Here is a 134868-nt window from a genome sequence, read left to right on the forward strand (position 1 = left end):
GGGGTGCAAAGAACTGAACTAAATAGTGTGTGATAATGACATACAGGTGTGTGAACATTAGAATTCACGTGATTGGGATCTGGAGAGTGAGCTGCGTTCAGGGGAACTAGGTGTTTGAGAGTGTGAGCTGGAAAGTGGGCTGGAAAGTGAGCTGCTCATGGAATCTAGGTGTTTGAGGAGTTGGAAGCAAACGTTACAATACACCACCGATCAAAATTTTGGGGTCACTTAGAAATGTCCTTGTTTTTTAAATAAAAGCAATTTTTTTTTACCATTAAAATAACATCAAATTGATCAGAAACACAGTGTAGACATTGTTAATGTTGTAAATGACTATTGTACCTGGAAATGGCAGAGTTTTTATGGAAAATCTACATAGGCGTACAGAGGCCCATTATCAGCAACCATCTCTCCTGTGTTCCAATGGCACGTTCTGTTAGCTAATCCACGTTTATCATTTTAAAAGGCTAATTGATCATTAGATAACCCTTTTGCAATTATGTTAGCACAGCTGAAAACTGTTGTGCTGATTAAAGAAGTAATAAAACTGGCCTTCTTTAGACTAGCTGAGTATCTGGAGCATAAGCATTTGTAGGTTCGATTACAGGCTCAAAATGGCCAGAAACAAAGACCTTTCTTCTGAAACTTGTCAGTCTATTCTTGTTCTGAGAAAGTAAGGCTATTCCATGCGAAATTGCCAAGAAACTGAAGATCTCGTACAACGCCGTGTACTACTCCCTTCACAGAACAGTGCAAACTGGCTCTAACCAGAATAGAAAGAGGAGTGGGAGGCCCTGGTGCACAACAGAGCAAGAGGACAAGTACACTAGAGTGTCTAATTTGAGAAACAGACGCCTCACAAGTCCTCAACTGGCAGCTTCATTAAATAGTATCCGCAAAACACCAGTCTCAATGTCAACAGTGAAGAGGTGACTCGGGATGCTGGCCTTCTAGGCAGAGTTGCAAAGAAAAAGCCATATCTCAGACTGGCCAATAAAAATAAAAGATTAAGATGGGCAAAAGAACACAGACACTGGACAGATTAACTCTCTTTCTCTCTCCCCTATAGCATGTTCCCCTTCCCAGTGGTGGCTGTGCCCTCTGTCTCTGCTGTGCTGGGTAGGACCAGTTTTCTCTCTCTCTTTGTTCCCCTCCCCAGCGGTGGCTGTGCCCCCTGTCTCTGCGATTGTCTCTGTGTCCTGATAGTGGACCTGAAGCTTGACAGGCGTCGTCTGAAGCCTTCTCCAGAGAAGAAGTAGAGCAGGGGGTCGAAGCAGGAGTTGGAGGCAGCCAGACAGAGTGTCACCACCACACTCTTCTGCATGTACACCAGCTCCGAACAGGAAGTGGCAGTCTGGGACAGGAAGCTGAGGTGGACAGAGCGCTGAATGTGGTACGGCATGAAGCACAGCAGGAACGCCAGCATCACAATGATGATCATTCGGATAGCCTTAGACCCCGCCCCTTCTGGCGCTGTGCAGTATGTTGCCGTGACAGCAGGGCCCGGATGATCCCAGCGTAGCACAGCAGGATGACCAGGAAGGGAAGGACGAAGCCCACAGCCAATGATAAATAGTTGAGCATGATGAGCTTGTTAAGCCCGCCCTGTTCTGCGCTCTGGAGGCTCGAAGCACTTGGTCTTATTGGTGGCTGGGTGGAGGTGTTGACCAGTCATGAGGAAGGGGGAGGAGACAGCGCAGATGAACACCCAGATACAGACACACACCAGACGGGCGCGGCGCTCTGAGACCAGGCGCAGGTTCTGCAAGGGGAACACAATGGCGAGGAAGCGTGTGACGGACATGGCAGTCATGAAGAACACGCTACAGTAGAGGTTCACGAGAGGGCATAGGACGAAAGCCTGCACAGGAAGTCTCCCAGGTTCCAATGACCCTGAGGGAGAGGGTCAACAACAACAATCATTTATTTTAATAGCATCCTTAAGACCGGGATTCATTCAAAGGTGCATTGTCGACAATGTGCCTTTTATTAAAGGCAGTTTCCCCGAAGTAAATTACCTGTAAAAGTCAAGTGAAATGCGCTTTCGACAACTCACCTTTGATTGAGTTCGGCAAAAAACGCTGTTCCAGAGCACAACCCCCCCGAAAACAAGAAGTAGAAATAGTCCTACCTTATTAACGTAGTAGAGGACCCGTAGCGGCAGCGTGGAGACACACAGCAGGTCGGACACGGCCAGATTCAACATGTAGATGTGGAACGCAGAACGCTGACGGAACGTTTTAACCAGAACCAGCAGGGCGAAACCATTACCAGCCAGGCCGAACACAGTGATGATAGAGTACACCGTAGAGTACACCTGGAGAGACAGAAACACCTGGTAACAAATAGATACACCTGGAGAGACAGAAACACCTGGTAACAAATAGACACACCTGGAGAGACAGAAACACCTGGTAACAAATAGATACACCTGGAGAGACAGAAACACCTGGTAACAAATAGATACACCTAGAGAGACAGAAGCACCTGGTAACAAATAGATACACCTGGAGAGACAGAAGCACCTGGTAACAAATAGACGCACCTGGAGAACCGAAAGACCTGGTAACAAATAGACACACCTGGAGAGACAGAAACACCTGGTAACAAATAGATACACCTGGAGAGACAGAAGCACCTGGTAACAAATAGATGCACCTGGAGAGACAGAAGCACCTGGTAACAAATAGATACACCTGGAAAGACAGAAGCACCTGGTTACAAATAGATACCCATGGTATTACACTGTAGAAGAAAACTGGTAACATAGATACACCTGGTATTACACCATAGTAGAAACCTGGTAACAAATAGACACACCTGGAGAGACAGAAGCACCTGGTTACAAATAGATACCCATGGTATTGCACTGTAGAAGAACCTGGTAACAAATAGATACACCTGGTATTACACCGTAGTAGATCCTGGTAACATAAATACACCTGGTATTACACTGTAGTAGAACACCTTCTCTTTCTGTGAGAGACTGACCAGGTGAAAGCTATATGATCCCTTATGGACGTCACCTGTTAAATCCACTTAAAATCAGTGTAAATGAAGGGGAGGAGACAGGTTAAAGAAGGATATTTAAGCATTGAGAATTGAAACATGGATTGTGTATATGTGACATTCAGAGAGTGAATTGGCAAGACAAAAGATTTAAGACCCTTTTGAACGGGGAATGGTAGTAGGTACCAGGCGCACCGGTTTTTTGTCAAGAACTGCAACTATGCTGGGCTTTTCACGCTCAACAGATTCCAGTGTGTTTCAAGAATGGTCCACCACCCAAAGGACATCCAGCCAACTTGACAACTGTTGGAAGCAACATTCATGTGGGAACGCTCGACTCCTTGTAGAGTCCATGCCTCACGAATTGAGGCAGTTCTGGGGGGAAGGAGTCTACTCAATATTAGGGAAGGTGTTCCTAATGTTTAGTATAATATATATATCTATCTATCTCAATTTGTCATGTCCTGACCAGTGAAAGGGGTTTTGTCATTGTAGTTTGGTCAGGGCATGGCAGGGGTGTTTGTTTTGTGTGTTTCGGTGTTTTTGGTTTAGGTTCTGTTTTCTATTTCTATGTTTAAATCTAGTTTTCTATTTCTATTTGGGGTTTTGACAATGACCTCCAATTAGAGGCAGCTGGTTGTCATTGTCTCTAATTGGAGTCCATATTTAGTTGTGTTTGTTTCACTTGTGTTTTGTGGGTGGTTATTTTCTGTATAGCCTGGGAGCCTTATGGAACTGTTTTGCATCATTTGTTTATTTTGATTATGTCACGCCCTGACCAGTAAAGAGGGGTGTTTGTTTAATGTGTTTCGGGGTTTGTTGGGATGTTATATGTTAGTCTATTTCTTGTCTTTGTCTAGTTTATCTATTTCCTATGCTTGGTTTATTGGTTTGACCTTCAATTGGAGGCAGCTGTTTCTCGTTGCCTCGGACTGAAGGTCCTATTTAGTAGGGGTGTTTTTTTCATGGGTTTTTTGTGGGTAGTTGTTCCATGTGTAGCTGTTGTCTCACAGGACTGTTTTTTTGTCGTTCTTTTTATTAAGTGCTTTTGTTTTCTTCTCAATAAACAAGAAGATGAGCATACACATTCCTGCTGCGCCTTGGTCCCATCTTTACGACAAACGTGACAGTTTAAGTGTTTTCTTGAAATAAATTAAGAAGATGAGCACTTTACCCGCTGCGCCTTGGTCCAATCCTTACGACGCCCATGACACAATTAGCTCGTACCCCCTGCACATCAACTTCGGTACTGGTACCCCGTGTATATAGCCAAGTCATCATTACTCATTCTGTACTTGTTATTACAGGTTTTACTTTTCTATAATTTCTCTATTTTTTTCTCTCTGCATTGTTGGTAAAGGACCCATAAGTAAGAATTTCACTGTTAGTCTACACCTGCTGTTTATGAAGCAAGTGACAAAATAAATCTGAGTTTAACCTGTTGGGGATAGGGGGGCAGTATTTGCACGGCCGGATAAAAACGTACCCGATTTAATCTGGTCACTACTCTTGCCCAGTAACTAGAATATGCATATAATTAGTAGATTTGGATAGAAAACACTCTAAAGCTTCTAAAACTGTTTGAATGGTGTCTGTGAGTATAACAGAACTCATATGGCAGTCAAAACCCTGAGAGAAATCCTAACAGGAAGTGGAAATCTGATGTGTGGAATCACTTCAAACCTTTGGCATTGAAACACACAGGGACTTATTAATCATTTAGCACTTCCTAAGGCTTCCACTAGATGTCAACAGTCTTTACAAAGTGGTTTGAGTCTGCTATGGTAGAAAAACTGACCCAAAGAGAGGCTTGGGAAGTTGCTCACAGGGGAGGGCCATTACTACTATGACGCGGGCGCCCATGGGAACCCTTTTTGTTCCGAAACGTTTAGTAAGACAATGCAATTGTCCGCCTTGAATATTATTGAAACTCTGGTTGAAAAAGGCCCTAAAGATGTATGTTATACAACGTTTGACATGTTTGAACGAACGTAAATATATATTTTTTGCACATTCGTGACGACAAGTCCCGCGCGCTTCAGTACATTATGAGTAGCCTTCGGAACGTGCTAACAAGAAGGAACTATTGGGACATAAATTATTAACTTTTTCGAACAAAACTACATTTGTTGTGGACCTGGGATTCCTGGAAGTGTCTTCTGATGAAGATAATCAAAGGTATGGGAATATTTACAATAGTATTTTTTGATTTTAGATGGTTCCAAGATGGCGCTAACATGTATCGCCTAGCCTATTTTCTGAGCATACCACGTCGTTTATTGCAAAGTGTGATTTCCCAGTAAAGTTATTTTTAACCTGTTAGGGCTAGGGGGCAGCATTGACACGGCTGGATAAAAAACATACCGATTTAATCTGGTTACCACTCCTACTCAGTAACTAGAATATGCATATACTTATTACATATGGATAGAAAACACCCTAAATTTTCTAAAACTGTTTGAATGGTGTCTGTGAGTATAACAGAACTCAAATGGCAGGTCAAAACCTGAGAGATTCCTTTACAGGAAGTGGCCTGTCTGACCATTTCTGGAACTTCTTTGCCATCTCTATCATTTACTAAGGATCTCTGCTCTAACGTGACACTTCCCACGTCGTCCATAGGCTCTCATAGCCCGGGAAAAAAGAGAATGTCGTCATTCCAGCCCCAGGCTGAAACACATTATCGCCTTTCTCAAGTGGCCCATCAAGAGACACTAGCTTATGCGCGTGACCCCGACCGCCCCCGCCTTTGGGATTTTTTCCTCTGTTTGCCGAAAAGGAGATTCCCTGTCGGAATTTTATCGCTTTCTACGAGAAAATGACGTAAAATTGATTTTAAACAGCGGTTGACATGCTTCGACGTACGGCAATTGAATACTTTGAATTTTATTGTCAGGAATTGCGTCAAGCGCGACACTTCTTTACTATTTCGGATAGTGTCTGGAACGCATACGAACAAAACGCCGCTATTCGGATATAACGATGGATTATTTTGGACCAAACCAACATTTGTTATTGAAGTAGACGTCCTGGTGTGCATTCTGACGAAGACAACAAAAGGTAATGACATTTTTATAATAGTAAATATGATTATGGTGAGTGCTAAACTTGCCGGGTGTCTAAATAAGCGAGCCCGTGATGCCTGGGTTATGTTACTTAGAATATTGCAAAATGTGCTTTCACCAAAAAGCTATTTAAAATCGGACATATCGAAAGTGCATAGAGGAGGTCTGTATCTATAATTCTTAAAATAATTGTTATGCTTTTTGTGAACGTTTATCGTGAGTAATTTAGTAAAATGTTAGCGAATTCCCGTAAGTTTGCGGGGTATGCTAGTTCTGAACGTCACATGCTAATGTAAAAAGCTGTTTTTTGATATAAATATGAACTTGATTGAACAAAACATGCATGTATTGTATAACATAATGTCCTAGGGTTGTCATCTGATGAAGATCATCAAAGGTGAGTGCTGCATTTAGCTGTCTTCTGGGTTTTGTGACATTGTATAGCTGGCTTGAAAAATGGGTGTCTGATTATTTCTGGCTTGGTACTCTGCTGACATAATCTAATGTTTTGCTTTCGTTGTAAAGCCTTTTGAAATCGGACAGTGTGGTTAGATTAACGAGAGTCTTATCTTTAAATGGCTGTAAAATAGTCATATGTTTGAGAAATTGAAGTAATAATTTTGAAGATTTTGAAAATCGCGCCACAGGATGGCAGTGGCTGTTACGTAGGTGGGACGAATTCGTCCCGCCGGTCCCATAGAGGTTAAATCTGGCAATGCGGTTGCATTCACGAGATGTTAATCTATAATTATTTGAATGACAATATTACATTTTAACAATGTTTTCGAATAGTAATTTTGTAAATTGTAGCTCTGATTCACGGAAGCATTTGAGGTAAAATATTTTCTGAACGTCACGCGCCCGATGTAAAATGTTTTTATATAAAATGAACTTATCGAACAAAAAATGCATGTATTGTGTAACATGATGTCCTAGAAGTGTCATCTGGATGAAGATTGTCAAAGGTTTGTGCTGCATTTAGCTGTGTTTTGGGTATTTGTGATGCATCTAGTTGCTTTGAAAATGGCGAGAGGTATTTTTTTCTGCTGGGTATTCTAACTTAATCTAATGTTTTGCTTTTGCTGCAAAGCCTTTTGAAATCAGACAACGTGGTTCGATTCAGAAGAGGTGTATCTATAAAATGATGTAAAATAGTCATATGTTTGAGAAATTTAAGTTTTAGCATTTATGAGGTATTTGGACATAAATATGGAGTATTTCCAACAAAAATAAAATTTATTGTGGAAGTGGGAGTCCTGGGGAGTGCATTCCGACGAAGATCAGCAAAGGTAAGGGAAGATTTATAATACTAATTCTGAGTTTAGTTGACTCCAGAACTTGGCGGGTAACTGTATAGCTTGCTTTGATGGTTGAGTTCTGTACTCAGAATATTGAAAAATGTGCTTTCAAAAGCTATTTTAAAATCTGACACAGCGGTTGCTTTAAGGAGTAGTCTCTCTATAATTCTTTCAACAACTGTTGTAAAGTTTATCAACGTTTATGATGGTATTTTTGCAAATTGATGTGTCAATCACCGGTAGTTTTGGTGGGAATACAGTTTCTGAACATCACGCGCCAATGTAAAATGGGGTTTATGGATATAAATATGAACTTAATCGAACAAAACATACATGTATTTTGTAACATTGAGTCCTGGGAGTGTCATCTGATGATGATCAAAGGTTAGTGATTCATTTTAGCTGTATTTCTGGTTTTGGTGACGTCTCTCCTTGCTTGGAAAATGGCTGTGTGGTTTTTCTTGTCGAGGGGTGATGTCCTAACATAATCCTAATGTTTTGCTTTCGCCGTAAAGTCTTTTTGAAATTGGACACTGTGGTTTGATTAACCTCTCTAGGGTAGGTGGCACCAAATCGTCCCACCTATGTAACAGCCAGTGTAATCCTGCCGCGGTTATTCAAAAACCTCAAAAATGCAAAAACTTCCATTTTTCAAACATATGACTATTTTACACCATTTTAAAGACAAGACTCTACGTTAATCTAACCACACTGTCCGATTTCAAAAGGCTTTCGACGAAAGCAAAACATTAGATTATGTCAGCAGAGTACCCAGCCAGAAATAATCAGACACCCATTTTTCAAGCTAGCATATAATGTCACATAAACCCAATCCACAGCTAAATGCAGCGACTAACCTTTGATGATCTTCATCAGATGACAACCCTAGGACATTGTTATACAATACATGCATGTTTTGTTCAATCAAGTTCATATTTATATCAAAAAACCAGCTTTTACATTAGCATGTGACTAGCATGTGACTAGCATTCCCACCGAACACTGCGGTGAATTTACTAAATTACTCACGATAAATGTTCACAAAAAACACAACAATTATTTTAAGAATTATAGATACAGAACTCCTCTATGCACTCAGATATGTCCGATTTAAAATAGCTTTTCGGTGAAAGCACATTTTGCAATATTCTCAGTAGATAGCCCGGCATCACAGGGCTAGCTATTTAGACACCCAGCAAATGTAGCACTCACCAAAGTCAGATTTACTATAAGAAAATGTTATTAACTTTGCTGTCTTCGTCAGAATGCACTCCCAGGACTCCTACTTCAATAACAAATGTTGGTTAGGTTCAAAATAATCCATAGTTATATTCCAAACAGCGTTTTTGTTCGTAGCGTTCAAGACACTATCCGAAAGGGTAAATAAAGGTCACGAGCATGGCGCAATTTCGCGACAAAAAAAATTCTAAATATTTCCATTACCGTACTTAAGCATGTCAACCGCTGTTTAAAATCCATTTTTATGCCATTTTTCTCGTAAAAAGCGATAATATTCCGACCGGGAATCTGCGTTTAGGTAAACAGAGGGAAAGAAAACAAAAGCATTCGGTCGACGCGGTACGCACCTGAGTCTCACAGTACTGTAACCAGCCACTACCCAAACGCCCTTTTTTTCAGCCAGAGCCTGCAAAGCCACAATTCAGCTTTTTTGCCGCACTTCTGAGAGCCCATGGGAGCCGTAGGAAGTGTCACGTAACAGCAGAGATCCTTTGTTTTGGATAGAGATGGCAAAGAAGGCCAAGAAATGGTCAGACAGGGTACTTCCTGGACAGAATCTTCTCAGGTTTTGACCTGCCATTTGAGTTCTGTTATACTCACAGACACCATTCAAACAGTTTTTGAAACTTGAGTGTTTTCTATCCAAAGCCAATAATTATATGCATATTCTAGTTACTGGGCAGGAGTAGTAACCAGATTAAATCGGGTACGTTTTTATCCAGCCGTGTCAATACTGCCCCCTTAGCCCTAACAGGTTAAACTCTTAGACTATTGATACCAACAGAATAATAACAAGTCTTTTGATATTAATTACTAGTCTGCAGCTGAATTCGGTATCATTGAACGCAAGACCGATGAAGCATCTGTCCTATAACAACATTAATGAATGTCACTTTGAAATATCCATTCTGGAGAGAAGAGAGAGGGAGAGAGCGAGAGAACGTGAGGACAAAACTCTCCAACAGAACAAACTTTTCAACAAAGATCCCGACGACACACTGAGCGAAATATATATATATTGATTGCAATTGTTCCCGAATGAGTGAGCGTTCATGTGCAAAGGTTTAGCATTTCAACTGTTATAATTATCAACTCTTATCAACCTTTTGTCTAACAAGCCGCCATGCCGGTTTAGCCCCACTAGGGAACATTCTCCTATCATTTCCTTGCTAACCATAGCTACTGTTTGTTATGCATTTCTGTGAATTACTTAGTTAGTAAATAAATGATTTTAAGACAATTGATGCATAGATGACTCATAGTGAAGACTGGTTTCTGGTGCAGATAACCAACAATTTTACGACGCTTTGGAATGAGACTGACGAGGTAAATGAATATATTATTAATCCGAAGACTAATAGATCAGATATTATCTGAAAGTTATATTAGGAAAATTAGAACTTTGAAATATGAATATTTTCCTTGGCGCCCCGACCTCCTAGTTAATTACAGTGACATGATTAATCAGTTTAATCGCGTAATAATAATTACAGAGAGTTATTTGATAAACATCTTCAGTTTAATGATGCCAAAGACACGACACTGGGCTAAAGCAAGGAAATCATGTTCTGATGCTGATTGGCTTGTTTTTAGGCAGCCAAGAAACAAGTGTTCTTCCCTTCTCAGGATGGCCAAGTCTGAATATTTTAAGGCTTACAACTGTTAACCTGAATGACCCTAGAAAGTTTTGGAAGGCTATTAAGTCTATGTCTGTTAACAGTAATGTTAATGAATTACAGTCATGTGTCATTGAAGGACTGTTGCTGTATTTGACTAAACTGAAATGTTGAATTGTTTCAATGAGTACTTTGTATCTCTATCTGGTAGGCTGTTTGATTCAGTATCCTCTGTACAACCCTGTGTGGATGAACCAGTGAGAGCTGGTCAAACTTTTTAGCTTTTTTGCCATTCTCAGTGCAGGAGGTACATAAAGCCCCTAAAACCTTAGATCAGAGAAAGCCTGCAGGTCCTGATCTTCTTGATCCCTGCTTTTAAAACGGCGTAGCCGATTTCATAGCTGAACCACGTAAACATCTGTTCAATCTCACCCTGGAATGTAATGAAATTCCCCAAAGATCTGAAATCAGCATTTGTCCTACCACTTTGAAAAGGGGGAGATCTAACTGTTTGAAATAATTATAGGCCAATGTGCGAAAGCTGTCATCCCTGGCGAAAATACTTGAAACCCTTTGTTAGTGAACAGCTAAAATAGTTTTTATATACTAAATGTATTTGATCAGTACCAATCGGGCTTCAGGAAGAGGCAAAGGCCAATTACAGCAGCCATGAAGGTTTTAAATTATATCACTGAAGCCCTTGGCAAAAAACAGCACTGTGTCTCACTTTTTATTGATCTCTAAGGCTTTTGTTACAGTTGATCATACTATAATGAGGCAGAGAGTGTCGAGCGTAGGGTCTTTGGAGCATACAGTTGCATGGTTTGTTAACTATCTGTCTGATGGTGCTACTCAATTTGATGGGCTCATGCTATTAAATTGTCTATCTGTAGGTTGTGCCCCAGGGCTCTGTAACTGTTCCCTCTTATTCACTATTAAAATAAATAATTTATACAGAAATTTGCAAAATGCGCACTTCACTTTTATGCTGATGATACTGTTATTTATTGTGTGTCTTGTCTCTCCACATAAGCTTTCCAGAACTTGCAAACTGCTTTTTATACTGTTCAAGCATACCTTGTGTCAATTGGATAAAACTAAATTAATGGTGTTTTCTAAAGCAAGAAATAGACCTCTGAACCTTTTCACCTAATTACCATCTGTCATGGCAAGGAGATTGGAGACTGTAACCTTTTGTAAATATCTTGGAAATTTGAATTAACAACTGCCCTCTTAAATTGCATATTCAAGAATTTACAAAAAAAGTTGGGATTATTTTCAGAATAATTTTCCTAAATTTCAAATTTTCCTTTTGAAGCCAGAAGGAGGCTAGTATCAGCTACATTTATGCCTATACTAAACTATGGATATCTTATATAGAATGTTTCCGCTGCAGTGTTGAGATCAGTTGACACCCTTTACCATGGAGCATTGAGATTTATTATAAACTGCAAAACCCTTACGCACCACTGCACTTTTATATACCAGGGTTGGCTAGCCTTCTCTAGTCAATCGCAGGCTCAGTCACTGGTACACGTTTATTTTCAAAGCCATTTTGGGTTTACTACCATCTTTATTTGGCCGTTTTTATTGTTCAGAAATAAGGTGGGTACTCTCTTCGTCTCTCTGGACTTTTATCCTGCTAACTGTTTCAAATGTCCAAACTGGAATTTGGTAAAAAGGGCTTTTATGTACCTCTGTGCCGTAGCAATGCCTTACAAAATGCTTTTAAACTTGAAGAACTCACCCGATTGGTGTTTTTTAAATCATTGATGAAGGATTTTGAGACTGATTCCCCTGACCAGTCAATGTTTTTAATTTGCTGTTTTATGATTGTTATACTCTTATGAATTCTGTTTTTTACTATCGATTACCTGTAGTTTTCATGTCCGTCTTTAGTTGAGTAATGAATTGGTTGCTCGGCTATCTTCCGACAGGCCAATCTCAATGAGCCCTTTCTTTTAAAATTAAGGTTAAATAAAAATAAGGTATTTCTGTTAGTTATTTTTGTATAATTTTGGGAAAATTTCAAAAACCTTTTGCCATTATGGGGTATTTTGTGTTGATTGAGGATTTTTTGTTTATTTTAGGGAATGATTTGTACCAAATACAATGTTCTTGGGTTTTAGAGATTGTTACATTCCACAGTTTCTGTGTTGTTGTGGGTTGTGTGTGTGTGTGTGTAACTTCAGCAAAGGGATTCCTGGATTCTTCAGCAGCTGATTGGTCGGCTTTCAATGATTGGAGCTCTGGGTGAACCCTCCCTCTCGTCAGGGGAAACAGCTGTCCTCAATTACCAACTCTTTCTACAGCTGGATAAAAAGCCAGTGTTCTTTGTCAGGAAGTGAGAGCTTTTTGATGTCCTGTGTTGGTTGTTAGTCTGTGGAAAGTTTGTTGAAAGTATTCTGTAGTAGCTACTCCTGAGGTATGTGTGCCAATAGGACTTAGTGTTTGTGATTATTGAAATTGTTCACTTTAAATTAGTAATTATTTTATTTATTCCCAGGGGGAAGGGGAATGCACCTTGGGAGTGTTTAGGAAAGAGGCATCCGGGCATACGTAACCTGCAGTGTTTACTCTGTCTATGCACACTAGGTAAGACCTGGGTGGACCACCCCCTGTATTTTGGTTAGCTTGCCAGGTGGTGCAAAAGATTAGGTGCGTAGGTAGGAGAGGGGACTCTAACTCTTGCTTTGGTTCCATCCAGCCCCTTTCACCACAATACTGTGTTAGGGAAAATAAATTCCCTGTAAATGGTATCTCTGCCTCCGTCGTCCTTCCCCGCACCTACGATCACACTTACCTTTTACACTCCGTTGGGAGGTGAGTTGTAGCAGGCTGTTGCGTTCCCTCTGCTAAGAGGCATACTTGTAGCAGATGTCCAGGACTAGTTTATTACTGGCCACCCATTCCAAAACAGACCTCAACTCTTTGGTAAGGGTTTCCCAGTGAGGGTCATCCATTTTCAGATAAGAGGTCTGATTTTTCTACATGTAATGAATATTGTAGCCTGTCATTTGGCAGACACTTATAAAGCCATGTACAGTCATCCCTGTTCCAAATACTGTACAGTTCCTTCTATAGACCCATGCCATCTTCACAACATGGACAATGATTACCTGGAACAGCTGCTTCTGTTAGATTGGCTAGTGGTATCTCTCATTGCACAGCTTTCCCACTAGAATATAAGCATATCAATGAGTGGGCATCTGGCCTTTGCATGAGGGGTTCGATAGGGAGACATGGCTACCTGGTTACGGAATTCATCGAGTAGATGGACAGTTGGTGATGTTGTACCTCAGAGTCACGTTGTCAAACTCCTCTAGATCCATATCTGTAAAGACAGACAGCAAGAGAAAGAGAGAGGAAGACACAGTATGAGAACACATTCCTAGAGAGTTCAAGTAGGCCTCCGCACATCTATGAAAGTTGAAGGGGTTTTCAACAACGACAGAATCCCGTACTAGGGGCATAACGAAATACTTCCAGTTATATTAAGTAGTTTTGTTTGCTTTGACCAAACGTGTTATTTAAAAGCTCTGCTGCATGGTGATTTTGAAGTAGATACACAAGACCAAAAGTATGTGGACACCTGCTTCATCAAAATATCTCATTAAAAATCATAGGCATTAATATGGATTTGGTCTTTGCTGCTAAACAGCCCCCACTGTCCCTGTGAAGGCTTTCTACTAGTTGTTGGAACATTGCTGCAGGCTCTGCTTCCATTCAGTGATGAGCATTAGTGAGGTTGGGCGCATGAAAGGCCTGGCTCGCAGTCGGCATTCCAATTCATCCAAAGGTGTTTGAGGTTGAGGTCAGGGGCTCTGTGCTGACCAGTCAAGTTCTTCCACACTGACCTCGACAAACTATTTCTGTATGGACCTCGCTTCGGTACACAGGGGCATTGTCATGCTGAAACAGGAAAGGGCCTAATCCAAACTGTTGCCACAAAGTTGGAAGCACAGAAATTGTTTACAATGTCATTGTATGCTTTAGTGTTAATATTTCCCTTCACTGGAACTTAGGGGCCCAAACCAAGAAAAAAACAACCCCAGAACATTATTCCTGCTCCACCAAACTTTACAGTTGGCACTATGCATTGGGGCAGGTAGCCGTTCTCCTGGCATCCGCAAAAACTCAGATTTGTCCTTCGGACTGCCAGATGGTGAAGCGTTATTCATCATACCAGAGAATGTGTTTCCACAGCTCCAGAGTCCAATGATGCAAGCTTTACACCACACCAGACGATGCTTGGTATTGTGTCCGTTCCGAGGGAGAAGAGAACATCTATTGGATCAGGACTGTTCTGTTCTGACAGTAACATCTATTGGATCAGGACTGTTCTGACAGTAACATCTATTGATCAGGACTGTTACCACCTGACAGTAACATCTATTGGATCAGGACTGTTCTTACAGTAAATATCTATTGGATCAGGACTGTTCTGTTCTGACAGTAACATCTATTGGATCAGGACTGTTCTGACAGTATCATCTATTGGATCAGGACTGTTCTGTTCTGAACAGTATCATCTATTGGATCAGGACTGTTCTGTTCTGACAGTATCATCTATTGGATCTGGACTGTTCTGTTCTGACAAGTAACATCTATTGGATCAGGACTGTTCTGTTCCGACAGTAACATCTATTGGATCAGGACTGTTCTGTTCTGAAGGTATCATCTATTGGATCAGGACTGTTCTTGACAGTATCATCTATTGGATCAGGACTGTTCTGACAGTATCATCTATTGGATCAGGACTGTTCTGTTCTAACAGTAACATCTATTGGATCAGGACTGTTCTGACAGTATCATCTATTGGATCAGGACTGTTCTGTTCTGACAGTATCATCTATTGGATCAGGACTGTTCTGACAGTATCATCTATTGGATCAGGACTGTTCGACAAAGTGTCACTATTGGATCAGGACTGTTCTGACAGTATCATCTATTGGATCAGGACTGTTCTGACAGTATCACTATTGGATCAGGACTGTTCTGACAGTATCAGGACTGTTCTGACAGTATCATCTATTGGATCAGGACTGTTCTGACAGTAACATCTATTGGATCAGGACTGTTCTGTTCTGACAGCAACATCTATTGGATCGGACTGTTCTGTTATGACATTAACCTGTTGGGTCTAGGGGGCAGCTATTTGCACGTCTGGATAAAAAATGTACCCGATTTAATCTGGTTACTAATCCTACCCAGTAACTAGGAATATGCATATACTTATTATATGGATAGAAAACACTCTAAAGTTTCTAAAACTGTTTGAATGGTGTCTGCTGAGTATAACAGAACTCATTTGGCAGGCAAAACCCTGAGACATTTTCTGACAGGAAGTGGATACCTGATGTGTTGTATTGATTTTAAACCTATCCCATTGAAAAACACAGGGTTTAGGAATATTTTGGCACTTCTATTGCTTAGCCACTAGATGCTCACCAGCCTTTACAAAGTGTTTTGAGTCTTCTGGAGGGAGATTCTGATCGAACAAGAGCCATGGAACGGTGATGTCCATTAGACACCTGGGCGCGCTACTTCATGTTGGGTACCCTCGTTCCAATACGTTATAAAAAGGCTATGCATATCGAATCCACCTGAATATTATTCATGTTCGGGTAACAAAAGGCCCTAATGATTTATGCTATACAACGTTTGACATGTTTGAACGAACGGAAATATATTTTTCCCCTCGTTCATGACGAAGTCCGGCTGGCTTGCTTACATCATGTGCTAACGAGACGGAGAGATTTTTGGACATAAATGATGAGCTTTTTTTTTGAACAAAACTACATTCGTTATGGACCTGTGATACCTGGAAGTGACATCTGATGAAGAGAATCAAAGGTAATGGATTATCCCCACACAGACGTCTAGTCTGTATCGCAACGCCGTATTTTTCCTGGGCACAGTGCTCAGATTATTGCAAAGTGTGATTTCCCAGTAAGGTTATTTTTAAATCTGGCAAGTTGATTGCGTTCAAAAGATGTAAATCTATAATTCTTTAAATGACAATATAATATTTTACCAATGTTTTCTAATTTTAATTATTTAATTTGGACGCTGACTTGACTGCCGAGTTATTGGAGGAAACGATTTCCTCAACATCAATGCCATAGTAAAACGCTGTTTTTGTATATAAATATGAACTTGATAGAACTAAAAATGCATGCATTGTCTAACATAATGTCCTCGAGTGTCATCTGATGGAGATTGTAAAGGTTAGTGTATCATTTTAGCTGGTTTTATGGTTTTGGTGACCCTGTCTTTGACTTGACAAAACATTACACACAACTCTTGTAAATGTTCTTGCTGTCCTAACATACTCTAAATTTATGCTTTCCGTAAAACCTTTTTGAAATCGTAAAACGTGGTTAGATTAAGGAGAGTGTTTATCTTTCAAATGGTGTAACATAGTTGTATTTTTGAAAAATTTGAATTTTGACATTTATTTGGATTCAAATTTGCCGCTCTTCGAAAATGCACCTGCTGTTGATGGAGGCACCACAGGTGGCATGCTAGCGCTATCCCACCCTAGCCCCAAGAGGTTAACAGTTGTTGGGGCACGGAAACAGCAAAAAAAAAGAAGCTCCTTATGGAAAAATCAAGACACTTCTTAATGACTGCTATAGAAATGGGGAACATAAGCAACTTATTCTTCCATACAGACGATCCCCCCTGTTAAAAGGGGGGAGGGGGGTTAGCAATGGGTGGTAACTCAGGATACTAGACAATGGAACTCTGAGTCAGCCAATGTCAACCTGCACAATTCTGGAAGGGTGGCCACAGCAGGAAAGGGAGTGATTGAAAAGCTTCTTCTACTTTCCTCAATGTACAAGTGGTTATCTCCACCCTGCTACCACGAAAATACCGCCACCCTGCTACCATACAGTGGGTAAAAGCAAGTATTTCCTGTGACTGTTCCTCAAAACAAAATGTCTACCTGGCCCACCACTCCACCCCGGACTTGAACAGCCCGCTACGACCAGGTCCACCTCACAAGGCAGCAGTGCCCACCTTCGCCAGGACCCTGAAGGATATCGCCCTCAACTTTGCAGCCCCAACACCTCACACAGGGAGCAACAGATCAACGGATACCCAGACTATGCGAGACACTCTCCCAGATCTGCAGGACCTCTCCCCGGACTTACACAAAGAGGATCAATGTCAAGAGGACCCAAATCCAGACAGCACCACCAGCCATCCAACCAATCAACACCCCGCACAAGTCAACCATGCCCACACCCCATTTAGACCGATGCCCACCCCAGCTCCCCACTCCCGCAAAGAGGGCAACAACACTGAATGTCACACATACGCCCAGGCCGTGAGCAGAAAAACAGGCCCAACCCCCACTCTTACACAAAGCCCAAGCCAATGGCATGTACCAGATGCTCAAAAGCTCTACTCATATGTTACTGGTCTGAGGCTAAACCACACGACTAACAACATTGGACAGTTTATTGAACACAAACCCTTCACTATCCATCCTGGAATACCTCCAAGGCCTGAGGTCATCTGCCTTTGGCCTAAACAGCAGGAACCTGGACTTCACCAAAGAAATCAGAAATACAGACATTGTCATCCTGCAAAAAACATGGTATAGAGGAGATGGACCCACTGATTGTCCTCTAGGTTACAGGAAGAGAGCTGGTTGTCCCATCCACCAAACTACCAAGTGTGAAACAGAGAAGGGACTCAGGGGTTATGCTAATTTGGTATAGAGCAGACCTAACTCACTATTAAATTAGTCAAAACAGGAACATTTTACATCAGGCTAGAAAATTAAAAGGAAATTATCTCAAAAGAGAAAAATGTCCTCCTGTGTGCTACCAATAATCCCCATACTTCAATGAAGACAGCGTCTCCATCCTGGAGGGGGAAATCAATCATTTCCAGGCCCAGGGACATGTACTAGTCTGTATGCGATTGAAATGCCAGAACTGGACAAGAACCGACAAGCCCTCAGCACACAGGGGGATAAACACCTACATGGAGGTGACAGCATTCACTCCCCATATGCCCCCGAGACTCTCCTACAACTCCTGCAGCTCTGTCGCACGCTGGGTATGTACATAGTCAATGGTAGGCTTCGAGGGACTCCTATGGTAGGTACACCTATAGCTCATCTCTTGGCAGTAGTACTGCAGACTACTTTATCACTGACCTCAACCCAGAGTCTCCAGAGCGTTCACAGTCAGCCCACTGACACCCCTATCAGAACACAGCAAAATCACAGTCTACTTGAACAGAGCAGTACTCAATCATGAGGCATCAAAGCCAAAGGAACTGAATACTATTAAGAAATCGATATAGATGGAAGGAAAGTAGGGTGGAAACCCTACCAAAAAAAACCATTAAAGCAACAACAAAATTAAATCCCTTTTAGACAACTTCATGGACAAATGTTTAACTGCAATAGTGAAGGTGTGTAACACTTTGTAGAAAACCTAAACAGTATAATTGACCTTTCAGCTTCCCTACAAAATAAAATGTCAAACAGAAAACCGAAGAAAATGAACAACAACGACAAATGGTTTGGTGAAGAAGGCAAAAACCTAAGAAAGAATTGAGAAACTTATCCAACCAAAATCATAGAAACCCAGAAAACCTGAGCCTACTCCTTCACTATGGTAAATCACAAAAACAATACAGAAATACACTAAACAAACAACAACACAAAGAGTTATCTATCCAAAACGGAGATGTATGGCGTTAAACCACACTTCACAAATCAAATTTTGGCCTTATAACAAAGAACAAACAGCAAAAACATATAGATGACCAAATACAAATCTTAGAATTAACTATAAAGGACTACCAGAACACACTCAATTATCCAATTACATTGAATGAACTACAGGGTCTCACACCCTAATCGGTTTCAACTGCTCTTGCACTTGTCTCCACCCCCCACCAGGTGTCTTACATTTTGTCCCCATTATCTGCTGTGTTATTTATACGTTTTCTGTTGACTGTTTCAGTTTGTCTTGTCCAGTGTGTTCCTGTGCTCTAGTTTTTGTTTTTCACAGTTCTGACCTTTCTGCCTGTCCTGGTCCCACCTGCGGTCCTGTACCTGCCTTGTTCTGATTTGAATTATGACTCTTGCCTGCCTTGACCCACCGATTGCCTTCCCCTTGTACTATAATAAACTCTGATACTATCCACCTCCTGAGTCCTGATAACAGGACAAAATACAAAGCAACCCAAAAAGAACTGTGGTGTTGATGGTATCCCTCTATGAAATATACAAACTACAAATTCCAATTGGCTATAATTTAACAAACTTTAGCTCTGGCATCTTCCCCAATGTTTGTAACCAAGGACTGATCACCCAACTCCACAAAAGTGGAGACAAATTGCTGACACCAATAACTACCGTGGGATATGCATCAACTGCAACTTTGGGAAAATCCTCTGCTTTATAATTAACAGGACATATACATTCCCTCATGAAAATAATGTACTGAGCAAATGTCAAATTGTCTTTTACCAAATTACCGTCACGACAGACCACATATTCACCATGCACACCCCAATTGACAAACAAACAAAACAAAAGGCAAAGGATTCTCATGCTTTGTTGTTTTCAAAAAAATATTTTGGCTCAATTTGCCATAAGGGGTCTGTAATACAAATTGATGGAAAGTGTTGTTGGGGGGGAAACATACAACATAAAATTAATGTACACACAAACAAGTGTGTGGTTATATTAGGCAAAAAACATTTCTTTCCACAGGTCTGTGGGGTGAGACAGGGATGCAGCTTAAACCCCACACTCTTCAACATATATATCAACGAATTGGCGAGCACACTAGAACAGTCTGCAGCACCCGACCACACCCTACCAGAATCTGAAGTCAAATGTCTACCGTTTTCAGATGATCTGGTGCTTATTTCCTCACACAAGTAGGACCTACAGCAGCACCTAGATTTGCTGCACAGATTGTCAGACCCTGACCTGACAGTAAATCTCATTAAGACAAAAATAATGGTGTTCCAAAAAGGTCCAGTTTCCAGGACCACAAACACAAATTCCATCTAGACACCATTGCCCTAGAGCACAAAAAATAACACATACCTCAGCCTAAAACATCAGCGCTAGAGGTAACTTCAGCAAAGCATTGAGTGATCGGAGAGACAAGGCAAGAAGGGCCTTCTGTGGCATTTAAAGGAACATAAAATTTGACATACCAATTAGGATCTGGCTGAAAATACTTGAATCAGTTATAGAACCCACTGCCCTTTATGTTTGTGAGGTCTGGGGTCCCTCACAAACCAAGAATTCACAAAATGTGACAACGCAGAATTCTGCAAAAATATTGTCAGTGCAAAACATAACACATCAAATAATGCATGCAAAGCAGAATTAGGCGATACCCACTATTTGTCAAAATCCAGAAAAGAGACGTTAAATTCAACAATCATCTAAAAGAAAGTGATTCCCAAACCTTCCATAACAAGCCATCACCTAAAGAGGCAAGCTGGTCTTGGGGCTCTGTTCACAAACACAGACACCACAGAGTCCCAGGACAGCAACACAATTAGATCCAACCAAATCACGAGAAAATAAAAAGATCATTACTTGACATATTGGATAGAATCAACAAATAAACTGAGCAAACTAGAATGCTATTTGGCCCTAAACAAAGAATACACATTGGCAGAATACCCGACCACTGTGACTTACCCGAACTAAGGAAAGCTTTGACTATGTATTGAGAAAGGCTGCCGTAGGCAGAATTGTCTCTCTAAGGGAAGACAGGCTATGTGCACACTGCCCACAAAAGGAAATGGAAATTGAGCTGCACTTCCTAACCTCCTGCCAAATGTATGACCACATTAGAGACACATATTTCCCTCAGATTACACAGACCCACAAAGAATTAGAAAACAAACCCAATTTTGATTAACTCCCTTGTCTACTGGGTGAAATACCACAGTGTGCCATCACAGCAGCAATAGTTTGTGACCTGTTGCCACAAGAAAATGGCAACCAGTGAAGAACAAACACCATTGTACATACAACCCACATTTATGTTAATTTATTTTGTCTTTTGTATTTGAACTATTTGCACATAATATGACATGTGTAATGTCTTTATTCCTGTGAGTGTAATGTTTACTGTTCATTTTGTATTGTTTATCATTTTAATTTGCTTTGGCAATGTTAACATATATTTCCCATACCAATAAAGCCCTTTGAATTGAATTGAGTGGAGGGATGTTGAGAGGTGGACAATCAGTCTGCTGCTCTCTCCCTCTGCTGAGACTGACCATCTGCTGCTCTCTCCCCCTGCTGAGACTGACCATCTGCTGCTCTCTCCCCCTGCTGAGACTGACCATCTGCTGCTCTCTCCCCTGCTGAGACTGACCATCTGCTGCTCTCTCCCCCTGCTGAGACTGACCATCTGCTGCTCTCTCCCCCTGCTGAGACTGACCATCTGCTGCTCTCTCCCCCTACTGAGACTGACCATCTGCTGCTCTCTCCCCCTACTGAGACTGACCATCTGCTGCTCTCTCCCTCTACTGGGACTGACCATCTGCTGCTCTCCCCTCTACTGAGACTGACCCTCTGCTGCTCTCTCCCTCTGCTGACCATCAGATGCACCATCAGCCCAGTAAAAATATGATTCAAAAGCGAATTATTTAAATGTTCTCTAACTCAGCTGTACCTCACAAGTAATACAACAACGCATCTATTACCAGTGTGATCATATAGATTACCTGAAATCTTGAATATATATTTTTTAATTCCTCGAGCAACAATGCATTGGCAAGGCAATTCTAGCAAAGCCAGTATGTGGTGATAATGTATTGGGCCTATAGCTTACTGCTCAAGCCTCATTGCTACAGATCTGTTTTTAATTGGTTAATGTTGCATAGGCTTACATATTTTAAGTCATGTTGAAAATAAATTTGAGCGATAGATCTCAGCGTGCATTTTGATCTCATTAAAGGTTGGTTACCACTGTTCTACAGTTTTCCCAGTTAACACTATCAACGTGTCCCTTTACTGTGGCAATTTTGATCTAGTCAACGCAATATTAGCCACTTTCAATGCAACATACCGAAACAAATTGGACTATGCAAGAGATTTTGTTGAAGGAAGATCTCATCTGAGAAGGATAATATTTCATTGACACGCACAACTCAGCCCGTTCTCCATGCAGCTACGTTAAACACGTGACAGACATCCTGCTAGTAGCTATGTTAACAATCTGACCCGACAGACATCCTGCTAGTAGCTATGTTAACAACCTGACCTGACAGATATCCTGCTAGTAACTATGTTAAACACCTGATAGACATCCTGTTAGAAGCTATGTTAAATACCTGACCTGACAGACATCCTGTTAGTAGCTATGTTAAACACCTGATAGACATCCTGCTAGTAGCTCTGTTAAACACCTGCTAGACATCCTGCTAGTAGCTATGTCAAACACCTGATAGACATCCTGCCAGTAGCTATGTTAAACACCTGACCTGACAGACATCCTGCTAGTAGCTATGTTAAACACCTGACAGACATCCTGCTAGTAGCTATGTTAAACACCTGACAGACATCCTGCTAGTAGCTATGTTAAACACCTGACCTGACAGACATCCTGCTAGTAGCTATGTTAAACACCTGATAGACATCCTGTTTGTGGCTATGTTAAACACCTGACCTGACAGACATCCTGCCAGTAGCTATGTTAAACACCTGACCTGACTGACATCCTGCTTGTAGCTATGTTAAACACCTGATAGACATCCTGCTAGTAGCTTTGTTAAACACCTGACCGACAGACATCCTGCTAGTAGCTATGTTAAACACCTGCTAGACATCCTGCTAGTAGCTTTGTTAAACACCTGACAGACATCCTGTTAGCAACTATATTAAACACCTGATAGACATCCTGCTAGTAGCCATGTTAACCACCTCGATAGACTTCCTGTTAGTAGCTATGTTAAACACGCTAGACATCCTGCTAGTAGATATGTTAAACACCTGCTAGACATCCTGCTAGTAGCTATGTCAAACACCTGACCTGACACACATCCTGTTAGTAGCTAGGTGTTTAACATGATAGACATCCTGCTAGTAGCTTCTGTTAAACACCTGACAGACATCCTGCTAGTAGCTATGTCAAACACCTGATAGACATCCTGCTGGAAGCTATGTCAAACACCTCGATAGACATCCTGCTAGTAGCTATGTTGAACTCCCTGACCTGACAGACATCCTGTTAGTAGCTATGTTAAACACCTGATCGACATCCTGTTAGTAGCAATGTTAACATAGCTACTAGCAGGATGTCTGTCAGGTGTTTGACATAGCTACTAACAGGATGTCTGTCGGTTTCTAACATAGCTACGAGCAGGATGTATGTCAGGTCAGGTGTTTAACATAGCTACTAGCAGGATGTCTATCAGGTAAGTTTAACATAGCTACTAGCAGGATGTCTCTCAGGACAGGTGTTTAACATAGCTACTAGCAGGATGTCTGTATGGTCAGGTCTTTAACATAGCTATAGCAGGATGTCTATCAGGTGTTTGACATAGCTACTAACAGGATGTCTGTCAGGTGTTTAACATAGCTACTAAAAGGATGTCTGTCAGGTGTTTAACATAGCTTCAGCAGGATGTCTGTCAGGTGAACATAGCTTCTAGCAGGATGTCTGTCAGGTGTTTAACATAGCTTTCAGCAGGATGTCTGTTAGGTGTTTAACATAGCTTCTAGCAGGATGTCTGTCAGGTGTTTAACATAGCTACTAGCAGGATGTCTGTGAGGTGTTTAACATAGCTACTAGCAGGATGTCTGTCAGGTGTTTAACAGAGCTACTAGCAGGATGTCCACTCATGTTAAACACCTAGCTACTAACAGGATGTGTGTCAGGTCAGGTGTTTGACATAGCTACTAGCAGGATGTCTAGCAGGTGTATAACATAGTTACTAACAGGATGTCTGTCAGGTGTTTAACAAAGCTACTAGCAGGATGTCTAGCAGGTGTTTGACATAGCTACTAGCAGGATGTCTGTCAGGTCAGGTGTTTTAACATAGCTACTAGCAGGATGTCTATCAGGTGTTTGACATAGACATCCTGCTAGTAGCTATGTCAAACACCCTGATAGACATCCTGCTAGTAGCTATCAGGTGTTTGACATTGCTACTAGCAGGATGTCTATCAGGTGTTTGACATAGCTACTAGCAGGATGTCTCAAGTGTTTAACATAGCTACTAGCAGGATGTCTAGTCAGATCGTGTTAACATAGGTACTAGCAGGATGTCTATCAGGTGTTTGACATAGCTACTAGCATGATGTCCATCAGGTGTTTAACATAGCTACTAGCAGGATGTCTCTCAGGACAGGTGTTTAACATAGCTACTAGCAGGATGTCTGTATGGTCAGGTCTTTAACATAGCTATAGCAGGATGTCCATCAGGTGTTTGACATAGCTACTAACAGGATGTCTGTCAGGTGTTTAACATAGCTACTAACAGGATGTCTGTCAGGTGTTTAACATTGCTTTTAGCAGGATGTCTGTCAGGTGTTTAACATAGCTTCTAGCAGGATGTCTGTCAGGTGTTTAACATAGCTACTAGCAGGATGTCTGTCAGGTGTTTAACATAGCTACTAGCAGGATGTCTGTCAGGTGTTTAACAGAGCTACTAGCAGGATGTCTATCATGTTAAACACCTAGCTACTCACAGGATGTGTCAGGTCAGGTGTTTGACATAGCTACTAGTAGGATGTCTAGCAGGTGTATAACATAGTTACTAACAGGATGTCTGTCAGGTGTTTAACAAAGCTACTAGCAGGATGTCTAGCAGGTCTTTGACATGCTACTAGCAGGATGTCTCAGGTGTTTAACATAGCTACTAACAGGATGTCTATCAGGTTTTTAACATAGCTACTAGCAGGATGTCTGTCAGCTCAGGTGTTTAACATAGACATCCTGCTATTAGCTATGTTAAAAACCTGACCTGACAGACATCCTTTTAGTAGATTTGTTAAACACCTGATAGTTACTAGCAGGATATCTATCATGTGTTTAAACACCTGACCTGACAGACATCCTGCTAGTAGCTATGTTAAACACCTGATAGACATCCTGTTAGTAGCTATTTTAAACACGTGACCTGACAGACATCCTGTTAGTAGCTTTGTTAAACAGCTGGCCTGACAGACATCCTGTTAGTAGCTATGTTAAACAGCTGACCTGACAGACATCCTGTTAGTAGCTATGTTAAACAGCTGACCTGACAGACATCCTGCTAGTAGCCATGTTAAACACCTGACAGACATCCTGTTAGTAGCTATGTTAAATACCTGACCCGACAGACATCCTGCTAGTAGCTATGTTAAACACCTGACCTGGACAGACATCCTGCTAGTAGCTATGTTAAACACCTGACAGACATCCTGTTAGTAGCTCTGTTAAACACCAAATAGACATCCTGCTAGTAGCTATGTTAAACAGCTGATAGACATCCTGCTAGTAGCTATGTTAAACACCTGACCTGACAGACATCTTGTTAGTAGCCATGTTAAACACCTGACAGACACCCTGCTAGTAGCCATGTTAAACAGCTGACCTGACAGACATCCTGTTAGTAGCTATGTTAAACAGCTGACCTGACAGACATCCTGTTAGTAGCTATGTTAAACAGCTGACCTGACAGACATCCTGTTAGTAGCTATGTTAAACACCTGATAGACATCCTGTTAGTAGCCATTTTAAACACCTGACCTGACAGACATCCTGTTAGTAGCTTTGTTAAACAGCTGACCTGACAGACATCCTGTTATTAGCTATGTTAAACAGCTGACCTGACAGACATCCTGTTAGTAGCTAATTTAAACAGCTGACCTGACAGACATCCTGTTAGTAGCTATGTTAAACACCTGACAGACATCCTGCTAGTAGCTACGTTAAACACCTGACCTGACAGGACATCCTGTTAGTAGCCATGTTAAACACCTGACAGACACCCTGCTAGTAGCTATGTTAAACACCTGACCTGACAGACATCCTGTTAGTAGCTATGTCAAACACCTGACAGACATCCTGCTGGTAGCTATGTCAAACACCTGACAAAGTTGGCAAAGTTGGCGGAAATACGAGACATTGTTCAAACAAACCTGTGGTCGAGGTATGGAAGGAGTAAACATCTTGTGGCAATCCTGGAAGCAGAAAAAGCCAATGATAAAGCGGCTTATGTACCAGTGGAAAGTGCCAATTTAGAGGGCTATGAAGTGCACCTCGCTCTCTTGGACAAGACGATAAAAGAGGCCATCTCAGCAATGTCATCATGGGGAGCCGATGGATCCCTATAGAATGAAAGGACGAATTAGATGGAAGAGTCAAGGACGTAAGAGCATTCTACTACAGGCTTGAGTTAAGGAGACCTGAATTTGCCACTGCACGGACGACCAATGAGCGAGGCACAGAAGTGAAACTACTACCCCAACCGGCAACATCCACACCAATAGTGAGAATCAAGCCACTCTCGCTACCTATTTTCAATGGAAGCAGGAGAGAATATCACAGATGGGTGAAAGACTGGGAAAGCCTGCAAAAGCAGGGAGAGCCATCCGGATCAACTGAAGTTAAGAAAATTCAACTCCTGGAGAGTGTGGATGACAAAATCTCAAAAGACCTCAGACTTTCAACCTACACCACTGCTGATGATATGTTCAGAGTCCTGGAGAACAGGTATGGCAACAAGTCAACCATCATAGTGGAAATCCTGGAAGAGCTGGAGAAGATGCCACATGTGAAAGGGAACCAACCAAGAAAGGTCATTGATCTCATACAGTCAGTGGAGAAGGCTCTAGCAGATCTCACAGAGTTATCAAACTCTGGAGCCATAAATAACCCACTGGTAATTAGATCCATTGAAAGCAAGTTGCCTGACTTCATTAAAAGAGACTGGGTTATGTTCATGGTTGAACCTAGAAACGATGTCACATCAGACAACCACTTTGTCATGCTCTTGAAGTTCCTGAAAAGTCAAGAAGGCATACTGGAGAGACTCGAACAGCTTAGAACTGAGGAGAAGGTGGAAAAATCAGATCATTTGGACAAGAAGTATGACAGAAAGATTGCCTCAACAAAACCACAAGGAAAGAAGAGCTTGATGAGGTATGTGGTGTATGTGGTGATAGTGGGCACAACAACAAGATCTTCTTCTGTAGAAAGTTCAAAAGACTTAAGCTACCTGAAAAGAAAACTGTATTAAGAAAGCTGGGAGCATGCAGAAAATTTCTCGGATGCCATGATGAAGATGGATACTGCAGAGACACTTTCCTATGCAGAAACAAAGACTGTAAAAGGGAAGGTGGTGCCCCAGACCACCATTTTTTCCTCTGCCCAAAAGGAGAAGTCAAAAGAGGGGAAGAGAGAGAGTGGAAGAGACTGCAAAGGTGAAAGCAAGCTAACAGAGGAACAAGAGAAGATCTTGTCTGAACTTTCCCAGGAAATGGCAGATCGATGCAGAAAGGCTTTCACCAACACCAACAAAACCGCAGTGACACTCGATGCTTCAGGCCAGTCTGAGCTACTGCAGAGAAATGGGCTCACTGAACTTCCTGTCATCATGATGTTGATGCAAGTCATGGCGAACGCAGAGCAGAAGATTGGGACTTTAATTGACCTTGCTTCAGACACAAACTACATTACCCATAAGGCTGCTGAAAGACTGAGGTTAAGACATGAGAAGATAACTTTAGTTGTTCATGGGGTTGGTGGTATGACCATGAAAGTGAACACACTAAGGTATCTCCTCAAAGTCAAGACACCTAAAGGGACAGAGAGAGCTCATGAAATGGTCTGCTATGGCTTGGATGAAATTGCCAGAGTGCATCAAGAAATTGAACCTGAGAAGTTGAAAAATTCTTCCCAGAAGTCAAACTTACAGGCCAGAAGAGGTCGAACTTTTCATTAGCCACCGAGAGGGAAGGCTCAAGCTCCCCAGAGGGTAAAAATCATGGGAGACCTCGTCTTGTGGGAGGGTCCATTGGGGAAAACAGTGGGTGGAGCACATCCCGACTTATTTGAAGAAGTGGAGGTTGCACTATATGAGTCCAAAACACACTTTGCTCGCTCCATGAGGACAGCAGCTGTCAAATATCAAGAAATCACAAGTCCAACAACTGACACAGCCCAGCTACAGCAGGAGGATGTGACTCTGACCAAATTTACAGCTGCCAGTAACCGTGAGTTCCTTGAGTGGTGGCACTGGGACAGCATCGGAGCTGCATGTGAGCCAAGATGTGGAGGATTCCGATGTGGAAACTGTCCACCGGGAGGAAAATAAATGACCCTGGCAGAGGAGCGGGAACTGGACATCATTAAACGAGGCCTCACCTACGAGAAGGGGGATGCTCACACACCGGTTCCACATTGGGATGCAAAGTATCCTGGTAGATCCAGCCTCTCTCCCGAATAACAAAAGTGCAGTCCAGGCTTGTTTCTTAACCTGTTAGGCTAGGGCAGCATTTGCACGTCTGGGATAAAAAAATGTACCCGATTTAATCTGGTCTACTAATCCTACCCAGTAACTAGAATATGCATATACTTATTATATATGGATAGAAAACACTCTAAAGTTTCTAAAACTGTTTGAATGGTGTCTGTGAGTATAACAGAACTCATTTGGCAGGCAAAACCCTGAGACATTTTCTGACAGGAAGTGGATACCTGATGTGTTGTATTGACTTTAAACCTATCCCATTGAAAAACACAGGGGCTGAGGAATATTTTGGCACTTCCTATTGCTTCCACTTCAGATGTCACCAGCCTTTACAAAGTGTTTTGAGTCTTCTGGAGGGAGATCTGACCGAACAAGAGCCATGGAACGATGATGGCCCATTAGACACCTGGGCGCACGAGTTCATGTTGGGTACCCTCGTTGCCAATACGTTATAAAAGAGTATGCATTCGTCCACCTTGAATATTATTCATGTTCTGGTTAAAAAAGGCCCTAATGATTTATGCTATACAACGTTTGACATGTTTGAACGAACGTAAATATATTTTTTCCCCTCGTTCATGACGAAGTCCGCCTGGCTTAGATCATGTGCTAACAAGACGGAGATTTTTGGACATAAATGATGAGCTTTTTTGAACAAAACTACATTCGTTATGGACCTGTGATACCTGGAAGTGACATCTGATGAAGAGAATCAAAGGTAATGGATTATTTACATAGTATTTTCTGATTTTAGATCTCCCAACATGACGTCTAGTCTGTATCGCAACGCTGTATTTTTCTGGGCGCAGTGCTCAGATTATTGCAAAGTGTGATTTCCCAGCAAGGTTATTTTTAAATCTGGCAAGTTGATCGCGTTCAAGAGATGTAAATCTATAATTCTTTAAATGACAATATAATATTTTACCAATGTTTTCTAATTTTAATTATTTAATTTGTGACGCTGACTTGACTGCCGGTTATTGGAGGGAAACGATTTCCTCAACATCAATGCCATAGTAAACGCTGTTTTTGGATATAAATATGAACTTGATAGAACTAAAAATGCATGCATTGTCTAACATAATGTCCTAGGAGTGTCATCTGATGGAGATTGTAAAAGATTAGTGCATCATTTTAGCTGGTTTTATGGTTTTGGTGACCCTGTCTTTGACTTGACAAAACATTACACACAACTCTTGTAAATGTACTGTCCTAACATACTCTAAATTTATGCTTTCGCGTAAAACCTTTTTGAAATCGTAAAACGTGGTTAGATTAAGGAGATGTTTATCTTTCAAATGGTGTAAAATAGTTGTATTTTGAAAAATTTGAATTTTGACATTTATTTGGATTCAAATTTGCCGCTCTTGAAATGCACCTGCTGTTGATGGAGTGCACCACGGGTGGCACGCTAGCGTCCCACCTAGCCCATAGAGGTTAAGGATGGAAAAACAACTAAGCAGAGATCCAGACTGGAAAGTCGACATATGCTACCCAAATCCATGAAATGGTCGAGCGATGCGCAGCCATAAAACTCACCAACAAAATCATGGATGAGTGGAATGGACCAGTGTGGTACGTAAGCCACCTGGTGGCACCAAACCCTCATTCGGTAACAACACCGGTTCGTATTGTATAGAATAGTAGCCAGAAATACAAAGGCGTGAGTATGAATGATCTTCTTCTGAAGGGACCAGACGTTCTCAAACCCTATAAGAGCTGTCTTGCTGAGGTTCAGAGAGGGGACGTATGCATCTCTAGGAGACATCAAAAAGATGTACAACTCTGTATGGCTGGAGGAGCGTGAGATGCATCTTCACAGGTTCCTCTGGAGGACAGCCCAGTTGAAGAGAAGTGAATATGCAATAAACAGAGTCAACATTGGGGACAGACCTGCTGGGTGCATTGCTCAGTTGGCTATGAGAGAAACAGCACGCCTGCCCAAATTTGCTTCACTTGGAGGATGAGCGCAGTCATTGAAGAGGACAGTTATGTGGATAACCTCTTAACCTCCCAAAATGACCTGGATAAACTTGACAAAATCACAGCAAATGTAGAAGAGATCTTGAAAGCTGGAGGGTTCTTCCTCAAACCATGGGTCCGGTCAGGGCAAAGTGGGAGGTAAGGAATGGAGGTGGAGGGTCTATCAAAGGCACAAAGTAAAACCTTAATTCTTCCAAATCAAATGAGGACGAAGACAACAAAGCCTTGGGTATCGCTACGGAATGGATGAAGACAAGCTCTACATGTTAACTTTTCAAAAAGGAAAAAGAAGATGAGAGTTGGGAAAAATCTTCTCAAGGAGGAGGTGAGAACTGAGACACCTAACCCACTGATTAGGAGGGGCCCTCTTAAGCCAAGTGGCTGGACTGTACGACCCAATTGGCTTAGTTACACCTGCCAAAACAGAAGGGAGCAATTCTTGTTCGAAAAGCATTCCAAGAGGGAAGGGGTGGGAAACTAACCCAAGAAACCTGGGACCAACCTCTCTCAGAAAGCCTCAGGGAAGAAGCCATCCAGCTTTTTGAAGAATATGTGCAGCTTGGAGAGGTGAAATTCCACAGGAGCCTCACACCAGCTGGCTGGGAAGGGAAACCGTGGGGCATCACATTCTCTGATGGAAGTGACAAAACCTATGGAGCTGTGATGTACTTAAGATGGGAGACAAGTCAAGGCACTAAAGTTCGATTTGTTGAATCAAAAGCCAAGCTGACACCCCTGGATCAGAAGGGAGACGCTGTAAAATCTGAGATCTGTGGTGCTGTCTTCGCAGCCAGGATCAGGAAGTATGTGGAAAAGCATGCTCGAATGAAGATCGAGAGATGGTTACATCTACCTGACAGTCAAACGGTCTTGGGAGCCATTCAAAGAGTCAGTTATGGGCACAAAACCTTCTTTGCAAACAGAGTGGGTGAAATCCAGAAGGCTGGACAAGTGCAAGGCTGGTGGTGGATCCGTGGGGATCTAAACATAGCTGACATCATAACAAGAGGGGGTGCTCCTGAAGATTTGAAGGAGAATTCACATGGCAAGAGGGACCAGAGTTCCCAAAGTGGCCAGTGGAGGAGTGGCCTATAAAATCAGCTGGAGAGGTTGCAGCTCGGTGCCAGGGAGAGTGTAAACAAGCTCCAGAGGGAAGTGGGCATTATCAGGTGCATTGACAAGAGCTGAAGCGAGAAGTAGTCAGCAGAAAGAAGACCCACAAGGCACTAGGAAAGTCCAAAGAGTGAAACTCAAGAGGGAATACCTGTGGTGAACCCAACTCTTCTTAGAAGGAAGCCCACTGGTTGGGTTAAAGATCTTGTGGAAGTAAGAAGATTCAGTAGCCTGTCCAAACTGGTGAGAGTCGTTGCCTGGGTTTGTCTAGCAGCCAAGCAGTGGCTGAAGAGGAAGGGCCGGGCCCCTAAACAGGCAAAGAGGGAGGTAAGATCACCCAAGCAAGCTGTGCCGACTGTCAAAGAACATGAAGATGCACTCAAAGACCTTTTGCAGCCCAAGAAGGTACAGATTTTTCAGACACAACTCTAAGCAGACTAACAGTGTACAAAGATGTGAAGTCTGGGCTGCTAGTTTGTGGAGGCAGAATTCAGACATTCAACGAAGATAAGACAGCAGTGCCAGTTTTACCCTTTGAAGCATGGGTGTCTACACTGCTGGCACAAGAATCCCACACAGCAAACCACGAGGGAGTGGCGGGAACCCTTCTCCGGATGAGGAAGAAAGCCTGGGTAATAAAAGGCCGTAGACTTGCCAAGAAAATGGTTGACAGCTGTGTGGTCTGCAGGAAAAACAAGGCAAAACATTGTCAACAAATCATGGCTGACCTGCCTCTAGAGCGAACAGGCCCAGCTGCACCTTTTGAATTCACCGCCATGGACCTGTTCGGCCCCTTATGAAGTGAAAGATGAGAACTAGACTCAAAGTATGGGGAATAGTCTTCTGCTGCATGGCTTCCCGAGCCATACACACTGAAGTGGTGAGTGACATGTCATCTGAAGGATTCCTGCTAGCCTATCAAAGGTTCACTTCACTGAGAGGACACCCCAGGAAACTCTGGTCAGACCCTGGCACAAACTTTGTGGGAGCCAAACCCGCACTTCAAAAATTCCTGTTACCAACAAAATAAGTCTGAACTTGAAGACAGCTGCCAAGCATGGTACAGAATGGTCATGGAAGATCCACCCTGCAGACTCTCCCCATAGGAATGGTGCCGCAGAGGCAGCTGTCAAAGTAGTGAAGCGGGCGTTGAGCAACCTTGGTGGAGATGGTGGTTTTACGTGGGGAGAATTCCAAACTTTTCTCTTCATGGCAGCCAACCTTGCTAATGAGAGACCCATCGATGCAAGAACTCAAAGCAGAGAAGACTGTGGAGTACATCACCCCGAATTCTCTGCTTTTAGGACGTACCAATCCAAAGGGAGACACTGGAGATTTCCAGTTTGATGGCTACCCTTACAAAAGACAAACATATTCAAGCAGAGGTAAGCCATTTCTGGAAGAAGTGGAGCCAATTGGCTGGACCTAATCTGTTCATAAGGAACAAATGGCACACCAAAAAGCGAAATGTTGCTGTTGGAGATGTGGTCTGGTTGGCTGACCAAAACGCGCTAAGAGGACAGTACAAGCTGGCTAGAGTGGTCGGTGTCAATACTGACAGCAAAGGCATCATTAGAGATGTGCTTGTGAAGACTTCTCCCAGCCATCCTGTTCACATCAAAGTCAAACAGCAAAAAGGGCCCACAAGAGCAAACGGTGAAAGAAACGAAGAGGCTTCAAACCAAAATCCCAGGCACAATTCTTCATAGAGATGTCAGATGCCTTGTCATTCTACTACCCATTGAAGAACAAACAGAGCTGTGAAGGGCTTGTGACCTCTCTGGATTTGAAAAAACCATGAGCTCAAGTGGGAGGTGTTGAGCTGAATATCAGGAGTGAGTCAAAGAACTACACTTCCCAGAGTGCACCAGCAGCAGCAAACCGGCTGCTTGTCACCTGATCAATCATTTTCACTGATTTGGAGCACCTGTGAAGGCATGGAGGGCGTCAGTCATTCAGAAGAACAAACTTCAGAGGGAAAACTCCAAGTACACTCACAGTTTCAGTCCAAAGACGCCTAATGGTAAAAGGCTTAAAATGGTTAATTCATCTTAGTTATTTAGAATGTTATTTAAAATGTTTAAACTAATTTAAGTTCATTAATGTTTAATTAAGATAGAACAAAAAGTTAAGGTCTAAACGTTTACAACCTAATTTACTGGCTAAATTACTGGACAGACCAATCAACTGAAGGCAAACCTTTGGATGGTGAACAAGAGGAGGACTTGACAATGTTAAACACCTGACCTGGACAGACATCCTGTTAGTAGCTATGTTAAACACCTGACCTGACAGACATCCTGCTAGTAGCCATGTTAAACACCTGACAGACATCCTGCATGTAGCTATGTTAAACACCTGACCTGACAGACATCCTGCTTGTAGCTATGTTAAACACCTGACAGACATCCTGTTAGTAGCTATGTTAAACACCTGACCTGACAGACATCCTGCTTGTAGCTATGTTAAACACCTGACCTGACAGACATCCTGTTAGTAGCTATGTTAAACACCTGACCTGACAGACATCCTGTTAGTAGCTCTGTTAAACACTTCTGACAGACATCCTGCTAGTAGCTATGTTAAACACCAAATAGACATCCTGTTAGTAGCTATGTTAACCACCTGATAGACATCCTGCTAGTAGCTATGTTAAACACCTGACCTGACAGACATCCTGCTAGTAGCTATGTTAAACACCTGACAGACATCCTGCTTGTAGCTATGTTAAACACCCGACAGACATCCTGTTAGTAGCTATGTTAAACACCTGACCTTACAGACATCCTGTTAGTAGCTACAGTGCCTTGCGAAAGTATTCGGCCCTCTTGAACTTTGACCTTTTGCCACATTTCAGGCTTCAAACATATAAAACTAATTGTTTGTGAAGAATCAACAACAAGTGGGACACAATTATGAAGTGGAACGAAATTTATTGGATATTTCAAACTTTTTTAACAAATAAAAAACTGAAAATTTGGCTGTGCACTTTCAGTGCAGCAAACTCTCCAGAAGTTCAGTGAGGATCTCTGAATGATCCAATGTTGACCTAAATGACTAATGATGATAAATAGAATCCACCTGTGTGTAATCAAGTCTCCGTATAAATGCACCTGCTCTGTGATAGTCTCAGAGGTCCGTTTAAAGCGCAGAGAGCATCATGAAGAAGAAGGAACACACCAGGCAGGTCCGAGATACTGTTGTGAGAAGTTTAAAGCCGGATTTGGATAAAAAAAAGATTTCCCAAGCTTTAAACATCCCAAGGAGCACTGTGCAAGCGATAATATTGAAATGGAAGGAGTATCAGACCACTGCAAATCTACGAAGACCCGGCCGTCCCTCTAAACTTTCAGCTCATACAAGGAGAAGACTGATCAGAGATGCAGCCAAGAGGCCCATGATCACTCTGGATGAACTGCAGAGATCTACAGCTGAGGTGGGAGACTCTGTCCATAGGACAACAATCAGTCGTATACTGCACAAATCTGGCCTTTATGGAAGAGTGGCAAGAAGAAAGCCATTTCTTAAAGATATCCATAAAAAGTGTTGTTTAAAGTTTGCCACTAGCCACCTGGGAGACACACCAAACATGTGGAAGAAGGTGCTCTGGTCAGATGAAACCAAAATCGAACTTTTTGGCAACAATGCAAAACGTTATGTTTGGCGTAAAAGCAACACAGCTCATCACCCTGAACACACCATCCCCACTGTCAAACATGGTGGTGGCAGCATCATGGTTTGGGCCTGCTTTTCTTCAGCAGGGGCAGGGAAGATGGTTAAAATTGATGGGAAGATGGATGGAGCCAAATACAGGACCATTCTGGAAGAAAACCTGATGGAGTCTGTAAAAGACCTGAGACTGGGACGGAGATTTGTCTTCCAACAAGACAATGATCCAAAACATAAAGCAAAATCTACAATGGAATGGTTCACAAATAAACATATCCAGGTGTTAGAATGGCCAAGTCAAAGTCCAGACCTGAATCCAATCGAGAATCTGTGGAAAGAACTGAAAACTGCTGTTCACAAACGCTCTCCATCCAACCTCACTGAGCTCGAGCTGTTTTGCAAGGAGGAATGGGCAAAAATGTCAGTCTCTCGATGTGCAAAACTGATAGACATACCTCAAGCGACTTACAGCTGTAATCGCAGCAAAAGGTGGCGCTACAAAGTATTAACTTAAGGGGGCTGAATAATTTTGCACGGCCATTTTTTCAGTTTTTTATTTGTTAAAAAAGTTTGAAATATCCAATAAATTTCTGTTCCACTTCATGATTGTGTCCCACTTGTTGTTGATTATTCACCAAAAATTACAGTTTTATATCTTTGTTTGAAGCCTGAAATGTGGCAGAAGGTCAAAGTTCAAGGGGGCCGAATACTTTCGCAAGGCACTGTATGTTAAACACCTGACCTGACAGACATCCTGTTAGTAGCTATGTTAAACATCCTGCTAGTAGTTATGTTAAACACCTGACCCGACAGTCATCCTGCTAGTAGCTATGTTAACACCGATAGCTACTAGCAGGATGTCTGGCAAGGTTCTTTAACATAGCTACTAGCAGGATGTCTGTCAGGTTTTTAACAGACATCCTGCTAGTAGCTATGTTAAAGACCTGACCTGACAGACATCCTGTTAGTAGCTATGTTAAACACCTGACCCGTGCGACATCCTGATAGTAGCTATGTTTAAAATTATTTCTATGTTTAAATATAATTATTAAATCATTCTACCCTGAAACCTAACTATTAGTGATATGGTCTATGTAGCCTGTAGAATGAGTAACTAAAATGTTAAGAATAAATCTAACTAGGTTGGACTGGGGAAGAGAGGAATTTTGGTGTGTGTGTTTAAGAACACACAGAGGATCATTAAACTGTGGTTGACCCAACCTAGCTTGACGTCTGAGGGTTTAAGATATGAAAGGGAGTACCCCTCAAGGTTTCCCTAATCTCAGAGGAATGAAACTGTCGGCCGGGTAATTATCTACAGTGTTAAGAGATCTGGGGCCTTAATGTTCGTGTGTAATGTGTGTGCTTAAATAAAGAGCCTGGTATATAATAGATGTTTTTGTATATGAACTGCAGAGCGCCCTCGTGAATAAAACATTCTTGACTATTGTAAGCTGGGAATTCTGTCTGTTTTATTTAAACCAGAACTTTACGAACTCTGAGTTGGAGACGGAGTATTTTAATTGAAGTTAACATTGAGAAAATAATCATCTTAACACTACGTTAAACACCTGACCTGAGAGACATCCTGCTAGTAGCTACATTAAACACCTGACAGACATCCTGCTAGTAGCTATGTTAAACACCTGACCGACAGACATCCTGTTAGTAGCTATGTTAAACACCTGACCTGACAGACATCCTGCTAGTAGCTATGTTAAACACCTGACACTTCACTTTTCATTTAATTTTTTTGATTTACCTCTGACATTACAGTTTTTCAGTAAACAGCTGGGAAATATAAGACATAGACAAACATCCTGCTCAGGTACAGGGAAGTGTGTGTGTGTGTGTGTGTGTGTGTGTGTGTGTGTGTGTGTGTTGACTGAAGTTTCTGCCAAAAAGTGAAGTTGTGCAAATATCAGCAGGACAGAGAAGTGAATGTGTTTCAGGCATCTTGTCTGCACCCTATTCTCTTTATAGTGCACTTGTGTTTTCCAGGGCCCATAGAGAATTGGGTGCCATTTGGGGACACACATTAAGATAGAAAACATAATGTTAGCTGTAGGCCAGAACACTGGTCCTCCTGGTGGTTTAACTACAATTGATTGTTTGGCCCTATTTCATTTGTGCCCTGGTTCCCCTAAGGGGAATAGCCTCGACCTCTTGAAAAAGACTATGTCTGAGGTCCACCGGTACCTTGTGGGCTTTTGTGAAGGCTTTTATAACACACATGACTTCCAGACTTGTCTGCTTGGCCCCTAACATCTTACTAGCAAAGCTAAATCTTTTCTAAACAAACAACAAAAAGAAAAGCATCCCCATCGCGGACACCGACGTCTTGCTCCCAGACAAATTAAACAACCTCTTTGCACGCTTTGAGGACAATACAGTGCCACCGACATAGCCCGCTACCAAAGACTGTGGGCTCTCCCTTCTCCATGGCCGAAGTGAGTAAAACATTTAAACGAGTTAACCCTCGCAAGGCTGCCGGGCCAGACGGTATCCCTAGTCGCGTCCTCAGAGCATGCGCAGACCAGCTGGCTGGTGTGTTTATAGACATTTTCAATCAATCCCTATCCCGGTCTGCTGTCCCCCTGCTTCAAGAGGGCCACCATTGTTCCTGTTCCCAGAAAGCAAAGGTAACTGAACTAAATGACTATCGCCCCATAGCACTCACTACTGTCATCATGAAGTGCTGTGAGAGACTAGTCAAGGATCATATCACCTCCACCCTACCTGATACCCTCGACCCACTCCAATTTGATTACCGCCCCACAGACGATGCAATCGCCATCACACTGCACACTGCCCTATCCCATCTGGACAAGAGGAATACCTATGTAAGAATGCTGTTCATTGACTACAGCTCTGTATTCAACACCATAGTACCCTCCAAACTCATCATTAAGCTTGAGTCCCTGGGTCTCAACCCCGCCCTGTGCAACTGGGTCCTGGACTTTGACAGACCGCTCCCAGGTGGTGAAGGTAGGAAACCACCCTGCTGATCCCTAACACTGGGGCCCCACAAGGGTGCATTCTCAGCCCTCTCCAGTAATACCTGTTCACCCATGACTATGTGGCCATGCACGCCTCCAACTCAATCATCAAGTTTGCAGACAACACTACAGTGGTAGGCTTGATTACCAACAACAACGAGACAGGAGGAGTGAGGGCCTCCAGAGAGTGGTGTCAGGAAAACAACCTCTCACCCAATGTCAACAAAACAACGGAGATGATCGTGGACGCCAGGAAACAGCAGACACCCATCCTCATCGACGGGACAGTAGTGGAGAAGGTGTAAAGTTAACCTGTTGGGTCTAGGGGGCAGCATTTGCACGTCTGGATAAAAAAAATGTACCCGATTTAATCTGGTTACTAATCCTACCCAGTAACTAGAATATGCATATACTTATTATATATGGATAGAAAACACTCTAAAGTTTCCAAAACTGTTTGAATGGTGTCTGTGAGTATAACAGAACTCATTTGGCAGGGACAAAACCCTGAGACATTTTCTGACAGGAAGTGGATACCTGATGTGTTGTATTGACTTTAAACCTATCCCATTGAAAAACACAGGGGTTTAGGAATATTTTGGCACTTCCTATTGCTTCCACTAGATGTCACCAGCCTTTACAAAGTGTTTTGAGTCTTCTGGAGGGAGATCTGACCGAACAAGAGCCATGGAACGGTGATGTCCCATTAGACACCTGGCGCGCTAGTTCATGTTGGGTACCCTCGCTCCAACACGTTATAAAAGAGTATGCATTCGTCCACCTTGAATATTATTCATGTTCTGCTTAAAAAGGCCCTAATGATTTATGCTATACAACGCTTGACATGTTTGAACGAACGGAAATATCTTTTTTTCCCCTCGCTCATGACGCAGAAGTCCGGCTGGCTTACATCATGTGCTAACGAGACGGAGATTTTTGGACATAAATGATGAGCTTTTTTGAACAAAACCACATTCGTTATGGACCTGTGATACCTGGAAGTGACATCTGATGAAGAGAATCAAAGGTAATGGATTATTTACATAGTATTTTCGATTTTAGATCTCCCCAACCTCTCTAGTCTGTATCGCAACGCTGTATTTTTCTGGGCGCAGTGCTCAGATTATTGCAAAGTGTGATTTCCAGTAAGGTTATTTTTAAATCTGGCAAGTTGATTGCGTTCAAGAGATGTAAATCTATAATTCTTTAAATGACAATATAATATTTTACCAATGTTTTCTAATTTTAATTATTTAATTTCTGACGCTGACTTGACTGCCGAGTTATTGGAGGGAAACGATTTCCTCAACATCAATGCCATAGTAAAACGCTGTTTTTGTATATAAATATGAACTTGATAGAACTAAAAATGCATGCATTGTCTAACATAATGTCCTAGGAGTGTCATCTGATGGAGATTGTAAAAGGTTAGTGCATCATTTTAGCTGGTTTTATGGTTTTGGTGACCCTGTCTTTGACTTGACAAAACATTACACACAACTCTTGTAAATGTACTGTCCTAACATACTCTAAATTTATGCTTTCGCCGGAAAACCTTTTTGAAATCGTAAAACGTGGTTAGATTAAGGAGATGTTTATCTTTCAAATGGTGTAACATAGTTGTATTTTTGAAAAATTTGAATTTTGACATTTATTTGGATTCAAATTTGTCGCTTCTTGAAATGCACCTGCTGTTGATGGAGTGCACCACGGGTGGCACGCTAGCGCCCCACCTAGCCCCAAGAGGTTAAGTTCCTTGCGCACACATCACGGACAAACTGAAATGGTCCACCCACACAGACAGCGCGGTGAAGAAGGCGCAACAGCACCTCTCAACCTCAGGAGGCTGAAGAAATTTGGCCTGTCACCTAAAACCCTCACAAACTTTTTACAGATGCACAATCGAGAGCATCCTGTCTGTCAAGTAAATATAAATAAATTATTCGGAAGAAAGGCGCAGGGAATGCGTAATAGGAGTTTTTATTTTACCAAATTGCAGCGTGCCGAGTAAAGGCACAGGGACAAAGACCAAATAAACACCTCTACAAAACAAAGGGTTGAGACCCAAACAGAAGAGCGAGGAGTACCTCTACCTCGAATAAATAACATAATCGCACAATGATTATCACACAGGACGAGACCTGTAATCATCTGCGCAATCCACAATGGCATGAAAGCCAAAACACACAGCAAAGGTACCACACGACCAACGGACATAGTAACAATACTCGACAGGACAATGGTAAAACCAAGACACACTTATACAATTACTCATCACTCGGAATAGGGGCCAGATGTGCATAATGAAAGTTCCAGAGGGATCCATGACACTGTCGGGCTGTATCACCGCCTGGTACGGCAACTGCACCGCCTCAACCGCAAGGCTTTCCAGAGGGTAGTGTGGTCTGCACAATGCATCACCGGGGCCAAACTACCTGCCCTCCAGGACACCAACAGCACCCGATGTCACAGGAAGGACAAAAAGATAATCAAGGACAAGCCACTGCCTGTTCACCCCGGCTATCATCCAGAAGGCGTGTTCAGTACAGGTGCATCAAAGCTGGGACAGAGAGACTGAAAAACAGCTTCTATCTCAAGGCCATCAGACTGTTAAACAGCCATCACTAACATAGAGAGGCTGCTGCCACATACAAACTCAAATCTCTGGCCTCTTAAATAAATGGACTTAATAAAGGTATCACTAGTCACTTTAAATAACGCCACTTTAATAACGCTTACATATCCTACATTACTCATCTCATATGTATATACTGTTCTATACCATCTACTGCATCTTGCCTATTCCTATTCCATCCCCTTACATTGTGTGTCTAAGGTAGTTGTTGTGAAATTGTTAGATTACTTGTTAGATATTACTGCACTGTCAGAACTAGAAGCACAAGGATTTCGCCACACTCACATTAACATCTGCTATCCATGTGTATGTGACCAATCACATGTGATTTGATTTGGTGTATAGACATAATATGATATTTGAAATGTCTTTGTTCTTTTGGAACTTCTGTGAGTGTAATGTATACTGTTAATTTTTATTGTTTATTTCACTTTTGTTAATTATCTATTTCACTTGCTTTGGCAATGTTAACATGTTTCCCATTCCAATAAAGCCCTTGAATTGAATTGAGAGAGAGAGGCAAGCTCAGTTGGTAGAGCATGGTGTGTGCAACACCAGGGTTGTGGGTTCGATTCCCACGGGGGGCCAGTACCAAAAAAAAATGCATGAAATTAAATGTATGCATTCAGTACTGTAAGACACTCTGGATAAGGGCGCCTGCTAAATGACTAAAATGTAAAAAATGAGAGAGAGAGAGAGGTCCAGCAGGATGAGAGAGAGAGAGAGAGGTCCAGCAGGATAAGAGAGAGAGAGAGAGAGGTCCAGCAGGATAAGAGAGAGAGAGAGGTCAGCAGGATGAGAGAGAGAGAGAGAGAGAGAGAGAGAGAGTCCAGCAGGATAAGAGAGGCTAAGAGAGAGAGAGAGACAGAGAGGTCCAGCAGGATAAGAGAGAGAGAGAGAGGGTCCAGCAGGATAAGAGAGAGCTGAGAGAGAGGTCCAGCAGGATAAGAGAGACTGAGAGAGAGAGAGGTCCAGCAGGATAAGAGAGGCTAAGAGAGAGAGAGAGAGAGAGAGAGGTCCAGCAGGATAAGAGAGGCTGAGAGAGTGAGAGAGAGAGGTCCAGCAGGATAAGAGAGGCTGAGAGAGAGAGAGAGGGGAGAGCGAGAGAGAGAGAGGTCCAGCAGGATAAGAGAGCTAAGAGAGAGAGGTTCCAGCTTGAGAGGTCATGAAGGATAAGAGAGAGAGAGGTCCAGCAGGATCAGAGAGGCTGAGAGAGTGAGAGAGAGTCCAGCAGGATAAGAGAGGCTGAGAGAGTGAGAGAGAGGTCCAGCTTGAGAGGTCATGAAGGATAAGAGAGAGAGAGAGGTCCAGCAGGATAAGAGAGAGAGAGAGAGAGAGAGAGAGAGAAGGGGTGGCAGTGATTTTCTAGTCCAGTGAGGTCACATGTACCTAGGTTTGAAGGGACACTTTTATTATTCTTTATTTAATTTCACCTTTAATTTAACCAGGTAGGCCAGCTGAGAACAAGTTCTCATTTACAACTGCGACCTGGCCAAGATAAAGCAAAGCAGAGCGACAAAAACAACAGAGTTACACATTGGATAAAAAAATTTACAATCAATAACACAATAGAAAAATCTATGTACAGCAAATGCAGGAAAGATTAAGGTTTTTGACACTTTCTCTTGGTTTGACAATGTAAACATGTTCACCATGCCAATAAAGTCCTTTGAATTTTCTGTATTTTATTTAACTAGGCAAGTCAGTTAAGAATAAATTATTATTTACAATGACAGCCTAGGAACAGTGGGTTAACTGCCTTGTTCAGGGGCAGAAGGACTGATTTTACCTTGTCAGCTCGGGTATTCGATCCAGCAACCTTTTGGTTAGCGGCAAAACACTCTAACCGCTTAGGCTACCTGCTGGTTAATGGCCAAAGGCTCTAATCACAAGGCTACCTGCCGCCCCAAAAAGATGAAATGAACACCTGTAGTGTTATAGTAAATCATTTTGTGGTGTTGTTCTGCACGCTAGTTATCAATTTGTCTCCCTCTGCCATATGGATGCATTGTATGATAAACCGAAGCAACTGGCGGCAAAAAGAGCTGAGCACAGAACTCTGAGATTTACTGCAGCAGGTAACTTTGATTGTAAACTGCATCAAACCAAATCCAGTGTGCTCACGCTTGTTGGCAAACTTATGTGGAGATATGAGATCAGAGCCGTGGCGATTTTAGCATGTATATCTTGGTGCGCCCTTGGGATGCATGCCAGCAAAGCCCCTACACCACACAACACTAAACAATACATGAATTGCACTATAACGGTGACAAACGGTGCCCACAAACTGTTAAAGTCCCAACAGCAGAGTCCCAACACCTTACCACTGCTACACCTGGCTTTCAGCGGAGCCTTGTCTGGCAGCCAAACACTTCATTCAGCCTCATTTACTGCCTTTTAAAAAAACATACCTGATATGGCTGACTTGCTTAAACAAATGTGGTTTCTGCTGGAAAATTGAGATGTAAAAACTATGGCATAAGGCTACGACAAGCGTAATAAGAGGCAATCCGAAATTTCGATTAAGACATTAATGAGCGAGCGACAACGGACGTAGTCAATATAACTATTTGTTTAGCACTTTTGAAATGTACAGCGACAGAATTCAGAACATGGGCCATTCTTACAGTGTTCTCTCCATACAACAAGTCAGAACCATAGAATAAATAAAGGGGGCATATAAACACAAAATGAAAGCTCTTACAATATTCAATGATTACATTTCTCTAAAACAGGTTATAGGCTACATGTGCACTACCAAGTTAGAACAGAATGCGAAATTAAGAGGTGAAAATAGACTAAATTATTAAGGTGAGGCACATTAAATGCTGTTTAATTTGACACGTCAAATAACACAATTCTATTATAGAATGTTGTGTGTCTGAATTTGCACGTGCCAAGTGCCACCACTGCTATCAGCAGCACTGTCAAAAGTGTAAAAATAAAGTTGGCAAACAAGCACACACCGGCCACGAACGATGTGTTTACAATACCGTGTTAGTGAAAATAGACCAAATTATTAGGGTGAGGCACATGGGCTACTAACAGCTTACTACACAACATACACTTAGTATTACTTTCTTAGCTACGGTACACATATCTCCCTGGCATATTACATCATAAAATACATTTTGGACTCACCTTGTGAAGGTGGTGCGGCGGTCCCTTGTGGCCAAATTTTGTCATGAAACTTTGTCATCATGCCGCCCGAATTGAGAGCTTCTGAGAAACTCCATAGTCCATAACAGTTCAGCATTATATACAGACAGTAAAAGGATGTTCAACATTGTTCAACATATAACATTAAAATTATACGTTGCTACACTGCTGTAAAACCACCAATCAGATATAATCAGGGTTCTTCTCTCTGCTGTAAAAACCACCAATCAGATAACATCTGAACACATCTCAGTTCTGCAACTCAGCAGTCTGTCTGTCTGTCTGCCTGCCTGCCTATCCCTATATTGTCTGTCTGTCTGCCTGCCTATCCCTATATCTGTCTGTCTGCCTGCCTGTCCTAGGTCAGACTCACACACCTTTCCTTTCTAATCTCACACACGCTGCCCAGCCAAACACCTGGGGTGGCAGGTAGCCTAGTGGTTATAGCGTTGGGCCAGTAACCGAAAGGTTGCTGGATTGAATCCCGAGCTGACAAGGTAAAACAATCTGTTGTTCTGCCCCTGAACAAGGCAGTTCCCCGGTAGGCTGTCAGTGTAAATAAGAATTTGTTCTTAACTGACTTGGCTAGTTAAATTAAAAAAAATACAAACCTATTGGTTTACTAACACTGTGTGGGCCAGTAACCAAAAGCATTGCTCCCTAGGTGTTGACATATTTATAGCCTTAGACATGTGATCTCTGCTCAGACACTTTACCTGCTGCTGCTGAGGAAGAAGTTGTGTTCAAGTTTAAACAGTGACTGAGGGATGGCATTATCAAACAGTAGACTAAGGGTTTCCTATTGAAGTCAGAAGACCTCTTTCAAAAGGGAGCCCTGCAGCTCAATCAATGGGTAACTATAAAGTAACTCATTTAATACCATTCAGTAATCAGAGGTTTGTTCATATATACAGAGAGTTTCTTACCGTAACCTACAGACTGTTGCCTGACAGATGATAGAACCTGCTTCTCTGCTTCAGCCTCAGAGTACTGCTGCTGAGGGACACACTGATACAATCAGACAACTTCTGCTGCACCTCCTACCTAGGTCTCTCTCTCTTCCACTTCCTCTCTCGGACTCTCTCTCTCACATACACCTTCTCTCTCTTACTCTCTCTCTTCCCTTTCTCCCTCTCTTATTCTCTCTCGCTCTCTTACTCTCTTAATATTTATCTTACCCTCTCCCTCTTTCTCTTACTCTCTCTATCTTACTCTCCCTTACTCTCGCTCTCTGACTCTCCCTCTCTTACACATACCTTTTCTCTCTCTCTCCCTCCCTCTCTATGAGTTTGTAGCTTCAACCCCTGCATCACACACACACACACTAACTGATTAATGGACTGCTGAATGTATATGTCTTTCTCTTGCTTTGTTTGCTCTTTTCCATATTATGTCTATCTCTGATAAGATACCCAGGAAAGGGTTGAAAATAGCCCATATTAATATATGTAGCCTTAGAAATAATGTTCATGAAATCAATAACTTGCTAACATCAGATAACATTCATATATTAGTCATTTCTGAGACTCACTTAGATAATTAATTTGATGATACAGCAGTAGTAATGCAAGGAAATAAAATGGAAGCAGCAGCCAACAGTATCATGACACATGGTGAGACCCAGATGCAGACATGGGAGGCAGATGTTTGGAGTATTACAATATGTATTAATCCAATGGGGGTAAGGCAAGAGAATGGTCGTGGACAGGCGAAAGGTCAAAACCAGTTCAGAATCAAAAAGGTACCGAAGGGCAGGCAGAATCAAGGTCAGGGCAGGCAGGATGACCAGGCAGACGGGAAAGTAGTCCAGAGTCAGGCAGGGGTCAAAACCAGGAAGACTATCAAAAAGAGAATAGCAAAAGGAGTACGGGAAAAACACGCTGGTTGACTTGACTAACATACAAGACGAACTGGCACAGAGAGACAGGAAACATAGGGATAAATACACTGGAACAGAGATGGAAACTGCTCGGCATCCAACCGTAAGGTACTACAGAGGCTAGTGCGTATGTCCCAGTGGATCACTGCTTCCTGATGTTGGGTTCTAGTTTGAAATACTTGTATGAGGAATATATATGTTGGGGCCAATGGAGGTTGGAAAAGAACCAGGAGCCTAAAAGTTACTAAGTAAGGGAAAAGGAAATCACATGGTTGAGGTCACAGATAAGGATAGCTGTGGATTAGTGAGGAATGGGGGCTGAGGTCAGGTCAGGTCACTGATAAGGGTGGATAGCTGTGGATTAGTGAGGAATGGGGGCCGAGGTCAGGTCACTGATAAGGGTGGATAGCTGTGGATTAGTGAGGAATGGGGGCCGAGGTCAGGTCAGGTCACTGATAAGGGTGGATAGCTGTGGATTAGTGAGGAATGGGGGCCGAGGTCAGGTAACTGATAAGGGTGGATAGCTGTGGATTAGTGAGGAATGGGGACCGAGGTCAGGTCACTGATAAGGGTGGATAGCTGTGGATTAGTGAGGAATGGCGGCCAAGGTCAGGTCAGGTCACTGATAAGGGTGGATAGCTGTGGATTAGTGAGGAATGGGGGGCCGAGGTCAGGTCACTGATAAGGGTGGATAGCTGTGGATTAGTGAGGAATGGGGGCCGAGGTCAGGTCAGGTCACAGATAAGGGTGGATAGCTGTGGATTAGTGAGGAATGGGGGCCGAGGTCAGATCACATGAAGGGAGAAAGAACACACACACACATCACATTTTTGTCACACACACACATCACTTAAGTTTCTGCCTAGCAACGGAGATGTATTGGCTGTCTAGATTTGCAAGGAGTTGACTCCGCCCAGTGGAGGGTATAAATATAATTGATGTGGTTAGAGCGTTGGGCCAGTAACAGCTGTTTGACCCAGTGGGTGAATAAACTTGGTTTGAGATTTGACCAGTAGTCCGTTGAGTTCTAAATAAGCAGAGTAAGAACTGACACTGCCATCCAGGACCTCTATACCAGGCGGTGTCAGCAGGAAGGCCCAACAAATAATCAAATACTCCAGCCACCTAAGTCATAGACTATTCTCTCTGCTACTACACGGCAAGCGGTACCAGAGCTCCAAGTCTAGGTCCAAAAAGGCTCCTTAACAGCTTCTACCGCAAAGCCATAAGAACTGCTGAACAATTAAAATCGCCACCCGGACTATTTACATTGACCCCATCCCCCTTTCTTTTTACACTGCCGCTACTCACTTTACCGCTACCTACATGTACAAATTAACTCGACTAACCTGTAATCCGCACATTGACTAACCTGCACCCCCTGTATACAGTAGAGCTTAGTTATTGTTATTTTATTGTCTTACTTTTTAAGTACATTTTTTACTTTAGCTTATTTAGTAAATATTTTCTTAACTCTATTTCTTGAACTGCATTGTTGGTTAAGGGGTTGTAATTAATCATTTCTAGGTAAGAACACCTGTTGTGTTTGACAAATACAATTTGATTTGATTTGCAGTTAATGCACTTTGCCTTTGTCGGACAGTGTTGTTGTTGACATGGTGTTGTGCTCCTACTTACCTTCTGGCCGTGTCCGGGTACAACACAACCTTCTGGCCTGGCCTGGTACAACACAACCTTCTGGCCTGGTCCGGGTACAACACAACCTTCTGGCTTGGCCTGATACAACACAACCTTCTGGCCTTGTACAACACAACATTCTGGCCTTGAACAACACAACATTCTGGCCTTGAACAACACAACATTCTGGCCTGGTCCGGGTAAAACACAAACATTCTGGCCTGGTCCGGGTACAACACAACCTTCTGGCCTGGTCCTGGAGAAACACAACCTTCTGGCCTGGTTTAGGTACAACACAAACTTCTGGCCTGGGACAACACAACTTTCTGGCCTGGTCTGGGTACAACACAACCTTTTGGCCTGGTCCGGTACAACACAACCTTCTGGCCTGGCCTGGTACAACACCACTTTCTGGCCTGGTCTGTGTACAACACAACCTTCTGACTTGGTACAATATAACCTTCTGCCCTGGTCTGGGTACAACACAACCTTCTGGCCTGGTCTGGGTACAACAACCTTCTGGCCTGGTCTGGGTACACAAACCTCTGGCCTTGAACAACACAACATTCTGGCCTGGTCTGTATAGAACACAACCTTCTGGCCTGGTCTGGGATAAACACAACATTCTGGCCTGGTCTGGGTACAACACATCCTTCTGGCCTGGTCTGGGTACAACACATCCTTCTGGCCTGGTCTGGGTACAACACATCCTTCTGGCCTGGTCTGGGTACAACACATCCTTCTGGCCTGGTCTGGGTACAACACATCCTTCTGGCCTGGTCTGGGTACAACACATCCTTCTGGCCTGGTCTGGGTACAACACAACATTCTGACCTGGTACAACACAACCTTCTGACCTTGTAAAACACAACCTTCTGGCCTTGTAAAACACAACATTCTGGCCTTGTAAAACACAACATTCTGGCCTTGTAAAACACAACATTCTGGCCTTGTAAAACACAACATTCTGGCCTTGTAAAACACAACATTCTGGCCTTGTCTGTGTTCAACACAACCTTCTGGCCTGGGTACAACACAACCTTCTGGCCTGGCCTGGTACAACACAACCTTCTGGCCTGCTTCAATACAACCTTCTGGCCTTCTACAACACAAACTTCTGGTACAACACAACCTTCTGGCCTGGTCCGGGTATAACATAATCTTCTGACCTGGTACAACACAACCTTCTGACCTGGTACAGGGGAACCTTCTGACCTGGTCTGGTACAGCACAACCTTCTGGCCTGGTCTGGTACAGCGCAACCTTCTGGCCTGGTCCTGTACAGCTCAACCTTCTGGCCTGGTCCGGGTACAGGGCAACCTTCTGTCCTGGCCTGGGTACAGCACAACCTTCTGGCCTGGTCCAGGTAGAGCACAACCTTTTGGCCTGGGCTTGGTACAACACAACCTGGCCTGGTTCTGGCCTGGTCCGGGTATAACATAATCTTCTGACCTGGTACAACACAACCTTCTGACCTGGTACAACACAACCTTCTGGCCTGGTCTGGTACTGCACAATCTTCTGGCCTGGTCTGGTACAGCGCAACCTTCTGGCCGTGTCCGGGTACAGCGCAACCTTCTGGCCGTGTCCGGGTACAGCGCAACCTTCTGGCCAGGTCCGGGTACAGCATAACCTTCTGGCCTGGTCTGTTACAACACAACCTTCTGTCCTGGTCTTTTACAACACAACCTTCTGGCCTGGTATGTTACAACACAACCATCTGGCCTGGTCCGGGTACAACACAACCTTCTGGCCTGGTCCGGGTACAACACAACTTTCTGGCCTGGGCTGGAATTCAAGTGGTTAGAAGGACATTTCATCTTTGTCTCTTTCTCTTAATGAGTTGCTGTGTGTTGGCTACAGTAGTTAGAGGATTTTAGCTAATGGAGTAGCAGATACAGAGGAAATGAGAAACCAGATTAAAGTTTCCTGTAGAGGAAAAGTGTAATTCAGTTACAACTCAGTTTTACAGAGAGACTATTATACCGTTATACCCCCAGGGAGGGGGAGGTGGGGAGAGAGAGCCTTAACACTCAGGCTGACTGGCACCCAGGACAAACATCAACATTACAGTAATGAGCATTATTATACTAACATCATTAGTGTATAAGTGGTTTACTCCATCGGAAGTCTGTGTGTAGTTATAGGTATGGGAGATTCTCAATTGTACAAAAGTCTGTCCTCTTCTCGACTCCTCCATCCTCTCTCCTCCCTTACCTGGAAACGTGGTCGAGTGGTCGAGGAGAGTTTTATTTAGTTAGTAGGCGAACAGAGTATTCTTGCCTCCTCCTGGCAAGGAAGCACAAGAATATGAGTCCTTCGCCGTGGAGTTTTTGAAAACCCATTATGAATCAGCTGCTGTTTACTCGGAAGAGAAAAGCATATACCTATTGAAATCATCCACTACTTGTCCTTTATCTGAACATATTAAACCATCCACTACTTATCCTTTATCTAAACATATTAAAACATACACTACTTATCCTTTATTTGAACATATTTAACCATGCACTACTTATCCTTTATCTGAATATATTAAACCATACACTACGTATCCTTTATCTGAACATATTTAACTAGCTACATTTCTTTTGACTACTTAACACATTTATTTTGGGATTCCATCCCTGTAGATGTAATTTACATGATGATGAGCGAGTGAGGAAGGAAAGTCTAATTAACTGCCATCCCTGAATGACCTCTCCTAGGCTGGGATTCAGTACCGTCATTTATTTATCATCTCTGAATATGACCTCTCCTAGGCTGGGATTCAGTACCGTCATTTATTTATCATCTCTGAATATGACCTCTCCTAGGTTGGGATTCAGTACCGTCATTTATTTATCATCTCTGAATATGACCTCTCCTAGGCTGGGATTCAGTACCATTTGCGTTAGTTAAATTTGTTGCAGCGTGCTTGACATTAAAAGGCTATTTCGAATTGAGCCGACATCCACAATGGTTATCGTGAAAGCCATCTCCACGAAAGTCAGGGAAAATGCCTTTAAAATGCGTATTGTCATTGTCCAGTGCGCTGTGCTATGAATTGAATCCTAGCCCAGCCTCTCCATGTTCAGACTAGCTGGTCACTACAGAGCGTTGTTTATTGGAAGTCATTATGATTCTACTGAAAATCTTTGTTGTCATTCCAGTAGCTCTCTGTAAGGATAGAGCTGAGAGCTCTCTGGTCTCTAGTCTCTCCTATACATCACTCCCTGTTAGGATAGAGATGTACCTCTCTGGTCTCTCCTACCCATCACTCCCTGTTAGGATAGAGATGTACCTCTCTGGTCTCTCTTACCCATCACTCCCCTGTTAGGATAGAGATTTACCTCTCTGATCTCTCCTCCCCATCACTCATTGTTAGGATAGAGCTGAGAGCTCTCTGGTCTCTCCTCCCCATCACTCCCCTGTTAGGATAGAGATGTACCTCTCTGGTCTCTCCTTCCCATCACTAACTGTTAGGATAGAGCTGAGAGCTCTCTGGTCTCTCCTACCCATCACTCCCTGTGTGGAAAGAGATGTATATTGTAATCTTAATACACTCCTTACATTTTGTATGAAATTGCACTTATTCAGCTTTCTTGCTTGTAAATAGACTTTGCTATTGTGATGTTGTTTTTTAATATTTGATTTCGTCTGTAAGTATTGTGATGTTGTTTAATATTTGATTTCGTCTGTAAGTATTGTGATGTTTTTTAATATTTGATTTCTTCTGTAAGCATTGTGATGTTGTTTTTTAATATTTGATTTCAATTGTAAGTATTGTGATTGCTGGAAAATGAATTTCCACATTGCGGACATGAATCTTAATCATGTTAATGCAAGACACATAGTCACATCATATACAGTGGGGGAAAAAAGCATTTGATCCCCTGCTTATTTTGTACGTTTGCCCACTGACAAAGAAAGGATCAGTCTATAATTGTAATGGTAGGTTTATTTGAACAATGAGAGACAGAATAACAACTAAATTATCCAGAAAAACGCATGTCAAACATGTTATAAATTGATTTGCATTTTAATGAGGGAAATAAGTATTTGACCCCCTCTCAATCATAAAGATTTCTGGCTCCCAGGTGTCTTTTATACAGGTAACGAGCTGAGATTAGGAGCACACTCTTAAAGGGAGTGCTCCTAACCGCAGCTTGTTACCTGTATTAAAAGACACATGTCCACAGTAGCAATCAATCAATCAGATTCCAAACTCTCCACCATGGCCAAGACCAAGAGCTCTCCAAGGATGTCAGGGACAAGATTGTAGACCTACACAAGGCTGGAATGGGCTACAAGTCCATCGCCAAGCAGCTTGGTGACAAGGTGACAACATTTGGTGCGATTATTCGCAAATAGAAGAAACACAAAAGAACTGTCAATATCCCTCGGCCTGGGGCTCCATGCAAGATCTCACCTCGTGGAGTTGCAATGATCATAAGAACGGTGAGGAATCAGCCCAGAACTACACGGGAGGATCTTGTCAATGATCTCAAGGCAGCTGGGACCATAATCACCAAGAAAACAATTGGTAACACACTACGCCGTGAAGGACTGAAATCCTGCAGCGCCGGCAAGGTCCCCCTGCTCAAAAATACATATACAGGCCCATCTGAAGTCTACCAATGAACATCTGAATGACTCAGAGGACAACTGGTGAAAGCGTTGTGGTCAGATGAGACCAAAATGGAGCTCTTTGACATCAACTCAACGTGTTTGGAGGAGGAATGCTGCCTATGACCCCAATAACACCATCTCCACCGTCAAACATGGAGGTGGAAACATTATGCTTTGGCGGTGTTTTTCTGCTAAGGGGACAGGACAACTTCACTGCATCAAAGGGACGATGGACGGGGCCATGTACCGTCAAATCTTGGGTGAAAACCTCCTCTCAGACAGGGCATTGAAAATGGCTCGTGGATGGGTATTCCAGCATGACAATGACCCAAAACACACGGCCAAGGCAACAAAGGAGTGGCTCAAGAAGAAGCACATTAAGGTCCTGGAGTGGCCTAGCCAGTCTCCAGACCTTAATCCCATAGAAAATCTGTGGAGGGTGCTGAAGGTTCGAGTTGCCAAACGTCAGCCTCGAAACCTTAATGACTTGGAGAAGATCTGCAAAGAGGAGTGGGACAAAATCCCTCCTGAGATGTGTGCAAACCTGGTGGCCAACTACAACAAACGTCTGACTTCTGTGATTGCCAACAAGGGTTTTGCCACCAAGTACTAAGTCATGTTTTGCAGAGGGGTCAAATACTTATTTCCCTCATTAAAATGCAAATCATTTTATAACATTTTTGACATACGTTTATCTGGATATTTTTGTTGTTATTCTGTCTCTCACTGTTCAAATAAACCTACTATTAAAATTATAGACTGATCATTTCTTTGTAAGTGGGCAAACACACAAAATCAGCAGGGGATCAAATACTTTTTCCCCCCCACTGTACACTTTTAAGCACAACATATTCGTTCTGTTGTACTCAAATTCAGAGAGTCTAAAGTCTTTCTCCCCTGACCTGCAGGAATGAAACATTCTAATTCATAAACAAAACATCAGAGTTGACGGTACTGTACAAATTAGAGTGAACCAACAGGACTGACAGGTATCATCTTCATTAACTTTAGTAAGTTAACATGTTTCATGTTTAAACAGTGTAATGAAAGGAGTTCCATGGTATTGACATGGTATTGACTGAGGAGCTATCTATCCATAAAGGAAGCAGCAGCCTTGAGCAGGATTCATATTACATTGAGAAACAGAAAGACATACGTGCAGACAAAAAGAAATGCAGAACGAGCCACAAACAGACCAGAACTATATAAACATCAACTTTGGCTGTTAAGATAAGAGATATGTGATCGAGTCTGTATGTCTGTCTGCTAACTAACTTCCTGTGGCTTGACACACAAACCAACAAAGCACTTTCTTAGACAGACGCGACAAACGGACAGACAGTGTGTTGTGTAGGTGGCAGAGGAGTGTCAGGCTCTAAAGAAAACAGCAGAATGTTACTGTCTAAAAACAACAGCAGAATATTACTGGAGTCTAAAGACAACAGCAGAATATTACTGGAGTCTAAAGACTACAGCAGAATATTACTGGAGTCTAAAGACTACAGCAGAATATTACTGGAGTCTAAAGACTACAGCAGAATATTACTGGAGTCTAAAGACTACAGCAGAATAATACTGGAGTCTAAAGACTACAGCAGAATAATACTGGAGTCTAAAGACTACAGCAGAATAATACTGGAGTCTAAAGACAACAGCAGAATAATACTGAGTCTAAAGACAACAGCAGAATACTACTGTCTAAAGACAACAGCCGAATGTTTCTGCAGTCTAAAGACAACAGCAGAATATTACTGTAGACTAAAGACAACAGCAGAATATTACTGTAGACTAAAGACAACAGCAGAATATTACTGTAGACTAAAGACAACAGCAGAATATTACTGTAGACTAAAGACAACAGCAGAATATTACTGTAGACTAAAGACAACAGCAGAATATTACTGTAGACTAAAGACAACAGCAGAATATTACTGTAGACTAAAGACAACAGCAGAATATTACTGTAGACTAAAGACAACAGCAGAATATTACTGTAGACTAAAGACAACAGCAGAATATTACTGTAGACTAAAGACAACAGCATAATATTACTGTAGACTAAAGACAACAGCATAATATTACTGTAGACTAAAGACAACAGCAGAATATTACTGGAGTCAAAAGACAACTGCAGAATGTTACTGTCTAAAGACAACTGCAGAATGTTACTGTCTAAAGACAGCAGCAGAATGTTACTGTCTAAAGACAGCAGCAGAATGTTACTGACTAAAGACAACAGCAGAATATTACTGGAGTCTTCAGACAACAGCAGAATATTACTGGAGTCTTTAGACAACAGCAGAATATTACTGGAGTCTAAAGACAACAGCAGAATATTACTGGAGTCTAAAGACAACAGCAGAATATTACTGGAGTCTAAAGACAACAGCAGAATGTTACTGTCTGAAGACAACAGCAGAATATTACTGTCTAAAGACAACAGGGAATATTACTGGAGTATAAAGACAATAGCAGAATATTACTGGAGTCTAAAGACAATAGCAGAATATTACTGGAGTCTAAAGACAAAGCAGAATATTACTGGAGTCTAAAGACAACAGCAGAATGTTACTGGAGTCTAAAGACAACAGCAGAATATTACTGGAGTCAAAAGACAAGAGCAGAATATTACTGACTAAAGACAAGAGCAGATTGTTACTGTGTCTAAAGACAACAGCAGAATATTACTGTCTAAAGACAACAGCAAAATGTTACTGTCTAAAGACAACAGCAGAATGTTACTGTCTAAAGACAACAGCAGAATGTTACTGTCTAAAGACAACAGCAGAATGTTACTGTCTAAAGACAACAGCAGAATGTTACTGTCTAAAGACAACAGCAGAATGTTACTGTCTAAAGACAACAGCAGAATGTTACTGTCTAAAGACAACAGCAGAATGTTACTGTCTAAAGACAACAGCAGAATGTTACTGTCTAAAGACAACAGCAGAATATTACTGTCTAAAGACAACAGCAGAATATTACTGTCTAAAGACAACAGCAGAATGTTACTGTCTAAAGACAACAGAATAATATCACTGGAGTCGTTAGACAACAGCAGAATATTACTGTCTGAAGAAAACAGCAGAATAATACTGGAGAATAAAGACAACAGCAGAATATTAGTGTCTAAAGACAACAGCAAAATATTACTGGAGTCTAAAGACAACAGCAAAATATTACTGGAGTCTAAAGACAACAGCAAAATATTACTGGAGTCCAAGACAACAGCAAAATATTACTGTCTAAAGACAGAATAATATTACTGGAGTCTAAAGACAACAGCAGAATATTACTGGAGTCTAACGACAACAGCAGAATATTACTGGAGTCTAAATACAACAGCAGAATATTACTGGAGTCAAAAGACAACAGCAGAATGTTACTGGAGTCAAAAGACAACAGCAGAATGTTACTGTCTAAAGACAACAGCAGAATGTTACTGTCTAAAGACAACAGCAGAATGTTACTGTCTAAAGACAACAGCAGAATGTTACTGTCTAAAGACAACAGCAGAATGTTACTGTCTAAAGACAACAGCAGAATATTACTGTAAAGACAGCAGCAGAATATTACTGGAGTCTAAAGACAGCAGCAGAATATTACTGGAGTCTAAAGACAGCAGCAGAATATTACTGGAGTCTAAAGACAGCAGCAGAATATTACTGGAGTCTAAAGACAGCAGCAGAATATTACTGTCTGAAGACATCAGCAGAATATTACTGTATAAAGAAAACAGCAGCATATTACTGGAGAATAAAGACAACAGCAGAATATTACTATAGTCTAAAGACAACAGCAGAATGTTACTGGAGTCTAAAGACAACAGCAGAATGTTACTGTCTAACGACAACAGCAGAATATTACTGGAGTCTAAAGACAACAGCAGAATGTTACCGTCTAAAGACAACAGCAGAATATTACTGTCTAAAGACAACAGCAGAATATTACTGTCTAAAGACAACAGCAGAATGTTACTGTCTAAAGACAACAGAATAATATCACTGGAGTCGTTAGACAACAGCAGAATATTACTGTCTGAAGAAAACAGCAGAATATTACTGGAGAATAAAGACAACAGCAAAATATTACTGGAGTCCAAGACAACAGCAAAATATTACTGTCTAAAGACAGAATAATATTACTGGAGTCTAAAGACAACAGCAGAATATTACTGGAGTCTAACGACAACAGCAGAATATTACTGGAGTCTAAATACAACAGCAGACTGTTACTGGGGTCTAAAGACAACAGCAGACTGTTACTGGAGTCTAAAGACAACAGCAGACTGTTACTGGAGTCTAAAGACAACAGCAGACTGTTACTGGAGTCTAAAGACATCACCAGAATATTACTGTCTAAAGACAACAGCAGAATATTACTGTCTAAAGAAAACAGCAGAATATTACTGGAGAATAAAGACAACAGGGAATATTACTGGAGTCTTTAGACAACAGCAGCATATTACTGGAGTCTAAAGACAACAGCAGAATATTACTGGAGTCTAAAGACAACAGCAGAATATTACTGGAGTCTAAAGACAGCAGCAGAATATTACTGGAGTCTAAAGACAGCAGCAGAATATTACTGGAGTCTAAAGACAGCAGCAGAATATTACTGGACTCTAAAGACAGCAGCAGAATGTTACTGTCTCAAGACAGCAGCAGAATGTTACTGTCTAAAGACAACAGCAGCATATTACTGGAGTCTAAAGACAACAGCAGCATATTACTGGAGTCTAAAGACAACAGCAGCATATTACTGTCTGAAGACAACAGCAGAATATTACTGGAGTCTAAAGACAACAGCAGAATATTACTGGAGTCGTTAGACAACAGCAGAATATTACTGGAGTCTATAGACTACAGCAGACTGTTACTGGAGTCTAAAGACAACAGCAGACTGTTACTGGAGTCTAAAGACATCACCAGAATATTACTGTCTAAAGACAACCGCAGAATATTACTGTCTAAAGACAACAGCAGCATATCACTGTCGTCTAAAGACAACAGCAGCATATCACTGTCGTCTAAAGACAACAGCAGAATATCACTGTCGTCTAACGACAACAGCAGAATATTACCGTCGTCCAACGACAACAGCAGAATATTACTGTCGTCTAACGACAACAGCAGAATATTACTGTCGTCTAACGACAACAGCAGAATATTACTGTCGTCTAACGACAACAGCAGAATATTACTGCTAAAGACAACAGCAGAATATTACTGCTAAAGACAACAGCAGAATATTACTGCTAAAGACAACAGCAGAATATTACTGTCTAAAGACAGAGTAATATTACTGGAGTCTAAAGACAACAGCACAATATTACTGGATTCTAAAGACAACAGCAGAATAATCTTGGAGTCTAAAGACAACAGCAGAATATTACTGTCTGAAGACAACAGCACAATATAACTGTCTGAAGACATCAGCAGAATATTACTGGAGTCTAAAGACAACAGCAGAATATTACTGTCTAAAGACAACAGCAGAATATTACTGTCTAAAGAAAACAGCAGAATATTACTGGAGAATAAAGACAACAGGGAATATTACTGGAGTCTTTAGACAACAGCAGCATATTACTGGAGTCTAAAGACAAAAGCAGAATATTACTGGAGTCTAAAGACAACAGCAGAATATTACTGGAGTCTAAAGACAACAGCAGAATATTACTGGAGTCTAAAGACAACAGCAGAATATTACTGGAGTCTAAAGACAACTGCAGAATATTACTGGAGTCTAAAAGACAACCGCAGAATGTTACTGTCTAAAGACAACAGCAGAATGTTACTGTCTAAAGACAACCGCAGAATGTTACTGTCTAAAGACAACCGCAGAATGTTACTGTCTAAAGACAACCGCAGAATGTTACTGTCTAAAGACAACCGCAGAATGTTACTGTCTAAAGACAACCGCAGAATGTTACTGTCTAAAGACAACCGCAGAATGTTACTGTCTAAAGACAACAGCAGAATGTTACTGTCTAAAGACAACAGCAGAATGTTACTGTCTAAAGACAACAGCAGAATGTTACTGTCTAAAGACAACAGCAGAATGTTACTGTCTAAAGACAACAGCAGAATATTACTGTAAAGACAGCAGCAGAATATTACTGGAGTCTAAAGACAGCAGCAGAATATTACTGGAGTCTAAAGACAGCAGCAGAATATTACTGGAGTCTATAGACAACAGCAGAATATTACTGTCTGAAGACATCAGCAGAATATTACTGTCTAATGAAAACAGCAGCATATTACTGGAGAATAACGACAACAGCAGAATATTACTGAAGTCTAAAGACAACAGCAGAATGTTACTGGAGTCTAAAGACAACAGCAGAATGTTACTGTCTAACGACAACAGCAGAATGTTACTGGAATCTAAAGACAACAGCAGAATATTACTGTCTAAAGACAACAGAATAATATTACTGGAGTCTTTAAACAACAGCAGACTGTTACTGGAGTCTAAAGACAACAGCAGAATGTTACTGTCTAACGACAACAGCAGACTGTTACTGGAGTCTAAAGACAACAGCAGAATATTACTGGAGTCTAAAGACAAAGGCAGAATATTACTGTCTAAAGAAAACAGCAGAATATTACTGGAGAATAAAGACAACAGGGAATATTACTGGAGTCTTTAGACAACAGCAGCATATTACTGGAGTCTTTAGACAACAGCAGCATATTACTGGAGTCTAAAGACAACAGCAGAATATTACTGGAGTCTAAAGACAACAGCAGAATATTACTGGAGTCTAAAGACAGCAGCAGAATATTACTGGAGTCTAAAGACAGCAGCAGAATATTACTGGAGTCTAAAGACAGCAGCAGAATATTACTGGAGTCTAAAGACAGCAGCAGAATGTTACTGTCTAAAGACAGCAGCAGAATGTTACTGTCTAAAGACAACAGCAGAATATTACTGGAGAATAAAGACAACAGGGAATATTACTGGAGTCTTTAGACAACAGCAGCATATTACTGGAGTCTTTAGACAACAGCAGCATATTACTGGAGTCTAAAGACAACAGCAGAATTTTACTGGAGTCTAAAGACAGCAGCAGAATATTACTGGAGTCTAAAGACAGCAGCAGAATATTACTGGAGTCTAAAGACAGCAGCAGAATGTTACTGTCTAAAGACAGCAGCAGAATGTTACTGTCTAAAGACAACAGCAGAATATTACTGTCTGAGGACAACAGCAGAATATTACTGTCTGAAGACAACAGCAGAATATTACTGGAGTCTATAGACAACAGCAGAATATTACTGGAGTCTATAGACAACAGCAGCATATTACTGGAGTCGTTAGACAACAGCAGAATATTACTGGAGTCGTTAGACAATAGCAGAATATTACTGGAGTCGTTAGACAATAGCAGAATATTACTGGAGTCTATAGACAATAGCAGCATATCACTGGAGTCTAAAGACAATAGCAGAATATTACTGTCGTCTAACGACAACAGCAGAATATTACTGTCGTCTAACGACAACAGCAGAATATTACTGTCGTCTAACGACAACAGCAGAATATTACTGTCTGAAGACAACAGCAGAATATTACTGGAGTCTAAAGACAACAGCAGAATATTACTGGAGTCTAAAGACAACAGCAGAATATTACTGGAGTCTAAAGACAACAGCAGAATATTACTGCTAAAGACAACAGCAGAATATTACTGCTAAAGACAACAGCAGAATATTACTGCTAAAGACAACAGCAGGATATTACTGACTAAAGACAACAGCAGAATATTACTGTCTAAAGACAGAGTAATATTACTGGAGTCTAAAGACAACAGCACAATATTACTGGATTCTAAAGACAACAGCAGAATATTACTGTTAAGACAACAGCAGAATAATCTTGGAGTCTAAAGACAACAGCAGAATATTACTGTCTGAAGACAACAGCACAATATAACTATCTGAAGACATCAGCAGAATATTACTGGAGTCTAAAGACAACAGCAGAATATGACTGGAGTCTAAAGACAACAGCAGAATATGACTGCAGTCTAAAGACAACAGCAGAATATGACTGGAGTCTTTAGACAACAGCAGAATATTACTGGAGTCTAAAGACAACAGCAGAATATTACTGGAGTCTAAAGACAGCAGCAGAATATTACTGGAGTCTAAAGACAGCAGCAGAAAATTACTGGAGTCTAAAGACAGCAGCAGAATGTTACTGTCTAAAGACAGCAGCAGAATGTTACTGTCTAAAGACAACAGCAGAATATTACTGTCTGAGGACAACAGCAGAATATTACTGTCTGAAGACAACAGCAGAATATTACTGGAGTCTATAGACAACAGCAGAATATTACTGGAGTCTATAGACAACAGCAGAATATTACTGGAGTCGTTAGACAATAGCAGAATATTACTGTCGTCTAAAGACAACAGCAGAATATTACTGTCGTCTAAAGACAACAGCAGAATATTACCGTCGTCTAACGACAACAGCAGAATATTACCGTCGTCTAACGACAACAGCAGAATATTACTGTCGTCTAACGACAACAGCAGAATATTACTGTCTGAAGACAACAGCAGAATATTACTGAGTCTAAAGACAACAGCAGAATATTACTGGAGTCTAAAGACAACAGCAGAATATTACTGGAGTCTAAAGACAACAGCAGAATATTACTGGAGTCTAAAGACAGCAGCAGAATATTACTGGAGTCTAAAGACAGCAGCAGAAAATTACTGGAGTCTAAAGACAGCAGCAGAATGTTACTGTCTAAAGACAGCAGCAGAATGTTACTGTCTAAAGACAGCAGCAGAATGTTACTGTCTAAAGACAACAGCAGAATATTACTGTCTGAGGACAACAGCAGAATATTACTGTCTGAAGACAACAGCAGAATATTACTGGAGTCTATAGACAACAGCAGAATATTACTGGAGTCTATAGACAACAGCAGAATATTACTGTCGTCTAAAGACAACAGCAGAATATTACTGTCGTCTAAAGACAACAGCAGAATATTACTGTCGTCTAAAGACAACAGCAGAATATTACTGTCGTCTAACGACAACAGCAGAATATTACTGTCGTCTAACGACAACAGCAGAATATTACTGTCTGAAGACAACAGCAGAATATTACTGGAGTCGTTAGACAATAGCAGAATATTACTGTCGTCTAAAGACAACAGCAGAATATTACTGTCGTCTAAAGACAACAGCAGAATATTACTGTCGTCTAACGACAACAGCAGAATATTACTGTCGTCTAACGACAACAGCAGAATATTACTGTCGTCTAACGACAACAGCAGAATATTACTGTCGTCTAACGACAACAGCAGAATATTACTGTCTGAAGACAACAGCAGAATATTACTGGAGTCTAAAGACAACAGCAGAATATTACTGGAGTCTAAAGACAACAGCAGAATATTACTGGAGTCTAAAGACAACAGCAGAATATTACTGGAGTCTAAAGACAGCAGCAGAATATTACTGGAGTCTAAAGACAGCAGCAGAAAATTACTGGAGTCTAAAGACAGCAGCAGAATGTTACTGTCTAAAGACAGCAGCAGAATGTTACTGTCTAAAGACAACAGCAGAATATTACTGTCTGAGGACAACAGCAGAATATTACTGTCTGAAGACAACAGCAGAATATTACTGGAGTCTATAGACAACAGCAGAATATTACTGGAGTCTATAGACAACAGCAGAATATTACTGGAGTCGTTAGACAATAGCAGAATATTACTGTCGTCTAAAGACAACAGCAGAATATTACTGTCGTCTAAAGACAACAGCAGAATATTACTGTCGTCTAACGACAACAGCAGAATATTACTGTCGTCTAACGACAACAGCAGAATATTACTGTCGTCTAACGACAACAGCAGAATATTACTGTCTGAAGACAACAGCAGAATATTACTGGAGTCTAAAGACAACAGCAGAATATTACTGGAGTCTAAAGACAACAGCAGAATATTACTGGAGTCTAAAGACAACAGCAGAATATTACTGGAGTCTAAAGACAACAGCAGAATATTACTGGAGTCTAAAGACAACAGCAGAATATTACTGGAGTCTAAAGACAACAGCAGAATATTACTGAGTCTAAAGACAACAGCAGAATATTACTGGAGTCTAAAGACAACAGCAGAATATTACTGCTAAAGACAACAGCAGAATATTACTGCTAAAGACAACAGCAGAATATTACTGCTAAAGACAACAGCAGAATATTACTGCTAAAGACAACAGCAGGATATTACTGACTAAAGACAACAGCAGAATATTACTGTCTAAAGACAGAGTAATATTACTGGAGTCTAAAGACAACAGCACAATATTACTGGATTCTAAAGACAACAGCAGAATATTACTGTTAAGACAACAGCAGAATAATCTTGGAGTCTAAAGACAACAGCAGAATATTACTGTCTGAAGACAACAGCACAATATAACTGTCTGAAGACATCAGCAGAATATTACTGGAGCTCTAAAGACAACAGCAGAATATGACTGGAGTCTAAAGACAGCAGCAGAATATGACTGCAGTCTAAAGACAACAGCAGAATATGACTGGAGTCTAAAGACAACAGCAGAATATGACTGGAGTCTAAAGACAACAGCAGAATATGACTGGAGTCTAAAGACAACAGCAGAATATGACTGGAGTCTAAAGACAACAGCAGAATATGACTGGAGTCTAAAGACAACAGCAGAATGTTACTGGAGTCTAAAGACAACAGCAGAATGTTACTGGAGTCTAAAGACAACAGCAGAATGTTACTGGAGTCTAAAGACAACAGCAGAATGTTACTGGAGTCAAGACAACAGCAGAATGTTACTGGAGTCAAGACAACAGCAGAATGTTACTGGAGTCAAGACAACAGCAGAATGTTACTGGAGTCAAGACAACAGCAGAATGTTACTGGAGTCAAGACAACAGCAGAATATTACTGTCTAAAGACAACAGCAGAATATTACTGTCTAAAGACAGCAGATTGTTACTGTCTAAAGACAACAGCAGAATGTTACTGTCTAAAGACAGCAGCTGTCAGGGATTTCTTCGTTTTCTGACGATATAACGAAATCATCGTCGGAAAAGGTAGACCAATACGCAGCAGGTATGTGATTGTTCATTTTGAACATTTATTCACTTCAAAACGAATACAAAAACAACAAACAAGAAAACGACCGATTCACTGACAGTCTGCAAGGCATAAGGCTAACACAGAACAATCACCCACAAAAGCAAACAAACACACCCTACTATATGGGACTCTCAATCAAAGGCAGATAGACAACACCTGCCTTCAACTGAGAGTCCCAACCCCAATTAATCAAATATAGACATACACTCACTAGACTCCACATAGAAATACCTAAACATAAACCAAAACACGGAATTACTAAATCAAACACCCTTTTTACAAAACACACCACCCTGAACCACATAAAACAAATACCCTCTGCCACGTCCCGACCAAACTACAATACTAATTAACCTTTATACTGGCCAGGACGTACAGTACCCCCAAAGGTGCTAACCCCGGAAGCACCTTAAAACGAAAAACAAAAAAAACAACCCCAAACAAAACCAAAATTCCCCTCTACTAAAGGGAGGGAAGGGAGGGTGGCTGCCGTCAACGACGGCACTGTGCACACCCCTCCCCAACCCACCTATATCTGGAGGTGGCTCTGGTTCCGGCCGTTCCAGGCTGTCGGGCCACTCTGGCATCGCGGGGGGCAGTCGGGCCAGTCTGGCATCGCCGGGGGGCAGTCGGGCCAGTCTGGCAGTTCGGGACAGTCTGGCAACTCGGGACAGTCTGGGCAGTCTGGCAACTCGGGACAGTCTGGGCAGTCTGGGCAGTCTGACCACTCCGGCAGTTCAGCGCAGTCTGACCTCTCTGGCGACTGTTGACTGGCGGGCAGCTCTGACGACGACTGTTGACTGGCGGGCAGCTCTGACGGCGACTGTTGACTGGCGGGCAGCTCTGGCGGCGACTGTTGACTGGCGGGCAGCTCTGGCGGCGACTGTTGACTGGCGGGCAGCTCTGGCGGCGACTGTTGACTGGCGGGCAGCTCTGGCGGCGACTGTTGACTGGCGGGCAGCTCTGGCGGCGACTGTTGACTGGCGGGCAGCTCTGGCGGCGACTGTTGACTGGCGGGCAGCTCTGGCGACTGTTGACTGGCGGGCAGCTCTGGCGACTGTTGACTGGCGGGCAGCTCTGGCGACTGTTGACTGGGCAGGCAGCTCTGGCGACTGTTGACTGGCCGGCAGCTCTGGCCACTGTTGACTGGCGGGCAGCTCTGGCCACTGTTGACTGGCGGGCAGCTCTGGCCACTGTTGACTGGCGGGCAGCTCTGGCCACTGTTGACTGGCGGGCAGCTCTGGTGACTTGACTGGCGGGCAGCTCTGGTGACTGTTGACTGGCGTGGCTGGGTTGACGCACTTGTAGCCTGGTGCGTGGTGCTGGTACTGGGCTTACCAGATTATGAACACGCACCTGCAGGCTAGTGCGGGAGCGGGAACAGGACGAGTCGGACTGGGTTGACGCACTTCCGGGTCCGCACGAGAGACAGGAGCTGGAAACCCAGGGCTATGGAGGCGCACAGTCAGTCTAGATCTTACCTCCTGCACAACCCGCCTTGGCTGGATGGAACTAGTAGCCCTGTACGAGCGGGGTGCTCGTACAGGGCAGACTGGGCTGTGCAGGGGCCTGATGGTAGCCGTGCGTAGAGCAGGAGTTGGGTAGCCTTGTCGTCGGAGGCGTACCGGCGACCAGATGCAGCTGCGCAGGCATCCTCCTACCAGGCTGGATGCCCGCTCTAGCACGGCACCTGCGAGGGGCTGGAATAACGCGCACCGGACTGTGCGTGCGTATGGGTGAGAGAGTGCGCTCCTCAGCGAAACATAGCGCCTTCTCCACCCCATATGCTCCTCCATATAACCACGGGTAGCTGGCTTCCGGCTCTTCTTACGCCTAGCCAAACTACCCGTGTGCCCCCCCAAAAAATGTATTGGGGGGTGCCTCTCGTGCTTCTCCCTCAGCGCGTCCATGGCCTCGTACCTACGCCTCTCTGCCTTGGCTGCCTCAATTTCCCACTGCGGGCAGCGATACTCCCCAGCCTGGTGCCAAGGTCCGGCCCCGTCCAGAACTTCCTCCCCAGGTCCACTTCTCCCACCAGTCCAACTCGAATTCCCTCTGCTCCTTCCTCTGCTGCTTGGTCCTTGAGTGGTGGGTGATTCTGTCAGGGATTTCTTCGTCTTCTGACGATATAACGAAATCATCGTCGGAAAAGGTAGACCAATACGCAGCAGGTATGTGATTGTTCATTTTGAACATTTATTCACTTCAAAACGAATACAAAAACAACAAACAAGAAAACGACCGATTCACTGACAGTCTGCAAGGCATAAGGCTAACACAGAACAATCACCCACAAAAGCAAAAACAAACACACCCCCTACTATATGGGACTCTCAATCAAAGGCAGATAGACAACACCTGCCTTCAACTGAGAGTCCCAACCCCAATTAATCAAACATAGACATACACTCACTAGACTCCACATAGAAATACCTAAACATAAACCAAAACCCGAAATTACTAAATAATAGACACCCTTTTTACAAAACACACCACACTGAACCACATAAAACAAATACCCTCTGCCACGTCCTGACCAAACTACAATACTAATTAACCTTTATACTGGCCAGGACGTGACAGCAGCAGAAAAGTACTGTCTAAAGACAACAGCAGAATATTAATGTCTAAAGACAACAGCAGAATATTACTGTCCAAAGACAACAGCAGAATATTACTGTCTTAAGACAACAGCAGAATACACCTGTCTAAACGCAAAAGCAGAATATTACTGGAGTCTAAAGACAACAGCATGATATTACTGTCTAAAGACAACAGCAGGATATTACTGTCTAAAGACAACAGCAGAATATTACTGTCTAAAGACAACAGCAGAATATTACTGTCTTAAGACAACAGCAGAATACACCTGTCTAAACGCAACAGCAGAATATTACTGGAGTCTAAAGACAACAGCAGGATATTACTGTCTAAAGACAACAGCAGAATATTACTGGAGTCTAGTAGACAACAACAGAATATTACTGGAGTCTAAAGACAACAGCAGAATGTTACTGTCTAAAGGGGCAACAGCAGAATATTACTGTCTGAAGACAACAGAATAATATTACTAGAGTCTAAAGACAACAGCAGAATATTACTTGAGTCTTTAGACAACAGCAGAATATTACTGGAGTCTAAAGACAACAGCAGAATATTACTGTCTGAAGACATCAGCAGAATATTACTGGAGTCTAAAGACAACTGCAGAATATTACTGTCTGAAGACAACAGCAGAATATTACTGTCTAAAGAAAACAGCAGAATATTACTGGAGTCTAAAGACAACAGCGGGAATATTACTGAGTCTAAAGAAAACAGCAGAATATTACTGTCTAAAGGCAACAGTGGAATATTACTGGAGTCTAAAGACAACAGCAGAATATTACTGTCTGAAGACAACAGCACAATATAACTGTCTAAAGACATTAGCAGAATATTACTGGAGTCTAAAGACAATAGCAGAATATAACTGTCTGAAGATATCAGCAGAATATTACCGGAGTCTAAAGACAACAGCAGAATATTACTGTCTAAAGACAATAGGAGTAATATTACTGAGTCTAAAGACAACAGCAGAATATTACTGGAGACTAAAAACAACAGCAGAATATTACTATCTGGAAGACAACAGCACAATATAACTGTCTAAAGACAACAGCAGAATAATACTTGAGTCTAAAGACAACAGCAGAATATTACTGTCTGGAAGACAACAGCAGAATATGACTGAGTCTAAAGACAATAGCAGAATAATACTGTCTGAAGACAACAGCAGAATATGACTGTCTGAAGACAACAGCAGAATATTACTGTCTGAAGACAACAGCAGAATACACCTGTCTAAACGCAACAGCAGAATATTCTGGAGTCTATAGACAACCAGCGGAATATTACTTGAGTCTAAAGACAACAGCAGAATGTGACTTATTCTAAAGACAAAAGCCGAATATTCCTGTCGATAGACAACAGCAGAATAGTACTGACTAAAGACAACAGGATATTACTTCTAAAGACAACTCAGGATATTACTGATCTAAGGACAAGCAGCAGAATTTATGTCTAATGTCAACAGCAGAATATTACTGTCTAAGACAGCAGCAAATATTACCAGTCCTAAAACAACAGAGACATTACTGTCTAAAGACAGCAGCAGAATATTACTGACTCCTAAAGACAACAGCCAGAATATTAACTGCAGTCTAAAAGAAAACAGCAGAATATTAATGTCTAAAGACAACAGCAGGATATTACTGACTAAAAAGACAGCAGCAGAATATTACTGTCTCAAAACACAGCAGATTTCTTGAGTCTTTAAAACGGCAGAGATATTACTGATTCGAAGGACACAGCAGATATTTGAGTCTAAAACAATGGCAGAATGTTATTTCTAACAGCAAATATTACTGTTAACAACAGAATAATATTACTAGTCTAAAACAAAGCAGAATATTAGCTTGAGTCTTTAGACAGCGGCCAAACCTATTACTGTCAAAACACAGCAATAATATTACTGGAGTCTAGACAATAGCAGAATGTTACTTTCTCAAGACAAAGCAAATATTTCACACCTTCTAAAGGCAACAGAAAATTTAAACTAAACACACAGAATATTACTGGAGTCTAAAGACAACAGCAGAATATTACTGGAGTCTAAAGACAACATTAAATAATTACTGTCACAAGACATCAGCAGAATATTACTGGAGTCTAAAACAACTGCAGAATATTTACTGTCTGAAGACAACGCAGAATATTACTGTCTAAAAAAACAAAGAATATTACAGATTCTTAAGACAGCAGCGAGGAGATATTACTGGAGTCTAAAGAAAACAGCAGAATTTACTGTCTAAAGGCAACAGTGGAATAATATTACTGGAGTCTAAAAGACAACAGCAGAGAATATTACTGTCTGAAGACAACGCACAATATAACTGTCTAAAACATTACCTAAATATACTGAGTCTAAAGACAATAGCAGAATATAACTGTCTGAAGATATCAGCAGAATATTACTGGAGTCTAAAACAACAGCAGAATATTACTGTCTAAAACAATGAAGTAATATTACTGGATCTAAAACAACGCAGAATATTACTGTCTAAAAACAACGGCAGAATGTTTTGTCTAAAGACAACAGCAGAATGTTGTTACTGTCTAAACCTGCAGAATATTACTGTCTAAAAAAACAGCAGCCAGAATATTAATGTCCAAAACCTCTTGAAATATTACTGTCTAAAACAACGCGGAATATTTTGGGTCTAATGACAACAGCAGAATATTACTGTCAGAACCAACAGCACAATATAACTGTCTAAAGACATTGGCAGAATATTACTGGAGTCTAAAAACAATAGCAGAATATAACTGTCTGCAAGAAGACATCAGCAGGAATATTACTGGAGTTTAAATACCTGCAGAATATTTACTGTCTAAAGACAATGGGGTAATATTGCAGGTTCTAAAAGACAACAGCAGCAGAAAATTACTGTCTAAAGGCAACAGCGGAGTATTGCAGAAGACTAAAAACAACAGCAGAATATTACTTTGTCCCCAGAAGACAACAGCACAATACCGCTGTCTAAAGAACAGCGGAAATATGACTGGAGTCTAAAGACAATGGCAGAATAATACTGTCTGAAGACAACAGCAGAATATGACTGTCTAGAGACAACACAGAATGTACTGTCTGAACACAGCAGCAGAATACACCTGTCTAAAACGCAACAGCGGGAATATTGCTGGAGTCTAAAGACAGCAGCAGGATGTTACTGTCTAAAGACAACAGCAGAATATTACTTTGGAGTCTATAGACAACAGCGGAATATTACTGGAGTCTAGGAACTAGCAACAGCAGAATGTTACTTTCTGAAGACAAAAGCCAATATTCCTGTCAATAGACAACAGCAGAATAGTACTGACTAAAGACAACAGCAGAATATTACTGTCTAAGGGCAACAGCAGAATATTGCACTGGGGTCTAAGGAACCTTAGCAGCAGAATGTTACTGTCTAAAGTCAACAGCAGAATGTTACTGTCTGAAACAACAACCAGAATATTGCACTGGAGTCTAAAGACAGCAGCAGAATGTTACTGTCGAACGCAGAACATTACTGTCTAAAAGACAACAGCAGAATATTACTTGAGTCTAAAGAGCAGCAGCAGAATATAACTGCAGTCTAAACCAAACAGCAGAGTATATGTACTGTCTAAAGACAACAGCAGAGAATATTACTGTCTAAAGACAGCAGCAGAATACTTGAGTCTTTTAGAAACAGCAGCGAATATTACTGGAGTCTTTAGGAACTACAGCAGAATATTCACCGGAGTCTCAAGAAAATAGCAGAATGTTATTACTTTCTCAAGACATAGCAGAATATTCCTGTCTAAAGGGCAACATAAAATAAAGCACTGACTCAAGACAACAGGAAGAATATTACTGGAGTCTAAAGACAAAAAGCAGAATATGGAGTCTAAAGACAACAGCAGAATGGTTACTGGAGTCAAAAGACAACAGCAGAATATTACTGGAGTCAAAGACAACAGCAGGGATATTACTGTCTAAAGACAACAGCAGAATATTACTGGAGTCTACAGACAACAGCAGAATATTACTGGAGTCTAAAGACAATAGCAGAATGTTACTGTCTAAAGTCCAGCTTATAGAATATTCTGTCGATAGACAAAGAGCAGAATAGTTCTGACTAAAGACAACAGCAGAATATTACTGTCTAAAGACAACAGCAGAATATTACTGGAGTCTAAAGACAACAGCAGAATATTACTGGAGTCTAAAGAAAACAGCAGAATATTACTGTCTAAAGACAACAGCAGAATACACCTGTCTTAACGCAACAGCAGAATATTACTGGAGTCTAAAGACACGCAGGATATTACTGTCTAAAGACAACAGCAGAATATTACTGGACTCTCTAAAGACAACAGCAGAATATTCTGTTTCTAGATAACAGCAGAATATTACTTGAGTCTAAAGACAACAGCAGGATATTACTGACTAAAGACAACAGCAGAATATTACTGAGTCTAAAGACAACAGCAGGATTTTACTGGACTAAAGACAACAGCAGAATATTACAGGAGTCTATAGACAAACAGCAAGAATATTACTGGAGTCTAAAGACAACAGCAGAATGTTCACAAGACAGAAGCAGAATATTCCTGTCGATAGACACTAGAGCAGAATAGTACTGACTAAAGACAACAGCAGAATATTACTGTCTAAAGACAACAGCAGAATATTACTGGAGTCTAAAGACAACAGCAGAATATTACTTCGGAGTCTAAAGAAAACAGCAGAATATTACTGTCCTAAAGAAAACAGCAGAATATTACTGGAGTCTAAAGACAACAGCAGAAAATTACTGTCTAAAGACATGTCATTTTTAATTGTCAGCCATTTTTTCTGTTTAACTTAGTGCTAGTTTGACCACCAGAGGGCATCTTTGAGAAGCATTCAATATTCCATATTGGCATTACCAGGAGACAGGTGGTTTGGCACATGGGAGACCCTCGAATCAATTCTCAGATGGGGAGGAAGGAGTGAGGACTGTCCTTGTAAATAAGAATTTGTTCTTAACTGGTTCTTTATGTGTTATTTCATAGTTGTGATGCTCTTCACTATTATTCTACAATATAGTAAATAGTAAACATTTTAAAAAATCCTGGAATGCAGAGTGTGTGAAATCCAAACTTTTTGACTGGAACTTGCTTATTTCATTTGATAAATATTATGGTGTTTCTATTCCATGGAAATGAAAAACCCTCTGGGTTTCCATTAGGATGGAACAGAAAATATTTGCACTGTCTTCACTATTAGAAAATAGTAAAAACTAAAGAAAAATCCTGGAAATAGTAGATGTGTCCAAATACGGTGCTGTACAATGTGACGGTCAGGAGCAGTGGATTGGAAAGATTCTAAATTAATATCTAAGGGGCATAACATTTCCACACCCTAATTGCAGTGTAACCAAACTTTCAGTTGAGCGTTCAAGCTCTTTGCCTTCTACCAGAAGTTGATGCTGTTGTTGCCGCTGTATGCAACCTCTTGCTAAGCTGAAGTTAGCATAAGAAATGACTAGTTAGACATTTCTCTGGCTTTGTGTGTGCTCTTAAATTCAATCTGGGGTGCCTGCGCTCCTTAAATTTAGAGCGTTGTCAGATTTGTCAGTTTGTAAAATTCTGAACCTGTTTCAGCTTTTTACAGTGCACACTTGATTTGAGCGTGCTGGTCTTACAACGGCAGTCAAGCTCCCAAAGCTAACGTTGGCTTAAAGGCTTACTAGCTACTTGGAGACGGTCAAATGAGACCACTCTGACCATTTTTACTCACCCTAGCAGAGCTGGTTAGGTAGTTTTTGGCTGTTAACTATAGTGTTGGGGACTGTAACTGTGCTGCTGGAAACAATTTGATTATGCTTTTTGCTGATGTTTACTGACACCGGCCATATTCAACGGTTGTTGGCGCTTGTAAATTCATTATTCTGCACTCTGGTACACTCAGACGAAAGTGTGCTCTGGAAATCGGTGTAGATAGCCAGAGCGAATTTACAAAAGCACCGAATGTCCATTGACAACACACAACGACTATATCGTTTAATGGCTTGATGTATAACTACTAACTTTGGTAGCTAACTTACTTATACCGGTACATACTGCTGTAATGACATGTTATGTGGTTCGTTAGGACAGCACCTTCAGTTGTGCATCAATTCTGCAGAGCAAGTTTGTATGAAGGTGTGTTTATTCACAGGCATATTTTTATACTATGGAGGTACATTTGTGTCTTTTTCTCAAGAGCAAAACTTTTTTATTTTCAATCAAAAATAATTGATCTGAAAGCAACTACGACACAAAGTAAGTCATAGCGGACACCTACGCTGAAGGACGCTTGTGTGATGATGGCATCTCAGGTAAGCAGCGCACTGGGAAAGTTCTTCCGTCCAACTTGCCACCACGGTTAAGGGTGACTGTGTGGTGATGGCATCTCAGGTAAGCAGCACACTGGGTGTTCTTCCATCCAACACCTACGAAGAAGGACTGTGTGATGATGGCATCTCAGGTAAACAGCACTGGGCGTTTCTTCAGTCCAACACCTACGAAGAAGGACTGTGTGATGATATCTCAGGTAAGCAGCATTCCTGATTCTTCCATCCAACTTTTACATAGCTAGTAGTTAGCTTCTATGATTCAGTGTTGGTTCATAACATTCTATTATATTACATACATACATACCCTAGAATGATAAATCATGCAATTATTATTCTCAATCATAGTCGATATACAATCATATTTCACTACAGTGTACCGGTTATATTTTTTTACAGAAGGATGAAAGAACACAATATGTCTGTCAGGGAATATATTCCTGATATGTCAGATGAAGAGTTAGACCGAAAAGACAGGGCCATTAAGGCAAGGATGCCCCATGCGGGCTTTAGAATGGTCAAAGGAAGTCTCAGAACAAGGGTCATACAATGGAGAAGAGTTTTTTCCAGCGTGTAGATGGTGCAGGTATCATTGCCAGAATGATCCAGAGCTTCGTTGCATTGCTCGGCAAAAATACTCTGTTCTTGCTCCCTGTCTCTCCCGTCCACATTGATACAAATCACAAATTGATAAGGTACTAATAAGGTATTCTTTCTTATTCTTACTTATTCGTAGACACATGTTCAATCATGTATGTAAGGGAAGACCCCCTCCAAATGGACAAAAATGAATGGGAACATATTGGCGACTGTACGAATCATACACCCAATGGACAATACCACCCAATTTGGTCCACATTCATCCAAATCATATTGCAAATTTCATATGGCAAATGCCAAGTGTCACACTCTAAAATCCTATAGATGGCGAGCGCGCCCACCGTGAATTTTCATATTGCAAATGTAACACAAGTTAACACCCAAGAGTCACATTTTTAAAAAGTGAAGAAAAAAAACAGAAAACTTATCACCCCCTTAAAAAAGTGCTTTCTGGACCGTTTTGCGAAAATTTCTTTAAATTTTTTGTCAATTACACATGTATAAGAGCTGTATGAACATACTTTTGACATATTTTATTGACGTAATTTTTTGTTGTTGTTTTTGCTTGTACATAAGGCATATGTTTTGTCCATTTGCAATATGATTTCATAGGAAGTCAAAAGTGACTTTTTTCTTTTTCTTTGCCAAATGCCATTAGAAATGTCCAAATGAAATGTCCAATAATTTTGTTGTCAATTATACATGTATGAAAGTATTGAATATGCCAAATCACAGCAAATATCCAATAGATGGTGAGCACGCTCCACAGTGAATTGTCTTATTGCAAAGTGTAACACAAGTCAAGACCCAAGAGTCAAATTTGAAAAAATGAAATTGTTTTCAAAAACTTATCACCCCCAAAAAAAGTGCTTTCTGGACCGTTTTTCAAAATTCTTTAGATTTTTTTGTCAATTACATATGTATAAGAAGTGTATGAACATACATTTGACATATTTTATTGACGTAATTGTTTTGTTTGTTTTTGCTTGTACATAAGGCATATGTTTTGTCCATTTGCAATACGATTTCATAGCAAGTCAAAAGTGATCTTTAAAAAGCCAAATGCCATTAGAAATGTCCAAATGAAATGTCCAATTATTTTTTTTGTCAATTATACATGTATGAAAGTATTGAATGTGCCAAATCACAGCAAATATACAATAGATGGCGAGTGCGCTCCACAGTGAATTTTCTCATTGCAAATGTAACATAAGTCAAGACCCAAGAGTCAAATTTTGAAAAAATTAAAGAATCTTCGAAAACTTATCACCCCGTTAAAAAGTGCTTTCTGGACCGTTTTTCGAAATTCTTTCCGATTTTTTTTGTCAATTACATATGTATAAGAACTGACAAACATACTTTTGACATATTTTATTGACACAATTGTTTTTTTGCTTGTACATAAGGCACATGTTTTGTCCATTTGCAATATGATTTCATAGGAAGTCAAAAGTGACATAATTTTTATCTTTTTTTTGCCAAATGCCATAAGAAATGTCCAAATGAAATGTCCAATTATTTTTTTGTCAATTATACATGTATGAAAGTATGGAATGTGCCAAATCAGGATGTTTGTCCATTTGCCATGTACGATCATAGGAAGTCGATTTCCAAACCCAAAAGTCAGTGAACCATGTCCAAATGGCATTTATACTGCCCAAATGATATATAGCCCTATGTTAAGCCATGACTCAACCTAGATGGCTCTATTTGTCATGTATGATGAGGGGAGAAGTGGGACTCTGTTGTTTTTTAACGATTTTTTGAAAACGCCCAAAATGACCTTTACCATCACGAATTTGACATGCTCAAAATACTGCAGAAATGCAAAATTGACTTGCACGATGAACACCGGGATGGCCAGGCAGTGACTGTGGTTCCTCTCCATTGCTCGTTGTGGTGTTTTCATCATGTCCATTTGGTGATGTTTTTCACTATTGAATCATATTGCAAATGTACAATATGTTGCAATTTTTTTGCAATATTTTTTCAATGGGCATTTACCATCATAAATTTGACATGCTCAAAAATACTGCAGAAATGCAAAATTCACTGGCCTGATCAACTCGAGATGGCCAAGCAAGTGCTAATGGTTCCGCTTACATCGCTCGATGGTGACATGAGAGAAGTGGGACTCCATTAGTCAATTAGATATCATTCTGACACCAAACTGATACCATCTGACACCAAATCCACTTTTTCCAACTCGTTTAGAAGCCAACTATCACATATATCAGAGCAGGCCCATAATTCACAGCGCCTTCAGATTAAACCATACTAAAAATGTAAAACACGTAGTTACGTTCTAGCTGTGGGGTCCAGCTCTGACATTATGTGTAGGCCTATGTGAGGTGACCCCGAATCCCAAGTTTCGGCTCGATAGGTCATTCGGTGCCCGAGCAATGACCTTAATTGGTGCCGAAAATCCACTTTTTCCGGGCGTTGCTAAGGGTCCTTGAATGAGCTATCGGACAGAAACGTTGGGGTCTGTCTCTATGGGCCGAGGCGGTTTCAATGCACCTAGTCTTGTGACTCAGGGACATTTCTTAATGTCCGCCATTTTCGTGATGGTCAAAATGAATTGAACATATTACAAATGTCTGAGGCTGTTTCTCGGTCTGAGAACCTTCTAGAGCCACATAACTCACCGTGCCTCTAGAACAGGCTTCTAAAGTTTCAGAGCTCTAGGTCTGACGGTTCTTTGATCGTTCGAACAAAGGTAACTATTGCAGACACTGTATGTCTCTAGCCCCACACTGTGTCAGTATGTCCAGCTGGTGTGTGTGTGTGTGTGTTAGTTTTTTTGCAAATCTGATGGGATAAATGACTGATTTACAGTTCATGGGGGTTACCTAGTCACACATATGAAGTTTTGAAATGATCTGACTTTTTTAACCCTTCGAAACAGCCCCTGTGACCCATATTTAAGGCTCTTCCGAGTTGGTACAGGAAGCTATAAGTAAACACATATCCTGATTGTGGTATGCTATTACAGAATCCTGAGTTTCAAAGTCTTTACGTTAAGAATTCACAGATCTACATAGGGTTGAATGCAGTGATTTTCACAATCTGCATGCTGGTTATAGAAAAACACCTTTAGGTGTTTTTAACCACTTCCGGTTGCTCCAGGAAGCTTAGAATCGCATTACGTTTTCATTTGGGTAGGCTTTCTCGGAATCCTGAGTTTTAAGTATTTACGTTAAGAATTGACTGATTTACACAGGGTTGAATTGAATGATTTTCAAAATCTGCAGGTTGGTTATATCAAAACACCTTTAGTGTGTTTTTAACAACTTCCGGTTGCTCCAGGAAGCTTAGAATCGACACAGGTAGACCTCACAGTAGCCTGATGGATTGTCATAGAAGACAGGTTCAGAAGGTATTCATAACCCACATAGGCTTCAGGTTCAATTAACCTGTTAGGGCTAGGGGGGCAGTATTTGCACGGCTGGATAAAAAAATGTACCCGATTTAATCTGGTTACTAATCCTGCCCAGTAACTAGAATATGCATATACTTATTATATATGGATAGAAAACACCCTAAAGTTTCTAAAACTGTTTGAATGGTGTCTGTGAGTATAACAGAACTCATTTGGCAGGCAAAACCCTGAGACAGATTCTGACAGGAAGTGGATACCTGATGTGTTGTATTACCTTTAAACCTATACCATTGAAAAACAGATTTTTGGACATAAATGATGAGCTTTTTTGAACAAAACTACATTCGTTATGGACCTGTGATACCTGGAAGTGACATCTGATGAAGAGAATCAAAGGTAATGGATTATTTACATAGTATTTTCGATTTTAGATCTTCCCAACATGACGTCTAGTCTGTATCGCAACGCGTATTTTTCTGGGCGCAGTGCTCAGATTATTGCAAAGTGTGATTTCCCAGTAAGGTTATTTTTAAATCTGGCAAGTTGATTGCGTTCAAGAGATGTAAATCTATAATTCTTTAAATGACAATATAATATTTTACCAATGTTTTCTAATTTTAATTATTTAATTTGTGGTGCTGACTTGAATGCCGGTTATTGGAGGGAAACGATTTCCTGAACATCAACGCCACAGTAAAACGCTGTTTTTGGATATAAATATGAACTTGATAGAACTAAAAATGCATGCATTGTCTAACATAATGTCCTAGGGAGTGTCATCTGTTGGAGATTTAAAAGGTTAGTGCATAATTGTAGCTGATTTTATGGTTTTGGTGACGCCTGTCTTTGAATTGGCACAACTTTACACACAACTCTTGTAAATGTACTGTCCTAACATACTCTAAATTTATGCTTTCGCCGTAAAACCTTTTTGAAATCGTGAAACGTGGTTAGATTAAGGAGATGTTTATCTTTCAAAGGGTGTGAAATAGTTGTATGTTTGAAAATTTGAATTTTGACATTTGTTTGGATTCAAATTTGCCGCTCTTGAAATGCACCTGCTGTTGATGGAGTGCACCACGGGTGGGACGCTTGCGTCCCACCTAGCCCATAGAGGTTAAGGGGAATAGGCAATGTATTCCTATGGTGAGAGAAGTCATTGCAAACTGTTTGATGTAAACACCTGCTTTTCACTGTTAACCTGTTGGGGATAGGGGCAGTATTTGCAGGGCCGGATAAGAAATGTACCCGATTTAATCTGGTTACTACTCCTGCCTAATAACTAGAATATGCATATAATTAGTAGATTTGGATAGAAAACACTCTAAAGCTTCTAAAACTGTTTGAATGGTGTCTGTGAGTATAACAGAACTCATATGGCAGTCAAAACCCTGAGACAAATCCTAACAGGAAATGGAAATCTGATGTGTGGAATCACTTCAAACCTTTGCCATTGAAACACACAGGGACTTATTAATCATTTAGCACTTCCTAAGGCTTCCACTAGATGTCGACAGTCTTTACAAAGTGGTTTGAGTCTTCTATGGTAGAAACTGACCCAAAGAGAGGCTTGGGTAAGTTGGTCACGGGGAGGCCATTTACTACTATGACGTGGGCGCCCCATGGCTACCCTCCCCTTTCGAAATGTTTAGTAAGACAATGCAATCGTCCGCCTTGAAAATTATTGAAGCTCTGGTTGAAAAAGGCCCTAAAGATTTATGTTATACAACGTTTGACATGTTTGAACGAACGTAAATATATATTTTTTGCACATTCGTGACGACAAGTCCCGCGCGCTTCAGTACATTATGAGTAGCCTTCGGAACGCGCTAACAAGAAGGAACTATTGGGACATAAATTATTAACTTTTTCCAACAAAACTACATTTGTTGTGGACCTGGGATTTCTGGAAGTGCCTTCTGATGAAGATAATCAAAGGTAAGGGAATATTTACAATAGTATTTTTCATTTTAGATGGTTCCAAGATGGCGCTAACATGTATCGCCTAGCCTATTTTTCTGAGCATACCACGTCGTTTATTGCAAAGTGTGATTTCCCAGTAAATTTATTTTTAAATCTGGCAATGTGGTTGCATTCACGAGATGTTAATCTATAATTCTTTGAATGACAATATAAAATTTTAACAATGTTTTCAAATAGTAATTTTGTAAATTGTAGCGCTTGATTCACCGGAAGCATTTGAGGTAAAATATTTTCTGAATGTCACGCGACCGATGTAAAATGCTGTTTTTATATATAAATATGAACTTTATCGAACAAAAAATGCATGTATTGTGTAACATGATGTCCTAGGAGTGTCATCTGATGAAAATTGTCAAAGGTTAGTGCTGCATTTAGCTGTGTTTTGGGTATTTGTGATGCATCTAGTTGCTTTGAAAATGGCAGTGTGATTTTTTTTGGCAGGGTACTCTCTAACTTAATCTAATGTTTTGCTTTTGCTATAAAGCCTTTTTGAAATCGGACAACGTGGTTCGATTCAGGAGAGGTGTATCTATGAAATGGTGTAAAATAGTCATATGTTTGAGAAATTGAAGTTATAGCATTTATGAGGTTTTGTATTTCGCGCGACGTGATTCCACTGGCTGTTGACGCAAACGTCCCACCTTGCCCAGACAGGTTAAGGCCACACGGTCAAGGTTAGGCTTGCACAGATCGGGAGGACCTCAGAAACGTTCCTGAGGTCGAATTGTGCTTCTAACCCTATCGGTTCTCTCGCTGTCACCCAAAAGCACTTGAAAGTTAGGGCCAGGCTTCATTTTGGGCCTACATTTCTTCACCGGTTGCTGCTCCCAGAACGAGCTACGGTCAAGCGGGGCATCTCGTTGAACTCGGCACAGCCTAGAGATAATGGTAATGCCATTGCAGGCTCTGTGTGTCTTTAAGCACCGCACTTTGTCACTCCGTCCTTGCTGTGTTTGTGTGTGTGTGTGAGTGAGAGTTTTTTCTTTGACATCTGTTGAGATAAATGACTGATTTGCAGTTCATGAGGGTTGCCTAATCACACATATGAAGTTTTGAAAAGATCTGACCTTTTTAACCCTTCGAAACTGCACCTACGACACCATTTTAAGGCACTTCCGGTTGGCACAGGAAGTTATAAGTAAAACACGTTCTTATTGGGGTATGCTCTTACAGAATCCTGGAAACCGAACGTCCGAGAGACTTCGATGACTTCCCGGAAGACCCGCCCCGGTGCACGGCACGGCGCCGTCCGCGAACGTTTGTTAACCTCTATGGGCTAGGTGGGACGCTAGCGTGCCACCCGTGGTGCACTCCATCAACAGCAGGTGCATTTCAAGAGCGACAAATTTGAATCCAAATAAATGTCAAAATTCAAATTTTTCAAACATACAACTATTTTACACCCTTTGAAAGATAAACATCTCCTTAATCTAACCATGTTTTACGATTTCAAAAAGGTTTTACGGCGAAAGCATAAATTTAGAGTATGTTAGGACAGTACATTTACAAGAGTTGTGTGTAATGTTTTGTCAATTCGAAGACAGGGTAACCAAAACCATAAAACCAGCTAAAATGATGCACTAACCTTTTACAATCTCCATCAGATGACACTCCTAGGACATTATGTTAGACAATGCATGCGTTTTAGTTCTATCAAGTTCATATTTATATCCAAAAACAGCGTTTTACTATGGCATTGATGTTGAGGAAATCAGTTTCCCTCCAATAACCGGGCAGTCAAGTCATCGTCACAAATTAAATAATTAAAATTAGAAAACATTGGTAAAATATTATATTGTCATTTAAAGAATTATAGATTTACATCTCTTGAACGCAATCAACTTGCCAGATTTAAAAATAACCTTACTGGGAAATCACACTTTGCAATAATCTGAGCACTGCGCCCAGAAAATACGTGTTGCGATCAGACTAGACGTCATGTTGGGAAGATCTAAAATCGAAAATACTATGTAAATAATCCATTACCTTTGATTCTCTTCATCAGATGTCACTTCCAGGTATCACAGGTCCATACCGAATGTAGTTTTGTTCAAAAAAGCTCATCATTTATGTCCAAAAATCTTCCCGTCTTGTTAGCACATGATCTAAGCCATCCGGACTTCTCGTCATGAACGAGGGGAAAAAATATATTTACGTTCGTTCAAACATGTCAAACGTTGTATAGCATAAATCATTAGGGCCTTTTTTTAACCAGAACATGAATAATATTCAAGGTGGACGAATGCATACTCTTTTATAACGTATTGGAACGAGGTACCCAACATGAACTCGCGCCCAGGTGTCTAATGGGACATCATCGTTCCGGCTCTTGTTCGGTCAGATCTCCCTCCAGAAGACTCAAAACACTTTGTAAAGGCTGGTGACATCTAGTGGAAGCAATAGGAAGTGCCAAAATATTCCTCAGCCCCTGTGTTTTTCAATGGGATAGGTTTAAAGGTAATACAACACATCAGGTATCCACTTCCTGTCAGAAAATGTCTCAGGGTTTTGCTTGCCAAATGAGTTCTGTTATACTCACAGACACCATTCAAACAGTTTTAGAAACTTTAGAGTGTTTTCTATCCATATATAATAAGTATATGCATATTCTAGTTACTGGGTAGGATTAGTAACCAGATTAAATCGGGTACATTTTTTTTATCCAGACGTGCAAATGCTGCCCCCTAGCCCTAACAGGTTAAATTCTAGTAAGGGACCGTACATTTGAAATATGTACTTCCTCATCAGTCATACAGCAAGTGCAGAAATGTGCGCTTCATGTATGAAATGGGAGTTGTTCTTTATCAACTGGTAATACATAAACAATGAAGCAGGTTAATAGGTTAAACATTTCACTTTTAATTCAAATGCTTTTTTCAAGATACAACATTGTCATCTTTGGCCGTATAGATGGATTTTCAAGTAAGGTAAGTCTACTATTTTGTGTACATATTGCATATTTCCCATCACCTAATGAACAACCACAATACCAATATCAGTCTGTTGTTAAATATAGACTGTGGGGAAACGTACAAAATCAGCAGGGGATCAAATACTTTTTTCCCTCACTGTATATATTCAAAGCCATATCCCTGTAATGTTTATAGAATATCTTATGTCAAGTGTTATTGAAGTGTTGTGGTTGCATGTTCACTTGGCACATCTAAAGCCTTTTCTTTTGGGGTGTTGCTATAGGCCACCAAGTGCTAACATTCAGTATCTAAATAATATGTATGAAATGCTTGATAGTGTATGTGATGTAACAGAGAGGTCTACTTTCTTGAGGACATGAATATTGACTGGTATTCATCAAGCTGCACTCAAGAGGAAGCTTCTCACTGTAATCAGTGCCTGTAATTTGGTTCAGGTTATAAATCAACCTAACAGGTTAATTACAAACACTACAGGAACGAGATCATCCACATTGATCACATGTCTACTAATACTGTAGAACTTTGTTCTAAAGTTGTATCTGTACTCATTGGATGCAATGTTCACAATATAGTGACTATATCCAGGAAAACCAAAGTTCCAACAGCTGGGCCTAAAATAGTGTATAAGAGATAAAACAAAAGATTTTGCTGTGACTCTTATGTGGATGTTGTTAAAAGTATTTGTTGGTCTGATGTGATTAATGAGGAGCATCCAGACGCTGCACTTGATTCATTTATGGAATTGTTTCTTCCAATCATTGATAAACATTCACCTGTTAAGAAACTGACTGTTAGAACTATTGAGGCTCCATGGATTGATGAGGAATTGAAAAACAGTATTGTTGAAAGAGATGGGACAAAAGGAGTGGCTAATAAATCTGGCTACACATCTGACTGGCTAGTTTACAGCAAATTGAGAAAATTATGTGACTAAGTTCAACAAAAAGAAGATGTACAATGTTGGAAGAAATGGAGCAAGCATTTTTCATAGATTATATACCTGGATATCTCATACTGGGAAATGAAGAAAATCATTAATAGCACGTATATTCCAGCTTGCTGGAGTGTTTACAGACATATTAAATATCTCCCCATCTGTTGTCCCCACTTGCTTAACTCCATAACTGAAACTCTATGTTAAACCTATTGGTAGTTACCCATTCTATACTTCGAGCTGGAACTCTATGTTGAACCTATTGGTAGTTACCCATTCTATAACTGACTGGAGCTCTATGTTATGTTTAATAGGTTTAACACAGAGTTCTAGTCAGTTATAGAATGGGTAACTAGCAATAGGTTTAACATAGAGTTCCAGTCAGTTATAGAATGGGTAACTACCAATAGGTTTAACATAGTGCTCCAGCAGTTTCAGAATGGGTAACTACCAATAGGCCAGTGCTAAATATCTCAAAAAGTAAAAGCATCATTTTTAGGACAAATCACTCCCTTAACCCTAAACCTCATCTGGATCTATTATTGAATAATGTTGCTATTGAACAAGTTGAAGAGGCTAAACTGCTGGGTATGACCCTAGATAGCAAGCTACCATGTCCATGATTAGGTGATGCTTGTTTTGTTGCAACTGGACTACTGCCCAGTTGTGTGGTCAGGTGCGACAAAGAAGAACAGAGGTCATTTGCAGTTGGTCCAAAACAGAGCAGCACATATTGCACTTACATGTACACGAAGGGTGAATGTCAGTAACATGCATGCATGTCAATCTCTCCTGGCTAAAAGTTGAAAAGAGATTGTCCGCATCACTATTGGTCTTTGTCTGAGGTGTTGAAGGTACCCAACTGTCTGTTCAAGCAGTTGTCACACAGTTCAGACACTCATCGGTACAACACAAGACATACAACCAGAGGTCTCTTCACAGTCCTCAAGTCCAGTCCAGAAACACACAGTATTAAATAGAGCCATGACTACAAGGAACTCTCTGCCACCCCAGGTAACTCAAGCTAGCAATAAAAACCTGTTTCAAAAACAGATAAAACAACATACAGTGTGAGGGAAAAAATTATTTGATCCCCTGTTGATTTTGTACGTTTCCCCACTGACAAAGAAATGATCAGTCTATAATTTTAATGGTAGGTTTATTTGAACAGTGAGAGACAGAATAACAACAACAAAAATCCAGAAAACGCATGTCAAAAAATGTTATAAATTGATTGGCATTTTAATGAGGGAAATAAGTATTTGACCCCCTATAAATCAGAAAGATTTCTGGCTCCCAGGTGTCTTTTATACAGGTAACGAGCTGAGATTAGGGAGCACACTCTTAAAGGGAGTGCTCCTAATCTCAGTTTGTTACCTGTATAAAAGACACCTGTCCACAGAAGCAATCAATCAATCAGATTCCAAACTCTCCACCATGGCCAAGAACCAAAGAGCTCTCAAAGGATGTCAGGGACAAGATTGTAGACCTACAAGGCTGGAATGGGCTACATGACCACGCCAAGCAGCTTGGTGAGAAGGTGACAACAGTTGGTGCGATTATTCGCAAGTAGAAGAAACACAAAAGAACTGTCAATCTCCTCAGCCTGGGGCTCCATGCAATATCTCACCTCGTGGAGTTGCAACGATCATGAGAATGGTGAGAATCAGCCCAGAACTACACGGAGGATCTTGTCAATGATCTCAAGGCAGCTGGGACCATAGTCACCAAGAAAACAATTGGTAACACACTACGCGTGAAGGACTGAAATCCTGCAGCGCCCGCAAGGTCCCCCCTGCTCAAGAATCGCACATATACATGCCCGTCTGAAGTTTGCCAATGAACATCTGAATGATTCAGAGGACAACTGGACGAAAGTGTTGTGGTCAGATGAGACCAAATTGGAGCTCTCTTGGCATCAACTCAACTCGTCGTGTTTGGAGGAGGAGGAATGCTGCCTATGACCCCAAGAACACCATCCCCACCGTCAAACATGGAGGTGGAAACATTATTCTTTGGGGGATGTTTTTCTGCTAAGGGGACAGGACAACTTCACCGCATCAAAGCGATGATGGCGTGGCCATACCGTCAAATCTTGGGTGAGAACCTCCTTCCCTCAGCGAGGGCATTGAAAATGGGTTGTGGATGGGTATTCCAGCATGACAATGACCCAAAACACACGGAAAAGGCAACAAAGGGAGTGGCTCAAGAAGAAGCACATTAAGTTCCTGGAGTGGCCTAGCTAGTCTCCAGACCTTAATCCCATAGAAAATCTGTGGAGGGAGCTAAAGGTTTGAGTTGCCAAATGTCAGCCTCGAAACCTTAATGTCTTGGAGAAGATCTGCAAAGAGGAGTGGGACAAAATCCCTCCTGAGATGTGTGCAAACCTGGTGACCAACTATGAGAAACGTCTGACCTCTGTGATTGCCAACAAGGGTTTTGCCATCAATTATAATTCATTATTTTGCAGAGGGTCAAATACTTATTTCCCTCATTAAAATGCAAATCAATTTATAACATTTTGACATGCGTTTTTCAGGATTTTTTTGTTGTTATTCTGTCTCACTGTTCAAATTAACCTACCATTAAAATGATAGACTGATCATTTCTTTGTCAGTGGGCAAACGTACAAAATCAGCAGGGGATCAAATACTTTTTTCCCTCACTGTATTATATCACGACTGGGACCGTGAAGAGACAAAGGCATTCTATGCATTTTGTATTTTGTTTTGCATTGTATTATGTATTGTATTATGTATGTGATACGTGGGTGGGATACGCCTGTGATAATGTGGTTGTCTAGTCTGGGTCTTGAGATGAATACACTAGCCGTGGGTTTCTCTGGAAGGAAGCGTCTGCTGAATGGTTAAATGATCATGTAAATGTAGTGTTATGTACTTTATCCTGTTTGGACCCCAGGAAGAAAAGCCTCGGCTGTAGCTAATTGGGGATCCTATTAAATACTAAATACTAAACCTTACAACACAGGCTAGGACCAGGGCTCAATGCTAACACTGCTTAGCTTAGTTATGCAACCAACCAGATCATGCACCCAACCTCTTTTCTACAATAAGGGCTCTATTCAGTCTGCAAAGCTGAATCATTACAGATTCTGCAATATAAATGTAAAGGTCATTTCCGTCTTAGCTTTGATGTTGTTGTGTTCTTATGTAGTTGGCTTCAGAGTTAGGCTTAGAGGTAGCTCTTTTGGTTTATTAACTCTGCTATGGGCCCAGGTCAGCTTTTAACTCTGCTATGGGCCCAGGTCTGCTTTTAACTCTGCTATGAGCCCAGGTCAGTTTTTAACTCTGCTATGGGCCTAGGTCAGCTTTTTAACTCTGCTATGGGCCCAGGTCAGCTTTTAACTCTTCTACGGGCCCAGGTCAGCTTTTAAGTCTGCTATGGGCACAGGTCAGCTTTTAACTCTGCTATAGACCCAGTCCAGCTTTTAACTCTGCTATGGGCCCAGGTCAGCTTTTAACTCTGCTATGGGCCCAGGTCAGCTTTTAAAATCCAGTTTCAGCAGTTCCGAGATAGCCCTCCAGATCCGAGCTAGCCCTCCAGTTCCGAGCTAGCCCTCCTTATGTTGTTTGACCCATATGGACTAGGACAGCATCAACTCCTCGGCAGCTGTCGTAGAATGACAGGACACAGCCTAGTAATGTCCTGTACTCATGCTCTACGATAACATAAGGGCACAATTTAGGGTTAGGGGTTAACTGTTTATAAGGGTCTGTATTCAATTGGGAGGGTCTTATGTGCTGTGGGGTCAGCTATAGGCAGATTGTCTTTAGAAAGGCTGTCCAGCCAGCCAATAGCAGAGAGGGGTCAGGAGTTGTTTGTAATTGGACAATCTGAGACACACACATGCCCAGGATTAGGTTAAAGTCACAGACACACACGCACGAGCATACACACACACACACACACACACACACACACACACACATACACACAAACTGTTGTGTTTGGTACTAAGCCGTGCTCCTCTGTCCGAGTCTGTACTGGTCACACCACCATGAACAATGATCCTATTACTGACCTCTCTCTCTCTCTCTTTCTCTCTCTTTCTCTCTCTCTCTCTCTCTCCCTATGTCTCTCTCTGTCTCTCTCTCTCTCTCTCTCTTTCCCTCTGTCTCTCTCCCCCTGTCTCTCTCCCTCTGTCTTTCTCTGCACACCTCATGTTGTGGTCAGTGTGCAGTTAGCCAGTCTTCTGTTGAGAGCCAGGTCTGCCTATGGTGCTCTTTCTCAATAGCAAGGCTATGCTCACTGAGTGTGAACATAGTCAAAGCTTTCCTTAAGTTTGGGTCAGTCAAAGTGGTCAGGTATTCTGCCACTGTGTATTCTCTGTTTAGGGCCAAACAGCATTCTAGTTTTCTGTTGTTTTTTTAAATATGGGGACGGCTTAATTCATGGATCTTCCCTTCGGCCTCTCCCTTGACACCCAGCACTTTCACAAAGTGCTTGGACGCTGTCCTGGCATCGCTCACGTCCCGAGGATTGTTAATCAACAGGTCAACATACACAAGGCTGCGGGGCCAGACGGATTACCAGGACGTGTGCTCAGGGCATGTGCTGACCAACTGGCAAGTGTCTTCACTGACATTTTCAAAATGTCCCTGATTGAGTCTGTAATACCAACATGTTTCAAGCAGGCCATCATAGTCCCTGTGCCCAAGAACACAAAGGCAACCTGCCTAAATGACTACAGACCTGTAGCACTCCCGTCCGTAGCCATGAAGTGCTTTGAAAGGTTGGTAATGGCTCACATCAACACCATTATCCCAGCAACCCTAGACCCACTCCAATTTGCATACCGCCCAAACAGATTCACAGATGATGCAATCTCTATTGCACTCAACACTGCCCTTTCCCACCTGGACAAAAGGAACACCTATGTGAGAATGCTATTTATTGACTACAGCTCAGCGTTCAACACCATAGCGCCCCTCAAAGCTCATCACTAAGCTAAGGATCCTGGGACTAAACACCTCCCCTCTGCAACTGGATCCTGACCTCCTGACGGGCCGCCCCAGGTGGTGGGGGTAGGTAGCAACACATCTGCCACGCTGATCCTCAACACTGGAGCTCCCCCATGGGTGCGTGCTCAGTCCCCCTCCTGTACTCCCTGTTCACCCACGACTGCATGGCCCGGCACGACTGCAACACCATCATTAAGTTTGCAGACGACACAACAGTGGTAGGCCTGATCACCGAAAAACGATGAGACCGCCTATAGGGAGGAGGTCAGAGACCTGGCCGGGTGGTGCCAGAATAACAACCTATCCCTCAACGTATCCAAGACTTAGGAGATGATTGGGGAGTACAGGAAAAGGAGGACCGAGCACGCCCCATTCTCAACGACGGGGGCTGTAGTGGAGCAGGTTGAGAGCTTCAAGTTCCTTGGTGTCCACATCAACAACAAACTAGAATGGTACAAACACACCAAGACAGTCGTGAAGAGGGCGCGACAAAGCCTCAGGAAACTAAAAAGACTTGGCATGGGTCCTGAGATCCTCAAAAGGTTCCATAGCTGCAACATCGAGAGCATCTTGACTGGTTGCATCACTGCCTGGAATGGCAATTGCTCGGCCTCCCGACCGCAAGGTACTGCAGAGGGTAGTGCGTACGGCCCAGTACATCACTGGGGCTAAGCTGCCTGTCATCCAGGACCTCTACAACAGGCGGTGTCAGAGGAAGGCCCTAAAATTGTCAAAGACCCCAGCCACCCCAGTCATAGATAGTACTCTCACTACCGCATGGCAAGCGGTACTGGAGTGCCAAATCTAGGACAAAAAGGCTTATCAACAGTTTTTACCCCCAAGCCACAAGACTCCTGAACAGGTATTCAAATGGCTACCCGGACTATTTGCATTGTGTGCTCCCCCAACCCCTCTTTACGCTGCTGCTACTCTCTGTTTATCATATATGCATAGTCACTTTAACTTGTTATGGATAGGGGGCAGTATTTTCACGGCGGATAAAAACGTACCCGATTTAATCTGGTTATTACTCCTGCCCAGAAACTAGAATATGCATATAATTAGTAGCTGGATAGAAAACACTCCAAAGTTTCTAAAACTGTTTGAATGGTGTCTGTGAGTATAACAGAACTCAAATGGCAGGCCAAAATCTGAGAAGATTCTGTACAGGAAGTACCCTGTCTGACCATTTCTTGGCCATCTTTGTCATCTCTATCCAAAACGTAGGATCTCTGCTGTAAAATGACACTTTCCAAGACTCCCATAGGCTCTCAGAAGGCGTCAGAACGTTGAATGATGACTCTGCAGTTACTGGCTGAAAAACAGTAGCGCATTTGGTAAGTGGTCGATCTGAGAACAATGAGACGGGGCGCGCATGCACGTGAAGAGTCCATTTTACTTTTCCAGTCTTTGAATGAAAACAACGACTCCCGTTCGGAATATTATCGCTATTTTACGAGAAAAATCGCATAAAATTTATTTTAAACAGCGTTTGACGTGCCGAAGTACGTGTAATGGAATATTTTGAAATTTTTGGTAACCATACGCGTCCGTGCGTACTCCTTCGGATAGTGTCTTGAACGCACGAACAAAACGCCGCTATTTGGATATAACTATGGATTATTGGAACCAAACCAACATTTGTTGTTGTAGTAGAAGTCCTGGAGTGCATTCTGACGAAGAACAGCAAAGGTAATCCAATTTTTCTATAGTAAATCTGAGTTTGGTGAGTACCAAACTTGGTGGGTGTCAAATTAGCTAGCCCGTGATGGCGAGCTATCTACTCAGAATATTGCAAAATGTGCTTTCACGAAAAGCTATTTTAAAATCGGACACCGCGATTGCATAAAAGGGAGTTCTGTATCTATAATTCTTAAAATAATTGTTATGTTTTTTGTCAATGTTTATCGTGAGATTTAGTCAATTCACCGAAGTGTTGGGTGGGAATGCTAGTTCTGAACGTCATAGGCTAATGTAAAAAGCTGGTTGTTGATATAAATACGTACTTGATTGAACAAAACATGCATGTATTGTATAACATAATGTCCTAGGAGTGTCATCTGATGAAGATCATCAAAGGTTAGTGCTGCATTTAGCTGTGATTTTGGTTTTTGTGACATTATATGCTAGCCCAAAAAATGGGTGTCTGATTATTTCTGTCTGGGTACTCTGGTGACATAATCTAGTTTGCTTACTCGTTGTAAAGCCTTTTTGAAATTGGACAGTGTGGTTAGATAAAGGAGAGTCTTGTCTTTAAAATGGTGTAAAATAGTCATATGTTTGAAAAATAGAATTTTCGGATTTTCGAGGAGTTTGGTCCCCGCGCCACGCCCTGTCATTGGATAGTTGGAGTGGTGTTCGCTAAGCGGAACACCTAGATGTAAATTAACTATACATTCATGTACAGCACCTCCATTTGGGCCGACCAACCAGTGCTCCGCAATTGGCTAACTGGGCTATCTGCACTTGTGTTACACCCACCACCCACCCAACCCCTCTTTTACGCTACTGCTACTCTCGTTCATCATATATGCATAGTCACTTTAACCATATCTACCTGTTCATACCTACCTCAATTAGCCTGACTAACCGGTGTCTGTATGTAGCCTCGCTCTTTTATAGCCTCGCTACAGTATATAGCCCTTGCTACTGTTATTTTTCGCTGTCTTTTTACTGTTATATTTCTTTACCTTTACCTATTGTTCACCTAATACCTTTATTGCACTATTGGTTAGAGCCTGTAACTAAGCATTTCACTGTAAGGTCTACACCTGTTGTATTTGGCGACGGACAAATAAACTTTGATTTGTGCTCCCAACCAGGACCCAGGTCCTGTCAGGCAGAGACATTCTCCTGACCCACATTGGTGGGCTGGGCCTTACTGTAAACGACATGAAGAGTCATCTGACATCAACCCAGAGGGTGGCCCTCATTTGGCATGGAACTGACTCCAGTGCTCAGGAGAGCACGCCTGCCCACCAGAAGGTTTCAGACGATCTTATCTTGCCTTGACCACTTTCGGCATGGGCGGGTGGTATCCACCCTGACCTGCCAACCTGACTGTCTGGGCTTGCTGACTGCGACCGTTGCGGATTCCCTGGGCCTGCTCCATCTCCAGCCTCTTCAATGGTGGTTCAACTCCCACCAGCTGCACCCAAAGCGCAACCATCACCACCAGCTGCACACAGTGCCTCAGGGTATTGTTGAGGTGGGCGCTGTCACTCCTTTCTCTCAGGTGGGTGGAGATGCTGCAGGATGTGAGCTGGTCAGCACAGACACCTCTCAGATCGGCTGAGGGGTGTGACCAAGGGCAGGTCGGCCAGCAGGCACATCAATACACTAGAGCTCCCAGCGTCTCCGCGTAGCGCACATACGACCTGGCATCCTGAATGTGGCAGTGGATATGCTCTCTCGAGGGAGGGTCCGCCACCTTGGGACTGGAGCCTACATCCCCAGGGTGGTGCTGCACCTGTGGGACAAGTTCAGGAGGGTGCAGATGGACCAGTTTGCTCCCCGGGACAATGCACAATGCCCCCCTGTAGTACTCCATGTTGGAGCCATCAGGGCCTTTGGGCTCACCGATTGGCCAGGGCTGGAGTTTACACATTCCCCTCTTTACCTCCTATGTATTTTTTTATTTATTTCACCTTTATTTAACCACGTAGGCCAGTAGAGAACAAGTTCCTCATTTACAACTGCGACCTCGGCCAAGATAAAGCAAAGCAGTCCGACACAAACAACAACACAGAGTTACACATGGAATAAACAACGTGCCGTCATATAACCACCATAGGTAGAAAAGTCTATATACCGTGTGCGCAAATGATTATGTTTAGGGAGTTAAGGCAATAAATAGGCCGTAGTGGCGAAATAATTTACAATTTAGCAATTTAACACTGGAGTGAATGATGTGCAGAAGATGAAACGTCAAAGTAAAGATTCTGGGGTGCAATGGAGAAAAAAATTATAATATCAGTTTGGGGATTAGGTAGTTGGATGGGCTATTTACAAGTACAATGATCCTGTAACCTGCTCCTGATAGCCGATGCTTAACCGTTCCAGTCATTAGCAGGAGCTAGAACGGAAGGAAAGGCGGCCCAAAACAAAGGGAATTGCCTTTGGGGATGACACAGTGAAATATACCTGCTGGAGCGCAGGTATGCTACGGGTGGATGCTACTATGGTGACCAGTGAGCTGAGATAAGGGTGGGGCTTTACCTAGCAAAGACTTATAGATGACCTGGAGCCAGTGGGTTTGGCGACGTAATATAAGCGAGGGCCAGCCAACGAGCATACAGGTTGCAGTGGTGGGGTAGTATATGGGGCTTTGGTGACAAAACGGATTGGACTGATAGACCGCATCCAATTTGCTGAGTAGAGTGTTGGAGGCTATTTTGTAAATGACATCGTGAAGTCAAGGATTGGCAGGATAGTCAGTTTTACGAGGGCATGTTAGGCAGCATGAGTGAATGATGCTTTGTTTGCGAAATAGGAAGCCCATTCTGATTTAATTTTGGATTGGAGATGCCTAATGTGAGTCTGGAAGGAGAGTTTACAGTCTAACCAGACACCTAGGTATTTGTAGATGTCCACATATTCTAATTTCAGAACCATCCAGAGTAGTGATGCTAGACGGCGGGCAGGTGCGGGCATCGATCAATTGAAGAGAATGCGTTTAGTTTTATTTGCATTTAAAGGGCAGTTTGAGGTCATGGAAGGAGAGTTGTATTGCATTGAAGCCCCCGTCTGGAGTTGTCCAAAGAAGGGCCAGAAGTATACGATGGTGTACGGGGCGTGAGTGTGGATCAGAGAATCACCAGCAGCAAGAGCAACACATCATAGATGTATACAGAGAAAAGAGTCGGCCTGGAATTTAACCTGTGGCACCCCCATAGAGACTCGCCAGAGATCCAGACAACAGGCCCCTCCCAATTTGACACACTGAACTCTGTCAAAGTAGTTGGTGAACCAGCGAGGCAGTCATTTGAGAAACCAAGGCTGTTGAGTCTGCCGATGAGAATGAGTAAGATTGACAGAGTCGGAAGCCTTGACCAGGTCGATGAATAACAGCTGCACAGTATTGTGCTTTTATCGATGGCAGTTACTGATATCGTTTAGGACCTTTGAGCGTGGCTGAGGTGCACCCATGACCAGCCGAAACCAGATTGCATAAGCGGAGAAGTGTGCGGTGGGATTCGGAAATGGTCGGTAATCTGTTTGTTAAATTGGCTTAGGAAGACTTTAGAAAAGCAGGGTAGGATAGATATGGGTCTGTAACAGTTTGGGTCTAGAGTGTCTCCCCCTTTGAATAGGGGGATGACCACGGCAGCTTTCTAAGCTTTGGGCATCTCAGACGATACGAAAACAGAGGTTGAAATCAGGCTAGTAATAGGGGTTGCAACAATTGCGGCGGATCATTTTAGAAAGAGAGGGTCCAGATTGTGTAATGATTTGTAGGGGTCCAGATTTCACAACTCTTTCCACAACTCTTTTTGAACATCAGCTGGATTTAGGTGAAGGAGAATTTGGGGAGGCTAGGGCAAGTTTTAATGGGGGGGTGCAGAGCTGTTGACTGGGGTAGGGGGTGGCCAGGTGGAAAGCATGGCCCGCCGTAAAAATGCTTAATGAAATTCTCAATTGTCGTGGATTTATTGAGTGGTGACAGTGTTTCTTAGCCTCAGTGCAGTGGGCGGCTGAAACATTCTCCATGGACTTTACAGTGTCCTAAAACTTTGAGTTTGTACTACAGGATGCAATTTCAGCTTGAAGAAGCTAGCCTTTACTTTCCTAATTGCCTGTGTATATTGGTTTCCTGCTTCCCTGAAAGAAGTTGAATACTCCCGCGGGGCTGTTCGATGCTAATGCAGTTGCATACAGGATGTTAGTGTGCTGGTCAAAGAGGCAGTCAGGTCTAGAGTAACCAAGGCCTATATCTGTTTCCTGGTTCTACATTTGAATGGGGCTTGCTGTTTAAGATGGTGAGGGAAAGCACATTTAAAGAACAGCCAGGCATCCTCTACTGACTGACTTAGGTCAATATCCTTCCAGAAAACCCAGCCTAGGTGGAATTAGAAGGCCTGCTCGCTGAAGTGTTTTTGGGAGCACTTGACAGTGATGAGTGGTGGTCATTTGACCGCGACCCATATTGTGCATGGGCAATGAGGCAGTGATCGCTGAGATCCTGATTTGAAAACAGCAGAGAGTATATTTAGAAGACATGTTGGTCAGGATGATATCTATGGGGTGCCCGTGTTTACGTTTAATTGTACCTGAGTGGGTTTCCACTTGAAATTTAGGTGAGATTGGGGCAGCTACCTTAGATTGTAGGACGGCCGGGTGTTAAGCATATCCTAGTTTAGGTCACCTAACAGTGAAAACTCTGAAGATAGATGGGGGGCAAATAATTCACATGGTGTCCAGGGCACAGCTGGGGGCGGGGAGGTCTGTAACATGTGGCAACAGTGAGGCACTAATGGAAAGGAGGATTTTTAGTAGAAGCTCCCAGGGCTGTTTAGGCACAGACCTAGATAGCATGACAGAACTCTGTAGGCTGTCTCTGCGGTGAATTTACAACTCCACCTTTGGCAGTTCTATCTTGGCGGAAAATGTTGTAGTTGGGGATGCATTTCCAAGCCAGGATTCAGACACGGCTGGGACATCAGGGTTGGCGGAGTGTGCTAAAGCAGTGAAACAACAGCGTAGGGAGAGAAGCTTCTGATGTTAACATGCATGAAACCAAGGCTTTTATGGTTACAGAGAAGTCAACAAATGATACAGCCTGTGGAATAGGAGTGGAACTGGGGCTGCAGGGCCTGGATTAACCTCTACATCACCAGAGGAACAGAGGAGGGTGGATAAAGTAGGCTAAAGGCTATAAGTTTTGATCTCTAGTGCATTGGGACAGAGAATAGAAAGGAGCAGATTCTGTTATATAATAGATTCAATGCATAATATACAACTATGTGGTAGGATATAAGTACAGTGAGAGTAACCTATCATTAGTGACAATGAGGGGGGTTTCATCTCTGGAGGCATCAATTAGCGTATGTGAGGAGGGTCTCGCATGTGTGTGCGAATGGACGAAAGAGGTATCTAAGGCATTTTAGGCGGACTCAGAGGCTCTACAGTGAGAAATAAAAGCAATAAAAAACAATTAACGGCATATTACATTGACATAAAGCAATCACAGGTGTTGATCAGGAAGAGGTAGGCCAACACCGGGTAAATGGCGAGGAATGGGTAGAAATGGAGTTCAGTTAGAATTTTGCTTACAGGATCCCCGGTTCGAGGCTGGGGCCAACAGAGTAAACAAATGAATACCCGTGTTATTAAGAACAGTCCAGGACATCAGCTGTGTCAAACGAGTAGCAATAGATGGAGTCAGGGTGATGTTCGGTATTCACTACTAAGCTGGGCGAGAGCAGGGGACTCCAGCATTCAGAAAAAGCTAACGGGCCGGGGCTGGTAGGCGGTGCTGCCCAGGCGTTATCATGACAGAATAACCTGTTGAGACCACATCGGGCGATCACGTTGGCAGTCCAGTCGTGATGGATCGGGCGGGGCTCTGTGTCCAGCTTAATAAAGGGTACAGGCCAATTGGCAAAGGAGGTATTGCAGCTAGAATTGGATTGGTATATGGGCCTAGCTCGAGGCTGGCTCAAGGCTAGCTGGTGCTTGCTTCGGGACAGAGGCGTTAACTAACAGTAGGCTGCACTCGTCTGCAGCGAGCTAGCTGCGATGATCTGGAGTAGTGAGCGATGTGGCGGGAATCCGGTGATATGTAGAGAGAAGCATTCCGATATGCTCCTGGGTTGATATTCGCTGTGCAGACTGGCAGGTGATTGTCGAGCTAAGGCTGGCTGATTCCGGGGAAAAAAGGCGTGATCTAACCGTGGCTAACAAAGACTAGTAGCTAGTTAGCTGGCTGGCTGCTGATTGAAGTTGAGTTACAGGTATAAAATACAGATCTGTACCTTGGGTGGGGCAGGTTTTGCAGGAAAGTATATTTAGTTCGTAGATAGAAAGTGAGATTAAAATATACAAAAAACCGTCTATTTACAAGGGGATAAGACACGGGATAAAGACAAAGACAGATATACCACGTCCTGCTGTGCCCCATCTGATACATCTATGTGGGTGTGCATGTTCAGCTCTTTGTCTGTTATGGTGAGAGTTTCCTGGGGGGCTGGGTTGTTGTTAAAGCAGTGCTCTCTCACTGGATAAGTAAGACAGAACAATGACAGCATGCCGCTGGCTGGCAGGCCAGTGCTGGGATCTGTGGTGGGAGAGGAGGAGTGCCCACCGCTGATATCTGTGCTGCGGCCAGCTGGTCTTTCTCTTGCACCTTTGCTGGCTACTATGGGAGTAAATGTACACCTCCTCTGCGGTTGGTTCAGCAGTCCCTGGGCATCGCCTCCCCTTCCAGGGACTGTGCAACCCCCTTCCACGTTGACAGCCCCTGCGTCTCAGTCCCAGCTGGGACTTTGCCGCTGGCAATACAGGTCCCTCTTGCACGAGATAAATCAGGTACGGTATGCCAATGGCAGAAAGCTGCTTGGGTGGGTATCCATAATGAAGTTTCGTGTGTTACCATGTTTTATGTGATTGATCACTACAATCTCTGCGATGCTTTGGGGTGCCTCAAAAGATGTAAGAGAACGTGTCCGGCCATGGGGTCTATATGAGCAACCCCTAACCGTGGCACAGGTAGACATGGGATAAATCTGTAAATCCTCTTACTCGTTGTAGCCCTCCTTGTGTTTTATATATTGGAGTATCCACTGTAAACTCCATAGCAGTGATTACATACGTGGCGTTTGTTTATCCATTGATAGATAACTCTTATTATTTATTGTTTATTTCACCGTGTTCCAATTTTCCTAGAAATGGTTGAATTTATGGATTCTTCATTACATTGAACTGATTTCAGATTTGCTGTTCCTTCTTTTTCTGTGGTACATTTCTTTTAAATCTGGCAAGTTGATTGGGTGTTCAAGTGTAAATCTATAATTCTTAAAATGACAATATAATATTTTTACCAATGTTTTCTAATTTTAATTATTTAATTTGTGACGCTGACTTGACTGCCGGTTATTGGAGGAAACGATTTCCTCAACATCAATGCCATAGTAAACCGCTGTTTTTGGATAATATAAATATGAACTTGATAGAACTAAAAATGCATACATTGTCTAACATAATGTCCTAGGAGTGTCATCTGATGGAGATTGTAAAAGGTTAGTGCATCATTTTAGCTGGTTTTATGGTTTTGGTGACCCTTGTCTTTGACTTGACAAAAACATTACACACAACTCTTGTAAATGTACTGTCTTAACATACTTAAATTTATGCTTTCGCCGTGAAACCTTTTTGAAATCGTAAAACGTGGTTAGATTAAGGAGATGTTTATCTTCTTCAAATGGTGTAAAACAGTTGTATTTTTTGAAAATTTGAATTTGGAGCATTTATTTGGATTCAAATTCTGTCGCTTCTTGGAAATGCACCCTGTTGATGGAGTGCACCACGGTGGGCACGCTAGTCTCCACCCAGCCCATAGAGGTTGCAAATAACAGCCTCAGCTATGGGACTTGTATGCAAATGGTTGTATAAAATGTATTAATAAGGATAAAGCTATTTGGAATACGTTGAGATGCCATGTACTGATGTTAATGTGATAGAATGTATTTCTGTTCAAAAGCTTAGATCAGTCATCGGCATGCCCCCCCCAGAGAGACACAGACAGGACCAGGCGTCATGTGACAAGCCTGTTCTATGTTCACGTATAAAACCCCACCCTGATTTACTTTCTTCAGACCAGGCCTCCACTCCATGATGAGTTGGCCAATAGGTTTGACCACCCATTCCTCTACTGAAAGTTACCTATACCACGTGGTTAAACTTTTAGACTATCGAACCGAACAGAATAAGAACAAGTCTTTGATATTCATTATTAGTCTGCAGCTAAGTAAATTATATGATTGAACGCCGAAGACCAACGAAACATCCATTCTATAACTGACATTAATGAATGTCGCTTTCGAAAGAATCCATTCTAACCGAGAGAGAACGGGACAAAAACTCTCCAACAGGACAAAATACTCCAACAAGGATCCCGACGACACACTGAGCGTAAATATATATTGAGTGCAATTGTTCCCGAATGAGTGAGCTTTTTGAACAAAGGTTTAGCATATCAATTGTTAATATTAATGAACTCTGTGTGCCTCCTCAGTTCTTTATGCCCTTTGTTTAACAGGCCGCCGTGCCTGTTTAGCCCACTAGGGCACATTACTCTACCAATTCTTTGTGACGATAATTACTGTTTGTATGCTTTCTGCGAATTACTTAGTTTAGTAAATAAATGATTTTAAGACAATTGATGTGTGGATGACTTTAGTAAAGGCTGGATTCGTGCAGATACAACAATTTCGACGTTTGGAATGAGACTGACGCTTGAGATAAAATACACCATTTAAAACCAGAAGACAATCGGTCTATACTATAATATAATATAATATAATATAATATATAATGTTATAATATAGGAAAGTTATTTAGGAAAATTATAACTTTGTAATCTGAATATTTTCCTTGGTGCCTCGATCTCCTAGTTAATTACAATTAAACAATTAATCAGTTTAATCGGTGATAATAATTACTAGGGGAGTTAATTGATAAACATTTCTTCAGTTTAATGGTGCCTCAAAGACACGATATAGGCTTAAATGGAAAATATAGCAAATCTTGCCAATGAAGAAATAATTCAAGTAGTTGGCAATATCAGTTGGTTTTGTGATGAATGATCCGTCCTGATTCAGTGAATGATGGAGCTGAGTTTGCCTTTTTTCTCAACATTACATTTAAGGTGCTCCAAAGCTTTTAACTATCATTCTTTATGTCATTTTTTCTTTGTTCATAGTGTAGTTTCTTCTTCTTTTTATTCAGTTTAGTCACATGATTTCTCAATTTGCAATACATTTGCCAATCGGTTGTGTAGCCAGACTTATTTACTATTCCTTTTTGCCTCATCCCTCTCAACCATAACATTTTTCAATTCCTCATCAATCCATGGGGATCTAACAGTGTTTACAGTCATTGTCTTAAATAGGTGTATACTTAAAATAACTGGAATAAGCAATTTATAAATATGTCCAGTGCAGTGTCTGGTTGCTCCTCATTACACACCACGGATGTCACGTCCTGACCAGTATAAGGGTTAGATTGTTATAGTAGTTTGGTCAGGATGTGGCAGAGGGTATTTGTTTTAATGTGGTTCGGGGTGGTGTTTTTATAGAAGGGCGTTTGATTTATTATTTCCGGGTTTTCGGTTTATGTTCTATGTTTATGTATTTCTATGTTTAGTCTAGTGAGTGTATTTCTATGTTAGGTTAATGGGTTGGGACTCTCTAATTGGAGGCAGGTGCTTCCTTGTTGCCTCTGATTGAGAGTCCTATATATGGGTAATTGTTTGGTGTAGGTTTTATGGGAGATTGTTTCTTGTCTAGCGTGTGTGAGCCTGAGAAGACTGTTCATTGATCGTGAGTTTGTTTTGTTATTTTGGTGTTCATTTTGAGTCTAATAAAAGTTCAAGATGAGCAACCACATACCTGCTGCATTTTGGTCCTCCTTTCCCGACGTCAACCGTGACAACGGACCAACAAATATCATTTACATCATCAACATATGAATCACCACAAAACATATTGAATGACCTCTTATACACTATATTAGGCCCAGCATTTAGAACTTTGGGTTTTCCTAGATATGGCTACTATATTGTGATCACTATATCCGATGGATCTGGATATTGCTTTAAAAAGCAAAATCAATACATGTTGATGATTTAATTCCAGTGCTGGTAGGTTGATAACCTGAACCAGGTTTCAGGTACTGGTTACAGTTTGAAGCTTTTTCTCAAAGTGGGCAGCTTGATGGAAGCCGAGTCAGTATTTAACCTGTTAGGGGCTAGGGGCAGTATTGACACAGCCCGGATAAAAACAATCCCGATTTAATCTGGTTACTACTCCTGCCCAGTAACTAGAATATGCATATAATTATTGGCTTTGGATAGAAAACACCCTAAAGTTTCTAAAACTGTTTCGAATGGTGTCTGTAGTATAACAGAACTCAAATGGCAGGCCAAAACCTGAGAAGATTCCATGCAGGAAGTGGCCTGTCCTGACAAGTTGTGTTTCATCTTGGCCTCTTTTTATTGAAGACTGAGGATCTTTTGCTCCTAACGTGACACTTCCTACTGGCTCCCATTAGGCTCTCAGAGCCCGGGAAAAAAGCTGAACGATACTCGAGGCAGCCTCTGGCTGAAACACATTATCGCTTTTTGGCAAGTGGCCGATCAGAGTACTATGGGCTTGCCGCGGTGCCCGAGTCGACCCGCATGCTTTATTTTCTTTCGTCTGTTTACCTAAACGCAGATTCCGGGTCGAATAATGACGCTTTTTATGCGAAAAATTGCATAAAAATTGATTTTAAACGTAGCAGTTGACATACTTGTAAGTACGGTAATGGAATATTTAGAAATGTTTTGTCACGAATTGCTACCATGCTCGTCACCCTTATTTACCCTTTCGGATAGTGTCTTGAATGCACGAACAAAACGCCGCTGTTTTGATATAACTATGATTGTTTTGAACCAAACCAACATTTGTTATTGAAGTAGAAGTCCTGGGAGTGCATTCTGACGAAGACAGCCAAGGTAATAACATTTTTCTTATAGTAAATCTGACTTTGGTGAGTGCTAAACTTGCTGGGTGTCTAAATAGCTAGCCCTGTGATGCGGGCATATCTACCGAGAATATTGCAAAATTCACCGGCAGTGCTTCGTTGGGAATGCTAGTCACATGTCTAATGTAAAAGCTAGTTTTTTGATATAAATATGAACTTGATTGAACAAAAAACATGCATGTATTGTATAACATAATGTCCTAGGGTTGTCATCTGATGAAGATCATCAAAGGTTAGTGCTGCATTTAGCTGTGGTTTGGGTTTATGTGACATTATATGCTAGCTTGAAAAATGGGTGTCTGATTATTTCTGGCTGGGTACTCTGCTGACATAATCTAATGTTTTGCTTTTCGTTGTAAAGGCTTTTTGAAATCGGACAGTGTGGTTAGATTAACGAGAGTCTTGTCTTTAAAATGGTGTAAAAATAGTCATATGTTTCGAAAAATTGAAGTTTTTGCATTTTTGAGGTTTTTGAATAACGCGCCACGGGATTACACTGGCTGTTGAGTAGGTGGGACGTAAGCATCCCACTAGCCATAGAGGTTAAAATCCAGTTGAAACTGTTCAGAGCTGCCCCTTCAAAAAGTCATTTAAACCCACATGGACTACGATAGAATCGATTTCCATGTCCTGGTGTAGTACATTCCGGGAGCAGCTTAGTAATGTTATTTACTTGAGCTCCGGATAGGACATTGTTGTTGCACCAGACAGAAACTGATCACATTTCTTACCATGGACCTGCCCAGAATCAAGGTTGGCTGAGAAGGACAAGGAAATCCGCCCAGGATTCGGAGAACCCTTTATGGACAAGTGAGAGGCAGGAAAACTTGAGCCCGTTGCTCCCAGTGCCTGTGGCAGACCTCAGACATATGGAGAAGCCCCCGCTCGATCCAGAGCAGGGACGGAAGGTTTTCGACGTCGACTTTGTAGTTGCAGGCACTGCGGCCACAGACACAGGCACCCCCCAGCACGAAGATCAGGCTCCAGGGTGGCGAAACTATTCGTTATTTGTATCTGCTCCGGGCCTCTCCTGGGAGTGTAGACTGCTTTGTGGGAGGCCGCTGTCTTCGGCTTCCACGGCTCGTGACATTGACCATCGTTGATTTTCTTGCTCCTCTTGCTGTGCTCCTTCGACTCCGCTACTCAGGTGGGGAGCTCCGGCAACACCGCAGGTCGAATAATGACAAAACGACAAGGTGAGATGCATCCAACAAGTATGAACTCCGTCCAGCCACCGGAATAGAAATGTAAAGATTCCACTCTCGCGTTTTCTCCAGTTTCTTATGTAGGCTGGTGACTTGCATTGTCAAGGAAACCACCTCAAGCCTATAATCCTCAGCAAGCAAACAATTCGCGCATTGAAGTGTAAGTGATCCGTTTGTCCCGAAACAAAGCGCAGTAAGATACAGTTCACACAGCGCTGGAACCGTTCATTTACTTCTCCCGACACTTCGTGGGATCCATTGGCAAAACATTTGGTACCAACTTCGTTATCTTTATGGCTAGCAGTTTAGCGTCTCTGTCAAGCAGGCTTGAATGATGGTCGAATCGCACCTTCCTCCGTCAAGAAAAACTGCCCAGGATTCTAGTGGGGGGGATATACAGTGCATTCGGAAAGTATTCGGACCCCACATGACTTTTTCACAATTTGAATGTTACAGCCTTTTATTCTCAAATGTATTAAATTGTTTTTCCCCCTATAATCACAATACCCATGAGATATAGCAAAACAGGTTTTTTTGACAATGGTTTGAATTTCTATACAAATAAAACACGAAATATCATATTTAAAACAGTTATTCAGACCCTTTACTCAGTACTTTTGAAGCACCTTTGGCAGCGAATTTACAGCTTGAGTCTTCTTGGGTATGCTGCTACAAGCAACATGTATTTGTGGAGTTTCCCCATTCTTTCTGAGATCCCTCTCAACCTCTGTTTGGTGGATGGGGGCGTCTGCTGCAGCTATTTTCTCGTCTCCAGAGATGTTCGATCGGGTTCAAGTCCGGGCTCTGGCTGGGCCACTCAAGGGACATTCAGGAGATTTGTCCCAAAGCTTAGGGTTGTTGTCCTAGAAGGTAACCCCAGCTGAAGTCCTGAGCGCCTGGAGCAGGTTTTCATTAACCACCTGTTAGGGACAGACGTTTCGCTAGCGAACGTCCCCTCAAATATCCAATGGTATAGATTGGCGCGCGAATTACAAATACCTCAAACATGCAAAACTTCAATTTTTCAAACATATGACTATTTACACCATTTTAAAAAGACTCTCCTTTATCCTTAATTTGTCCGATTTCAGAAAAAGGCTTTACAACGAAAGCAAAACATTAGATTATCAGGAGAGTACACAGCCAGAAATAATCACACACCCATTTTTTCGCCTAGCATATATGTCACAAAAAACAAAACCACAGCTAAATGCAGCACTATTGATGATCTTCATCAGATGACCACTCCTAGGACATTATATTCACCTGACATGTTTTGTTCAATCAAGTTCATATTTTATCAAAAACCAGCTTTTTACACATTAGTATGTTTTGTTCAGAACTAGCATACTCACAAAACTCCAGGAATTTACTAATTACTCACGATAACGTTGACAAAAAACATAATCTAATCTTTAAGAATTATAGATAACAGAACTCTTTTATGCAATTTCGCGGTGTACCGATTTTTTAAAATAAGCTTTTGGTGAAAGTACATTTGCAATATTCTGAGTAGATAGCCCGGCTAGCAATTTGACACCCACCAAGTTTGGCACTCACCAAACTCAGATTTACTATAAGAAAAATTGGATTAACGTTGCTGTTCTTCTTTAACGAATGCACTCCCCAGGACTTCTACTTCAACACTAATGTTGTTTTGGTTCCAAATAATCCATAGTTATATCCAAACTAGCTCCGTTTTGTTGTGCGTTCAAATCACTATCCGAAGGGGTGATTTAGCGGCGCATTTCTTGACAAAAAAAAATGCAAAATATTCCATTACTGCGATTGTGAGCATGTCAAATGCCGTTTAAAAATCAAATTTTATGTCGATTTTCTCATAAAATAGCGGATAATATTCCAACCGGGTAGATGTTGTATCCGTTCAAAACACTGAAAGTAGAAAATGGAGCGTCACAGCACGCGTGCAACAGTGCTATTGTTCTCAGAAGTACCACTCTCCAAAACCCCTACTGTTTTTCGCCAGAGACTGCAGAGTTACTCATTCCAATGTTCTGGCGCCTTCTGCTTCTGAGCCAATGAAAGCCTTAGAAAATGTCGCGTTACAGCAGAGAATCCTGTATTTTCGATAAAGAGGCTACAGAAGGCCAAGAAATGGTCAGACAGGGCACTTCACATATAGAATCTTCTCAGGTTTTGGCCTGCCATATGAGTTCTGTTACATACTCACACGGGACACCATTCAAACAGTTTTAGAAACTTTAGGGTGTTTTCTACTCCAAATCTACTAATTAATGCATATTCTAGTTTCTGGGCAGGGAGTAATAACCAGATTAAATCCATTTTTTTTATCCGGCTGTGAAAATACCCTCCCTATCCCAAACAGGTTAAGCATCTATCTGTACTTTAGCTCCGTTAATCTTTTGCTTTGATTCTGATTAGTCTCCCAGTCCCACAGCCGCTGAAAAAAACATCCCCCACAACATGTTGCTGCCACCACCATGCTTCACCGTAGGGATGGTGCCAGGCACTTAAGCAGCTTTAGGCAAGAGTTCAATCTGGTTTCATCAGACCAGAGAATCTTGTTTCTCACGGTTTGAGAGTCCTTAAGGTGCCTTTTGGCAAACTCCCAAGTGGGCTGTGCCTTTTACTGAGGAGTGGCTTCCATTTAAAGGCCTGATTGGTGGAGTGCTGCAGAGATGGTTGTCCTTCTGTAAGGTTCTCCCATCTCCACAGACGGGTAACTCTGAGCTCTGTCAGTTTGACCGTCGGGGGTTATTCCTTCTCCCCAATTGCTCACACTTTGGCCGGGCGGCCAGCTGTAGGAAGAGTGTTGGTGGTTCCAACGTCCTCCCATTTAACCTGTTATGGCTAGGGGGGCAGTATTTTTCACGGCCGGATAAAAAACGTACCCGATTTAATCTGATTATTTCTCCTGCCCAGAAACTAGGAATACCCGCATCTAAATTTATTAGTTGGATAGAAAACACCCAAAGTTTCTAAAACTGTTTGAATGGTGTCTGTGAGTATAACAGAACTCATTTGAGCAGGCCAAAACCTGAGAAGATTCCATGCAGGAAGTGCCCTGTCTGACAATTTCGTTGCCCTTCTTCTTGATTATCTCTATCCATTACAGGGGATGTCTGCTGTTATGTGACACTTCTCTACGGCTCCCATGGGCTCTCAGAAGGCGGCAAAAAAGCTGAATCGTGGCTTTGCAGCTCTGCGCTGAAAAAAAGTGGCGCGTTTGGGTAGTGGCTGGTCACAGTACTGTGAGACTCCAGGCTCGTGCCCGGAGTCGACCCCCATGCTTTATTTTCTTCGATCTGTTTACCTAAACGCAGATTCTCGGTCGGAATATTATCGCTTTTTCTTGAAAAATGGCATAAAAATTCGATTTTAAACAGCGGTTGACATGCTCGAGTACGATAATAACATTTAGAAATCTTTTGTCACGAAATGCGCCATGCTCGTGACCCTTATTTACACTTCGGATAGTGTCTTGAACGCATCGAACAAAACGCCGCTATTTGGATATAACAATGGATTATTTTGAACCAAACCAACATTTGTTATTGAAGTAGCAAGTCCTGGGAGTGCATTCTGACGAAGAACACCAAAGGGTAATCAAACTTTTTGTAATAGTAAATCGGAGTTTGGTCAGGGCTAAACTTGGTGGTGTCTAAATAGCAGCCGATGGCTGGGTTATTCACTCAGAATATTGCAAAATGTGCTTTTACCCCGGAAAAAGCTATTTTAAAATCGGACACCTCGATTGCATAAAGGAGTTCTGCCATCTCATTAATTCTTAAAAGAATTGTTATGTTTTTTGTGAACGTTTATCGTGAGTAATTTAGTAAATTCACCGGAGGTATTCGCGGGGTATGCTAGTTCTGAACGCTACATGCTAATGTAAAAGATGTTTTTTGATATAAATATGAACTTGATTGAACAAAACATCGCATGCATTGACCAACCAACATAATGTCCTAGGTGTGTCATCGATGAAGATCATCAAAGGCCAGTGCTGCATTTAGCTGTGGTTTTGTTTTTGATGACATTATATGCTAGCTGAAAGGGTGTCTGATTATTTCTGGCTGGGTACTCTGCTGACATAATGTAATGTTTTGCTCTCAGCTTCGAAAAAGCCTTTTTGAAAACGGACAGTGTGGTAGTTAAAGGAGAGTCTTGTCTTTAAAATGCTGTGAAATAGTCATATGTTTGAAAAATTGACGTTTTTTGCTATTTTTGAGGAATTTGAATTCGCGCCACGCCTATCATTGGATATTGGAGTAGGTGTTCCGAGCGGAACGTCTAGATGTAAGAGGTTTAACAATGATGGAGGCCACTGTTTTCTTGGGGACCTTCAATGTTGCAGAAATGTTTTGGTACCTTTCCACAGATCTGTTGCCACAACACAATCCTGTCTCGAGGCTCTACAGACAAATTCCCCGAATTCGAACCTCATGGCTTGTTTTTTGCTCTGAGCCATGCACTTTCAACCGTGGGACCTTATATAGACAGGTGTGTACGCCTTTCCAAATCATGTCCAATCAATTGAATTTACCACAGGTTGACTCCAATCAAGTTGTAGAAACATCTCAATGATCAATGGAAACAGGATGCACCTGAGCTCAATTTCGAGTCCCAAGGGTTCCTGAATATTTACATAAACAAAGGTATTTCCTATTAGCAACATTTCTAAAACCTGTTTTTGCTTTTGTCATTATGGGGGCATTGTGTGTAGATGTGTAATTTAATACATTTTCAAATAAGACTGAAATGGAACAAAATGTGGAAAAAGGGAAGGGGTCTGATTACTTTATGAATGCACTGTAGGTAGCACGAGGAGGACATTTTTCTCTCTTGAGATAATTTCCTTTTGATTTTCCAGCCAAATGTAAAATGTTCCTGTTTGATTAATTTAATAGAGTGAGTTGGGTCTGCTCTCACCCAAATTAGCGTACCCCCCGAGTTCCTTCCCCCGGTTTCACACCTGGTAGTGTGGTGGATGGGACTACCAGCTCTCTGTAACCTAGAGGACAACCAGTGGGTCCATCTCCTCTATACCACCCACCTGGTAGTTGTGGATGGATGGGGACTACCAACTCTCTGTAACCTAGAGGGTAACCAGTGGGTCCATCTCCTCCTACACCACCCACCTGGCAGTGGGTGGATGGGACTACAAGCTCTCTGTAACCTAGAGGACAACCAGTGGGTCCATCTCCTCTATACCACCCACCTGGTAGTGTGGTGGATGGGACTACCAACTCTCCGTAACCTTAGAGGGTCAGTGGTGGTCCATCTCCTCTAACCACCCACCTGGCAGTGTGGATGGGACCTACCAGCTCTCTGTAACCTAGAGGGTAGCCAGTGGTCCATCTCCTTAGTACCACCCACCTGGTAGTTTGGTGGATGGGACTACCAGCTCTCTGTAACCTAGAGGGTAACCAGTGGGTCCATCTCCTCTAACCACCCACCTGGTAGTTTGGTGGATGGGACTACCAGCTCTCTGTACCCAGAGGGTAACCAGTGGGTCCATCTCCTCTAACCATGTGGGGAAGTTCAGGTTCCTGCTCTTTAGGGCTGAAGGCATATTGCCTCAGGCCATGGATATTCCAGCATCGAGATAGTGAAGGCTTTCCGTTCCATAAAGTGTTGAATGTTGTTCGTCGCCTGGTTTGGCCTCAGACCAGTAAGTTTGAGCAGAGCCTGCTGGAGCATCTGGCCCTTTCTCTCTCTTTCTTTCTCTAAAAATGCTTGAATCAGTTATAGAACCCATACTTTAATATGGCTGTGAGATCTGGGGTCCTGGCTCACCAACCAAGAATTCCACAAAATGGGACAAACACCAAATTGAGACAATGAACACAATCCTGGAAAAATTCCTCAGAGTACAAATGCAAAACACCAAATAATACATACAGAACAGAATTAGGCTGGTACCCAATAATGATCAAAATCCAGAAAAAAAACATTTAAATTCTACAATCAACCTAAAAAAGAAAGCGATTACCAAACCTTCCACAACAACAAAGCCCTCACCTACAGAGAGATGAACCGGAGAAGAGTCGTTAGGTCCTGGGGCTCTGTCCACAAACACAAACAGACCCCACAGAGACCCAGACAACAAACACAATTAGACTCCAACCAAATCATGTGTGAAAACAAAAAGATAATTACTTGACACATTGGAAAGAATTAACAAAAAAACTGAGCAAACTAGAATGCTATTTGGCCCCTAAACAGAGAGTACCCAGCCCCTGACCACTATGACTGACCCAAACTTAAGGAAAGCTTTGACTATGTACAGACTCCAATGAGCATAGCCTTGCTTTTGAGAAAGGCCTGCTGAAGGCAGAGAGACCTGGCTCTCACCAGAAGACAGGCTATGTGCCCACAAGGTGGAAAACCCGGAAGTGAGGTGGAGGTGAAAACTGAGCTGCACTTCCTAACCTCCCTGCCAAATGTGTATGACCACACATTAGACACACATATTTCCCTCAGATTACACAGATCCACAAAGAAATCTCAAAAACAATTCTAATTGTGATTAACTCCCATATCTACCGGGTGAATACTCACACTGTAACATCACAGCAGCAAGATTTGAAACCTGCTGCCTCAAAAAAAGGCAACCAGTGAAGAACAAACACCGCTGTAAATAAAACCAATATTTATGTTTATTTATTTTCCCTTTTGTAATGTATCTATTTTGCACATCAAGCTACAACTACTGTATAAAGACATAATAATATTTGAAATGTCTTTATTCTTTTGGAACTTTTTGGAAGTGTAATGCTTCCTGTAAATCTGTTATTGTTTATTTCACTAAGTGTTCATTACTCTGCCCTATTTCACTTCAGCTTTGGCAATGTAAACTATGTTTTCCATGCCAATAAAGCCCTTTGAATTGAATTGAGAGAAAGAGAGGGGGAGGGAGAGGAGAGGGAGAGGGGGGAAGGGAGAGAGGGGTTGGAGAAAGGGAGAGGAAGAAGGAGAGAGGGGTTGGAGAAAGGGAGAGAAAGAGGGAGAGAGGGAGTGGAGAAAGGTAGCAGAAGAGGGAGAGAGGGGGGTGGAGAAAGGGAGAGGGGGAAAGGGAGGAGGGAGAGAGGGGTTGAAGCAGGGGAGATGAAGAGGGGGTGGAGAAAGGGAGAGGGAGAGAGGGGCACGGGACAGAGACCCCTCTCTCTCTCTCTCTCCTCCTTCCCCTGCTCCACTCTCCCTTCCTCCCCCCTCTCCAACAATTCCCTATTCAGCTCCCACGTGCCCCCTGCCCCCCCCCCCTCCAGCGACCAAGGTGCTATTGTCTCGTTTCCTGTGGCCATGCAAGTCAACCTCCAGCCCACCGACCGCTAGCACGCAAATGAACGAACACAAACAAATCCTCTGCTGAAATTCACATTCAACTAGGCACACAGGACCCTGCGCGGTGAATTGGCCTCCCGTTTTCCATCAAATAAAAATAAACAGCGTGCTCGTCTAGATACGGCAAGTTCGTTACGTTTTTACGAAATGACAGAACCTTGGAAACTTTGAAATACTGTTTGAATGGAAGTTACTGCAAAGAGACAAAACACTTGTTGGTGAACCAGTCTGATGTTTCCCGGGACAGTAGCGGTGTTGAACGTGTTGGATTCTTGGCAACCAGAGGTGACAACCAGGTGAGCTGTCATCCTTATCATCATCATCATTATCATCATCATTATCATAATTATCATCATCCTCACTAACTCGTAGATAACAGGTTCCACTAGTTACCACAGCCAAAAAGATACAAAATATATACACTGAGTGTACATACAAACATTAGAACACTAAACCAATATTAAGTTGCACACCCCTTTGCCCTCAGAATGCCCTCAATTTGTCAGGGCATGGACTCTACAAGGTGTTGAAAGTGTTCCACAGGGATGCTGGACCCCCATGTTTACTACAATGCGTCCCACAGTTGTGTCAGGTTGGCTGGATGTCCTTTGGGTGGTGGACCATTCTTGATACACACAGAAAACTGTTGAGTGTGAAAAACCCAGCAGTGTTGCAGTTCTGACACAAAACCGCCTGGCACATACCACCGGCTACCCTGTTGAAAGGCACGTAAATCTTCTGTCTTGCCCATTCACCCTCTGAATGGCACACACAATCCGTCTCAAATATCTCAAGCGCTTGAAAATAATTTTTAATCCTGTCTCCCCCCCTTCATCTACACGGATTGAAGCAGGACTTCTAACAGGTGACATTAAGGTTAGATTAAAAATCCGATTTTAAGAAGAGAAATAGTAGAAATTGGCAAGGATTTATGACTTTGTGGCTGTGGTAACTAGTGACAATCAAGATAATCAGTCACCGAACCAAAGGTTCTTGTTGTTCTTTGGCAGGTTCAACTGTTACCTTTATCAACTTGATTGGGTCTTAAAAGTTATATCACCAGCCGGCTCTATCTTTCCCTGCGTTGTCAGATAGGACTAGGACAGCTCTCTCTTTCTCTGCGTTGTCAGAGAGGACTAGGACGGCTCTCTCTTTCCCTGCGTTATCAGATAGGACTTAGGACAGCTCTCTCTCTTTTTCTGCGTTTGTCAGATAGGACTAGGACAGCTCTTCTCTTTCCCCGCATTGTCAGATAGGACTAGGACAGCTCTCTTTCCCGCGTTGTCAGTTAGAACCAGGACAGCTCTCTCTTTCCCTGCGTTGTCAGTTAGAACTAGGACTAAGAGCATGCCTTGAATCAATGCCAGCTGATTCCTGACCTGGAACCCTTACAGTAATCTGTTTATACCTTTATAACCCCCATAATAACACTGAAATAATGGAAAAAAGAGACAGCATGGGGGAAGACTAGCTGATTATCAGCTTTACATTTTGATTGCCTGCCTGCCCGCCTGCCTGCCTGCCCGCCCGCCCGCCTGCCTGCCCGCCTGCCTGCCTGCCCGCCCGCCTGCCCGCCTGCTCCGCCTGCCTGCCCGCCTGCCCGCCTGCCTACCTGCCCGCCTGCCTGCCTGCCTGCCTGCCTGTTTCTCTGCCTGTTTCTCTGCCTGTCTGAGTTGTACTATCTATAGTAGGACTGACAGGAAGAAACAGCTGTATTGGTCTACTATCTATAGTAGGACTGACAGGAAGAAACAGCTGTATTGGTTTTTCATTATCTATAGGACTGTCAGGAAGAAAACAGCCGTATTGGGTGTGTAACTCATATACAGCAGCTCAGGTCATGGATCTTGAAAAGACAGCTGTAGCTGCATACACACAGAGTTCACTCACGTGTGATAACACACACATGTTGGCTCTTCCCTGACACTGCTTACTTCAGCTGTAGTATATACATAACAGATCAGCATGAAGCACCATTATATAGCTGAATGTTAGGAAGGCCATATAGTCCAGCCAAGTCACTGTGTTACTGTGTTAAGTCTGTGTGTTACTGTCTTAAGTCACTGTGTGTTACTTCGTGTTTGTCACTATGCGTGTTACTGTGTTAATTCCTGTGTGTTATACTGTGTTAAGTCACTGTTAAAGTCACTGTCTAAAGTCACTTAGTGTCACTGTGTTAAGTCAGTGTCAATGTGTTAAGTCACTTAGTGTTGCTGTGTTAAGTCACTATGTATTACTGTGTTTTGTCACATTTAGTTACTGTGTTAAGTCACTGTGTGTTACTGTGTCAAGTCACTGTGGTGTTACTGTGTTTATTTCTTTGTTTATTACATTCATTTCACTTGATGTGGCAATGTAAATATATTTTACCCATGCCAGCCCTATGACCAATTGAGAATGTTGAGGGAAAAACATACAACATAATAAAATCTATTTACACAAACAACAACCGTGGGGTTAAATTTGACAAAAACACACTCCATTTCTTTCCATAGGGCTGTGGATTGAGACACTAGAACAGGGGGGCACTCCAGAACAGTCTGAAGCACCCGGCCTCACCCTTACTAGAATCTGAAGTCAACAAAACATTGTTTGTAGATGATCTGGTGCTTCTGTCCCCAACCAAGGAGGGCCTATAGCAGCACCTAGATCTTCTGCACAGACTGGGTCAGACCTGTCCCTACCTGGGCCCCTGTCAGACCTGTCCCCTTACCTGTCCCTTACCTGGGCCCTGACAGAGCTGTCCCCTTACCTGTGCTCTGACAGACCTGTCCCCTTACCTGGGCCCTGACAGACCTCTCCCCTTACCTGGGCCCTGACAGTGAATCTCAGTAAGACAAAAATAATAGTTTTCCAAAAGGTCCAGCCAGGATCATAAATACAAATTGCATCAAGATACCGTTGTCTCTAGAAACAAAAATCGTAAAAAATCGATATGTACCTTGGCCTAAGTAACTTCAACAAAGACGTGAATTCATCTGAGAGACAAAGCAAGAAGGCCTTTACCCATCAAAAGGAACATATAACTCAACATCCCAATTAGGATCTAGCTAAAAATACTTAAATCAGATATCGAATATATTGCCCTCTATGGTTGTGGGAGGTCTGTGTCTACTTCACCAACCAAGAATTACATAAATGGGTGTACCTGGCCATAGAGAGGTTTTTTGTTCTTTATTTTGGTTAGGCCAAGGTGTTACATGGGTAAGCGTTCTATGTTCCTTTTTCTATGTTTTTGTATTTCTTTGTTTTGGGCTTTTAGGTTTCTCAATCAGAGGCAGCTGTCTATCGTTGTCTCTGATTAGGAATCATACTTAGCAGCCTTTTCCACCTGTGCTGTGGGATCTTTGTGTTTGTGTAGCTGCCTGTGAGCAGCCCAGGAATGTCACACACTTGTCTTCTAATGGGTATTGTTTTGGTGAGTTTTATTTATTAACCTGTTAGGGCTAGGGGGCAGCATTGACACGGTAGCGCGGATAAAAACATACCCGATTTAATCTGGTTACCACTACCAGTAACTAGAATATGCATACTTATTACATATGGATAGAAAACACCCTAATTTTCTAAAACTGTTTGAATGGTGTCTGTGAGTATAACAGAACTCAAAATGGCAGGTCAAAACTCCGAGAGATTCCTTTACAGGAAGTGGCCTGTCTGACCATTTGTTGAACTTTTCCCATCTCTATCATTTACTAAGGATCTCTGCTCTAACGTGACACTTCCCGCCGCTTCTCGGTCTTGCTAGGCGCTCAGAGCCCGGAAAACAGAATGTCGTCATTCCAGCCTCAGGCTGAAACACATTATCGCTTTCTCTCTCAAGTGGGCCGACTGGCGGAGACACTAGCTTATGCGCGTGACCCCGACCGCCCGCTTTCTTTGGGATTTTTTTCCTCTGTTTGCTGAAAAGGAGATTCCTGTCGGAATATTATCGCTTTTCACGAAAATTTCGTAAATTGATTTTAAACAGCGTTGACAATGTCAAGTACTGCAATGGAATACTTAGGAATTTTATTGTCACGACTGCGCCAAGCGCTGTGACACTTTTTACTATTTCCCCGGATAGTGTCTGGAACGCATTTAACAAAACGCCGCTTATTCGGATATAACGTATGGATTATTTCGACCAAACCAACATTTGTTATTGAAGTAGTGTCCTGCGTGTATTCTGACGAAGACAACAAAAGGTAATGACATTTTATAATAGTAAATATGATTATGGTGAGTGCTAAACTTGCCGTGGTGTCTAAATAGCTGAGTCTGGGTGATGCCTGGGCTATGTACTTAGAATATTAAAAAATGTGCTTTCACCAAAAAGCTATTTTAAAATCGGACAAATCGAGTGCATAGAGGAGGTCTAATATCTATAAACCCTACTTAACAGCCACGGCTATCCTGTGGCGCGATTTTCAAAACCTTAAAATCCTATTACTCAATTTCTCAAACATATGACTATTTTACAGCCATTTAAAGATAAGACTCTCAAGAATCTAACCACACTGTCCGATTTCAAAAAGGCTTTACAACGAAAGCAAAACATTAGATTATGTCAGCAGAGTACCAGCCAGAAATAATCAGACACCCATTTTTCAAGCCAGCATATAATGTCAACAAAACCCAGAAGACAGCTAAATGCAGCACTCACCTTTGATGATCTTCTACTCAGATGACAACCCTAGGACATTATGTTATACAATACATGCATGTTTTGTTCAATCAAGTTCATATTTATATCAAAAAACAGCTTTTACATTAGCATGTGACGTTGAACTAGTATACCCAAACCGGGAATTCGCTAACATTTTACTAAATTACCACGTATAAACGCTCACAAAAGCATAACAATTATTTTAAGAATTATAGATACAGACCTCCTCTATGCACTCGATATGTCCGATTTTAAAATAGCTTTTGGTGAAAGCAACATTTTGCAATATTCTAAGTATATAGCCCAGGCATCAATGGGCTCGCTTATTTAGACACCCGCAAGTTTAGCACTCCACCTTAGCAATCATATTTACTATTATAAAATTGTCATTACCTTTTGTTGTCTTCGTCAGAATACACACCCAGGACAGCTACTTCAATAACAAATGTTGGTTTGGTCCAAAATAATCCATCGTTATATCCGAATAGCGGCGTTTGTTCGTATGCTTCCAGACACCATCCGAAGTAGTAAAGAAGTGTCACGCGCTTGGCGCAATTCGTGACAATAAAATCTCTAAGTATCTCCATTACCGCATTTCTCAAGCATGTCAACCGCTGTTTAAAATCAATTTTTACGACATTTTTCTCGTAGAAAGCGATAATATTCGACAGGGAATCTCCTTTTCGGCAAACAGAGTGAAAAATCCCAAAGGCGGGGCGGCCGGGGTCATGCGATAAGCTAGCAAGTTCCTTGGATCGGCCACTTGAGAAAGGCGATAATGTGTTTCAGCCTGGGGCTGGAATGACGACATTCTGTTTTTTCCCGGGCTCTGAGCGCCTAAGTGGACGACGTGGGAAGTGTCACGTTAGAGCAGAGATCCTAGTAAATGACAGATGGCAAAAGAAGTTCCAGAAATGGTCAGACAGGCCACTTCCTGTAAAGGAATCTCTTTCAGTTTTGACTCTGCCATTTGAGTTCTGTTATACTCACAGACACCATTCAAACAGTTTTAGAAAATTTAGGTGTTTTCTATCCATATGCAATAAGTATACGGTTCTAGTTACTGAGTAGGAGTGGTAACCAGATTAAATCGGTGCTGCTTTTTATCCAGCCGTGTTAAACCGCCCCATAGCCCCAACAGGTTAACCAGGTAGGGTTAGGGTTATTTATTCTGCAACACTGGTCAACAAAATGAGAGGTGATGTCTCATGAAAGATTTGAATGGACCGAATGAACCAAAAAACACTTATTGCCAACAGTTCTGTCAGGTTACAACCAAACAGAAAACATTCACCCACAAAACCCAAAGGAAATAGGTGCTTGGTTTATATGACTCCCAATCAGCAACAACGATGTACAGCTGTTCCTGACTGGGAGCCATACCAAGCGGAAACAAAGCAATCCCAAACATAGAAAAACAGACATAGAATGCCCACCCAAATCAGCTACACCCTGACCAAACCTAAATAGAGACATAAAAGCGATCTCTCAGGTCAGGGCGATAATTCCACCTTTATTGAACCAGGTAGGGTTAGGGTTATTTATTTCACCTTTATTTAACCAGGTAGGGCTAGTTTAGAACAAGTTCTCATTTACAACTTCAACTCTGGCCAAGATAAAGCAAAGAAAAGGACAAAAACAACAACACAGAGTTACACATGGAATAAACAAGCCGCACAGCCAACAACAATAACAGAAAAATATATATATACTGTGTGAGCAAATGGCTAAGGAGGTAAGGTAATAAATAGGCGAATAGTTGCGAAGTAATTACAATTCTAGCAAATTTACACTGGAGTGATATATGTGCAGATGAGGACGGTAAGAAACACATTTGTGTGCAAAAAGACAGAAAAACAAAAACAAATATGGGGATGAAGTAGGTAGTTGGTTGGATGGGCTTTTAAAGATGGGCTGGTGTATTTAACCCTTATGTAACTGAATACTCCTGCCAATTATCCCCAAAGTTTGTGAGTCTGCCTTAGGAAATGCTTTCATTCTAACAGTCCAACTGACTTAGAGGGGAGATAAGGCTAACAGTCTAACTGACTTATTTATTTCTGTCTGCAGGCAAAGAATTGGAGCCCAAACACACACACATAGTGTCAGCATCTCTCTGTGTGTGTGTGTGTGTGTGTGTGTGTGTGTGTGTGTGTGTGTGTGTGTGTGTGTGTGTGTGTGTGTGTGTGTGTGTGTGTGTGTGTGTGTGTGTGTGTGTGTGTGTGTGTGTGTGTGTGTGTGTGTGTGTGTGTGTGTGTGTGTGTGTGTGTGTGTGTGTGTTATATCTGAGATCGGGATGCCCTGGAGGGGCTTGCTCTGGTGGACCCCCCACTGACCTCCCCAGAGAACGCCCACTACCCCACCCCCAACCGTTACCCTTCTACCATCACTCCCGCCTCAGCATGGCTGGTCTGGTGCTGAATGAGACAGGCATGGAGGACTGTGGGATAGATGAGACATTAAGTATGACCTGTACAGCGTGGTCTACAGCGTGGTGTTTGTCCTGGGGCTCTGCACCAACTGTGCTGCTCTCTTTGTGTTCTGCTTCCGATGAAGCTACGCATCGAGACAACGCTGTTCATGACTAACCTGGCATTGTCAGATCGTGTTTGTGTTCACGTTGCCCTTCAAGGTCTACTACAACGTCAACCGACACTGGCCCTTTGACGAACTCTGCAAGGTAAAAAGCAGCTACTTTCTAGTCCTTTTACTGTGTGAACTGTTCTGCCATTGCACAGGTGTTTGTCTGTATATGTGTTTCTGTCTAATACATCTATTCCACCTCCCAGGTGTCAGGCAATGAATTAATTAATACATTAACCATTCAATCTCTCTCCTTCCCCCAGGTATTTGTAGAACAGCGTTCATCACCAACATCTACGTAAGTTCCATGTTGTTCCTCACCTGCATCAGCGTGACCGCTTTCTGGCCATCGTCACCTTCCGCTCGCGCTCAGTCCGCACATGGAGGAACGCAGGCCCAGGTAAGCAAGTGTCTGGCTCACCATCGCGGTGGAGGGATATCGTCACCTTCTTTCCTACCATCAACCAGGCAAACCACGCGCCACGGCCTGCTTCTCGAGGGATTCTCCAAGAGCACCTGGAAGACATACCTGTCCAAGATTACTATATTTATAGAGGAGGAGTGAGAGGGAGGGAGGCAGGGAGACAGGGAGGAAGGAAGAGAGAGAATGACTTTCTAACATCACCTGGAAGACGAGGTCCGGATTAAATCAGCCAGTGGAAAGGCCATTTCACCAGCCGACATCTGACCTTAAAAGATCTCTGGGAACGCGGTAATATTGAAAGATCTCGGGAACGCTGTAATATTGAAAGATCTCTGGGAAATACGGTAATATTGAAAGATCTCTGGGAATGCGGTAATATTGAAAGATCTCTAATGCGTAATGTATATCAGTGTGTCTATCAGTGTGTCTAACTGAAGTGTGTCTATATCAGTGTGTCTATCAGTGTTCCTATCAGTGTTTCAATCAGTGTCTATCAGTGTGTCTATCAGCTACTTCTATCAGTGTGTATATCAGTGTCTATCAGTGTGTCTATCAGTGTGTCTATCAGTGTCTATCAGTGTCTATCAGTGTAATTCATCAGTGTGTCTATCAGTGTGTCTATCAGTGTGTTCCTTACTGTGTTCATATCAGTGTGTCTATCAGTGTGTCTATCAGTGTGTCTATCAGTGTGTTCATCAGTGTGTCTATCAGTGTGTCTATCAGTGTGTTCATCAGTGTTTTATGAGTGTGTCTATGAGTGTGTCTACCAGTGTGTCTACCAGTGTGTCTTACCAGTGTGTCTACGAGTGTGTCTACGAGTGTGTCTAAAAATATGTCTACGAGTGTGTCTACGAGTGTGTCTACGAGTGTGTCTATCAGATTATTATTGTATGTGCTAAGCTATTCCTGTCCTCTCCAGATCGAGGTTTTCTCATCCCACCCTAACCAACCTGGTGTGTTCTTCTCTGGTGCTGAGAACCCTCCGTCGCCCAGGGACCATCGGCCACGCTGCAACAGCAAGCGCCGGGTCCTCCTGTGAGATGATCCCCCCGTCCACCTGGCCATCTTCATCGTCTGCTTCAGCCCCATACAACTCCATCCTCTCCCACGCCATGGTGCGGACTCCAGGCTCTGGCCAACTGTAACCTTGAGAGGTATAACTAAACCTAACCATACAACTCCATCCTCTTCCTCTACGCCATGGTGCGGACTCAGGCCCTGGCCAATTGCAACATGCATTTTAAGAAATCAATCAATCAATCAATCAATCAATCAATCAATCAATCAATCAAACAACATGTACATTTTAATAAAAACGTTATCCTCTGAATTGTGCTGTTGCTGTTTGTAGATATGTGATTTAGTCTGTGTGTGTACAGTATAATGTTTGATGCAAAAATTACCGCTACATTGAGGCCATTAATTAGCTTTTCTGAATGTGAAGGTTTGTTCGGACGCTGCACTCCCCTACCTCTGTGTCTGGTTACCCTCAACTGCTGCCTAGACCCAGTGGTGTACTACTTACCTCTGAGTCCTCCAGAAGAGTCTCACCACAGGGGGAAAGGAGGGGTCCGGCTGGAAAGCATCCTCAGAAGCTTTACTCACACCTGGAGTACTTGAGGCAGAGACGCAGGACACAGGACACGGACCAGGGATGGGAGACCGTCGAGAGACACAAGGGACTGACAGTCACCAGGAGAGACTCACAAGAAGCATCACCTACTAGGAAACACACAGGACGACACGCCTCGTCAGCAACGGAAAGATAATGGGAGTGAATGAGACCTGCCCTGACACCACGGAGAGAAATAAAAAGAGAGAGAGAGGAAGAGAGATGAGAAATAGAGCGAGAGTGGACAGTTCAGGATGGAGAAATCAGGTTTCTGAGTCTAAGTCCTAGTTCAAGTCACCGTATCTCCGCACCAAACAAAAAAATATGTCACTTTCTCTTGGAAGAGCAGGGATTGAATGCCGTCTGAAACAACGCAGTGTGCCTCGTCAAAAAGTCTGACGATACTTCGAGTCTCTGCTGCTCTTTGCATAGTGCGGTGAAGCCTCTGTTTACTGCAGCTCGCCCCGCTGTGACTTTTGACGATAGTTCGGGAGTCTCTGCTGCTCTTTCGGCATAGTGCGGTGAAGCCTCTGTTTACTGCAGCTCACCCTGGAATATGTTCCGGAAGGATTCTTCGATGGCATTGGGAGTACGACATCAGTCACTGGCTTTATCAATAATAACCAATGCATCGAAGGCGTCACTTCCCCACAGTGACTGTCCATACGTACCCCAACCAGAAGCCATGGAGGCAACATTCGCGCAGGCTAAACAGGGTGCATCCGTTTTTTTTGATTAAATACAAATACTTAACAAGTATTTGATTTGTTTTCACACACATCATTAAATTGTGTATTTTTATATTATTTAAATTATTTTATTTATTACACTTTTATTAAAAAAATATTTCTTTATTTTCTCGTTCAGATTTGAAGGTTCTACATTTGCTTGTGTATTAATTTTATTAATGTGCTTGTGTATTAATTGTATTAATGTGCTCTAACCAAATTATATAGAGTGCCTTTGGAAAGTATTCAGACTTGTATTACTTTTTCCACATTGTGTCGTTACAGCCTTATTATAAAATGGTTTTTTTATTCCTCATCAATCTATACAATACCCTATAATACATCACAATACCCCATAATACATCACATACCCCCGTTACAAAGCAAACTGGTTTTTAGAAATATTTTCTAATTTATAACACATTAAAAACTAAATATCACATTTAGTAGTATTCAGACCCGCTACTCGGTACTTTGTTGAAACACCTTGGCAGTGATTCTTCTTGGGTATGACACTGCAAGCTTGGCACACCTGTAGGGAGTTTCTCCATTCTTCTCAGATCTGCTCAAACTCTGTCAGGTTCGGTGGACAGGTGTGTGCCTTTCCCAAATCATGTCCAAACAATTGAATTTACAGTAGTAACATCCCTCTTTATACCTGGGTCCCATCACTAGTAATAGTCCTGGCCAGGTAGTAACATCCCTCCTTATGCCTGAGTCTCATTATTAGTAATAGAAATAGCCTGACCAGGTAGTGAACAAAAATTAACTCTTAGGGTAGGGGCAGTATTTGCACACGGATAAAAACCGTACCCATTTAATCTGAATTACAAACTAGAAAATACGTATAATTATTGGCTTTGGATAAAAACACCCTAAAGTTTCTGAGCTGTTTTGAATGGTGTCTGTGAGTATAACAGAACTCATATAGCCAGGCAAAAACCTGAGAAGATTCCTTACAGGAAGTAGGCCTGTCTGACCATTTCTTGGGCTTCTACACTCTCTTTATTGAAAACTGAGGATCTCTGCTGTAGCGGCTACACTTCCTCACGGCTCCCATAGCACTCAAAGGCGGCAAACGGCTAATATCTTTGGGGCCTAGCTGAAAAACAATAGCGCATTTCCGATAATGGTCGATCAAAACAATAACTAAAGTAACTCGACACCGTATTTTTATTTTTTCGTCTTTGAACTAAAACAGGGCTTCCGGTTAATATTATAACTTACATAAAAATTGCATGAAAAATTGTTTTTAAACAGCCCGGATGACATGTGCTTAGTTCTTGATAATGGAATATTTAGATTTTTTTTTGTCCACGAAAAGCGCGTAGTGGCGTCACCCTTCGTCACCCTTCGGATAGTGGCTTAACGCACAACAAAACGAGGATATTTGAGCGTAACTATAGGATTATTTTAAACCAAACCAACATTTGTTATTGAAGTAGAAGTCTGGAGTGCATTCTGACGAAGAACAGCAAAGGTAATCACATTTTTCTAATAGTAAGTTGGAGTTTGGTGAGGGCCAGACTTGGTGGAGTATCTAAATCGCTAGCCCGTGATGGCTGGCTATCTACTCAGAATATTGCAAAATGTGCTTTTGCCGAAAAGCTATTTTTAAATCGGACATAGCGATTGCATAAAGGAGTTCTGTATCTATAATTCTTAAAATAATTGTTACATGTTTTTGCGAACGTTTATCGTGAGTAATTTAGTAAATTCACAAGAAGTTTCCGGTGGGTATGCTAGTTCTGAACATCACATGCTAATGTAAAACCCTGGTTTTTGATATAAATATGAACTTGATTGAACAAAAACATGCATGTATTGGCCTAACATAATGTCCTAGGATTGTCATCTGATGAAGATCAACAAAGGTTAGTGCTGCAATTAGCTGTGGTTTGGGTTTATGTGACATTATATGCTAGCTTGAAAAATGGGTGTCTGATTATTTCTGGCCTGGGTACTCTGCTGACATAATCTAATGTTTTGCTTCGTTGTAAAGCCTTTTTGAAATCGGACAGTGTGGTTAGATTAACGAGGTCTTGTCTTTAAAAATGGTGTAAAATAGTCATATGTTTTGAGAAATTTAAGTAATGCATTTCCTAAGGTATTATTGAATAACGCGTCACGCAGGATTCCACTGGCTGTTAAGTAGGTGGGACGATTTCGTCCCACATACCCTAGAGAGGTTAAACAGAGTCCTGTACACTGATTATTAAAACACAGAGCCCTGTAGACTGATTAATAAAACACAGAGCTCTGCAGACTGATTAATAAAACACACAAAACACACTGATTAATAAAACACAGTCACACTCTGATTAAGCAAAACACAGAGCCAGCGTAGACTGATTAATAAAACACAGTCCTGCTACACTGATTAATAAAAAACACAGAACCCCTGTACAGTGATTTTGGCTAAAGACAGAGTCCTGTAGACTGATTAATGAAACACAGAGCCCTGTAGATTAATAAAACACAGAACAATGCAATATGATGGTGTTTGTCAGACCAGAGACATCATAAAAATAGGTCTCACATCATCGTCCAGTTGCGTCTGAATGGTTTGGCTCACAAACTATGGAAAGACGACTCTCCACAAACACATTTGTCACGTACTTCCGCCGAAGTCGGTCCCGTCTCCTTGTTCGGGTGGCTTTCGGCGATAGAAGTCACCGGCCTTCTATACATCAAATGATCCAATTTTCATTTTCTACTTGTTTTTGTCTTTTGTCTTACACACCTGTTTTTATCCCCCAATTACTTGTTTCATTATTTAACCCTCTGTTCCCCCATGTTTGTTTGTGAAGTAATTGTTTGTCTTTATACGGTCCATTATTGTGGGCTCGGTATATTGTGTTGTATTTGTGAATACTTGAGTAAATACGCGTTGATTACTCATATCTGCTGTCCAACGCCTGACTCTCTACACCAGCTACACACAGGCCGATTACAACGTTGGTGTTCTCCCCACAAGCCGTTCTCGGGACTCAGTTGAAGTCGGAAGTTTACATACACTTAGGTTGGAGTCATTACAAAACTCGTTTTTCAACCACTCCACAAATTTCTTTGTTAACAAACTATAGTTTTTGGGAAGACGGTTAGGACATATACTTTGTGCATGAAACAAGTAATTTCCAAATAATTGTTTACAGACAGATTATTTCACTTATAATTCACTGTATCACAATTCCAGTGGGTCAGAAGTTTGTACACTCTAAGCTGACTGTGCCTTTAAACAGCTTGGAAAATTCCCCGAAAATGAACATCGGCTTTAGAAGCTTTCTGATAGGCTAATTGACATCATTTTAGCCAATTAGAGGTGTACCTGTGAATGTATTTCAAGTCCTACCTTCAAACTCAATGCCTCTTCGCCCGACATCAAAAGAAATCAGCCAAGACCTCAGAAAATAAATTGCTTAGACCTCCACAAGTCAGGTTCATCCTGGGAGCAATTTCCAAATGCCTGAAGGTACAGCTGCTCATCTGTACAAACAATAGTATGCAAGTATAAACACCATGGGACCACGCAGCGTCACACCGCTTCAGAAGGAGACGCATTCTGTCTCCTTGAAATGAACATACTTTGGTGCGAAAAGTGCAAATCAATCCCAGAACAACAGCAAAGGACCTTGTGAAGATGCTGGAGGAAACAGGTGCAAAAGTATCTATATCCACAGTAAAACGAGTCCTATATCGACACAACCTGAAAGGCTGCTCAACAAGGAAGAAGTCACTCCTCTCCAAAACCACTTATAAAAAAGCCAGACTACGGTTTGCAACTGCGCATGAGGACAAAGATCATACTTTTTGGAGAAATGTCCTCTGGTCTGATGAAACAAAAATATAACTGTTTGGACATAATGAACATTGTTATGTTTGGAGGAAAAAAGGGGACGCTAGCAAGCTAAAGAACACCATCCCAACCATAAAAAACGGGGGTGGCAGCATCATGTTGTGGGGGTGCTTTGCTGCAGGAGGGATTGGTGCACTTCACAAAATAGATCATGAGGAAGGAAAATGATGTGGATATATTGAAGCAATATCTCAAGACATCAGTCAGGAAGTTAAAGATTGGTAGCAAATGGGACTTCCAAATGGACAATGACCCCAAGCATTCTTCCAAAATTGTGGTAAAAGGGCTTAAGGACAACAAAGTCAAGGTGTTGGAGTGGCCATCACAAAGCTCCCTGAGTTCAATCCTATAGAAAATGTGTGGACAGAAATGAAAAAGGCGTGTGGGAGCAAGGAGGCCTACAAACCTGACTCCAGTTACATCAACTCTGTCAGGAGGAATGGGCCAAAATTCACCCAATCTATTGTGGGAAGATTGTGGAAGGCTACCCGAAACATTTGACCTAAGTTAACAATTTAAAGGCAATGCTACCAGATACCTAATTGAGTGTATGTAAACTTCTGACCCACTGGGAATCAAATCAAATCAAATGTATTTATATAGACCTTCTTACATCAGCTGATATCTCAAAGTGCTGTACAGAAACCCAGCCTAAAACCCCAAACAGCAAGCAATGCAGATGTATAAGCACGGTGGCTAGAAAAACTCCCTAGAAAGGCCAAAACCTAGGAAGAAACAGAGAGGAACCAGGCTATGAGGGGTGGCCAGTCCGATTCTGGCTGTGCCGGGTGGAGATTATAACAGAACATGGACAAGATGTTCAAATGTTCATAAATGACCAGCATGGTGAAATAATAAGCTAATCACAGTTGTTGAGATGCAACAAGTCAGCACCACAAGAGTAAATGTCAGTTGGCTTTTCATAGCCGATAATCAAGAGTATCTCACCGCTCCTGCTGTCTCTAGAGAGTTGAAAACAGCAGGTCTGGGACAGGTAGCATGTCCGGTAAACAGGTCAGGGTTCCAACCGCAGGCAGAACAGTTGAAACTGAGCAGCAGCATGGCCAGGTGGACTGGGGACAGCAAGGATTCATCATGTCAGGTAGTCCTGAGGCATGGTCCTAGGGCTCAGGTCCTCTGAGAGAGAGAAAGAAAGAACGAGAGAAAGAGAGAATTAGAGAGAGCATACTTAAAATTCACACAGGACACCGGATAAGACAGGAGAAATACTCCAGATATAACAGACTGACCCTAGCCCCCTGACACATAAACTACTGCAGCATAAATACTGGAGGCTGAGACAGGAGGGGTCAGGAGACACTGTGGCCCCATCCGACGATACCCCAGACAGGGCCAAACAGGAAGGCTATAACCCCACCCACTTTGCCAAAGCACAGCCCCACACCACTAGAGGGATATCTTCAACCACCAACTTACCATCCTGAGACAAGGCTGAGTATAGCCCACAAAGATCTCCGCCACGGCACAACACAAGGGGGTTGCCAACCCAGACAGGAAGACCACGTCAGTGACTCAACCCACTCTAGTGACGCACCCCTCCTAGGGACGGCATGGAAGAACATCAATAAGCCAGTGACTCAGCCCCTGTAATAGGGTTAGAGGCAGAGAATCCCAGTGGAGAGGGGGGAACCAGCCAGGCAGAGACAGCAAGGGCGGTTTGTTGGTCCAGAGCCTTTCTGTTCACCTTCACACTCCTGGGCCAGACTACACTCAATCATAGGAACCACTGAAGAGATTAGTCTTTAGTAAAGACTTAAAGGTTGAGACCGAGTCTGCATCTCTCACATGGGTAGGCAGACCATTCCATAAAAATGGAGCTCTATAGGAGAAAGCCCTGCCTCCAGCTGTTTGCTTAGAAATTCTAGGGACAATTAGGAGGCCTGCATCTTGTGACCGTAGCGTACGTGTAGGTATGTACGGCAGGACCAAATCGGAAAGATAGGTAGGAGCAAGCCCATGTTATGCTTTGTAGGTTAGCAGTAAAACCTTGAAATCAGCCCTTGCCTTAACAGGAAGCTAGTGTAGGGAGGCTAGCACTGGAGTAATATGATCAATTTTGTTGGTTCTAGTCAGAATTCTAGCAGCCGTATTTAGCACTAACTGAAGTTTATTTTGTGCTTTATCCGGTAGCGGAAAGTAGAGCATTGCACTAGTCCAACCTAAAAGTAACAAAAGCATGGATACATTTTTCTGCATCATTTGTGGACAGAAAGTTTCTTATTTTTGCAATGTTACGTAGAAGGAAAAAAAAAGCTGCCCTTGAAACAGTCTTGATATGTTTTTCAAAAGAGAGATCAGGGTCCAGAGTAACGCCGATATCCTTCACAGTTTTATTTGAGATGACTGTACAACCATCAAGATTAATTGTCAAGATTCAACAGAAGATCTCTGTTTCTTGTCCTAGAACAAGCATCTCTGTTTTGTCCAAGTTCAAAAGTAGAAAGTTTGCAGCCATCCAATTCCTTATGTCTGAAACACAGGCTTCTAGCGAGGGCAATTTTGGGGCTTCACCATGTTTCATTGAAATGTACAGCTGTTTGTCATCCGCATAGCAGTGAAATTTAACATTATGTTTTCGAATGATATCCCCAAGAGGTAAAACATATAGTGAAAACAATAGTGGTCCTAAAACGGAACCTTGAGGAACACCGAAATTTACAGTTGATTTGTCAGGAGGACAAACCATTCACAGAGAAACTGATATCTTTCCGACAGAGAAGATCTAAACCAGGCCAGAACTTGTCCGAGTAGACCAATTTGGGGTTCCAATCTCTCCAAAAGAATGTGGTGATCGATGGTATCAAAAGCAGCACTAAGATCTAGGAGCACGAAGTACAGATGCGGAGCCTCGGTCTGACATCATTAACCTGTTATGGCTAGGGGGCAGTATTTTCACGGCTGGATAAAAACGTACCCGGATTTAATCTAGTTTACCACTCCTACCCAGTAACTAGAATATGCATATACTTATTACATATGGATAGAAAACACCCTAAAGTTTCTAAAACTGTTTGAATGGTGTCTGTGAGTATAACAGAACTCATTTGGCAGGCAAAAACCTGACAAGGTTTCAGGCAGGAAGTGGCCTGTCTGACAAGGTGTCGCTTCTTCTTGTCTCTGTTTATTGAAGAGTGAGGATCTTAGCTGTCCCGTGACACTTCCTACGGCTGCCATAGGGTCTCAGAAGGCGGTAAAAAGCTGAATCGTGGCTTTGCAGGCTCTGGCTGAAAAAAAGTAGCGCCGGTTTGGGTAGTGGCTGGTTACAGTACTGTGAGACTCAGGCTCGTGCCCGTCGACCGAAAGCTTTGTTTACTTTCCTCTGTTTAGCTAAAAGGAGATTCCCGGTCGGAATATTATCGCTTTTACGAGAAAAATGGCATAAAAATGGATTTTAAACAGCGGTTGACATGCTTCGAAGTACGGTAATGGAATATTTAGCTTTTTTTTGTCATGAATTGCGCCATGCGCGCGACCCTGATTTACCATTTCAGATAGTGTCTGGGACGCACGAACAAAACGCCGCTATTCGGATATAACGATGGATTATTTTGGACCAAACCAACATTTGTTATTGAAGTAGCAGTCCTGGGAGTGCATTCTGACGAAGACAACAAAAAGGTAATCAAACTTTTATAATAGTAAACCTGATATTGGTGAGTGCTAAACTTGCCGGGTGTCTAAATAGCTAGCCCGTGATGCCTGGGCTATGTACTTAGAATATTGCAAAATGTGCTTTCACCAAAAAGCTATTTTAAAAATCGGACATATCGAAAGTGCATAGAGGAGTTCTGTATCTATAATTCTTAAAATAATTGTTATGCTTTTTGTGAACGTTTATCGTGAGGTAATTTAGTAAATTCACCGGAGGTTTGCGGGGGGTATGATAGTGGTTCCTCTTCATCACTCGATGGTGACATGAGAGGAGTGGGACTCTGTCGTTTTGTAACAAATTTTAGAAAAACGTCCAAAATTACCAGGGGAACCCCCTAATGGATGGGCATGGGTGGGGAATGCTCCCTACCCAACCGCGGACCCTTCACCCCCAAAAGGCATTAAATACCAATGTGCACCTGCTAACCCATTCCAATCACCAGGTGCACGGCTGTCCATTTGCAATATGCTTCAATGGGCATTTACCGTCACGAATTTGACATGCTCAAAATACTGCAGGGAATGCAAAATTGACTGGCCCGATGAACTCAGGATGGCTGGGCAGTGATTCTGGTCCCTCTCCATCACTCGTTGGTGTTGATTTAAGAATGTCAATTTGGTGATGGTCTATCACTGTTTAAACATATTGCAAATGGACAAAAAAACAGCCAGCAAGTCAAACCGATACAAACTGACACCAAACCCACTTTTTTCCAACTCGTTTAGAAGCCAACTATCACATATTTCAGAGCAGGCCCATAATTCACAGTGCCTTCTGTTTAAACAATAATAAAAACGTAAAACACGTAGTTTCGTTTTAGCTGCGGGTCCAGTTCTGACATTATTTGTAGGTCTATGTGAGTCGACCACTAATCCCGAGTTTCGTCTCGATAGGTCAGTCGGTGCTTCGAGCAACGACCTTAATTGGTGCTAAAAATACACTTTTTCCGGGCGTTGCTACGGGGTCCTTGAATGAGCTATCGGACAGAAACGGTTTCAATGCACCTAGTCTTGCGACTCTGGGACTTTTCTAAATGTCATCATTTTCGTAATGGTCAAAATTAATTGAAGTTATTGCAAATGTACGAGGCTGTTTCTCTGTCTGAGAACATTCTAGACCACATAACTCACCATGCACTATCGACTTGAGCTCTAGAACAGGTTTCTAAAGTTTCAGAGCTCTAGGTCTGACGGTTCTTTGACAGTTCGAACAAAGGTAACTATTGCAGGCACTGTGTGTCTGTAATCCCCACACTGTGTCACTTCGTCCTTGCTGTGTGTGCGTGTGTGAGTTTTTCTTGGAAATCTGATGTGAGAAATGACTGATTTACAGTTCATGAGGGTTACCTAGTCACACATATGAAGTTTTGGAAAGATGCGACTTTTTTAACCCTTCGAAACAGCCACTATGACCCCAATTTAATGCCAGAAAATGGCCTTAAATCAAAAAGCGTTGAGGCCTCGACGCCATCTTGTTCTCTGAGCTAACTGCCCATTATGCCAAACCTATGCTCACCAAGTTTCATCTTCGAAGTCTTTTCTGTTTAGGAGAAATGGGTCACGTCGTGATTGGTGATGTTTTGTACATTTGCAATAAAATTCCATTCCCCATCTGGTGGAATTTACCGGGACAGCGGAAGAATTTACCAAAGTTAGAAAATTGTATAAAACGGAAACCGAATGTCCGAGAGACTTTGTTCGATGACTTCCCGGAAGATCTGGCCCGGTGCATGGCCCACCGCCATCGGCGAATTTTACAAACATTCACGGATGTCTAGTAAGGGACCATACATTTGCAATGTGGAATTTCTCATCGATCATTCAGCAAATGCCAAAAAGTGCCCTTCATGTATGTAAACTTCCGACTACAACTGTAGGTCCTGTTAATCCATCTGGCCCTGCGGATTTGTGAATGTTGACCTGTCTAAAGGCCTTACTCACATTGGCTGCGGAGAGTGTGATCACACAGTCTTCCAGAACAGCTGGTGTTCTCATGCATGTTTCAGTGTTATTTGTCTCGAAGCGAGCATTGAAGTAGTCTAGCTCGCCTGGTAGGCTTGTGTCACTGGGCAGCTCTTGGCTGTGTTTCCCTTTGTAGTCTGTAATGGTTTGCAAGCTTCATATATTTTGTACATAGCGTGAGTGCTGAGTTGGATGGTGAGCCATGCAATGCATGACATGCAATTTTCAAATCCAAATCAAATCATAGTTATTGGTCACATACACATGGTTAGCAGATGTTAGTGTGAGTGTAGCGAAATGCTCGTGCTTCTAGTTCTGACTATGCAGTAATATCTAACAAGTAATCTAACAATTTCACAACAACTACCTTTTACAAACAAGTGTAATGGAATGAATAAGAATATGTACATATAAATATATGGATGAGTGATGGCCGAACAGCTTAGGCAAGATGCAGTAGATGGTAGAGAGTACAGTGTATACATATGAGATGAGTAGTGTATGTGAACATTATATAAAGTGGCATTGTTTAAAGTGACTAGTGATACATTTATTACATCCAATTTTGAATTACTCTTGCTCGGATTTCGTCTACCTTGTTGCCAAGAGACTGGACATTGGCGAGTAGTATACTCGGGAGCGGTGGAGTGATGTGCACATCTACGTAGCCTGACCAGGAGGCTGCTCCATCTGCCCCTTCTGCGGCACCGTTGTTTTGGGTCGGTTACTGGGATTAGATCCGTTGTCCTGGGTGGTGGTCCAAACAGAGGATCCGCTTCGGGAAAGTCATATTCCTGGTCGTAATGTTGGTGAGTTGACGTTGCTCTTATATCCAATAGTTCCTCCCGGCTGTATGTAATAAGACTTAAGATTTCCCTGGGGTAACAGTGTAAAAAAATATTACATAATAAAATTACAATATACAATTTCGTGCTGTTTCTAACAGGTACGTAGTTAAAAATATTATATTGTATGTTGTGATTGTTGTAATATTTTGGCAACTACGTTGCTCCAGTGAACAAGCACCAAACCAGTGTGCATGAGCACAGAGTTGGATGGAGCCGTGCATTGCATGACTTGCAATTTTGTGCAGTTTCTATCAGAATAAATCTTGGAGTCTGTGTCAATGATTGTACACATCACGGCACCAACAGTGGTGCCGTGACCGGTTCTTCTGTATCAGATCATCATTTGCTGGATTTCCATCACAGAATTGCCAAATAGGTCTCCATGGATTTCATAGCATTCCATTGGGGAGAACATTGCCTCCTGTTTGGAGTCAAAGGCAATTGTTGGACATGTTGGGGACAATGTTATGGGGAATGCATGCAGCTCTAAGGGTATGGATGTGTCAGGCCTGAACCTGGTATTAAAGTCTGATATCAGGGAACCGGTGTACTTTAGGGGGGATGGCTCTGAAGAGTGCACAGTGCATGAGTATATGGATATGGTCATGGTTTACAAGCGATAGAGGGGCCTATCTGTGGTGGACCAAGCAGATGAGGTAATGGGTAGGCTCATGGGAAGGGCCCGCAATGTTGTAAAGTGGGCATACGCAGCAATCCCAACATTTTAGTGACACTGTTTTTTCAAGCATGCCCCTTGCGTTTGCCACATAACCTTTGACTAATGAACAACCATTTGAATATTGTCTCAGACTTTACAGTGCTATGGAGGTTGCTGAAGATTGTGTTGAAGACCCATCTCGTGAGCTCACAGTAATGTTCATCAGACACTGCAGTAACGCTGAACTGTTGCTTATCTTTAAATGCAGTGGACCGCTCCAGATGTTCATGAGAGGTAGGATGAATGCAGGATTGAGCGGAGGTACTCTCACTTATCTAAGGTAACCCCAGCCATCGCAACAATGAAGCAGGAAGTTGGTGCTGTCAGTCCGCTCACCATGCCTGCTTTGATGCCCCACACGGAAAAACCTAATGCGTTGCCTTCCCCAGGCCAGGCTACTCAGGGCTCAGCTGAGCCGATGGACCGTATCTTTGCAATGCTGGAACAGAGGCCACAACAGTCTGACCATCATTTCCATAAAGGGAATAGGATCTAATTGAAGTCTAATGGGCCATGGGAAGTGTGTGGGGATGCTGGACACGATACTTACTTTCACTGCAGGGCCAATCACCTCTGCTTTCTTTCTTTGTCATGTAGCTGGCCACGCACGCTCTCAGTGCCCCAAGGCCGCAGCTCTGAGCACAGCTGGTGGAGTCCCTACACTAATAACTGCTCAGCTCTCCTGCATGTAGAAGGGGAGAATGTTGGGCCTTTTGTGGAGTCCCCAGCAGTGAGAGTCTTTATATTAAAGTGTTTGTGACGAAATGGAGACTGAGAAGAGTTTCATAATGCAGATCACAGAGACTTTTCCCGTATGATGATTCTTTGCCAAGGTGTTAACCTCTCTGGTATCAGTGGGACGGTAGTGTCCCACCTCGACAACAGCCAGTGAAATTGCAGGGCGCCAAATTCAAAACAACAGAAATCCCATAAATAAAATTCCTCAAACATACAAGTATTATACACCATTTTAAAGATAAACTTCTAGTTATTCCAACCACAGTGTCTGATTTCAAAAAGGCTTTATGGCGAAAGCACACCATGCAATTATGTTAGGTCAGCGCCTAGTCACAGAAAACCATACAGCCACTTTCCAGCCAAGGAGAGAGCTCACAAAAGTGAAATAACACTATTTGATGTGTATCTTTTTTGACACGCAAAGACCCAAACTGCGTTCCATAGCAAAGATCCAAATGTCGTTCCATAGCAAAGACCCAAACTGCGTTCCATAGCAAAGACCCAAACTGCGTTCCATAGCAAAGACCCAAATGTCGTTCCATAGCAAAGACCCAAACGGAGTTCCATAGCAAAGACCCAAACTGCGTTCCATAGCAAAGACCCAAACGGTGTTCCATAGCAAAGACCCAAACAGCGTTCCATAGAAATCCTGGTTGAGAATGAAACGACTGAACAAATGAACAATGAAACAGCACCGCAAGTAAGTGAAAGAAATAGGTCTTGATTATGTTTTACTGGTAATGGGGACATACGTAAATGCCAACAAAATAACTATTTGCTCAGTGTGTGTGTGTGTGTGTGTGTGTGTGTGTGTGTGTGTGTGTGTGTGTGTGTGTGTGTGTGTGTGTGTGTGTGTGTGTGTGTGTGTGTGTGTATGTGTTTGTGTGTGTGTATAACCTTTATTTAACTAGGCAAGTCATATTTACAATGACGGCCTACCCCGACCAAACCCGGACGATGCTGGACCAATTGTGGGCCGCCCTAAGGGACTCCCAATCACAGCCCGGATGTAATGCAGCCTGGATTCGAACCAGGGACTGTAGTGACACCTTTTTCACTGAGATGGAGAGCCTTAGACCGCTGTGTCTGTGTGTCTGTGTTAACTATTTAACTGTACTAGGATGCTTGAAAGGACGCAAAAATTGTAAATATCGGTTATCGGTATCGTTCTTTTTTTTTGGCAAGGAATATATTGGATTTCGGTATGGGCAAATTTTTTTATATCGATGCATCACAAAAAAATTCATCATAAGAGCCTCCCGAGTGTGCGCAGTGGTCTAATGCACTGCATCGCTGTTGCTAGCTGTGCCACTATATATCCTGATTTGAGTCCAGGCTCTGTCACAGCCAGCCGCGACCGGGAGACCCACAGGGTGGCACACACTTGGCCCAGCATCGTCTGGGTTATGGGACGGTTTGGCACTAGCGACTCCTGCGGCAGGCAATGCATACTGACACGGTCGCCAGGTATACGGTGTTTCTTCCAACCCATTAACCTGTTAGGGCTAGGGGGCAGTATTGACACGGCCGGATAAAAAACGTACCCGAATTAATCTGGTTACTACTCCTGCCCAGTAACTAGAATATGCATATAATGATTGGCTTTGGATAGAAAACACCCTAAAGTTTCTAAAACTGTTTGAATGGTGTCTGTGAGTATAACAGAACTCAAATGGCAGGCCAAAACCTGAGAAGATTCCATGCAGGAAGTGGCCTGTCTGACAAGTTGTGTTTCATCTTGGCTCTTTTTATTGAAGACTGAGGATCTTTGCTCTAACGTGACACTTCCTACGGCTCCCATAGGCTCTCAGAGCCCGGGAAAAAGCTGAACGATATCAAGGCAGCCTCTGGCTGAAACACATTATCGCTTTTGGCAAGTGGCCGATCAGAGTACTATGGGCTTAGGCGCGTGCCCGAGTCGACCCCATGCTTTATTTTTCTTTCATCTGTTTACCTAAACGCAGATTCCCGGTCGGAATATTATCGCTTTTTATGAGAAAAATGGCATAAAAATTGATTTTTAAACAGCGGTTGACATGCTTCGAAGTACGGTAATGGAATATTTAGAATTTTTTTGTCACGCAATTGCGCCATGCTCGTGACCCTTATTTACCCTTTCGGATAGTGTCTTGAACGCACGAACAAAACGCCGACTATTTGGATATAACTATGGATTATTTTGAACCAAACCAACATTTGTTATTGAAGTAGAAGTCCTGGGAGTGCATTCTGACGAAGACAGCAAAGGTAATAACATTTTTCTTATAGTAAATCTGACTTTGGTGAGTGCTAAACTTGCTGGGTGTCTAAATAGCTAGCCCTGTGATGCCGGGCTATCTACTGAGAATATTGCAAAATGTGCTTTCACCGAAAAGCTATTTTAAAATCGGACATATCGAGTTCATAGAGGAGTTCTGTATCTATAATTCTTAAAATAATTGTTATGCTTTTTGTGAACGTTTATCGTGAGTAATTTAGTAAATTCACCGGCAGTGTTCGGTGGGAATGCTAGTCACATGCTAGTCACATGCTAATGTAAAAAGCTGGTTTTTGATATAAATATCGAACTTGATTGAACAAAACATGCATGTATTGTATAACATAATGTCCTAGGTGTGTCATCTGATGAAGATCATCAAAGGTTAGTGCCGCATTTAGCTGTGGTTTGGTTTATGTGACATTATATGCTAGCTTGAAAAATGGATGTCTGATTATTTCTGGCTGGGTACTCTGCTGACATAATCTAATGTTTTGCTTTCGTTGTAAAGCCTTTTGAAATCGGACAGTGTGGTTAGATTAATGAGAGTCTTGTCTTTAAAATGATGTAAAATAGTCATATGTTTGAAAAATTGAAGTTTTTGCATTTTGAGGTTTTAAATAACGCGCCACGGGATTACACTGGCTGTTACGTAGGTGGGACGATTTGGTGCCACCTACCCTAGAGAGGTTAACCTCTATGGGACCGGCGGGACGAATTCGTCCCACCTACGTAACAGCCACTGCCATCCTGTGGCGCGATTTTCAAAATCTTCAAAATCATATTACTTCAATTTCTCAAACATATGACTATTTTACAGCCATTAAAGATAAGACTCTCGTTAATCTAACCACACTGTCCGATTTCAAAAAGGCTTTACAACGAAAGCAAAACATTAGATTATGTCAGCAGAGTACCAAGCCAGAAATAATCAGACACCCATTTTTCAAGCCAGCATATAATGTCACCAAAACCCAGAAGACAGCTAAATGCAGCACTCACCTTTGATGATCTTCATCAGATGACAACCCTAGGACATTATGTTATACAACACATGCATGTTTTGTTCAATCAAGTTCATATTTATATCAAAAACCAGCTTTTTACATTAGCATGTGACGTTCAGAACTAGCATACCCCCGCAAACTTACGGGAATTCGCTAACATTTTACTAAATTACTCACGTAAACGTTCACAAAAGCATAACAATTATTTTAAGAATTATAGATACAGACCTCCTCTATGCACTCGATATGTCCGATTTTAAAAATAGCTTTTTGGTGAAAGCACATTTTGCAATATTCTAAGTACATAGCCCAGGCATCACGGGCTCGCTATTTAGACACCCCGGCAAGTTTAGCACTCACCATAATCATATTTACTATTATAAAAATGTCATTACCTTTTGTTGTCTTCGTCGAATGCACACCCAGGACGTCTACTTCAATAACAAATGTTGGTTTGGTCCAAAATAATCCATCGTTATATCCGAATAGCGGCGTTTTGTTCGATATGCGTTCCAGACACTATCCGAAATAGTAAAGAAGTGTCGCGCTTGGCGCAATTCCTGACAATAAAATTCAAAGTATTCAATTGCCGTACGTCGAAGCATGTCAACCGCTGTTTAAAATCAATTTTTACGTCATTTTTCTCGTAGAAAAGCGATAAAATTCCGACAGGGAATCTCCTTTCGGCAAACAGAGGAAAAAATCCCAAAGGCGGGGGCGGTCGGGTCACGCGCATAAGCTAGTGTCTCTTGATGGGCCACTTGAGAAAGGCGATAATGTGTTTCAGCCTGGGGCTGGAATGACGACATTCTCTTTTTTCCCGGGCTCTGAGAGCCTATGGACGACGTGGGAAGTGTCACGTTAGAGCAGAGATCCTTAGTAAATGATAGAGATGGCAAAGAAGTTCCAGAAATGGTCAGACAGGCCACTTCCTGTAAAGGAATCTCTCAGGTTTTGACCTGCCATTTGAGTTCTGTTATACTCACAGACACCATTCAAACAGTTTTAGAAAATTTAGGGTGTTTTCTATCCATATGTAATAAGTATATGCATATTCTAGTTACTGAGTAGGAGTGGTAACCAGATTAAATCGGGTATGTTTTTATCCAGCCGTGTCAATGCTGCCCCCTAGCCCAACAGGTTAATGAAGCTGGCTTCCGGGTTAAGCGGACGTTGTGTCAACAAGCAGTGCAGCTTGGCTGGATTCTGTTTCGGAGGACGCACGGCTCTCGACCTTTGCCT

The 134868-nt window shown here is 42.1% G+C and overlaps 2 pseudogenes; one reads left to right on the forward strand and one right to left on the reverse strand.

Moving 5' to 3' along the window:
- Positions 1–941: 941 nt before the first annotated feature.
- Positions 942–90905, reverse strand: LOC106586862 (cysteinyl leukotriene receptor 1-like; annotated as a pseudogene).
- A 24718-nt stretch (positions 90906–115623) lies between these two features.
- Positions 115624–134868, forward strand: part of LOC123724076 (lysophosphatidic acid receptor 4-like) — a 189944-nt pseudogene continuing 170699 nt past the window's right edge.

Source organism: Salmo salar, chromosome ssa09 (genome assembly GCF_905237065.1).
Source record: "Salmo salar chromosome ssa09, Ssal_v3.1, whole genome shotgun sequence".
Taxonomy (NCBI): domain Eukaryota; kingdom Metazoa; phylum Chordata; class Actinopteri; order Salmoniformes; family Salmonidae; genus Salmo; species Salmo salar.